Source organism: Mesoplodon bidens, assembly GCF_964165515.1.
Source record: "Mesoplodon bidens genome assembly, contig: HAP1_SCAFFOLD_797, whole genome shotgun sequence".
NCBI classification, from domain to species: domain Eukaryota; kingdom Metazoa; phylum Chordata; class Mammalia; order Artiodactyla; family Ziphiidae; genus Mesoplodon; species Mesoplodon bidens.
In genome coordinates this window covers 2,599-146,777 of record NW_027672050.1, presented here as the reverse complement: position 1 = coordinate 146,777, position 144,179 = coordinate 2,599, and the positions used below count along the sequence as shown (strand labels likewise).

The window sequence follows — 144,179 nt, the reverse complement described above, 5'->3', positions numbered from 1 at the left end:
CACCAGGGAAGCCCTGCATTCTTAACTTACCAAGAGGCAATAGTAGTTGTTAATTATGCCCTTCTCCTTGACAGTGCAATGAGTTTCAAACACCTTAACTTCACTTACCCCCTCCAGATTTATAAGCCATTGCTGTCATTTTCTAAACTCCTCTTGATAGTTAATACCCCACAAGATATTATTAGTGTTTTGCTATACTCAGTATCATATCCACACATTACCCTTACTGTTGCTTATCTTTTCTGCATCTCTGATCACCCACCTGGGTTCATTTTTCTTGTGTCTGAAGAATACCCTTTAATGTTTTCCCTCATTGTGGCTCTGCTGATGACAAATTCTCACATGTGCCTGTGTGTCTGTCTGGAGATGTATATTTAACCTCCATTCTTAAAACACATTTGACTGCGTATTGAATTCTACAATGGCAATTCTTTTCTTTCAGCACATTAGATACAGCATTAGATATGTCACTATTGTCTTGTGGCTCCTATTATTTCTATTTAGAAGTCATCTGTAAGCCTAACTGTTGTACCTTTGCATAATCTGTCTTTTTCTCCAGTTGCTTTTAAGATTGTCTTTTCCCTTGATTTCCAGCAGTTTTATTATGGTTTATCTAGGTGTGGATTCAGTTTTATTTACCTCGTTGAGTTCGTAGGGGCTTCTTGAATCCCTGGTTTGGTGTTTTGCCTTAGTTCAGGTGCTTGGGCTCTGTACCACATAGGCAGTGAGGAGCTACTAAGGCTTCTGAACAAGTGACTGATGCAATGACATTCGTGGACAGTAATCAGGGTGAAAATGATAGTTACAATTTCTCACGTACTAGGCGTTACCTTGAACATTTCATCTCTTCATCTTCACAACAGCGCTGTGATCTAGAAATCATCCTCTCCATTTTACAGATGAGAAAGTCAAGGCTACTAGTTACTAGTAAAGTAGCCCAGTTGCACAATCGGTTTTTTCTGACTCCAGGTTCGTCTGACTTCAGTGACGCTGGCGTAGCAAACAGCCACATGCTACTGTTTACACTGAAATTAATGAAAATTAACTAAAATTTTTAGTTCAGTTCCTCCATCACACCAGCCCCATTTCGAGTGCTCGATCCCCAGATGTGGCTGGTGGCTGCCGTATTAGACAACACAGCCTCGCTCAGAGTACCTGTACCGTTGCAGAAAGTTCTGTTGGACAGAGCTGCCTTACAGCTGGGTAACTCTCACAGTACCGTTAAGATTGCACTGGAAGAAACTAAACTCGAGGCGAGGAGGCCACTTGTCACAGTCCAGCTTGCATGTGAGAGGGGTTGGTGGACAGGCGTGAGACCCCCGAGTGTGAGAGAGGGAGCAGGGCGGACGCTGAGGGTGACTCTGAGGCTCTGGGACGGGAACGGGGGCTGTTCATGCAGAACACAGACAGGGGCAGAGTCCAAGGCTGGACTTGGCTTTTGCAGCATATGAAAAAGGCTGCTGACATAGAAGTCCGAGCATGTTTAGACCTGGGAGAAAACTAAGGCCCAGAGAGCTTAGATGACTTCTCCAAGGTAACGGAGCTGGGTAGAGGCTCTTCCACTGGACCACACTACTCAGAAGAAAGCTCTTAAGGGCTTTTCTGGGTCTTTTATTAGATCCCTGTGATCCCCCTCTTCAGATCCCTAAAAAAACAGCCTGTGAATTTGTTTCAGCACAAAAACTTTCCATTTATTTACGAGAGTTTGCCTCATTTCCTGTTAGTGCCAGGGCCCAGGGCTCAGCAGGTGCATCCAAGAATTGAGCAGCTGCGAGGCCTACACTGGCCAGCCAAGGGTAGCGTGGAGCACTCCCAAGCTTACTGTGCGTTGACTGTTACCTAAGCAAGGGGGGAAAAGTAGGCAAGCTTCTCCACTTTAAATGCCTTCGTTTGCAGGCTGCAATTCTTAATAGACATTGCTTTAGCAAGCCTCCATAGAGGTTACCACCAGTGAGTGTGCTCAAAGTGGTAACGACAAACAGTTATGATAATAAACCCAATCATAACATTTCCAAGTACCCATCACGAGTTATTAGAACGAGACTGTACGGCGGACATTGCCGTCCACCTTTCCTAGGTTACAACAGTACTTAACACACTCACAGAGCCCTTAAGCACTATTCCAAACATTGAATGCCCACAGTAACTCTATGCAGTGATACTAGTATCATCATCCCCATTTGACAGATGAGGACACTGAGTCACGGAGCAGTGAAATAACTTTCCGAGTGTCGTACGGCTTGTTAGGGACCGAGCTGGGATGGGAGTGTGCGGTAGAACATAGTTGAGCCCCGGGTGCAGAGCTCGGCCCTTTCCCGTAGGGGGCAACTCCCTGTGAGTTTGCCTCCACCCTGTGCATGCCTGTGACCCCTGCTGCTGGGCTGCAGCTGTCCCTACCCCTCAGGGACTCCCCCACTGCCATTAGCCCCCCCAGAAGAGTTTCCCCAGAGGGCATGATGATCACATTAGCAGCAAGCCCACGCTTTTCATCATCCTTTCAGGTGGAAGAGAAGCTTCGGGAGGATTCCAGAAGGAAATTGCTTCAGCTGCAAGAAATGAGGAACAGAGCAAACCTCATTAAAACCAATTTGGAAAGGGCAGTAGGTCAGGTAGGCGTGCTGCAGAGCCCCTTCACGGGCCCGTGCTCTCCACGGAATCCCGCACCCAAGCGGCCGGCAGGGATGAAAGAGGAGGAAGTCGGCCTGCCTTAGTTCACCCGCTTATTTTCTATACGAAGAAGTGTCTAGAAAGAACTAGAGCTGAGATTCTATCTAGATCTAGAGTCTGAGCTCTTAACCATGATGCTCTACTACTTCGCTATTAGTTACTAAGCTAAGCATCAGTTTTCTGTGTTTTGAAGAAAGTTTCGTGAACCTTTGTCCCGCCCCCAAAGGTAGTGGAAATGACTCCTGCGTTAGTCCTGTCCCCCATCAGCTGCAGTTCCCCTTCCCCTCATTTCAGATGAAGATCAACAGTTCTCGGGAAACTCAGCAGTATTTGCTGCAAGAAGAGTTACGGCAGCATCTGGCAGAGAAGGAGAAGCTGACCGAGGAAAGGCTACAGCAAGAGGAGAAGCTGAAAGCCAGAGTCAAGCGGCTAATGGCAGAGAAATCGGTAAGGTGGTCCCCGTCCTTCTCTTTACTACTGGAAACTGATGAAATGGGCTTTCCTATGAGAAACAGAGGGCGCGTACTTAGATGGAGGAATCTCAGCAACTCCTTGTTGGGAGCTAAATTAATTAAAGAGGGTGAATGATGTAGGAGGAATTAACATGAAGCTTGAATCCTAAAACTCAGAGATCAACTTGAAGATCAACTTGAAGAGGCAAGGTTATTGAAATGTCTAGAAATGGTACTTTGTTTATATACCGCAGCTGATTTTATTGATACAAATCCCAGTCGTTACTGCGGGTCCTGGTTTGTGTCTAAGTGAGTGCAAGACCAACCAATAGTATTTCAGTCTTTTGCTTTCTCTTCATGCATATCAGGGGAAACACATGGCCAAAACGGCTACTTACTTTTCCAGAAACCAGCCAATTAGAGGATAGTTTACAGTGGCGCATCTCAACTCAAAGCTGTCCACAGATCATATGGGGATGTTGTTGAAATGCAGATTCTGACTCAGCAGGTCTCGGGTCGGGGGAGCCTGGGATTCTGCATTTCTGAACAGCTCCCAGCTGGTACCGATAGCACAGCTCTGCAGACTACATTTTCAGCCACAAAGTCTTAGAAGAAGGTTTTCCCCAAGTTGGCCGATAAGAACCACGTGGGGCTTCCCTGGTGGCGCAGTGGTTGAGAGTCCGCCTGCCGATGCAGGGGACACGGGTTCGTGCCCCGGTCTGGGAAGATCCCACATGCAACGGAGCGGCTGGGCCTGTGAGCCATGGCCGCTGAGCCTGCGCGTCCGGAGCCTGTGCTCTGCACCAGGAGAGGCCACAACACTGAGAGGCCCGCGTACGGCAAAAAAAAAAAAGGGAGGGGGAGGGGGCTTTTTTAAGGATATAGGGGTGAGTGCCTCATAAAAACTGGGAGCTGAAAGAGAGCCTGGCCTCGAAATAGAATTGGTAAGCCATCAGATCTCAGGCATCATCTCTTTTACACACGCACAAGCATGCGCACACGCACACACAGGCCGTATCTCCTCTCTGTGTCTCTGTGTGGCTCCCCTGATCTCTGCTCTCTCCAGTCATGTGACAGGAAGGAATGACCTCATGGTCCCCCAGTTCAAAGAACCAGCCCAGTTCAAAGCAAGTAGCATCTTAGAGCCCATAACCCCAAATCCTGGGAGTGACCATCTTAGAAGCCCAGCCTGTGCCAAGTACCCGAACAGCTATGACCAGGGACAGAGTCACACACATGGCTGCCTGGATCCAGGAGTAGTGCTCAGAAAAGGGTTAGACAGACCCCCTAGAGTATGCTGCATTTTACCCTCCTAAGACATCAGAGACATAAGGCATTCAGTTCAGTAACAGCTTTTCGAGAGAAAGTCCATCCCAATGAAATTGCCTATCATCAGAAACTCCTGGTTCAAAAAAAGATGCAAATGTAAGAAGAAAACGTTATCTGTGTATCTGGAAGAGTGTACACCAAAATGTGAATAAGGTTACCTGTGGGTAGTGTGATAATGGTGGATCATTTTACCTTCGTTTTGCTCACGTCTATGTGTGTATATAAATATTTTTTACAACAAAGATTTTATTTTGAGTAAAAAAAAATGCCATTTGAGAAATATTTGGGGATCTCCCTACAATTATAGAGTTTGGGCATTTGTTGCTCTTGCTTGTTATAGGTTGGAGCCAGAAAAGGCACTCCAAAGATGGACCAAGGAAGGAAGATGCTGAAGAGAGAGATGTCCAGCAAATCCAGCCAGAGCCTTCTGTTTTCTAAACCTGGTGGAAGGAACTAGAAACGTCGCCCCGCTGGGCCTCGCATGATCCTCCGTGAGTCAGTGTAACTCTTCTGCGTCAAACTACTAAGATGATTTTTTAGGACATTAAAGGTTGCTACCCTAGTGTGTTGCTTCCTAGACTGGTATTTTGCACAATACTGGATTTTGGAGTGTGTGAGGAGAGGGGTTCTTTTCACAGATATTATGAATGTAAACATACGCAGGCGTATGAAGAATAAGTTTGAAATTCAGACTCCTAGGCCTGGTAGATGCAATTATGTGTTTGAGTAGTGACAAACCCAAATGTCACACCTCCAAGGAGCTCTGAGAAGCCCGCAGTTGAGAAAACCCAGGGCGTGTACTGGGGCCACAGGACAGAATGGTAACCTCAGGGCTGTTGGGGCCATGGTATAGTGCATTTATATCTGAATTGATTATAATAAATGTGAACAGCAACCAGTTTTATCGCTTCCATAACAGTGAGTCATGTTTATATGGCGCTCTGCGGTGTTCCAAACACTTCTCATCTAATCCTATCTCAAGCCCTGGGAGGTAAATAGCATTATATTCCCCATTTTACAAATGAGGAAGCTGAGGCCCAGAGAGGTTAAATGGCCCATCTAAAGTCACACAGCTAGTAAATTCAAGAATTGGGTCTGGAACCCAGGTTTCTAACTCCATCTCACGATGCCCATTCTGCCGCACCAAGACAGCCCAGTAGGTCAAGTCCCAGGCCATCAGGACAGACCAAGTACCCAGTCATCAAAGAACACACACTGCCCAGGTGGACACACCCCTTTCCCGTGGTGTTTGAAGAGACCCTCATTGTTGCCTTCTCTCCAGCCATCTGTTCTCTCCCTGCCTTTCTTGTACGGCCAGAGACCACCAAACGAAACAGGAAGAAGAGCCAGAAGCCATGAATATCATTTATTTTTTATTTTTAAAAAGCCACAATAAAAGTATTTTGATATTTTAAAACCAAATGCATTCTTTATACTGATTAAAACTAGAAGGAAATGGGAAAAATGATTTGCATGGTCTTCCACTAAAGGTACTTCTTACACAGTGAGAAGGGTGAGCATCACCTGACCTTAAAAATAATCTTGAAAATCCCAGCAGTTTTCCATAAAGAACATATTACTTATACTGTACCATATCCCCCAAATCCAAAACAGCAATCTCCAGCACCAGAAAAGATCGCTTGGTCAGGCAGTAGTTAAGTAGCTGGCTCATGTTTGGAAGCCAAATTGTGTGGGAAAAAAACTACTTTGGTTGAATACAAATATTTGAATTTGCATAAGTTAAATGTAATGCCTATGTGACTCCACTGTATTTGAGGTCTTTCAAAGGACGTGTTAATCTTTATCGTATCAACATTGCAACCCACAATGGCAATGTCCTTTCTTCACTCCTTGAACTAGATGGTTCTTTAGGTGTCTCCTCAGCCACACACCCCTTTCTCTGAGAATGCACATTCCCCAACCAGGTTTACCCTACCTCCTGCTGCTCTCTTGGCCGCACCTGACTGGCTGATCAGTAGATAGTCTACCCAAGCCAGACCAATCAGGTTTCTCTTCTAACCCAAGCTGGGCCAAGCAGCACCTGTGCCCTTGATATTTGAAGTGGGACACGGAGTTACCACACAGGTCATTAATGGCCCGGAGCTGAAAGTCTTGATGCAGTTCCCAGCTGGGGTGGCCATTTCTCCCACTGTGTTTGGAGAAACAAAGCCAGTCTTAGAAAGAGATGGCCAGGATAGATAAGCAACAGGTAGAGACAAGAAACCAAGACCCAGGGAATTCCCTGGCCGTCCACCCTGCGCTTTCACTGCCAAGGGCCCGGACTCAACCCCTGATCAGGGAGCTAGGATCCCATAAGCCACACCGTGTGGCAAAAAAAAAAAAAAAAAGAAGAAGAAGAAACCAAGACGACCCCCAGAGAGACAGTGCAGCAGACACTACAAGCCCCTTAGTCATTGCCCCCTCTACTGTATAAGCAGCCCGCGAAATGCCCTCATTTCCCAGCCTCCCTTGCAGCTAGACCTGGCTGTGTTGTTCAGTTCTGGCCAGTGACATGCAGGTGAAGGCCCTGGGCAGGGCTTCCCTTCTGGAATTAAAGGCAAGGCTTTGCTAGGAGAAAGTTTTTCTCTTTGTCCCTTTGCCTTGTCTCCTTTTCCTCTCCTGGAGCTCAGACTAGGAGCTGGAGAAGCCATGTTGGGGATCACCAGGTAACATGCAAGAGACCAAAGCCCACCTCAAAGGACAATGGAGTGGAAAGACATGAAAAGCCTGGGTGGGAGCCTAGTGGCATCACTGTGCTCTGCACTGTACCTGAACTGCCTACCTCTGTACATCCTGTTGTATAAATAAATCAATCCTATCAGTTTCAGCCACTGTGGTCAGATGTACCTGTTTGTGCTGTGGAGCAAATCACTCAAAAGTTAGTGACTTAAAATGGCAACTATTAGTTCTCCTGATTCCAGGCGTCAAGCTGGCCACTTGTACTGGTCTGGTTGGTTTGGCTGGGGCTCGTTTAGGGTGGCTTCGTGTACATGCCTGCCTGGTCATTGCCAGGCAAGCTGGGTTAGGACAGTGGTTCTCACCTGGGGGCATTTTGCCACCCAGGGGGCATTTGGCAAAGTCTGGACACACTTTGGTTGTTAAACTGGGGTGGGGGTGATCCTATCATCTCGGGGTAGAGGCCAGGGATGCTGCTAAACATCCTGCAGTGCACAGAACAGCTGCCCACAACCAAGACTTATTTGATCCAATATGTCAATAGTACCGAGAATGAGAAACCCTGGTCTAGAAAGGCCTCAGCTGGGACGTCTGATTCTGCCTGGTGTGGTCCCTCATCACCCAGCAGGCCAGACCAGGCCACGTGTGGTGGGTACAGGTTTCCAAGAGCAGCAGGAGAGAGAAAGCCCCAAAGCACACTTTTCAAGTCTCCACCTGCCATGTGTTTGCCAACATCTCACCAGACAAAGCAAGCCACATGGCTAGAGTTCATTTGGGAGGGGCTCCAAATTTTTACCATCTACCCACATCCAGGTTTCTGTTATTTAAAGCTGAAGGCAGCACGCGCCCAGAGCGTTAACGGGCGGGGGCGGGGGTGTGGAGTTGGGAGGTCAACTGGGCCTCCTGGTAGCCTCCCTGAGTTCAACCAATCCAGTGAGGAGAAGCCGTGGGCGGGGCGAGCTCCACTGCCAGAGCGGCGTGAAAAATTTCCCAAGGCAGAGCAAAAACCTTTCCTGAGCGACTGAGCATGCCCAGTGGTGAAAGGTCCAGCCCAACTTTCACCACATCCCAGACTCCAGAGGGACTTTTCTGAAACCCAGAGAATTGACCATGTCCTCAAACAGCTTAAAAACCTTCCAGGGCTCCCCCATGCCTCCTCAGGAAAAAAAGATCACACTTCAGTGGGTTTTTTATGCTTCATCCTCAACCAATTTCTTCAGCCACGTTTCCCACTACTTTTGCAAGAACTCTTTTGCTCCACGGATGTTGAAAACTTGCAGCTTCTCATACATACCATGTTCTCTGTGCACACAGGTTCACCTACCTGCGACTCTCTGCCCAGGCCCTCTCTACCAGGATATTGCATCTGTGCTTTCTAGGTCTCTGAAGACAGTCATGCTTCATCCCTCTGGCATAGCTCTTGTTTTTTTTTTTTTTTTTTGCATCTTTGTTGGAGTGTAGTTGCTTTACAAAGGTGTGTCGGTTTCTGCATTGTGGCATTGTGAATCAGTTATGCATGTGCATGTGTTCCCATGTCTCTTCCCTCTTGCGTCTCCCTCCCTCCCGCCCTCCCTGTCCCACCCCTCTAGGTGGTCGCGGGGCGCCGAGTTGATCTCCCTGTGCTGTGCGGCTGCTTCCCGCTAGCTATCTATTTTATGTTTGCTGGTGTATATGTGTCCATGGCATAGCTCTTCTTATTCTGTGTTGTGAATATACTCTATGTGCTCACATGTCTTATCTTCACTAGAATGTGAGCTACTTGAGGGCAGGGGTCTTGGCATATTTTATACCTGGATGGAACTCTAAGACCTACCAGGTTGCCTGGCACAGGATAGATACTCAATAATTGCTTATTGAATAAATGAATGGATTATGAGCTCCATGAAGGAAAAATAAAAAAAAAGCTGAAGGCATTCCAACTGATGCAGAAAGTTGCCCTGATTCCTGATGACTTTCTGGTTCCTGGTTTCTTTCCTTGGAAAGGCCCATTCCAATGCCTGCCCTTGGGTTCCACTACGACTTTTTGTATCACTCAAGATTCTCTGGTTGCAACCAACAGAAATCTCCTGTGGCTAACTTAAACAGAAAAGGAGTTTACTGAAAGGAAATGCGGAAGGTTAGAGAATCAAAGGGCAAGCAAAGCGGAGGAGTCTGGACAGGCAGGAGCCATCTTTTCTTCCCCGTAGATGTCCCCTTTTTTGCTTCAGCCGGTTTCAGTTTCTGTTATTTGCAACCAAAATGGCATTTACTAAGACGCTCTGCACAGCCCCAACTGGTAGCTCTGAGAAGCTACCAGCGACCTTTCTTTCCCCTGACGTTGTACCAAGGGACAGCAAGGTACCTGCAGTTCCCCCCCAGAACTCCCAATCTTCTGATCCCCCAAGAAGCTAAGCCAAACAACTTCCTTCCACCCTTGGCAATGGGGGCCCATTTGGATTCGTGACTTTGCAGATAAGGTGCCCTTCTCTAGCAACTTGGCAGAGCCAGCAGTGCCTGCTGTTGTGGAAACCGGGGTCATGAAGTGTCTACGGAAGAAAACAGCTTCCCCTGGATCCGTGTTGCAAAGTGTGTTCCTGGTAAGTGGAGTGGTTTCCAATTTTTTAGGGTCTTAGGAATGAAAGCAATACACTAACGATGAGAGGAAACACAAAATCTTCTAATGCATTTTTTTTATTATTATTATTTTTAAATTTATGGCTGCATTGGGTCTTCGTTGCTGCGCCCGGGCTTTCTCTAGTTGTGGCGAGCAGGGGTTACTCTTTGTTGTGTAACCCACTCTTTGGGTTACTCATTCCATGGCCTTCTCTTGTTGCGGAGCACAGGCTCTAGGCATGGAGGCTTCAGTAGTTGTGGCTCGCAAGCTCAAGAACGCAGGCTCAGTAGTTGTGGGGCACGGGCTTCGTGGCTTCGCAGCATGTGGGATCTTCCTGGACCAGGGCTCGAGCCTGTGTCCCCTGCATTGGCAGGCGGATTCTTAACCACTGCTCCACCAGGGAAGCCCCTCATTTACTCTTAATGCTTCCCCCTGTTGAGGACAAACAGGAGGAAAAAAGAAAGGGCAGGGCTTCCTTGGTGGCGCAGTGGTTGAGAGTCTGCCTGCCAGTGCAGGGGACACGGGTTCGTGCTCCGGTCCGGGAGGATCCCACATGCCACCGAGCGGCTGGGCCCGTGAGCCATGGCTGCTGAGCCTGTGCGTCCAGAGCCTGTGCTCCGCAGCAGTAGAGGCCGCAACCGTGAGAGACCCACGTACCGAAAAGAAAAGAAAAAAAAAAAGGGCAATAGCAAGGTTCCAAATGAGCTGAGAATTGACCTTCTAAAAGGGCTCTCAATCTGGCCTCTGGTAGATGTCTGTCGGGGTTTCTGCCCAGCCTAGACCCTCCTCAGGAGAGAAGACGTTTAGGGCTTACAGTGGGCTGACTGGTGGCCCCAAAGATCTCAGGCTCTAATCCCTGGGACCTGAGAATGTTACCTTACAAGGTAAAGTTTTGCGGATATAAGGATTTTGAGTTGAGACTATCCTCGCCCTAAGTGCCATCTGTAAGTGTACTTATAAGTGAGAGACAGGAGGAGATAATATACAAAGAAGAGGCGGAGGCAGTGACCACAGAGGCAGGACTAGAGTGCTGCACCTACAAGTCAAGGGATGCCAGCAGCTTCTGTGGTTAGAGTCTTTTGAACTCCTTGGCTTTTCAGCTCCTGGGCTGTAAGATTTGAATCAGCAAATGCCCCAAGGAGAAAAGCTGCACCAAATGTCAAGCTTGCGTCTGTGTTTCCCTTCTCTCCAGAACTTGGCCCACATGTCTTGGTGTCTCTCTAACATTCAGATGCCAGCGAACAGATGTTTTCTTACTTTATCCAGGTTTTCTAAAATTTCTTTAGACTTCACCTGATCTTATGTTATTATTGAACTACCATTTCAATTACCCCTAGGAAGAAAATTTACAATTTTTAGAGAAAATGGAACCCCGGTACAGTGTTGGTAGGAATGTAAACTGGCACAGCCACTGTGGAAAACAGTATGGAGGGTTCTCAGAAAACTAAAAATAGAACTACCATATGACCTCGAAACTCAACTCCTGGGTATAAATCCGAAAAAAACAAAAACACGTGTTTTCAAAAACATGTATTTGAAAAGATACATGCACCCCAATGTTCAGAGCATCATTATTTACAATTACCAAGATATGGAAGCAACCTAAGTGTCATCAAGAGATGAATGGATAGGGACTTCCCTGGTGGCGCAGTGGTTGACAGTCCGCCTGCTGATGCAGGGGACACGGGTTTGTGCCCCGGTCCAGGAAGTTCCCACATGCCGCGGTGAGGCTGGGCCCGTGAGCCATGGCCGTTGAGCCTGTGCATCTGGAGCCTGTGCTCTGCAACGGGGGAGGCCACAACAGTGAGAGGCCCGCGTACCGCAAAAAAAAATAAATAAATAAAATTTAAAAGAGATGAATGGATAAAGAAGATGTGGTACATATAACCAATGGAATACTACTCAGCCTTAAAAAAGAACGAAATTTTGCCATTTGCAGCAACATGGGTGGACTTGGAGGGCATTGTGGTAAGTGAAATAAGTCAAACAAAAACAAATACTGTAGGATATCACCTATATATGGAATGTAAAAAATACAACAAACTACCGAATATACCAAAAAAGAAGGAGAGTCACAGATATAGAGAACAAACTAATGGTTGCCAGCGTGGAGGGGGAGGAGGGGGAAATACAGGGTGGGGAGGTGAGAGATGTAAACTTCTGGGTGTACGATAGGCTCAAGGATGTATTGTACAACACAGGGAATATAGCCAATATTTTGTAATAACTGTAAATGTAAAGTAACCTTGAAAAAGTATATAAAAATTTTTTTAAAAGAAATCATATTGAAAATTGGAAACAATTTAAATGTCCATCAACAGGAAAATGCACATATAAATTATTGTATTTCCCTAGATGGGAATCCTACATAGCGAGAAAAAAAAAAAAAGAAAGAAAAAAGGGATGCCAGCAGCCACCAGAGCTGGAAGAGGCAAGGGATGGACTCCTCCCTAGAGCATCCAAGGGAGTTTGGTCCTTCTGAAAAACCTTGATTGCAGCCCAGCTGATGCTGATTTGGGGCTTCCAGCCCCCAGACCCATGAGAGAATACGTTTGTTGTTTTAGGCCACTAAGCTTGTGGGAATTCATCACTGTGTTTAGCAAACCAACACGGGGCTCAATCTTCAACTCATTAGAGACCAGCCCCCCACTTTGATCTGAACACTTCTGGACTCTTCCTATACGGCAGGAGTGCTGTGGGAATTGCACAAAGGACCTTAGTTGTTTTGTATGTGTGGAAACAATCAAGTAGAAAATTATTCACGTTGTTCAGAGAATAGCTCATGGATGTTTAGTACGTAAACTATGGAGCATGGATGCACCTCCGTCTAAAAGGAAGGCAGAGAGAATGTTAGCTGGGAATGGTAGCAATAGGCTGGAGCCCTGAATAGTGCCTAGGAAGACAAGGAAGTTATCTGCAAGAGTAAATTAAAACCAAAGCAGGAGGTCACTTTCACCTCAAAATTCACGAAGGCACACTCATCCTGCTTGTTCACTGGTTCAGACTTCTCAGAGCTCTCTCTCTTTTCACTACAGAAAAAGCTAAAAAGGTAAAAACCAGAAGAAAGACCCTGGCCCTTCCTTTCCTCTCCGCCGTGTTTTTGTTCTTAGACTAAATATAAGAAAGGCAGAGACAGGGGAGAAAAATCAAAAGCCACCCACCTCACCTGTTCTTGGGCCCTAACTGGCCCCAGGGCTATGAAAGAGCAAAGAAAATTCCCCCCAGCACTCCCCCCCCACCCAAAAGGAGGAATCTCAGCAGCCATATTGGTGCCATGTGACCTCCACCCTCTCAAGTCACAGCTGATAGGTATGTGTTCACCTGACCCAGGAGAACCAATCAGAAGCTGGGCTGGGCTAGGTTCATCTCTCCCAGGTCCTGGGTTGGGCAATGTGGTATCAGGGATTAAGGGGCCACAGGTGAGTGAAGCAGGGGACGTACCTCAGCACAGAGAGAAGGTGACTGCTGAAAGAGGCCGACATGAGGATGAGACCTCAGACATAGCTGTGTCCTGATGACTTTCTGGTCTTTGATCCTGATGCCTTGGAAAGCCCAGCTGTACTTCTGCCCCTGGGTTCCACAAGAAATGCTGTGTCCTCCCAATAAATTCCCCTTTTAAGGTCGGATCCTAAATGTAGTCCATGTCCTTGAAGGTGGGCCTTGCCTTTTCATCATATCAGGCAGTGCTGGGCCCACAGTGGATACTCCACCTGGTCTCAATTTTGATTTTCACTTTTCTCAGACCAGTTACAGTTCTGAAAAGGGGAGCCACAAGCAGATGATTGAGATAAAGATCGTGTTGGAGCACAACTGTGACTGCAGTGCAGAGCGCTGCCTGGTGTGTGTGTGCAGCTAAGTCAGCTGCATCCACCCACAGATAAGTATGGAGCTCCACAGATATGTGCCAGGGTACTGTTCTGGGTTCTGGGGATAAAGCATGAAGCCCCGCTCTCCATGGGAAGGGTCCTTGCTTGAACAGTGTTTCCCAAAGTGGGTCCCGTGGCCTTGGGTGACAATGACCATGGTCATTTTGGACTGGCTACTTGCCCTGGATCTAATCAACTTGAAAGCCACCAGGGAGCCACGTGCACAGAGAAAGCTGATCTGCAAGAGGAGACTCATGAAGCAGAGGTTCACGGAGAAAACAGTCCTTCATAGAAAGAGATAGTTCTGGGCTCTCCTTAGCCTGGCCTCACTCACTGTCCTATAGGATGCCCCAGGCTACTTTCAATAAAGTCCTATCTTATGCTTAAACGAGTTGCAGTGGGTTTCTGTTGCTTGATGCCAAATGTTCTGAGACGCCTTGGCTCTGGATGAACATGTGTGAGATGGGAAATCTAAACTAAACCCACAACTGTGGAGCAAAACTGAAAATGGGACACAGCTTTATCCCTGGAAATGGATGGATCAATCAAACCACAGGCCATAAATGGGCAGTACACGAAGAGCCCTTCTGAGGATTACTGGTCTCATTTGTTGCCTTAAGGGCCCTGGCCAGGCCCATTTAGCTCCTAGGACAAATTGTGCTGAGTATTTAAGTGTGGAGGTACAAAAGGACAGCCCCTGTTCTGTATGCAAGCACAGAGGGCGAGAGATGGGCTTTCAACTGGGGAGGACTTTGTTTTAATCCAAGCACTGCTGCTTCCTAGAAGGATGATCGTGAGCAAATAATTGGATCCCTCTGAGCCTTCCTCTCTACACCAGCAAAATGGAGTTTCCTAATTTATTTTATTTTATTTTTTTGTGGTATGCAGGCCTCTCACTGTTGTGGTCTCTCCTGTTGTGGAGCACAGGCTCCAGATGCACAGGTCCAGCAGCCATGGCTCATGGGACCAGCCGCTCCGTGGCATGTGGGATCCTCCCGGACTGGGGCACCTGTATTTCCTCTTAATAACAACCACACTGGCGTTTAAGTGAGCCTGGCTAGGCTTACAAATGCACACATAAAGATTACCAACTACCTTCCACAGAGACGGAAGAGGGAAGCTGAAGCTAAAACACCCCGTGAGGGCTTCCCTGGTGGCGCAGTGGTTGAGAGTCCGCCTGCCGATGCAGGGGACACGGGTTTGTGCCCCAGTCCAAAAAGATCCCACATGCCGCAGATTGGCTGGGTCTGTGGGCCATGGCAACTGAGCCTGTGCGTCCGGAGCCTGTGCTCCGCAATGGGAGAGGCCACAACAGTGAGAGGCCCGCGTACCGCAAAAAAAAAAAAAAACAAAAACCCCAAACCAAAACAAAAAAAACACCCCGTGGGTAGTCAGAGGAGAGGACGGTCACAGCTCATCCCCCTGAGCCGTGTGCCAGGCATGATCTGAGCACTTGTACACGTTAATTTATTAAAATACTTCTAACAATCCTATCAGGTTGGGACTACCATCACCCTGCGTACAGACTGAACAAAAGGAAACAGAATATGGTGTCCTCCTTGTGTTCACAAAGCCCGTTAACTGGCAGAGGCAGGACTTGAAGGCCACAGTCCGGCTCCCGAGTCCATGCCATGCCTTACAGCTTCCAACTTCTCACGCTCATTCCTAGAGCCACCTGGGAAGGAGGAACCAGGCAACTAAAGACTGGGTTTGAATCAGACTCCACGTCTGACCAGCCACGTGATCCCAAGCAGGGGGCCTCGCCTCTCTGAGTCTCAACCTGGCTCCCTTGCAAAATGGGCACATTAATGGGAACGTCAGCCTTCAGCAACGCTGTGACGAGTATCAGTGTAGCAGGTGTGAACGGGCTTTGTAAACTCTGGAGTGTTCTGTGAGGTATAAACAACCCTCTATTCTCATTAGAGGGAATTCACTTCATAACCTGCTCCTGGCTCTTGAACTTGGCTGTGCATCCAGTCAGTGCTGGATGATCTGGAACCAACAGCTGGTCTATTTATGGCTGAAAACCCACAGGTCATAGGAAGACAGCAGCACCGGAGCCCCTGGGTGGCCACAAAGATAAGGTCCGTGTCTCGAGGACCGATGACATGGTGGTCACTGAAGGAACAGGCCCCCTCCTGCCCCTTCCACTAGTGACAACTGAAAACTTTGGTTTCCCCAACACCCTGATCCAAGATCAACCCGACTCTTTGCCCAATGTTGGAGAAGTACCGGCGTGTCCTGCAGCACTGGCTGGCCCCCTCTGACTGTGTGTTGCCTCCTTCCACAGATCAGTGCCCTACAGCAAGGCTACAACCAGGTGCTGTGCCAGACCCTGTCTGAGAGAAACTTACAAATCACCTCCCTGAAGCACGAGGCCGAGAACTTAAGGAGGGAGACCGCCATCACGTCAGGTGAGGCCCTTCTGCCTTCAGGCCCCAGAGCTTCTGCCCTCCCCCTGCAGACATCACCAGTCAACCAGCACACCTGTGCCCGTGACCTGGGTGCAGCCTCAGGGATCACCCGTGTCAGTGCATTAGAGTTCTCCCTCAGTGGAGGTTTCTTGCCGCCCAGTTCCGAGGGCAGGGCCAGGTAAATATTTGAGAGAATGGTATCTCTTGGCTACAAGGTCTCCTGAGCACTGGCCCCACCAGGGAGAACACAGGTCGCCTTGTGGCTTGGGGGGTTCCACAAAGCAGCCTGAGTGCAAACTAGAGCGTGGACAAAATGGGGTCACTCCTTTAAGGCACCCATTGTCTCACCCATTTCAGCCGAGTGCACTTGGGCCCAAGAGAAACCATTTACTAATTTTATCAGAGGTGGTTCCCTGATAAAGGGCTTGGGTTGGGAGAGGGGCAGCCAACGCACAGCTGTGGCTGAGCTTTGATTCCCTGGATTCCTTCATTGCTTCAACATGTTTCTTGAGCTCCTACTAGGTGTCAGGCCCCGTTCCAGGCTCCGGGGAGGGAGAGCGAAGCAAGACACTCAGATTCCTGTACTCACAGATTCGGGAGGGGGTGACAGACAATAAAAGTAAACGGATGAATAAACAAGCCCACTTCAGAGAGCAGTGGTGCTGTGGAGAAAATAAACTGTGTGTCGTGGTGGCCAGCGCTTCAAGGGGGGAGTCCAAGGCGGACCAGCTTAGTGGGTGTGCAACCATGGAACTCAGGTGGGACTTGAACCCGTGGGCTGGGACTCGAACCCAGTCAGAACCAACTATCTTTTAATCGAGATCACGCATGTGGTCTCGGGACTTAATAAAGCTCAGGTTCTTTATGTCTCATGCAGAAAGAATTCAGTGAGAGACAAAGTAAGAAGTGGATTTCTTTAGAGAGAAACACACTCCACAGACAGAGTGTGGGCCATCTCAGAAGGCAAGAGGCCCCTAATTATGGGGTGGTTAGTTTTTATGGGGTGGGTAATTTTATTGGCTAATGAGTGGGAGGATTGTGACAACTCTAATATTTTGGGGAAGGGGCGGGGATTTCCAGGAATTGGGCCACAACCCACTTTTTTTTTTTTCCTGTACACAGCCCTCTCGCTGCTGTGGCCTCTCCCGTTGCGGAGCCCTGGCTCCGGACGCACAGGCTCAGTGGCCATGGCTCACGGGCCCAGCCGCTCCGCGGCATGTGGGATCTTCCCGGACAAGGGCACGAACCCGTGTCCCCTGCATCGGCAGGCGGACTCTCAACCACCGCGCCACCAGGGAAGCCCCACCACCCACTTTTTGACCTTTATGGTCAGCCTCGGAACTGTCCTGGTACTGGTGGGTGTGTCATTTCGCTCATGTATTACAATGAGTCTGTAATGAGGCTCCAGTCCCCCTGGAAGTCGAATCTTACGCCCCCTTGGACCTAGCTGATTCTAACCAGTTTATGTTGTATCCTCCACGGCTATGTCCTTCTTTTAGAGAGGACTTGTTTCACGTGGGCAAGGACAAGCCAAGGGCAAGAGAGGCTGTATGGAGTGAACAGGGGATTGTGGGGCTGGGCAGGGTCGGGGGGTCTGGGTTTTTATTCCAAGGGTGTTGGGAATCCAGTGGAGGTTTTTAAGCAGAAACTGACATGCCTAGAGACCTGAAGAGGATGGGACCACTCACAGACGAGGGGAGGGAGAGAAGCAGGTGACAGGGAGGAGGCAGTGAGCCTCGGAGGGGCACATCACTCTGAAAGCAGTCGGCGCGTAACAGGAAACATGCCCACAGCTGTAGAAGCCAGACATAGCATTGAGTCGCACGTGAATCCCCATCTCTGTATGAATCTGTGCTTTTCTTCTGCCTCACTCTGCAAATTAATCACACCCAGCCCCACCCCCTGCTGCCCCCAGGTCTCTGCTTATGCTCCTCCCTCACTTGGGATGTCCTCAGATATTTTCTGAGCACCTCCCCCAGGCTAGGTGCTGTTCTGGGCACCAGGAATGGAAGGATGAACTCGCTGGTCCTCACCTTCCTGCCGTATGTCGCCCAGTGAAACCTCATCCAAGCATCAAGCCTGTCTCAGATCCCACCTTCTCCGATCAGGGAGTCGGACAGACCTGGGTTGGGATAACGCTTGAGATGGGCTGGACCCACTCAAAGTGTGGCAAGCCCCAGAGGGATTTCCAAGTAACTGAACTGTGTCCTGGAGGCAAAGCTCATTTTTAAAATGAAATTCTGGAGCATTTTGTGCTTTATTTCATAGACATTCTTGATTGATACCTACCACTAAAACTGGGCCTGATGTTCTTTCAAGAAAAGAACCGTAGGAGATAACCCAATACCACTGCATTTATGCACCCTTCTTCCCACTTTTATTCGAAATGATAGTACAATGCAAGAGGGAAGAGATATGGGGAGATATGTATATGCATAACTGATTCACTTGCTTATAAAGCAGAAACTAACACACCATTGTAAAGCAATTATACTCCAATAAAGATGTTAAAAAAAATGATGCTACAGTAATGGAGTAGTTATCTATTGCTGCATAACAAGTTACCCCAAAATGTAATGGATAAAACCCCAACCAATATTTATTATCTCCCCCAGTATCTGTAGTTCAGGAATTTGAGCGGGGGGTGACTTAGTTCTCATGAGTTGCAGTCAAGATGTCGGCTGGGGCATCAGTCATGTCATCTAAAGCCTCGGGGGGAGCCGGAGGATCCCCCTTCAGAATGGCTGCTCATGTGGCTATTGGCTGGAGGCCTTAGTCCCTCAGCACACATGCTTCTCTCTAGGGCTGCTTGAGTGTCCTCACAACACAGCAGTTGGCTTCCCCCAGAGTGAGTGATTCAAGAGGGAGCAAAGAGGAGGCCACAGTGTCTTTTATGACTCAGCCTGAGAGGAAACAGTCCATCATTTCCACAGTATCATATTGGTTACCCATGGCAGCCCTATTCAGGGTGGGAGGGGCTACACAGGGCATGAATTCTAGGCGGCAGGGATCATTGGGGCCATTTTGGAAGCTGGCTGCCGAGAAAAATAATAGGCGCCATGGAACAAACATAATTTAGCCACTTCTTGTTCTTGGGATATACCGTCTCATTTGACCCTTACAATAAATCTGTGTGGGACAGACAGTGGGAGGTGAAATAGCTTGTCCAAGACCATGAAGCTAATAAGTGGTAGAGAGGGGTCCAAACTCAGAGGACTGTGAAACCAACCACCCCATCAATAGCATCCAGCAGTGCCCTCTGCCACACGCCCGTCTCCTGGCCTCTGGAGAAGACTTCCTAGACCTTCCCTGTGCTGGGACTTTGTTCCCCAGGCCCATGGTGTGGCCTCTCCTCCCAGCTTTGCCTGGCCTGTGCCCACAAGGGGCCCCGAAAGGTTTCTCCTCTCGCTGGTGCTGACTGCCCCTCATTCTCACTGAAGCCTCAAACCCTGTTCTGTGGACTTTGCTCTCATTCCCATTCCTGCTCTGGGACCCTTGGAAAAAGCCTCCCCAGTTCTAGGCGGGCACCGGTGGTGGCCCAGGCTTGGAAGGTCTTGTCCGAACGTTGGCTGACAGCCATGGTGTTGCCAATAATCCTTCCTGCCTCTTTGACCTCCATGAGTCTTTTGTTTTGGTTTGTTTGGTTCTTTTACAGAGATGGTGTCATCTTTGCAAAGAGACGTGTTAGTAAAGGATGGTCAAGTTCAACAACTAAAACAGGAGGTGAATCAACTGAAAAGTGAGAACAAAGAAAAGGATCACCAGCTCGAAGCCCTCAGCTCCAGAGTGAGTGTCGGGTCATCAGCAAATTGTAGCTGTGAAAAGCAGACACAGTGGAGTCACATGACACATGGTGGTGAGATGAGGCCAGTGCCCAAGGACACAGGGAGGGTAGCTGCTGGGCAGGTGGCCAACTTCTCTGAAGCCTTTCAAAGGACAGCATGTATGTGGCTCAGAATAAGCATAATAGATTTTCAAATCCAGCAAACATTTTCTAACCCCTATTATAAATGAGTTTGTTTAATCCCAGCAACAAACACACCTATGAGCATATACTGCCATTGCAAAGTTTAATATTAAGCAGAATACGATCTCTCTGTGAGCAAGGATGACCACACGGCTGCATCGTGGTCCCAGCACCATTGGTTCTCATAATTGTCTTCAAAGCAGAACGTTTGAAGATCCAGATGCAAACACGCAGACCTCATTTCTTCCTTAGACTTTAGTGTGTAGAATGCCTCTATGGAAGATGAACGTGGTAGGCAAGCAAAGAGCTTTTTCCATGTAACTTTGACTATTTGCAAATCTTGCCTTCAATGCTAACTTTAGAATCCTGACTCTATAGGATAAGATTTCTCAGTATTTGCATGATGTGCCTGTTTCTGTGAGTCAAGGTAAAACCTCAAAGCTTTCATCTCAGGTGGCAACTCAGAGATTCCCAGAGGCTCCCCGATAGCTAGGTCTGCATGGGGGTGGGGTGAGAACAGATCTTGAGGTTCCAAGGAAAAGGCACAGTAGGTAATACCTGGTACGTAGTACCATACCCAGTTTGGAGCTGGTGAAAGGCACTGCATGAGCTTTGGGATCAGACAGACCAGGGTCCAATCCCAGAGCTTTCCTTTATTGTAAATTATTTGGCCTCCATTTCCCCATCTGTGAAATGGGGATGACAAAATCGTTTTCTGAGAAGTGGGAGGCTGGTTTTAGTTGTGCTCTTCTGCCTCTGCCCTGGGTTGGCTGCCTGGCCAAGCCCTCTGCATTCGTTTCTCCCAAGCAGAGTGTCTTCCCAGGCATGTGCTATAGCTGTTTAATGTGGTGTGTGTGTGTGTGTGTGTGTGTTTGTGTGTGTGTGTTGGGGACGGGAAGGGGATGCAGAGGTGGTGCTAAGTAGAAGGAATCTACAAAGACAGCACCTGCTTGGCTCTTCTACCTCCTGAAGTGCATTTGGATGATTTATGTCCCCGTTTCCCCTTCCTTGTTTCCTCGGAATGAGGTCCCTTCTCCTCTACACTGTGCTGGCCAGTAGCACAAGGGCTCGTCACCACCAAGGGTACTGCTCTTGTGAACATTTGAGATGCCTTTTTTTTTAAATGACATACATCATGTGTGTTAATTTTAGAAAAATAAGTAGATGACATTGAGAAGAAAAAATAAAAAGAGAGGAGAGGAAATGCTACCTTGAGAAATCAGTGTTAATATTTTCATGTATGTTCTTCCAGTCTTATTTCTATATATTGCCTAGAAATCAATCAATCAATCATTTTATAGTGAATTTATTCTATGCACCTTTTTAAAATTTTTAAATACTTACTATTTTCCCGTGCTAATAAATCAGCGCTCTTATCATTCGTCTTAAAAGCTACATACTTTCTCCTGGATGTACCCAGTGTTATAAAGTGGTCTGCTGTTCTAAACAACACTTGGGTTGTTTCCTCATTTTATTTTTATTCCACAGTTACTGACAATTCTGTGAAGAGCATCCTTGAAACTACAGATTTACTTATTTCTCCAGTCATTGTCCTTAAGGTACATTCCTAAAGTGGGAATTGCTGGGTCAAAAGAAGGCACATCCATCCTTATGCACTTAATGCCTGTTGCCGAGACGCCCTCGGGCAAGACAGCTCCGTTTACCCCTCCACACCAGTCGGGGCAGTTGTGTCTTTGAGATGCAACCTGCACAAAAGCCCTAAGATGGACCCCAGCTCTCTGGCTCGGCCCCCTGCACCCTCACCGGTCACAGCGTGAAAACATCCCAATTCCTGCACCCTAAGTACCCAGAGTCTACAAAGCTGGATTTCCCCTGCAGTGAAGTTTGCTGGCTTTTGAAGAGGAATTTAGGCGCTCTATTCCTCAGAACTCATGAGAGGGTGAACTTGGAATGACTGCAGGATCCCGTGCTCCCATCACACAAATGGTCTCGCCTCTCAGAATTCAGAGGTGTGATTGGGTTATACAGCAGGAAACACTCCTGGGCGTGAACACAGGTACTTGGGACCCCCAGCCAAGGCCCCGTGGCCTTGTCCTTTTTCTCCACAGTGCTCAGTGCTGAAAGAAGAGTTACAGAAGGAAGATGCCCAGAAGGAGAAGTGGGAAGCCCAAGAGAAAGAGTTAAAACTCTGCAAAACAGTGCGTTGAACCTCCTGACCCCTAGGTGTCCACTGAAAGCCTAGATTGTGACCTTGAGTGTTTTGGAGGGGTTCCTTGGCCCATTAGCTAGCACAAGCTCTGGGGCTTTCTGGGTGTTTGTCTGTTAATGTAGTCTCCTAATTCCTTGATTTGCTAGCCTCAAAGAGATGGGTGAAAAGACCATGGAAAACACACTCTCCCCAGATTTTCTGGGCAGTTGGCTCAAGGCCCCTCATCAGGTTTCCCCTGGGGAAAGGGATGGGAGGTGGCCACCGTATGCTGCTAGAAATTCAACGTGGTCCCTACCCCTGGATTTGTGATGCCCAGACTTTCATGATCCACTGTCACAAGTTTTATCACGGCCCTGAGCACTGTTATTAACACAACTCTTCTTGAAGTATTTTTGCTTAAATACATTCAATTTTACAACAATTCATAAAAACAAAATAAAAAGCAAATGTATCACTGGCCTTGTATGGAAGGTGAACATAAAAATCAGTACAGTGAAAAGATGACCACTCAATGTAAATGTTCACCCCCTGTACCGGCCTGAACCCTCGTGCACATCACCAGGCATACGTTTTCCATCCGTTGGGAAGGACGGTGCCTGGGACGGGGGGAGGAGACGTGTGTTCTTCTCTCTGTCAGGAGCACACTTCTCTGCCTCAAATGAGAAAAAAGAAAAATGTCATTGTTCTTTTCTTCCAAACTGTGCCCATTGTGTCTTCCAAACAGCCCTTATTTATATTGAACTCAAAAATGTGCCCCAAGGAAAGAGATTCTAATGAGTGGATAGGTATCTTGTACTGTTTAATCCAGGATCCATGCTGATCTTCAAAAGAAACTCAAATTTTCCCTCACCCAGCCCTTTCATTGCATCCGTTGAAAGAAAGTCTACTTTGCCTCAAAGATGTGGAATTGTCCCCCAAGGGAAGGAATGAAGCGAATCCCAGACTAGGTTTCTGCCTTAATGAACCGGATGAAATGAGTTGTGAAGTTGACTTCCCTGTTGTTGGAACTCTTTCAGCAAATCCATGACATGGAAAAAGAAATGAGGAAGCTGAGGGTGGAGCTGAAAAGGAGCAGTACCGAGCAGAGCCTGATCTCTATGACGCTGCGGGAAAAGAGCAAGGTATGGCAGGGACAGGTCGGCCTGGGATCCACTCTGGGGCAAGCACTCCACCTGCATCATCTCTGTTCATCCTCACAATGACCCCATGCGGTCTATACTGGTATTCACCCCACTTTACAGTCGGGAAAACTGAGGCTCACAGAGGTGAAGGAAGTTATCCAAGTTCACTTGCATAAAGTAGTTGTGGCAGAACTTGAATCCAGGTCTGCCTGACTCCAAAGCTCCTGTGTGTAACCACTACCCTAGACTGCCTTCAGATCTTAATTGTGAAATTATCTAAGAAAGAATTGATCCGTTAAACCAAGTTTGCCAATGATGTTGTTCCAACTTAAATTCTCATATTGATTTTTTTTTGTCTTTTTGTTCCATCATTGAGAATGTTTTTAAAAATCTCAACATGTTTGTCATTTGTGTGTTTCTTCTTTTAATATGAACGATTTTTGCTTTATATATTTTGAGGCTGTGTTACTAGGTGCATATAAATTTAGAATCCTAATACTTCCTGTAGAGCAAAAATTTAGATCATCATGAAATGTCCCTTTTCATCTCTAGTAGTGTTTCTCCCTTAACGTCTCCTTTGTCATTTAGCTTCCTCACTGGCTTTCTGTTGGTTAGAGTTTTCATACCATATCTTTTTCATATGTTCTCTGTCAATTTTTGTCTTAAGGTTTAGACATATGCCTTCAAATAGCGTATCATTTTTACAAAATCCAGTTTGACAATCTTTGACTTTTAGTCCATTTATATTATGTAATTACTCGTGTACTGGGGTTTAAATCTACCTTCTTGCTCAATACCAGTTGTACCATCTGTGCTATGTTCCTTTTTCTCTCCTTTCTTGCCTCCTTCTGAGTGGATGGTTTTCTCTTATTCCACTTTCCCCCTCTATTAGCTTGGAAATATTTCACTTTTTTACTATTCTTTTAGTAATAGTAAGACAATAGCATTCATCCTTGACTCACCAAAATCACACATTAATTAAGTTTTTCACTCTTCTACTATTCTCTTAGTAGTCATCCTGAAGACTATAATATGTATTCTTTTTTTTTTTTTTGCGGTACGTGGGCCTCTCACTGTTGTGGCCTCTCCCGTTGTGGAGCACAGGCTCCGGACGCACAGGCTCAGTGGCCATAGCCCACGGGCCCAGCCGTTCCGCGGCATGTGGGATCCTCCCGGACCGGAACACGAACCCATGTCCCCTGCATCGGCAGGCGGACTCTCAACCACTGCGCCACCAGGGAAGCCCTATCCTGTGGTTTTTAAGTATCCCTGCACACTCTGCCTGTCTCTAGAGTATTAAGTCCAGTTGCGCTGTTTTTACCTCTTTGTTTATTGAGATTATTATTTACTTGCATTAAAATGTACCAATTTCAAAGGTACAGTTTGATTAATTTTGGTAATTGTATACCAGGTGTAACCACCACCACGACCCAGATATAGAAAAGTTACTTACCCTCTAAAAGTTTTCCATCCCAATTTGCCCCAATTCAGTTTTGAGACACTTTATTGAGTTTTACTGCTTTCTCTAACATCGACTCTCCGGGTGATTTAGGAAAGTCACTTTACCTCTCTGGATGTGTTTTTGCTTTTATAACATGAAAAATGCCACAACAGATGTGTTACCAAGGGCCCTTGCAATACTTTCAGAAAATGAGGGGGTAGGGTAAGGGCGGGAATCTCAGCCTTGCGTCCTCATTCTTCACACAGCACACGCATGTGGCAGATCCTAGTGGGAAAAGCCTGTGGTCGCACCAGAGAGAATTAGGTTTCCATCTCCTCTCTTGCTAGTGTGTATGTAACCTTTTGTAAGCATCAGCTTTCTCATCTCCAATATCAGGCTTATTAACAAGGTCTATTTGTTTACTGTTGTGAGGATGAATTGAGATGCACCGGCAGCCTTAAATGTTAGTTGGTATTTGTATTATGGCATAATAGAAAGGCACTGCATTCAACCATCTCAGTTACTACACGTTTATGCAGGCTGATTCTCACAGCCAAAACAGACGCACAAAGTACACCCACCCATTTACATACCTGGGGTAGCCCGAAGCCTCCCTTGCCTGCCTTCCTTACGGGGCTCAGAGAAAAGCTGCGCATGCGTGCGCGTGCTCCCAAAGCGCCTCGCTAGGGGGCGGAATGGGAAACAGGAAGTTCTAACGCCTGTCGTACAAGCGCGACGTAAAGCGGGTCTGCTTTATGGCACCCTGCTTCCGCCGTAAAGCGCCGTTGGCAATCCCGCGTGAGTGGGTTGACGAGACGACTGCCAGGTGAAAAACGCGGTTCTTGGAGGTTGGCTGACTTGACGTCTTCCCCATGGGCAAACGCGGGAGCCGGAGCCGGAGCCGGAGCCGGAGCCGGAGCCAGAGCCAGCTGCTCAACTCCCTAACTAAAAAGCAGAAGCATCATCTAAGGGATTTCGGCGAGGAGCATCCCTTCTATGACAGGTATGGAGAGGCAAGGCTGGGACCGGCGCTGCCGGCGTCCTTTCCCGGTGGGAGCCCGCGTGTCCCCGCGTTTGGTCCGCCGGTGCCCCGGGGGTAGTGACAGGGCAGCTCCCGCCGCGTGCCACGCTGCCCCGGCGCCGGCCTAGCTCTCCCGGGGATCCTGGCGGCTTCCCGCCTGAGATGGGGTTCTTCGCCGGTCTTCCTACCCTTTGTTGAGCCTGTAGTTTTATGCTAGACGGCACGCCTCCTGTGTGGCGAGTGGGCAGAGGTTTTATAAGCTTGTGTTCGTTTTCTATGTTTTTAAAGAATTGCTTGGGGGCTTCCCTGGTGGCGCAGTGGTTAAGAATCCGCCTGCCAAGGGAGGGGACAGGGGTTCGAGCCCTGGTCCGGGAAGATCCCACATGCCGCGGTGCAAGTAAGCCCGTGCGCCACAACTATTGAGCCTGCACTCTAGAGCCCGCGAGCCACAACTACTGAGCCAGGTTGGTGCAACTACTGATGCCCGCGAGCCTAGAGTCCCTGCTCCGCAACAAGAGAAGCCACCTGTCGCCGCAACTAGAGAAAGCCCGGGCGCAGCAACGAAGACCCATAGCAGGCCAAAATAAATAAATTAAAGAAGTTAAAAAAAATAAAAAAAGAATTGCTTGGGACCCTCGACATCACCTATCTATTCAATGACCATGAGGAAACTAATGTTTGGGTAGTTGTGGGTTCCTCTCTAAGTGTCCAGACTCTCAGTTATGATCTTAGTGCTCATCCCACCCCTTTGGGCTGCTTTATCAACAATTAGAAGGATAATCTACTTAAGAAATTTGCTAGAAAAGGTGAACCCCGAGGGCTTTTATTTGCCAAAATTTCCCATCTTTTGGATGAGAGCCTGTTACTGTGTGACTGTAGTATTTGTCATGTGGTCTTGTTAGACTTTTTCATTCGTCTCTTATTATCTATTTGGCATATCCTTCCAAAACCTGTCCAAATGCATATGGAGTTTTTACTTGACAATAGATATAATGTATTTATAACGGTATAGTCTGCCATGTTCATTTAAAGTTGTATCATTAGACTTTTCCTAATTGCTACCTACTAGTAGTTAAAGTTTAACATTGCCTGTTTCTTCTCAGGGTTTCCAGAAAGGAAGCAAAACCACAGACTTGTCAACTGGTAATGCTTTATACCTTCTTTATGATAGTAGATTCTGGACTGTTACTTTTAAGATTATATATGGTACTAAAGTTTGGCTACATTTCCACTCTCTTTGATTTTAGATGTAAGCTATATTTTAGTAATATTGCTTAGTTTTAAGTGCAGATGTCTGTTAAAATGCCATTGTGATAACTAATGTAGTATAGAGTATGGAACTGTCCTGAGAGATTAGCCTGTTAGAACCTGTTAAGGAGGCTTACCAGAGGGCTCTTGGTGAATCCTAAGAGGGAATGTCATGTTTGCTTAACATAAAATAGAGTGCAAAATCATCAAAGGTCTTATTTCATTACCACAGACTCAGAAATAAAGTACACTTTTTTGTTGTAAGTTTTCCTGTTGCTCCTTTAAAGGTGCCAAATGTCTGACACATAGGTTAGATCGCCTTATAACCTAAAGCTCCATGTGTTTAGTTTGCTGTCTTCCCATGTGGAACATGAGCAGTTCAAAGAAGAGGAAGCGCTTCTAGAATCATAGCTAGATTAGCTGTTTTAAACAAATTTGGTGCTCGGTCTGGTTGAATAGATAGGATTGCATATTTGCAGAAAAGCTAGTTTTTATTTAGAAAAGTCTGAACTTGGTTCCACTGTGGGCCTGATGATAGTCGTGGGGTAGCAACAAGAACAGTATAATTTTTGTTTTTAAAATCCCCATTTTCCTTTTAGTCAGAGAGTTTATAGATACTTCAAGTTCTGAAAGTGAAGCATAGAGTGAACCAGAACAAGTTTCTGGTTACAACAGACTACTTGCCACATTAAAGGATGTCTCCAAGGAAGATGAGGAGGAGGAAGAGGAGGAAGACAGTGTTCTAGATGAGACAGAAATGAATCTCGAAGATGGCGAGAGTGACGTCATTGTGGAGGAAGAGCTGGCAGTGGAGTCCACTGACATGCAGAAGAGTGAGTGTCTCTGATGTGGGTTTATCATCTTTGCAGGGACCACAGACAGATTGCCCCAGGGGCAGGGTGCCTTGTACCACAGAGCTGGGTGAAAGCACATGGATTCAAAGCAGAGATTCTTAGCATTGTTGGGCTCTGTGATATCTTCAAGAATCTGATGAAAACACAGGACCCTGTGGCCATAAAAATGCACAAATGACATTTTTGCTTATGATTTCCAGGATTTCATCAATCCTACTTCAAATTCCCCTGATTGGGAGGAAAGGGAACATAATTCTGTTTTTGTAATGGTCTCAATTTATGAAAGAGATTATTGTTCCTGCCTTAGAGGAACCAAGTTTAATGGAAGATAGACATAAAATATACAAAACTTTTCAAGCATCAAATCTGAATGGAACCGATAAATATAAGGTGTTAAAGAGATGCAAAGTGGTCACATGCTGCCAGGGTAAACGAGGGGAGGCTTCAGAGAAGAGCTGGGACTGAAAGCTGAAAGGGACTCTGTCTCACTCAGACATCTAGGTGACTATTTTTTTAAAAATTATCATTAATTTATTTATTTCTGGCTGCATTGTGTCTTTGTTGCAGTGCGCCGGCTTCTCACTGTGGTGGCTTCTCTTGTTGTGGAGCATGGGCTCTAGGCACGTGGGCTTCGCTAGTTGTGGCACAGGGGCTCAGTAGTTGTGGCTCACGGGCTCTAGAGCACAGGCTCTGTAGTTGTGGCGCACGGGCTTAGTTGCTCGGCGACATGTGGGATCTCCCCAGACTAGGGCTTGAAACCACGTCCCCTGCATTAGCAGGCGAATTCTTAACCACTGTGCCACCAGGGAAGTCCCCATAGGTGACTTTTTAATTTAACTTTAAAATCAACTTTATTGAAGTATGAATTACATTCAACAAGGTGTACCCATTTTAAGCATGTAATTTGATAAGTTTTGACAAATGTGTATATCTATATTGTCATCGCCAAAGTCAAGATACAGAACACTTCCAATACCTGCAACAAGTTCCTTCTTATCCTTTTACAGTCAGTTTCCCAGGCCTGGCATCAGGCAACCACTGACATGCTTTCTTTCACTATGTATTAGTGTTTCCTTTTCTAGAAATTCATATGAATGGAAGCATACAATAAGTACCCTTTTGCACGTGGCTTCTTTGGCTCCTCATGTTGTGACTCATCCGTGTAGCTCATATTAGTAATTCATTTCTTTTTATTACTGGAATAATAGTCCATTGTCTGAATATATCTGGGTAACTTTTTATATTCTATTATCTTAATGCCTACTTGCCTTACTGTATTTTTTTCTATACTTTAAGGTGTCACACACCATTCTTAGTATTTTCATTCATCACTTGTACTCGGATAAAAAAATCGTCGCCTCAGACTTAGGGATTGTTTTAATTTTGTTGGTTTTCCAGTTTTCTTTCATGTTTTAGGTTTTTAAAAATGAAAAGTTTGGCTTTTTAAATTATAAAAGTAATATATATTTACTGTAAAAATTTAAGAGGGTAATATAGTTAACGTATATCTCCTCCACCGTGGGATGAACACCTTTAACATTTTATAGAACCTTCCAGACTACTTTTTTATGGATATATGAGTGAATATATATTTGTGTGTATGTGCATAATGGCCTCATACATTTCTGTAAGTTACTTTTTTCTTTAATAATATAACGTGTGTAACTGTGGGTTACTGCCGCTAGAACCCTGGTGTCCAAACTCCCAGGCCAAATCTCCTTCTACTACATTACACTACCATGGGGAAGCTTAAAAAAGAAAGGGAAAGTATGAAGGGTGATGTTTCCATAAATTAAATCAACTTGAAAAGGCGCATTTGGAGAGTCAGAGAGTACTGATATTGTTAGAAAGAAGAAAGGTTTAAAAGCTGGTTAAATCTCATTCAAAAAAAATCCATATGTACCACATTGTAAAAAAGAGAAGGAAGACGGCGTTCATGATTACTGGGCTGGCAGGGTAGGGGACAGTTGCATGCTGGGGGTGGCTCTCGTACTGGCTCTTCCACTCTTCACACTTGTGCTCGGCCAGGGCCAGGGACCGCTGAGGGAGATCAGAGGAGAGGGTGGTGCCTTGGGGGTTCCAGGGAGTTGTGCAGCTGGCTCCCTTGCCACCCAGACTGCCCCAGGGTTCCCAGCCCCAAGGATTATGGAGCATCCCCGCACCTGTTTGCTCTGCAGTTGCTGTTGTGCATGCATTTTCTCCTCCAGCACTTTCTGCAGTGTCTCCTTGGCCTTCTGCTCATAGCTGTTTTCCTGGTCTTCCATCCGTAATAGCAACTTATTCATTCCCCAAGAAGTGTATTTCTGTAAATTTGAGGCAATTCAACAAATACACATTGACCTACTGTGTGCTAAAGCCTGAGCAGGGATACAGAAATGAAAAGAAATTGGTCCTTGCCCACAGGGCAGAGATGTCCGTAATCTGGTGGACCTTCTTCCAGGCTGGAGGCAGGCAGGGAGAGTCCCTCAGGTGATGTGAGAGGTGAGTGGGGATAAAAAACTGCCCTGGGCATGCTGGGCCTCCTCCCCTAGGCCTTCCACAGGCATTTGAAATCCGACATTTCCAAAGGGAAATCATCTTTCTAAACCTGCTCCTATCTCAGTGGCCAGCATCACCCCCCACCCAGTCTCCCAAACCCTAAACCAGGGAATCATCCTTGATTTCTCTCTCACCTTCTTCAAGGAATCAGTTCCTCATCAAGCTCTGTCAACTCAGCGTCTTTAACGGCTCCTTCGTTACCTGTATCCTCTATCCCTACCGCCACCTCCTTAGTTCAGACCCTAGTGACACTATTATATGGTTTATATTAGAGACTATGTGTTATCTTCATGCCTTGCCTCCCTCCAAACCCTTTTCAGTCCTGCAGCTAGAGGGTTCTTTCTAAAACTTAAATCTGATCCCATCACAACCTGCTTACATCTCTCAGTGGTTCTCAGTGTTCTAAGAATCAGGTCCAAACTTCTTGGCATGGTTCCTACTTACAAGCCCAGACTTTCATCTCATGCTGCCTCCACGCAAGCTGAACTGCTTGTAGGTCCCCTAAGCACTGTGCTTTTCAGCCTCTGCCTTTGCCCATAAAGCTTCTTCTGCTTAGAGTATCTTGACCCACACTTCTCACCTGGTTAGCTTCTACCCATGTTCAAGATTCAGCCCTAGAATCATAAATTCTGATAAACTTGGCCAACCATACCTACCCCCCGACTCTTTATGGATTAGGCAGTTTTACTGGTGTTCACATAGTATCTGTATTTCTGCTCTGTGGACTCATCTGTCTCCTTTAAGGGATTGTAAACTCCTTTGGGGCAGGGAGCATTTTTAAAAAAGTAAAATTATTTTTGTAGGCTTGGGGATCTGAACAATAGTCAGTAAAGTCAAGTTTTAAAAATGAATACATTTGTATTTTTAGAATTTCTCCTGGCTTCAAGGTCAAAAAGAAAAAGACACAAGAGCAGCTTTGCAAATTCCCTGGGGGTCTTGCCTTTCCAGTGCTTTTCATCTTTACGCCCTGTGATTTTTGGGAAAGCAGGAGCCTCTTACTGTCGCTTCTGGGTTACCCAACTGGGTAAGAGATAGTCTAGATAATGCAGATTTAGAGTTCAATATCAAATCATTTCCATTTAGCTTTGGAGTCATCTGAAAATTTGGATTTAAATGTTGAGTGCGTCTTATGTTCTTGGAATTGTCATTAGAAACCAGACACAGGAGTTACTGGTTGAGATCATACATGGTTATGTCCAGGTTATTGGACTTAACCATGCTGGTCACTGACCAGCTTTATCCCCCATTGAAAATGAGTAGACTGGCATTCTGGATTATATGTCAGTCTCTTACGAGCTTGGTTGGCATTACTGAAAAAATAAAAGTTGTGGATCCGCAAACCCATAGACTCTATAGGCTATGTTCCCCTGCAGAATTCTAACTACATGGCCACCTTATCTTCCTAACATCAAGTGGGAGCAGTCTGGCCGGTCCATCTCGTTCTCTTGATCTTGAGTCCTCTGCAAAAGACATCCCCCTTTTCTGCACCAGCACATACGTCACAGCCCTGAAGAAAGTGTAGACATCTGAGATACGTTAACAGTGGGGGAGGGCTGATATCCCGTGAACAGACACATAGATGCCTGTTAGACCTGGAAATTGAAAACCAGAGAGGCGGGGCCACACTGGTTTTGGCCCAGGCCACCAGCCACTGGTGTTCCCAGCAAAATGTTCCCAATGTGGGAGTTTGAGGAAGCAGGGAAAGGCAGGTGGTGTGAGTTTATTAGGACTTGAGGCCCTCAGCCTCGCACTGAGGCCAGCTGAACCCCCAGAGCGTGCTTCCTGCCCTCCTATGGGCTGCTACTCCTAAAGGTACTTGGTTTCAACAGTTATTTGTGCATCAGGTTAAAGACTGAAGGGAGAGGGAACTGCAAGCCTAAATTCTTCATATCATACGCCACCTCCCTTTCTCTTCTTATTATATAAGCAATTCATGTGAAAAACAAATAAGGCAAGCCAAACAAAACAAAATTACCTGAAATCTTGCTATCCAAAAGTTGCCATTAGTATTTTGGTGTATACGTGTTCCAGATTTTTCTTTATTTTCAACCCTTCATTAAGGCCATTGTAGTCTTGACAGATGATGCTGGCACAAGCACTTGAGATGAGGCTCCTCTTTTTAAAATACTGTATTTGCATTTGGCTGATTTTGTCTCAGGCCCTGCCTTGCCTGGTCCCCAGCGTGGTGTTTTCTGCTGCAGTCTCTGTAAATTGGAGTTGGGGTGATGGGGCGGTCAGGCAGGGCTGTGTGTATCTGTGTCTGTATGAGGGAGGGCGGGCACACTTTCCAGTGTTTCTGGGCAACAAGCAGGCACTCACTGCAGTTTCCTATCCCTCAGGCCTGGGCTGTGGAGACAGGGGAAGTACCAGGAAGGGGTGGACGACCCCGACCCAGCTAAATGGAAGGCCCAGCTCCGCTGTGCGCTCAACAAGAGCAGGGAATTCAACCTGATGTACGACGGCACCAAGGAGGTGCCCATGAACCCAGTGAAGATATATCAAGTGTGTGACATCCCCCAGCCCCAGGGCTCTATCATTAACCCAGGTGAGGCCCCAGCTGCTGGGGAGAAGGTGGACAGTGTGCCAGGTTCCGGGCTGGACCCTTAAAGCGATAGTCGACTTGAAAGTCGCCTCGCTTACAAAGTTGAAGACTGGTAAATAAAGCAAGAAATGCTGTCCCTAGAAAGAACCCAGAGAACAAAAGATATAAACTCAGCACAGTCTTCCTGCCCACCCAGTGGAACAGTAAAGCATTAGAAAGAAGAGGGGGTATTGAGTTCTATAAAAAATAACTTCTCTTGGGACTCAACACTGAGAAGAGAGGCCAGGTAGTTTAGAAGAAGGAGGGCTGAAAACTTAGAAGGTCTGAGTTATAAACCTCGGTCTTTCCATTTCACTACTTGTGGGACATTGAATCAAGTCATTCAACGTTTTGAGCCTCAGCTTCTTCCACTATAAAATCTGGGTTCTCATCTTTCCTGCGTATTTCAAAGGCTGTTGTAAGAGTCAATTGCCATGACATTATGAAGGCTATTAAGTTCTCTTTATAAATGATGGGTAAGTGATCATTTAATTTGTATGGTATTTTTCCTAGGAGAATACCACCTGATCCCTATATTTACTCAATGTTGAGCCAGTTCCGACTAAGAGCCAGATAATTTAGACTTGACCTCCAGTGAATCTAGTGAGGCTCTGCCATGAGGGAAGGGTCTGTCTTCACAGTAAGCTTATAAAGGAGAGAAGCCGTGCTCCTTGGGTCCTTAGAAGGGATGCGAATGTGTAGAAAGGGGTTTAGAGTAGGAATTAAAAGGTTTCTAGGAGAAGGGAGTAGGGTCTGCAGCTCCTGGATAGGGGAGGGGATGAGAGCTTGCACTGGGGCTCCGTAGGAGGAGCTGGGAGTGGGGTGAACACCCTTGGTTCCCACTCTTTGGCATTGAGGGTTCACACTGAACCCAAGGAACCTCTGTGCTGGCAGTGCCTAGCTTGAACAGTGGGTCAGCTGCAGGGATGACAGTGCAACGTGAGCGCCTCACTTTTGACCTTTGTGTGTGTGTGTGTGTGTGTGTTTCTCGGGTAGGATCCACTGGATCTGCTCCTTGGGATGAGAAAGATAATGGTGTGGATGAAGAAGATGAGGAAGGTGAGCTGGACCAGTCACAGCACCACGTTCCCATCCAGGACACCTTCCCCTTCCTGAACATCAATGGTGAGTGGGGTGGGGGGTGGGACCGAGGCATGGAGAGGATGTAAGGGGCTTTGATTTTGCAACCGTTGACACCATATCCACCATTGCACTGGGAGCAGCGACCAGGCCCTGGGGCCAGGCTGCCAGTCTGTTAGCAAGTAGGAGTCATAGGCAAAGGCACTCCGTAGGTATAGTTATCCCAGTGGGGTGGCTTCTAGGCAGAGAGAGCATCTTCTGAATCTTACGTGATAATTCAGAGAAATTTAAAAATTAAACTCGTTCTCCATCCCGCATACAAATACACAAGCTGTTACAAATTTTGCTGATTTCCTTCAGGCCAAGTGCAGGGATCATTTTCGTGAATTGTAGGCAAACTCTTCTGCTATTTCCCTCGGTACAAATTTTCTGTCACTGCCTTAACAGCCTCTGCTAAGGCCGTATCATGGGAAACTTGTGGCTCTACAGCTCTTAATACTAGGCTCTGATACAATTTCTCTACTAGAGACTTTTATCTTTTTTTAATTAATTAATTTATTTATTTATTTATTGTGGTACGCGGGCCTCTCACTGTTGTGGCCTCTCCCATTGCGGAGCACAGGCTCCGGACGCGCAGGCTCGGTGGCCGTGGCTCACGGGCCCAGCCGCTCCGCGGCATGTGGGATCTTCCCGGACCGGGGCACGAACCCGTGTCCCCTGCATCGGCTGGCGGACTCTCAACCACTGCGCCACCAGGGAAGCCCTATCTTTTTTTAAAATTGACTTTTTGAATTCAGCTTCCCAGGATAGATGCATTTAGAGGTTGGAGGGTCCCTGTGAGACAGAGCAGGTACTGCACCTCCCATTGCACGTTCTGAGGACGCTCAACCACAAGGTGAACTGCTCTTCCACAGCATCTTCCCTTGAACTTTTCACTGACATGCTCCTAGTCATATGACTTGCATTCAGTTGAGTAGCTTTTCACTACTTTTCTAAGTTCCATCTGGCTGCTAGGGTCAAAGGAGATACTTTTGCCACCTAGAAAATTTAGTATATGAAGAGGATTCCTGTAGGATTTTGCAGTCCCCTTCCCTAGGTGATGCCCCTTCTTTTGAGAATCAGGAAATGACTCTTATCTGTCTACTTGCCCTCCTTCACTTACCCTGTCATTTAGAACCTTGCAACCAAGTGATGAGTAAAGACAACGATCATAGAGCTCTCTCAGGTTAATACTGCCACAGCTACATTCCCACTTGGTGCAATTTTAAGATTTGGACGTTTGGAAATGTGAGATCCTTTCCCAAATCTTTGGCTCACTCATTCTGTTATTCTCACCCCTTAAAAGGATGCAACCCATTTCCAGGATCATGATTTCCCTTTTTTTTTTTTTTTTTTTCATGTTTTTTTAAAGCTAATATTGTGTGTCCTTACGTTATGGGCCACCTTGGATCCTTTATGGAAACATGTGAACATATATTAAAAAATAAAAAAGTAAAATATGGCCCTACAGCCACACCGGGATTTCATTGCCCTGAGAGAGGAGTTGGGGTGCATCAGTGACTTCCACGAAGCCTATACTTTCAAACAGGCTCTGGGCCAGCCAGTTTCCGGCTTAAGCAAGGAGAATGTTCCAGCGGTAACCAACAAGGAGAACCTGGTGACGCCGGTCTCGACTGCATTCCTGGAGCCCACCCTGGGGAGCGACGGCTCTGCGGTCACGTTCGGGAAAACCCAAGAGGATCCCAAACCATTTTGCGTGGGCAGTGCCCCACCGAGTGTGGACGTCACCCCCACCTACACCAAAGACGGAGCTGACGAGGCAGGATCAACCGATGGCAAAGTTCTGAAACCGAAGCCATCTAAGCTGGCAAAGAGAATCGCAAACTCCGCTGGTTACGTGGGTGACCGGTTCAAGTGTGTCACTACCGGACTGTACGCAGACTCCCGTCAGCTCAGCCGGGAGGAGCGGGCATTGCAGGTGAGCCCCCACCACCCGAATTTCAGGAGCCTGACCAGTTGTCAGGTTTTTTTAATGTGTGAAGAGGAGGGGGCCGGGGGTATGATAGGGCAGGACACTGGGCTGATTTGGTTAATGAAGCTTAGGATAATTTAAATGTTTGAAATGTGTCCAGTAAGGGGACGTAAGTGGATACTTGAAGTTATTCTGTAGATTTTAAGCGAACTCCACTCGAATGCTGATAACGGAAGTTTTAATTATTGCGAAGGATGTCTAAAAGACTGCATGACATTTACCTATCAATCGCTTTGATTTCTCTGCCGTTACTGTACGTTAACAAATATACCTAAAAGCGCTGCTTAGAATGCCTTACGTGATACTTGGTGGAGGTGTGTAGCGGCCGCATGTCTGTGAGATTCGTGCAATTTTTTTTTCCACCCAAAAAACAAACAAACAAACAAAACAAAAACACAAACCTTGCTTAAAGGGATAGAGTATGTATTTAACTTGCTAGTGAATGATAGATGTTGTATAGGAATTTCCTTAAGATATTTTACTTTTAATTAAAACACAAATAAAGCCAAATTGTTTTGCAATGTTAAGAAAAAAATTGGTTTATGCTTATAAAAATGGATGAAGTTATCTAAATGATCCATTGAGTGCCGATTTTAATTACATAGATGGAAGGATTACAAGAGGACAGTATTTTATGTCTACCCGCTGCTTACTGTGAGGTCAATTCTTCAAATTTTTATTACTAGAATCTTCCATAAACCTTTTGAGTTAAATTTCATTTCCAAATATACAAAGGGAAGTTTGTGGGCCATGGTCGTCTTTATTCACTGTGCATTTGTTTTCTTTTCTGTTGTGTTTTTGTTTCGCTTTCTTTGCGTTGTGTTTTTGTTTTGTTTTATTTACCTTCGAAAGAGAATGTCTGTCTGTATGCCACAGTGTATGTATGGCTTTACATACACACCACATATATATCTACATACATATGGCTTTACGAAGAAAGAGTGTGTGACTAGTTACACATAGACACTCTTCCGTTTTTATCATTCAATTTTAAAATATCTCAGTTGTATCATAAATTGTGGTTGGTTTTGGGCAAACTTTTCTTTGAAGATACCTTCCTTTAAGGTAAGGGCAGTGAAATAGCTTTGGTGGTAAGGTGTGTCTTTTTTCCATCTCCGTTCTCTTTGTAGCGTGCAGTGATGCGCTTCTCAGAGTTGGAGATGAAAGAGCGAGAAGGTGGCCACCCCACGACCAAAGACTCCGAGGTGCGCAAATTCAGCCCCGCTGACTGGGAAAGGCTGAAAGGAAGTCAGGACAAAAAGCCAAAGTCGGTCGCCCCGGAGGAGGCCATTGCCAACCAGAACGACAGTGAGAGATGTAAGTGAACCCAGGCGGCTCGCGTGTGGTACCACGTCAGTGGGAACGGGGCGGTTCCTCTCCCAGTGCCGAGGGAGGTGAGAGGAAGCAGTACGCTTCCGACGGCCCAGCGTCTGGGTGCTGGCTGTTCGGAGAACGGGCTGCTCTGGCCACCCTTCCCAGCTGTGGATTGCAAGGCTGGTTGTCCTTTTGAGCGTTGCGGCATCCAGGAGTGAAGCACCTATGAAATGCTGTTTCCGGGCACGCGTCTCCTTTTTCCGGAGCAATGCTAGTCCTGTAGTTAGTCATAGTCTGATACAGTAGAGCAGAGGAATGGCAGTGCAGGACCTCCGGCGTAGCAGGTATGTGTTCTGTTTTGTAGCAGGTACGGACACGGGTTTTTGGTAGCAGTGGAATGGCACTTGCAGCCAGAGCCAGACCCTCCAGAGTGACAGTCTCCTGTGGGAGGGAGTGGAGGGTACTCGGATTCTCCCTCCAGAGGCAGAGGTTTCGTTCAAGTGCGATGAGGGCTGATGAAGGCCCCAGAGAGATGAGCATCATTGTGTTCTGTGGAGGCTCGTTTGCAGTCATGAGGAGCTGACACCACGCTCCCAGGCCGTGGGATCAGCGAGGCCGTTCTTCCCACCAGACGGGTGTGTTCTGTTCTGGAGGCCGAACTGGAGAGAAAGCTAGTGTTGGCCTCGAGTCACACTCTGCGGTCCCATCAGCTGCTCCCCCACTGGGGTTGACTTCAGGCTTGGCCCTCGAGACTTCCTGGGCTAATGAGATGCGTTGGCAGCAAGTGGAGGTCTTTCTCCCGCTTTCTTCCGTGTGCGTGCTTGTGGCCTGCAGCCTGCTCTGGACCCCAGAAATCTCACCGGTGAAGGTGAGTGAGGGCACCTCGGTGAACGTCGAGGACAGGGTGGGCATGCAATCCTCCTGAGACGGGACAGTCGGGGGTGGTGGGCACGTTTGGGAGGCCCAGGCCCTTGGACCCAGTCGTAGGGTCGGCGTTCGCCCGCACGCTTAGGTCGTGGGTGCCTGATGCAGTTCGGGCAAATTGTGGTCAGCAGCAGCGTGTGCTTCTCTCTGCTGCTTGGAGCACTGCCCTCCCCCAGCTCATCTTTGGGGTCAGAGAAAGGCCTGTGGCCAGGGTTCTGGGTAAGCCACACCAGGACCGGTTTGTCCTACGTGGCTCCCGTAGAAGGGGATTTCTGGGGCTAGTCAGTGGCGGCCTTACCCGAGGGATGGGGCTCTTGATGTGCCTGGAGTAGACGATTCCGAGCTCCTCCCCCTCGGGATTCGAATGAAAAACGGAGGGTCCAGGCCACCCTGGAGCGAAGCAGCAAGAAGGCCTCCCTCCTTGCCTGTGCTCACAGCTGACACGCAGCCCTTACCCTCCTGAGTGGCCTCATAACTCAGCTCCTGGGGAAGTTTCTCAGAGAGATGTGGTAAAAGTGGGCAAGGCCAAGTTCACGGGGATGCACTTTTCTGAGGAGGGGATCTGCCTGTTGTGGGTGGACGGTGTGGGAGGCTGGAGGAAGGGAGCGGGCAGTTAACCGGCCTCGAGTCTTCTCGCCCTTTTCTCCAGCAACGTGGCCAAACCCAGGGTGGCCGCTGCCCTTCATGTCTCAGTGGCCTCACCCGCCCTTCTTCCCAGAGACGTTAGTGTGCGTCCTTCCCAGTCTTTCCTGCTGAGCGTGGAGACGAGAACTCGGTGTGGCTGATGGGGAGCAGGGCCTGAGCCCCAGATGATTCCGAAAGCCCCCTCCCCCCACCGCCTGCCTCCAGTCTCAGACCGACCGACGGGTCTCTTCCTGGAGCACCCGGGACGTGGCCCAGTGAGCCATGAATCGCCACCATGGGAGGGCAGGAGAAGGGTTGGGGAAGGTGAGGGGCTCCGTTTGAAAGGTTGGGGCAATGGAGGTGGGTTCCCCACCCACCCTCTGTCTTGTAGAGACGTGGGGTTTGTAAATAGCTGGTCAGGAAAGGTGACCTGAAGGGGCCACTGTTCTTACTGCGGCCTCCACGTCCAAGGCCCAGCAGGTGTTCATTCCATTCAGCTGGATATGAACGGGCCTTCTTGTTCTTGGGCCATCACGTCTTCAGCTGATATGGGCTCAGGCCCTTCTCATGGGTGTCGGTGTGGCCGAGAGCCGAGCTGTGAGCACATGGGAGCTGGGGCGGGGATTTGGGGCGGGCAGGGGTCCCAGAGAGGGTCCAGGACGCCTTCAAGATGCCTTCCCCCTTCTGAGGCAGCCCCTACCCATGGAGGGCCCAGGAGCTTCTAAGGTGGTGGGTGCTGTTTGCACGGCCCTGGTTGTCCTGGCGCGGGTGCATCTTGTTGCTAGGGGTTGTTTCAAAAAAGGAATTAACTTGAAAACACAGTGGCCGAGATACTCATTTATTCTTTATGATCACATGGGTGGCTGAGTGAAATTTTTATTTTGGAAGTTCACCAAATGAGTTTGGAGGTTCCTCAGACTTGGAAGTTCATCACTAGGAACCCTCAGTGGCATTTGAAGATGGGGCGGGGCAAGGAGGCATTGGTCCCTTCCTTCTCAAACTTGGAGTAACCATCTCCCTTGTGAACCACTTGGCTGGGACAGGCCTAGGTCCTGCTCAGTGGCAGTGCCTGGCCAGGAGCTGGAGGAAGGCTCAGTCAAGGGGCTTCATGAAACTTCTTTGCTCAGGGAACTTCTCTTCCAGCTGAGCACTTGCACGTTTGTAAACTACTTTGGAACAGAGATCCCCTGCACTCCTTGTGTAGCGGGTGTAACTTTGAACAAGGTTAGCCCTGACTGGAGGTGCTATTATAGTTAAGCTACAGAGAAGGGGATTTTAATCCTGGGGAGCCTTGCAGCGACTCAGAACCCTCTCACCTTGTTTAGGCCTCACTGGGCATGGCTCAACAGTGGTGAGGGTGCTTTGTTGCCACAGTGACTTGTAAATGTTGCCGTGGTGATGCTTCTGTGAGGTGATGCTATGGTACAACCATAATGAATTTGGGATATATGTGCTGTGAGTCATAGGACCATGCTGCAGGGACCACGTTCACATCTTGCTTAGACTGGGTGACCAAGGGCACATGGCTTCCCACTTTTAGAAGGGCCAAAAGTAGCAATGATGGCAAAGCCTGATGGTTAGGATCCCCGTGCATCTATTTATCTCCCCATCTCCTTTGCCCTCAAGGGTCATCCTCCTGTGGGTCGTGGTTAGAACAGTCTTTGAGAAGCTCCAAGTGACACGGAGCCTCTACCCCATAGCTGGTGGCCATGGGCATCTTGGGCAGTCGGGGTGGGTGTCCTTCAGGGTTATTACTGGCCTGGGTAAGGTCACACTAGCGTAAGGTCTTGGGGGGCCTTAGCTGAGGGGAATTGAGATCTTTGCCCTAAAAGGCTCCGGGGTTGGGGGAAGGGTGGATGGACCTAGTTTGGAAAAAGAAACTTTCAACTTGGACATGGGGGTTCTTAAGGTAGCCCTTCCATTCCTCCATGGATCCCCTCCCACAGAGCTTTTAGGGAAGGCTGATTGGACCAGAGAAGTCCAATGGTGTAACCAGCAGGGCTCACCTCTTAAAATTTCCTACATTTCAGGCCTGAGATTCAGGCTGGTCTGAAAGTCTTGGCATCTTTTGGTTAAAGGGATTTTTCCAGCCTTTCTCTGTGCTGAGCCCGGCCCGTGATTATGAAGCCCACCCTGGAGGGAGGCTAGCAGTAACATTCCCACTTTACAAGTGAAGGGGGCCGAGTTGTAAAGCGGCGCCATTCCCGCCCGAGTGTTTAAGAGGGTCACAGAGCAGCCCGAGTGAGAGTTGCAGCACGCTGTCTTCACCGGGCCTGCGGTAGCCTGGGCTGCATCACCCGTAAGCACAGGCCAGGAGTTTGGGGTTTCTCCTGCTGCCATGGCAGGAGACCCTCGCGGTTGGGGTGATTCCACCATTCCGGCAAGAGTAGATGGGGATCTCTCCCACCTTGGGATACCCTTGGAGAAAAGCGAAGTGTGTTCCACCATTGAGAACACAGGTCAGGCTAGCCCAGGCCAGGGTGAGGTTCATCCCCACAACTGGCTGCCATTAAATGCTGGGAATGCCCCCAAGAGAGACTGATCAGGGGACCAGCCTGCTGAGCAGAAGTGGGAGTGATACTTGAAGTGGTCTAGGGAGAGGAGGAGGAATGCGAGCAGCATGTGAGGGGTGTGTCCATGATTTCATCTAGAAAAACGGGCTGTGGGAGCTTAGCTCAGGTGTTAACGAAATACGAAACTCATACACCCACCCCCACCCCCGGCCGGTGATGGACACAGGGTCATCTTCGGGGAACTCTTTAACAGCACAGTGATCATTATGGAATTATTTGTGTGTTAGAAACAATGTGACTAGCAAAGCAGTTGAACTGTTTCTTTGGCTAGAGCAAAAGTGAGGAGTGATGTTAGGCTGGGGTGATTGGAGGAAAAGCCCCAAGTGGATGCTAGATTGAGCAGAGGGGGCAGGAGCAACACAGGCGGAGCTGAGGTGTGAGTACTTCAGCCCTGCCCGCCGCACCCCCCCACCCCACCCCCACGAAGGGGGTTGGAGTCTTGTCTTTGAAATGTCCTTAGATGCTTGTTGCCTGGGAAGGAAGGCGTGGAGACGTGCCAGGTGGGTGACTGGTGTCACTGAGGGCCTTCTTCCTAGACAGGAAATAGGAGCAGCCCCTCGATGGCAGTGAAATGCTTTCCCCCCACGGGTGTGGAAAGAGGACAGACGGACTTGTAGCAATCTGGTTGAGTTCTTTGAAATTGCCCTTGACCCTTGTGTGTGCACCAGGAAGCCTTTCCTTTCCCTTTGCCAGGCTCCTCTTGCCTTGGTCTCCCCAGCTTCCCAGCCTCCCACCATTCTTTCCCTACCCTTTTTCTTCACCCTCGCCCCTGCTGACCCAAGTGAACATTGGTGCTATGTCTGTGTAGATGGCAGTTGGGGGCTATTTGGTCTCTTGATGACATCAGCCTTTTTTGTTGACTAGCAGCTGTTTCCATAGTCATTTGTAGCTCTGCCCTGATTGGTTGGATCTTACTGTGAGGTCACTCACCCCCCGTTGTAGCTCTGCCCTGATTGGTTGGATCTTACTGTGAGGTCACTCACCCCCCCTTTAAAAGTAAGCCACCTTGGAGAGTTAAGCAGTTAGGGAGTGATCTCACATGCCTATAGACGGATGGTGTAGATGCCTCACCTTGACCCTTGAAGGATGGATTGTGAGTGGGCTACGCGCCTCATTTTGTGCTTTCTTTGCTGGTTGTGTTCAGCTGTCCTTCCTTTGGGACGTCTTTCTGAGGGTTTTGTGCTTCCGGCGTGTGAGGCCCCGGGTCTCCAAAGGGGGGTGGTCTGTTGGTAGCAGATTGCCTTGGGCGTGGGGGTCCTGCCTGCTCCTGGTGACCTTTGTTCCCTCCTTTCCGGGTTGTCTCCCCTCCCCTAGGGGAGTGTTATGATGGAAGCAAACCTGACCGCTTTGAAGCCCCAGAAGACAGTGATCTTCCTGAGGACATGGACACGGAGCCCCCCAGAGAGTCCCCCGCCAACCAGGCGGCCCCGGACGCGTCACGCAGCCCCACCCTCCGGCTGAACAGAAAGCGCAAGGTCTCTGGCAATAGGAACCACACTGAGACCACTGTGCTCCCGGAGGACTCTCTGCTGAAAGCCAAGCGGAGACGGGTCTCCAAAGGTGAGCTCGGTTTGACTTCGGGCCCGCAGGGCACCCTACGGAAGTCCTGGAGCGGAGCAGTGGAAAGTTCCAGTCCCACCCTGGATCCCTGGGGGGAGCCACTCACACCTCCCCACCCCCCAACCCCATCCCACTCCCCACCCCCACAAAGCCAGGTGGCGGGGCTGGAGCCCAAAGGTGGCCAAAGGCAAATAGACCCCCTCCCGAGACTTGGTGACAAGTTCCAGCCAACACAGTGACCACACCCCTCCCCTCCCCCACCCGTTAGTGATGTGTAAGACAGTTTGTTCCCCCCCACCGCCCTGGGGGGCTTCTTCATTAATTTGTAGTTATTTCTCCATTAGCTGACTGGCCTGAGAGGGAAATGACAAACAGTTCCTCTAACCACTTAGAAGAGCCACATTATAGTGAGCTGACCAACCTGAGGTGTGCATTGAATTAACAGGGCTCCATCCCAGAAAGCAGCGCCGCTTGCTGCACCTTAGAGAACGGCGGGAGCAGAGAGCAAACCTGGCCGGCAGGGCAGGAAGGAAGTGACCCAGGCGGTTCAGCCTGCGGTCACCGCCCAGGGCAATAGCATCTCCGAAGAGAAACCTGGCAGGAAAAGAGCAGAGGCCAAAAGCAACAGCAGCTGGTTGGAGGAGTCCCTTAAATGCAGTGACAATGAACAAGGCACGCACGGGGCGGGGGGCGCTCCTGGAGGGTGGATCACCCGCCCTCTGTGGGAAACGGCCCTGGAGGGGACCTGAGCGCCATCCAAGTTGACAAGAGTAGCGTGTGGCGAGCGGGGAGTTTTCTTCCTGAGGTCCTTTCAGCCTGCACACTTCCTTATGGAATGGACAGTGAGGCGGGAGCTCGACTTCCTGGGCTGCTCCTCATCACCCAGCCCGCGGCTGGGCAGGAAGGGAAGTCTTGGGTGACCCCGGGCGCTTGTCAGTGCCCTCATTCCAGCCTCAGGCTGTCCCCAGTCGCCCTGTCCCGAGCACCCAGGCCCCCCACGGGTGGGGACGGGAGCGCACGAAGGGCTGGCTTCTGCCCTGTCTTGCGGCCCTTTGAAGCGACTTGCCATTTGGCGTTTCGTGGGTTAGCCTATTTGCCGGTTGAATGTGGGATGATTAACATATTAGCGCTTTGAAAACATAATTGGTATATCTTTAAAAACTGAAGGTGCTCCAACGATCAGTGCTAACAATGGGCTTTTCTCTCCTCACCGGCTACAACTGTGTAACGCCCGCTGCTTCTCCCCCTGACAGATGTGCTGTGCATGGACGAAGAAATGGATCGGCAGCCTTCGCCCCTGCCGCAGCAATACACCGACAACAGCGAGAAACCATCCGGGAAGCGACCGTGCAAAACCAAGCATTTGATCCCTCAGGAGCCCAGGCGGGGCTTGCCGCTGCCAGGGGACTCCTAGGTGGACAATGCGGATGGCAAGGTACCTCTTGCCCCTGGCTCTCCTCCGCCCCCCGGGCCCGTGCAGGCACATCCCGCCTGCCTGCTTCTCTGCTTCTGGGGACAAAGCTTTCCTTTTCCTGAACCCCTCCCCCCAAAACGTCCCTGCCCCTTCCTAGGGGACGTGTCTCCTGGGTGGTGGTGAAGTTTCCAGCGAGTAAAAATGCCACCCCTTCCTCGCGCCCCGCCTCCCCCAGACTGAGAGGAGGAAAAGTGCTTTCCTCCACTCAGCTTTGTAACTCAGGGAGGAGGCGAACCAGCCGGGTGGAGGAAGGACAGCCTGAAATGTGTGCGCTGCCTGGTTTCGTGATAGGTGACCGTCCGGAGATTTTGAAAGCGGCCTGAGCCCAGTTCCGGCTATGATCTTTCGCCGGCCAAGCAGGACCAGAAGCCCTTGGACTGTTTGCAGCAATTGTTACCAGCTTCCCAGGCCTCGCAGCTGACATGGTCAAGCTCCCCTCCAGAGACCACCCAGTCCCGCCCGATGCCACCGGAAGCGCGGAGACTTATTGTCAATAAGAACGCGGGCGAGACCCTCCTACAGCAGGCCTCCCGGCTTGGCTACGAGGTGAGCATCCTTGTGGGTGCCCCGGATCAGGATCCACCGGCTGCTGCTCCTTGGATGGGGGACACACTGGCTGGGGATGGGGGGCGGGTCTCAGAGCCCAGCCCCCTCCACGTGGCGGGCTAGGCTGGGTGTTCCAGCAGGGTGTTTGCGTTGGCTCCCGCTCACACTGCGGGCTGTTTGGTGGCTTGTTCAGTCGTGGTGTGAAAAGAAAGGCAGGCCTCTCTGATGTTCCGTTCCCGTTCAGGCAGGCAGGCTGCTTCGGCCCGACCGGCTCACTTATCTCTGATATAAAATCTGACCTAACCCAGGGCTTGGCGACCAGGGGAATTTTAATGAGCCCTTTTGGATTCTGAATAGCAAGAAGGAGAGTAGGAGAGTAGTTATTAGCTCTACTAACTTGTGCTGTTTGGGGCAGAGTGATGCCCCTGTGGGGTAGCGGGTGGGAAGTGTCTGTGCAGAGTAGGGGTGGGAGTGGGGCAGACCTGAGCAGTCTCTTTCTGAGAGGGCACGGGAGCCGAGGGTTGATGGGCGGGGAGCAGGGGTTGAGCCTTGCACAAAACTCCCTGTCCACACTGCTGTATCCCAACCCAGCACGGCTGATGACAGTGATGGCCTCTATTGCTAGAGCAACATAGAAAGATAGCTGATATCTGCCTAAGCCCGTGTGATCTGTAGTAACTCCTTTCACCCTGTTAACATCTTCACTTGGGAGTAACGCGTACTAGCCCACTCTTGGATGAGGAAACTGAGCCTCAGAGGGGTTAGCTGATACCCGTACAGGTAGCAATCCAGCAGTGCTCCACAGCCCACCACGCTCCTCAGCAAGACTGGCTCACACTGGAATTGCCCTTTTTACAGTTCAAAACCTCTGTGAGACAGATGACTCTCTCTGCCCTGTGCAGTTCCCCCACCATACTTGTCAGTAGCAATTGTGATGTAATAGCCCACAGGGCAAAGGCATTTTTCTGTGCTGGCATCAGCCCTCTGGGAGTTGAATGGTGACAGTAAAACGCGGTTCAGCAGGCTGAGCGTGGAGGTGTGGATGAGCACTGGGGTGGCAGGACCCAGGCTGGCCCGGAGCCCTGGCGCCCACACCCTCAGCCAGCTCTGTGCCCCTGTCCCCCGTCTCCCGTCGTGTCCCCCCACCCCGGTCCATAGTGCCGTGAGCCCTTGGAAGTGTGCCTGCCTTGGCCTTAAGGCATGACTGTGGGTGGGAAGTTGGAAGCACTAGGGCTATGCTTAGTTTGGGGTGTTTTTTTGTTGTTGTTGTGGGTTGAATGTGCTGTTGTTTATATCTACATGTCTCTTGGAGACCTCTCCATTAGCTAGAGAGCACTTTCTGGTAGTTAGCGCAGTTACTTGCAGGTGAAGTCCAAGGAGCACCCAGTTGGTTTCCCAAGAGCTGAGAGCGGGCGCCTAGGAGGACAGAGCAGATGTTGCACATAGTGTTGAGCTAGAGACCCCCGTGGTTGAGAAAATAGTCTTCTTGCTTCCAGCAAACGCTGGAGTTGGGGGGGCGGGGTGCTGCTGCACCCGCCGTGGAGGGGCGGGGCTCCGAGCCCCACCTGTGAACTTGGCATCATTTCCAGCAGTCTCCCTTTGGGACCAGAGACGTCAAAAGACCCTCGTTGGTCCTCTAAGACAGTTTCCATTTTGGTTTGGTGGCTCTGAGGCCTGGACCAAGGGGCACTTGATCCATCCTTTTTTAGGCTACCTGGCCTTTGATTGCACAGGAAGCCTTGGGAATGTTTAGGGTCGGATTTGTTTTTTTCTTCAAATGTAAATTTCAATATGTAGATTCCACAGATCACCAGTGTTGATGCTGAACATTGTGACAAGTAGATGAACGCTTTCAACTTTGAATCCAACTTTCTGGGATTTCTCTGGGCAGAATTTTAAATGTTGGGATGAAGGCCCAGTTGGGAGATGTGGCAGCTTCAACCTTTTCAAATTGAAGGACAGTTTGCTTAAGCAGATAAGGGTGTGGTTTGGGAGGGTTTTCCTGAAGTTTTGTCTTCAGCATTCTTGGTTATTTTCTTCTGCTTAGCCAAAGATACCATGTGCAGTATAAAGGCTGTCTGAGCTCTATGTCATGATAATCTGGTTCTGGAAGTTTAGAAACACACTCTGGCTTCAGATCCGCGTTAAATAGATCACTTGCGTGGCCAAAGACCTCAAACCTTTCCCTCCTGGGAAAAAGGCTTCTATTTCTTAGGCTAAAACGCCAGTGTGCAACCACATGCTTGTGCCTTTAGCGGTGATGGTTAAATTTTCTATGAATTGAATAAGTCATGTTTTTTAAAAAGTTAATGAGACATTTAATTAATTAACAACGTCGGCCTTAATGGCCTTTATGGTTACATTTTGCGGGTAATGGCATTCGGCTTATAGCCGCTGAACAGAGAGCTGTCCGACAAAAGCAGTTTGACTTTGCTCTGGAATGGCTGGGCTGCCCTTCAGACACTCCCGTTTATTTCTAGTGGAGAAAATAAACCAAGGAATGTGTTGCGTCGACAGACTCGCCCCGCCTCTTCACCTTTCAGTTAGAGAAAGTGCTGGTGGCGACGGTTGCCATCCATTTAGAGGCCATCACCCTCTTAGCTAGGAGAGTGTAGTTAGCCCCCTTGACCCCCAACAGAGAAGGCCTGTGGGGTGCTCGTCACAGCTGGATTGCATCCCTCTAACTGGGGCCCTCTTGGGCCTTTTGAATCTTCCCAGCTGACCAGGTACCAAAGACCTGAGTTTTAGGTCTAGTACTTCATGTTAATTGAACTTGGGGTTTAATATCTCTGGGCCTCAGTTTCCAAGTGTTGAATGAGGATAGTACTACCTTCCTTTCCTGGTAGCTCCTGGGTTCCTGTGGGTGACAGAAGACGTCCTCATCTGGGGAAATGAGAAGCACTGTGTAAACAGTGGGATCAACGTGGTTGAGTTAGGACAGCCCGTGGCAAAAAGTCTGACCTGGCCGTGGGGCTACTGCTGCCTTTGCTGCCATCTTCCAGGAGAAGAGAGTTGACTTACCCACCAGCTTGGACGGCCTTTCATTTCTAGGTACCCTTGAATCTGCCCTAGTAGTGATGAAGGTTTCCAGGTGAAGGCCATGATTGTCACAGCAAATAAACCCTGGGTTGAGTAAATTGATGTGTGCACAGCAGTTGGTGGCGTTCAGAGCTGATCCCAGAGCCACGTGACAGGGCCTCTCCGTGGCTGGGGCACACAACTCATTAGCTTGCAGCCGTCCACTCAAGTCTGGCTAGTGAGGACCTGCTAAAAGAGCAGCAGCTTCATGCGGTATCCTGGATACCAGGGCTCGGGGCAGGTGGCCTGGGAGCCCAGAGGATTGTGGGCTTTCTGGCAGGTTGGGATGTAAACGGAGAAACGCATTCGTTGGCATGCCTTTTCTCTTCCTCCTCTTGTTTTGGAAGGGAGCTGCTGCAGTGACCTGAAGTAACAGGGCACCAATGGCCAGGTTTACCAGCATGCCCCATTAGGTTCACGTGGTAAGCAAATGGAACATTCTAGTTCGCTCCCAAGTGAGTGGTCACCTTTGATTGGCGTGTCCTCCAAAGGGCATAAAAGGTTTTACAGAACCCATCTCGCACTTATGGGCGGCTAGAATGACCCCCGTTTTAGGTTTAACAGATGAGTTACCTGAGAGATGTCACAAGGAGGCCTGTTCTGACCCCATCCCATCCCCCCTTACCCAGCAGACCATGTGTTGGGCCACATGCACGTTCTGCCTACTCCCAGCTCTCAGAACCTGACGGCTCTCTGCTGGGCACGACTTACCCAGTATAAACAGTATAATGTGTTTTCTGGTGGCAAATGCTTTCGATGTGTCTGAAAACTTTCTTAAGGTAATAAAACATTGAATAAGTTCCTGCTCTGCTTACTGGGAGTGGTTCATATTAATATTTTAACAAGCCAAAGAAATAAGGTTAATAACAGTGATTCTAATGCACAGTGTTGACACAGAACATCTCCGGGGGCGGGGGTGAATGTTTTATTTGATTCTTGAAATGTGGAGGTTGCAGCCTGTGGTGTATCAGGTTCCTGTCATTAACTTGAGTAAATATGAGAATATTAGACTGATTCTGCCCCGAGAGGGTGGAGTGAGGCAAAATAGAGGGTGGGGTTATTGGAGGCATTTTGTGTCATTCCTCGAGGATGGAGGGAGAGAGCTTCTCTTTAACTCTACTTAACGTACAGACAAGAGCATCTGAGGCCCAGGTTCTGATTTGGGGTCTTAACAGGGGGCGCGAGGATGTAGGTGACCTGGGTGTCCCTGCTTCTCTAAGCTGGGGAATGTTCTCTGGCTGATTTAAGCTCTCTTTAAGTGTTGGTCATCCATACTTTTATCTAAACTTGTGTTATCGTCCACTGCCACTGACTGAACAGACCCATCAAGTGAGAATGGTCTGTGCTTGGCAATGTGTCATCTAAGATGTTAGCAGCTGTGACACTTCTGTACTGGTCACGTCGGCCCCTGGGCTGAGGGCTTTCATCGCTATCCGAATGCGTCCTCTCAGCAGCCCTGTGGAAGCTTGGAGAAGTTCAAGGGTAACTTGCCCATGGCCAGGCCACTGGTGCAGCAGAGCCTTAGACAACACTGTCTGCATCTCCAAGCCCTTCTCACGCACTCTTGCCCACCACCAGGGTGCCTGCCGCCTGCCCGCGCCATGGTGGGCTTTTGGCCCCAAGGATGTATGCCTTTGAAAGTGGGCACCGCCAAGCTATGGGGAGGTCACCCTTACAAGGTTCACTGTATGGTTGTCTGATGGTATCTCCTCTCCTCTCCTCTCCTCTCCCCGTAGGAAGCGGTCTTGTACTGCCTGGAGAACAAGATTTGTGATGTGAACCACCGCGACAACGCGGGTTACTGTCCCTGCACGAGGCTTGTGCAAGAGGTTGGCTCAACATCGTACGACACCTCCTTGAATATGGCGCCGATGTCAACTGCAGTGCCCAGGATGGAACCGGGTCAGTGGCGGTCTTGCTCTTGGCCTGGCCCTGCTGGGGCATAGGCAGTGGTTCTCAGGGTGTGCGGGGAACCCCAGAAGGAAAGATGGAGAGTGAGTGCCATGTAAGCACACTGATGGTGGAGTCCTCTAGAATGGAATCGGACAGATCTTTCTGGCAAATTTACATAGAACTTTAAAAGTCTGTGACAGTCTTATGGACAGAGGTCCCTGAAAATGTTGAGCCTGCATGAATAATCAGGGGTGTTCTCTTTTAAGACCCTGGACTCTTCACCAGCGTCTGTTGAATCTCACTCTTGAACATATATGTGAGTTGAAAGTTGCAGGAGTACAGACAGGTCCAGTGGCAACTGGCTTGATAGGACCTGCCGTGTCCACCCACATCCCCGGGCCTGGCCCCCACTCTGTCCTTGACCTCGGTTTATTGGCCAGAGGCCCAGGTCTGAGTCAGCCCAAGCATCTTCCTGGTTGTACCTGGGATGCCACCACGAGGCAGGGCACTGGGGCTTTCCTGACGGTCATAACATTAGCAAAACCGTAAGGTATTTGGTGGCTCATGGTTTCCAAATAGCATCCTTTCTGGATGGGACTGCGGACAGTGTTCCTGACCCCAGCGGACACGGGCAGGAGGACTCTGTATCCTCCTGAGAACTCGCCCTGCCTGTCGACTGCTTCTGGGCGAGAGGGTTGATCACTCATCTCCAAATTGGTTTCAGGAGAGGTTCCACTTTGCCCCCAGTTTCTTTTACAAACTGCACTTTTTGGGTTTTGTTTGTAATGGTATAACAATGGCTTGTCGTATCTGCTTCCGTGATGCTGGGATTCTTCCCCCCACCCCTCCGTACGTTACCTTCTTACAGTCTGTCACTATTTAAGTTCATTGGAAACGTTTTCATCGTGGCCTGAGTTCCTCCTTGGGCCATGCATTAAGAGAGATTTGCATTGAAGAATTAGGCCTGAGATGGTCCCTTCACCTGTCCCGTAAAGGGTTATGTGTTGAAATAACAGAGTAATTTGTCGCAGCGACCGTACACTCACCTCCTCGGTGAAATAGCGTGCCTACGAGGCTTGGCCGCACACGCTCGATTTTGCCCCGTGTCCTTAGAAGCAAGCGTCACGTGCACGGGTGTAATCCCCCGCACCTCTCCTAGGCCTCTCCATGATGCTGTCAAGAATGATCATCTCGAAATTGTCCGCTTGCTCCTCTCCTACGGTGCTGTTCCTACCCTGGCTACGTACTCAGGTAGAACCATCAAGAAAGTGAACCACAGCGAACTTCTGGAGAAGTTCTTAACAGGTACGGCAGAGGTCAAGACACGGTCTTGTTCAAGCATCTAGACGGTGACTTCACAGCCTTTCACCTGGGTTCCCCCTACCCCCACCCCCCCGTTTACTCTAAGTGACCCTTTACTGGGAAAAGCGGCCCAACGTTAGTCTGTCAAAGAAGAGATACATACTTTGAGTTTTGCGAGGTGGGGTCTGGAAAACTCTTAGCTAGCCAGGCTAGCTTTTGTTTGGCAGGCTGGGGCGGTGAGGCGGGCAGTCCCTCAGGAAGGCGGGTGGACGCGTGGGGAGGTTTCAGTCAGATACCTGGAGGCGTGTGCAGTGGGACTTGTCAGGAGGTGACACCAGCCCCAGCGTGAGATGTTCCCGAACTCCAGCAGCATTTGCCTCTTACCAGCAGGCGTTATCTTGTTTCTCTCTCTCTCTCTCTCTCCCCCTCTCTCTCCACACTGTTGAAATAACCTGCAGGCTCCTGACGACGGTAACCCCGGTTGCTCTTTGGAGTTCTCTGGCAGCTGTGTGTGTGGTGAGCAGCCTTGTTCGTTTCAGTTGGGCTTGTGGGGGTGGGGGTAGGGGTGGGGGTGGTGCTGTGAGCAGGGCTTGCTTGGGAAAGAATTTTTCCAGGGTCCTTTTTGGAGAACAGCTGGAATCTTGCTCCAGCTTACTGACCTCTCTCTTGTTTGCCCCCCCGGTTAGAACCAGATGATGAAAGTGGTTACGATGTTTTAGCAAATCCCCCAGGACCGGAGGACCAGGATGACAGCAACGAGGCCTATGGTGACCTATTGGAATCTGAATTTTCCGAAGACCCCCTTTTGCCGTGTTATAACGTCCAGGTGTCCGTCGCTCAGGGGTGAGCGTGGCCAGCGTGTGGTCGAGAGCCAGCCCAGCTGCTCTGTGGGGTGGCAGGAGTTAGAAATCCCCTTCAGCAGATGAGGGTGGATGGGTTGGGGGGTGAGTGAATTCCTCACCAAGTGTCCACCGACCTCACATAATGCAGTGGAACTTTTCCAGAAAAGTTTGGGGGATGGGAGGGCTCCCCAGCCAACTGCCCTCATTGGAACACACCCCTAGAGCCCAAAGGACACGGGAGTCAGCGACTGCAATTGCACAGTTTCAGTCACTAAACTCTTGGGGAAGGGATCCTCCCCAAACGGCTACCATAGGGGCCTTCCAAGGCGCGTGAGGTCCACGGGACAATACTGATGTGTACCCTCTTCTCGTATAAGATTAGAGAAAGCCGTATGTGGCACCTGGGATCTTATGTGTCTTCAGATTTGCTTAGATCGAGTCTTGTCCCCACAGTCGGGCCACTGTGCCCCATGACCAACCCTTCGGAGTGAACACATCAGGAAACCTTGCTCTGCTGTGTGTTGACCCCGGTGCTTAAGGAGTAGCATCCTCCTTGGACTCTGAGGCTGGGACCGTGTCTGCCTTTGTGGTGACATTGTATTCGGGATAGAGATGATAAAGCGTGGCAGGGTATCAGGAAGGATTGTACCACCTCCCTTCTCGAAAAAGCCTCACTCCCGGCAGCATTGAGGGGCGGGTTGGAAGTGTGGGAAAGGCAAGGAAAGCCAGGTGACTTCGAGTGTTTCTCATGCTCTCTCCGTGAGGGCCGGAGGAGAGGAGAGGTCAAAGAGGTGTTTGCCATCTTCCTTGGGTTGGCATACAGACTGGTTTTCCCCAGTGACTAGAACGGGGTGCACTTACTTGGAGAGGGGTGACCTGAGTTGTGGCCAGAGCCAAGGCAGCACTGGGGTGGCCTGCAACGAGGCTGGTTCAGGGGCGCTGCTCCTGCTTTTGTCTAAGTTGGCTGATCTGCCCTAGGTGGTCTCTTAACACATGCACATGAGTCCAGAGTTACCCCGCTAGAAGTAGATCTTCCGGGCTTCCCTGGTGGCACAGTGGTTAAGAATCCGCCTGCCAGTTCAGGGGACACAGGTTCGAGCCCTGGTCCGGGAAGATCCCACATGCCACGGAGCACCTAAGCCCGTGCGCCACAGCTAATGAGCCTGCGCTCTAGAGCCCGCGAGCCACAACTAGAGAAAGCCCGTGCACAGCAACAGGCCCAATGCAGCCAAAAATAAATAAATAAATAAAATTAAAAAAAAAAAAAGTAGTAGATCTTCTAAGGACAGTGAGAAGTGGGGTGGGGGTGGGGTAATCAAAGTGGAAGTAGCAGGCCCTTTCACCGCCAGGAGACGGGTAGTTCATAGTTGGGAGCGCCTCTCATTTTGCCGGAAACTCAAACCACTGTCCTTTCTCTGGTGTAGGCCTCGTAACTGGCTGTTGCTCTCAGACCTGCTCAAGAAACTGCAAATGTCCTCCTGCATATTCCGCTGCAATTTTCCAAATGTGGAAATTGTCACCATCGCAGAGGCCGAGTTCTACCGGCAAGTGTCAGCAAGTCTCTTATTCTGTTGCCCCAAAGACCTGGAGTCCTTTAATCCGGAAAGTAAGGAGCTCTTAGATGTGGTGGAGTTCACGAACGAGCTTCAGACTCTGCTGGGCTCATCCGTGGAGTGGATCCTCCCCAGAGACCTGGACTCAGACGACGCCTGGTGAGCTCGCCGGGGCCCGCCGTGTACAGTGTGTCATGGTGTTAATCCTTGTGCATATGTGTCATAATACGACTATTTCTGTAAAGAAAGGACACGATGAGACACGACTCCAGTCGGAAGGACTTTGAAACATGTTTTTTTCTTTTTAAAATTTTAAGTCAGTTTTTATGAAGTTGTTAATAAAGTTTCTTTACTTTTCAATGTACACATGCTTTGGAATATGTTTGTTTTTACTCGGAACAATTGTTTCTTTTCTTTTTTAAGGAGAAAAAAAAAAAGGCAAAGGAGCTCCACACTTTGACTTAATTTCATACAAAGCTCCGACGACAGAGGCCATAACTGTTGAGAGTTGCTTTGGGGGCAAATTAAACCAGTAAAATTTTAAACTCTTCCTCCATATTAAAGGGATTGAATAAATTGGCCACTTTGGTGCACCTGTGTCCTGCGAATTGTCCAATTGGAGATGGAGGTTTAGGAAGTGAGTTTCAGTCTTGTTTAAGTCTCTTCCCATCAGACTGGTCTCGTGATTTCCTACACACCATGTTACTTCCTGTCTACCTTTCCTTGGTGTTGTTCATGCCTGGATTGTCTCCTGTACCTGCTCAAACCTTGGTCCACTCTCATTTGTACCATGGAAGTTTGTCATGCTGGATACTGTCAGAACTAATTTTACTTAAGTTTGTGTTAAGGTGCAAAGCACACGTTTTGTATATTTTCTGTTTTTTGTGTTTGTCTATATTTTATGGTTTCGCTTCAAGAAATATTATGGGAAGGGAAATAGCAAGATGTAAAGAGCAAAAAAGTCATCATTCTCTTTCAATTGTTAGAACATCTATCTGCAATCATAATTATGATGCACTGTGGTATGTGTTAAAATAGTAAATACATGTAACGTCCCGTAGGAGCAGCAAACTCTGGTGTTGGTGAGGGTGTGTCATGGAAGTAATCACAAAGCAGGTGACTGTTGGTTGGGGTCCTGAAACATTAGTGTGCCTTCCCTGTGTCCAGTAGTGGTCTGGAGGGGTCAGGAAGCCTGCCTTTGAATTTGAGGGAACAGAGGGTTTGAGGTCCGCTCTCTTCTATTGCTCTAGTACACTGCATAGCAGCAGTATACTGGGTTTACAGTTGACATTTAAATCGCTGATTGATCATTAAGATTGGGATGTATCTTTGGAAATGAACATAGGAAGAATCGTATGCTTTTTCTTTTTTTTCTTTTTTTTCCTATATCTGAAAAGGTATGTAGTACTTTGCTGAGTGGTTGGGAATAAAGTTTGCAGTATTCAGTGTATTCAGTTTTAGTATCTAAATAGAATTAAACTGTTGCTGTAAAGTGGAATAGCACTTTGTTACTGACAAGTTTTAGAATGCATCTGTTCGTCAATTACCTGTTTGGGAAGATTGTAGTTAATGATTTTGAGAATGTGGCTATAAACCTCCAACTGACTCAAGAAAAGCAAATAAGTCAAGATTGACAAATGTATAGGCTCTTCATCTTTTGTGTGTGTGGGTTTTTTTTTTCCTTTTAGTTATTTGTCAAGGTATAAAGAATTCTATCACACTTAAGACAAGTTAAGTAAACGTCACGGGGTGTATTCTGACATGGCATGGAGCAGATCCCATGGCCTAGATCTTAAAGGTGATTTTATGTTTAAACTTTCATGAAAACATATGTGATTGAAACACATTAATATATTGATACAGAGGGCAGTTAATTTTTGTCTTTTTGTGTGTGTGTGTGTGGTACTGTTGTGGCCTCTCCCGTTGCGGAGCACAGGCTCTGGACGCGCAGGCTCAGCGGCCATGGCTCACGGACCTAGCCGCTCCGCGGCATGTGGGATCTTCCCGGACCGGGGCACGAACCCATGTCCCCTGCATTGGCAGGCGGACTCTCAACCAATGCGCCACCAGGGAAGCCCTAATTTTTGCCTTTTGATACATGTGAGCGCAGCTTTCATTTTGCTGAAAGAATATGGCCAGTTTTCAGTTTGGGATTCTACCATTTAGGAAAGATAGTCCACTTAATTTTAGAAATAAGAGATTTAATATATAATACCTAATAATACTTTTATGTATTTTTTTACTGAAAACATTTATTGTAATACTGTGAAGAAACTATGCCATTCTAGTCTTCAAGACTTAAATGAATCAAGTGTTTATTAGCTGTTGTAGTTTTTAAACTAATAAAAGTCAGTACATCAGCAATTTGTAAATACAGTTTTTGAAATAATGCCTTAACAACTTTACAGTGGTTATAATGACTGTATTTAGGCCTAAAGTTAGTTAATAATTTGACATGAAGGCTTTTTAATAGTTTGATGGTGCAGATCAGGGATAGGTAAACTCTGGCTGGTGGGCCAGATCCAGCCCGTCGCCTGGCTTTGTAAAGGAAGTTTTTCTGGAACATAGTCGCACCCATTGTTTACGTGGTAGTTATGGCTCCTTTCACCCTACACCAGTGGGGCCGAGTAGTTGCAACAGAAACTGTATAGCCCACAAATCTGGAAATGTTTAAATTTAGATTTTAAAAATTGAAAACTTCTTTGAGCTTATACAGGGCAAGTCCATTGACCCCTGAGGTAGAAAACAGTCAGGAACTTGGGTGCGGAAGCCAAATGGCCTAGGTTCAAATTCCCTTTCTCCCATTTCATAGCTAGTGACCATGGGCAAATCACTTAACCTCTATGCCTCATTATGAGGTTTAAATGCACTTATTTGTATAAATAGTGCCTAGCACATACTAAGCGCTGTGTAAGTGATTGCTGTTGTTTCTGCTTGGAGCTTTAATAAGTTATTGTTAATAGAAAAATGACACTAATGATTTTCCTTATAGAGTAACAAAGGCACTTTGAGTCTTTTACATTTTCAGGAATGTAATAAGACTTTTTTCATTGACAGTCAGTGTTCCCTGTTACCAAAATTTACTTTATGAATATAAAGAATTGAATATCTTCAAGACAGTACTTTTGCTTAAATGTCAAACCATTATTTTCCCAAGGCACATCAAACTGGCTCTGCATAGTCCAGGCCTCTAAAGCTTGTGTGCACACCCTAGGTAGCATGTGAGATACATTTTGTAAATATAGTTTTTTAAATAATGCTTGAGACTTCCCTGGCGGTCCAGCAGTTAACACTATGTGCTCCCAATGTAGGGGGCTTGGGTTCGATCCCTGCTCAAGGAACTAGATCCCACGTGCCTGCCATAACTAAGAGCCCACATGCCACAACTAAAAGATCCGGCATGCTGCAACTAAAGACCCGGCACAGCCAAACAAACAAACAAGCAAATAAATAAATAAATCTTTATAAAAAAATAAGTAAAATAAAATAATGCCTTAGGAGTTAGGAAAAGAAAATATTAGAACATTTTTACCTTTGTATTATTTTTAAAAATCTGTGTAGTTTATCATGTACATAAATTATATGTATGGAACTTTGTGTATATAATGTGTTAATAAATAAGATGCATATTAGAAAGTTTTTTTATGGTTTGCCCAGTCAGGTGTTTGGAGGCCATTGGAGGACAGGATGATGAAATATAGGGCCTCAGCAAAGATAGAATTTAGAACCAATTCCCTGACTTAGAAGATAAGGAAAATAATTCATAGACTGTAATTGAGTTGTCCAACTTTGCATAAGTGTTCAGAAACAGGAAATGCAGTGGCTAGAATCCAATCACTGACCGAGCAGAATCTGGGTCACTGGACTCGTAAACCAGAAGTGACTGTTGAATTTCTCAGGTTGATGCTCCTGGCATATATGCTTGATCTGTGTGTGTGTGTAACTCTCTGACAGAATAAGCCATACTCAGGCACACCCTGTTTCCTTATTCAAGCATCTTAATTTCATCCCATTAAATCTTTGAAGTATCCGACTACCAGAAGGCATGAAGAAACCTGGGCTGAGAGTCTTCATTCCAGGAGACGTGATCTTGACTGCATGGCTGGTTTGAGGCGCATCACTCTGAACTGCAACCCGCTCATTGGTGACCTGGGTGCAAGTGCTTTGGCAGAATCTCTTAGTGAGGATTTATGGCTTAGAGGGAAATTCTAAAATTGAAAATATTGAATTTTTAATATGAAATATGCTTAGCTTTTGGCATGATACTATTGTGATAGGATGTTTTAAAGCCTCATTTTACTGATAGCTTTTATTTTGCTTTTCAATTTTCTCTAAGAGTTGCATATATCCTTTACAGAAAATACAGAGTTACAAGAGAACCTATAATTTTAATACCCAGATATAATCACTGTTCATTTTGGCGTATATACTTTCAGTCTTTTTTTCTTCTACAAATATATATGTACACTTAGGGATTCCAAAAATAGAATTGTAGTATACTTGCTATTTCACATTCCTGCTTTTTTCACTTAAAGATGTATCATGTAGTATTGCGTCGTATTGATGTCCCATAGTTTAATCAATTCTTTGCAATTCTATTTAGACAGTTTGTTTGCTTTTCCCTGTCAGAAACAATGTGAATACGTTGTATATACATCTCTGTGTCCATCGGGATTACTTCTGTAGAATAAGGTACTACAAGTGGAATGACTAAGTGTGACCTATTTTTAAGACATTTGATACACATGGCCAAATTACCACCCAGAAAGGCTATGCCAATTTGTAGTCCACCCCAACAGTAGATGGGAAGCCTGCCTCTCACAAACACTGGCCTGTAGCACTTGTAAAAAAATGTGAAACTACAAAAATGAGTACCTGTCCATTTTCTATGCAAGTGGGATTACTCCAAATTTTATAACTTTTTTCAATTAATTTAGTATGAGCATTTTAGCAAGTCAGTAAATTTGCATCTCCTACATCATTTTTTGTGATTGTTCAGTATTCCATTATATGAATATGCCACAGTGCACATACCTTATCCATTCTTGTATATAAGCTTTGTCCAGTTTTTCAGTTACAAAGAGTACTCTGATATATATCCTTACCTATATCTCTGACTATTTCTTTTGGTTAAATTCTTAGAAAGAGAATTGTTGGATCCAAAGGGTATAGACATTATTTAAAGGCTTTTCTTACAGAATCTTGGCTTCATCTGATAGGAGAATAACCACATTTTGTTTTATTTTGTATTCATTTGATTGACTGGTGAGGTTTACTGGCTGTTTGTATTAATTTGGCTATTTGGTTAATTATACCCTGTGTCCATTCTTCTGTAGTGAGAGTTTGTAAGGGTTGTATCATATCCTGTCAGATCCGTATGTCTGACTTGCTATTTCTGTGTGTCATGGGGGTGTTGAAAGACTACAGTTATTTTAATGTGATGGTCCACACAACACTTAAACAAAAGACTCATGATAGTTTCCTTTCATGTAATATTTTTTAATACCTGTGCTTTAGTGATGATCCCTTTGGTTTAAATGAGTAGGTTGTTCAGCCCCAGAACTACTAGAATTCATGATCAGTTTTTCTGGGTTTTGTCTGACCTTTTACTGCGAGGGTTCTTGACCATCCTACTTTCATGATAGGTTTTTAGTATGTATTCTCTATTCACACATTGTTGAAAGTTTTTATTATTTGTATCCTCTTAGATTTGTCTTTTTTTCCTCTAAAACTAACAGTTATTACATTTCTTCTATTTTGTTTTCCCCTTTGAACTAGTTTCAAGTGTGATTTGGAGCTGAAGATCATGATCAAAAGAATGCAGTGCATTTCTGAGCTCCACCAGGTTTTGCTTGTGAGGTTTACATGCCCCTGCCGCCCTTGCTAATTATGAACTGAGATTCATTTTGTGATGCTTTTTGCTCATAGGTTATATACAGTTATTTTTCAGTTCTGTAATTGTAAAATACGTTGTATGATTTATTGGTACTAAAGCCAGGGTTATCACTGCACATCCAAGAAGAGGTTTTTAAATTGGATTATGCATTATGTGTGTGCGTATATGTTTCTGTTTTTTTCCATACCCAAAATTACAAACCTGCCATGACTTGTCTTGTGCAGGACTCTTCCACACGTGAGAAAATGAGAGTTGTCTATATGTTAAATCTGTAGAGTTAGCAAGTGACCTTTTGTCTTTCATCGAAAGCACTTGACCTGCAGCAGTGCGGCCTCACCAGTGAAGGAGCAAAGGCTTTACTAAAGGCCCCTGAAACCAACAGAACTCTGCTCGTTCTGGATATAAGAAAAAATCTGCTTGTTGGTATGTGGTCACTTTTTTAAAATTGATGAACACATAGCAAAACAAAAAGAATTTGTTCAGGTATTGACAGTTTTTTAAAACTTAATGTGTTTAACTTTCCTCATCATATCCAGTTGGCCCGTGAACAACGTGGGGTTAGGGGTGTCGACCCCTACACAGTTCAAGATCTGGGTATAAGTTTATAGTCAGTGGTTCCACATCTGTGGATTCAACCAACCTTGGATCATGTAGGACGATAGTACATATGTATTGAAAACTATGCGTGTGTCAGTGGACCCGCGAGGTTCAAACCCATGTTGTTCAAGCTTCAACTGTACTTTTCTAGTGTTGCACTTCCCTTATGTTTTTAGCAGCTACTGTACTAACTAAAGTGAATTATACTTGTCAATTTTTCTTATCTCTACTCTGAATAGAGGTGAACCTAGATACTAAGCCTGCTTCCACCAAGAGCATTCTTTCTTTCCTGTGCAGCCTCTGAATTCTTGCCAGGAGTACTTTATTCATTTGTCAGATTCACAAGTAATTTTGTAATCATCTTCTGTGTGCCAGATACGGGTTTAGGGACTAGGGATAAAGCAGTGAACCAGACAGACAAAAGTCTTGCCCTCATGGAACTTACATTCTAGTGAAGGACATCAGATAGAAATGAGTAAACAGATAAGTCATATAATTTTAGAGAGTAGGAAGTGCAAAACTATCTTAATGTAAGGAGAGTGAGGGAGAGCAGGTAGGACTCCACTGGATAGGTTTGTTAGGGGACAGCTTCACTGGAGAAGTGGCATTTGAACGGAGACCTGAATGAAGAGAGGAGCAAGCCATGGAAGATGTGGAGTAAGCACATTCCAGGACAAGGAGGCAATGAGTATGTAGGCATGTAGGTGGGTGGAGTATTTAAGGAAAAGCAAGGAGGCCAATCTGGGCAGAGTACTGAGTGAAGAAGAGTGTGGTATGACATGAGGTCAAGGAGCTAGCCAGGGGTCTGCTCTTGTAAAGTCTTGAAGGCCAGAGTAAAGATGTGGATTATTCTAAATGAGTAGAGGGGTTTGAACTGGAAAAAGGCATGATCCAAATCGTATCTGAATAAGGTGACCTGGTATAGAGAAGGGACTTGGGAGGATAAAGAAGAGGAACAGGGGGCTTCCCTGGTGCCGCAGTGGTTGAGAATCCGCCTGCCGATGCAGGGGACGCGGGTTCGTGCCCCGGTCCGGGAAGATCCCACATGCCGCGGAGCGACTGGGCCCATGAGCCATGGCCGCTGAGCCTGCGCGTCCGGAGCCTGTGCTCCGCAACGAGAGAGGCCACAACAGTGAGAGGCCCGTGTACAGCAAAAAAAAAAAAAAAAAAAAAAGAAGAGGAACAGGGAGACCAGTTAGGAGACTATCACAGTGCTCCAAATAAGAGATGTTTATGGCCTAGGTTAGGTTGGAAGTTTGCAGCAAATGAAAAGTGGTTGAATTCAGGTTGTGTTTTGAGGGTGTAGCTCTCAAGACCTGCAGATAGATGAGGTATGAAGGAAATAGTAACAAGGAGACAAGTCGTTGATGATTATGTGTGCAACTGGGTAGTATCACTTAGAAGAAGGGAGCTGATGGGAGGAGCAGCTTTTGAGGGAATATCAGGACTTGGTTTGTTATCTTGGATGTCCTGGTTTGATATCTTAGATGCTCTTTAGGTATCTAAGCGTCTGGACGGTGCTCAGACTGTACTTTGTATCCAAAGGTATCCAAAGCCACTTCAGATGCAAAATGTTTCAAGTTGACCTTTGCTGCTGCCAAAATAGTAGCCACTGTGGGCAGTCTGCAAGATGGCATCTTAGGTTTCTGAGGAAGAAATTAGAATACACAAAGGGGGAAATAAGTGTATAATTATATAATGTAGATTTCATATTTAAATGTCTGGGAAAAGCAATAATTAGTTGGCTTTTGGTTTTAAATGGAAATAGCCACTCATTGGAAAATAATTACTCTAATTTCAATTCATTTTACTTTAGATCATTCTGTGATGAAAACAGTTACCAAACAAGTTCTCCAGATAGAAGGAGTGCCAAGTCAGAGGTATATAGCATGTTTCAGTTCTCTTGGAAGAACTTCTCTTTAATGGCTTGGTTTTCTTTCTTTCTTAAAAGAAAATTATCAAGGTACTTTCTGCCATCTTAAAACTAAGATTTTAGTCAAATCAAATGGCTTTTCTGTTTTTGAAAATGTTGTGTGATGCTTTAATTTAGGTTCCCAGATATGCAGATTGAAAACCTTTTAACTTTTTATTTTCTGTAACATATTATCGTTAGTCACAAATAGTCTTTTTTTTTTTGGTGATAAGAATGAATAGCAGGAGCAGCATTTGTGAAACCAAATCTAATATGAAACTGACTCTTTCTTGTGAGTAAATTTGAATATTGAAACAGCAAAACAATAAGGTTTAATAAAAAGCAAAATAAATTTTTTATGTTTATGATCTGCCAATTTCCCAGAAAGGGTTTTGTGGTGACTTTAGTTATATACCAGATACATTAAAATCACCAGTGGACAACACATCTTTTATTCAGGTGCCCTCTGAAAGTTTTAAAAATTTGTTGACTTCATATCAATGAACGGTCCACTTTAAAATGGTTAAAATTATAAATTTTCTGTTTTGTGTCGTTTACCACAATTTTTAAAAAATGTGTTGTTTGAAGATTTTTGGGTTTTATAAAGGTATTAGCATAAAAATGAAAAATTTAAAAGACCACCTCTAATCCCATTATCCTATCAAGCAATATTTACATTTTAATTTTCTCTTCCTGCTGTCTATAAACATAATTCCACATAGCTTCAATATAATTTGCCATTCTTATCTTTTCATACTAAATTTAAATTCTGTGATTCATAGTTATACTTTTTAACATTGCATTCACAAGGTTTCATTGAGTAGGTCAATTTTTTAAATTGGTGAAAAATTGGAAATAACCTCAAATAAACTATTGTAAACATCTTCATAAATACAGCTTTTTTTTTTTCTACTTCAAGTTGTATGTTTTTGATTCTCTATTAATCAACTTGCTTGGACAATAGTGTATTAAATAAGTTGTTAAGAGTGTTTATGAAGTCAAAAAAAAGCTTATGATCGTCTGCCAATTGTTATTTCAAGAGTGATATTTTATTTTTTTTAAGGTGAAAATTACTTGCTTTTATTTATTGTTAAAACAACTTTATGAAATGATTTGCAATGCAAAATGTGGAAAACTGCTTTGAATAACTGGGAAATAGCTACAGCATGGGAAAACGTATGTAAACAAACTTCACTGCCACCAAACTAGAATCTACTAATTTATCTCAGATGGCATCACAGAGTAGCAATGGCAGCTTCTGGTAAACGGAGAAACAGCAGCAAAGTCCTGCAGTGAAGCTGTGATTAATTACCAAACTGAACTGTTCACTCCACTAATCCTACAACTTCCCTACATTTATCTGTCTATACATTCCTACTTACTACAGGACAAACACCCACCGAAGTGGTTCCAAAAAACAAATGAGATAGAAATTCACAATTATAAAACAAATCCAATAGAAGGCAGTGGAGGAAACTGGGAACTACTGCAAAGTTTTACTATCTAGTCCAGGTGATGAAAACAAAGTTTTTCTTTCAAGGCTGACCACTGTCAGGAATGAAATTAAGTATCAAAACTCTCCTCACTTCTCTAGGAGTGATTCTAGCTCTTCTTGCAAAGAGCTGAGCTGCTCCTTTTCTCGGTCTTCCTTTTGTTTCAGTTCATCCAGCACAGCCTGAAATCTGTTCTTGAGAGCCAGGTTCTCCACTTTCATGATGAGATCCTCCTGTCGCTTTGCCCTGTCCTGGGTCTCTTGGAGCTTGCCTTTCATGTTATCAATCTGTTTCTGAATTCCCATAACCAGCTGATTAGTTCCCTCGTTTTCTTGGTGGTGTTCATCTGACTCATTTAGCTTGTGCTGTAGCTGCCTTTCCAGATCTTCCTCAGTGTCAATGATGTTTATATCTTCTTCATCTTGATGCTGTGTCTCATCTTCATCTTCACTGCTGCTGCTGAGGTCATTGAATATCTCCCGAAGCTCATCATGTTCTAATGAGTCATGGCCCTGCCTGTGGCCAGACATTCCTGGGGAAGAGATATCAAGGCCTTGACTTTCTGCTTCTTTTGTTTCATCTTCAGCAATTATTTCCCAACGGGTACTGACAGCTTCAGCATCTGTGCTCAGCAACCGCTTTACTTCTTTTTCCACATCTGGAGACTCAATATATTTCTTCTTTGCTGTCTTACGGAACCTTCTCTTTCTGACATTTTTTAGAGGCAGAGTAATTCCATGGTTCCATATAAACTTTTTCTCTTTGTCCTTATCCTTTTTCTTGCTTGCTTTGGGATCAGCAGTGGCAACTGGTTCCTCAACAGGAGGATAGAGATCACCATCAGCTGTACAGACAAGCATCTGAGAGATATCAGCTGTCTTGTAAAAGGTTTTTTTATCAATGGTTTTCAAACTTTCCATAACACATGGCAGATCTACCAATTTTGACGCCAATGGGACCTGGTCCACTCTGACAATTCCATGACGCCCATCAGGGTGTAACTCAATTGTCAGTCTGTCCTTCAGGTTGACATGACCAGACTGTATCGCCCGCCTCACAGTAGAGGCATACTCCGGAGGTAGGCGTAAGATAAACTGGCTCTCTACTTCGTGAGGAGCATCATCTTTGCTCTTACTCATCTTTACTTCTCTGTGACTCAGTTTTTCTCTAATAACCACTTGTTGCACTAAAAAATTTCAGCTATTTCAACAGAAAGACCAGTTCTTTATAAATTGACGTCTTTAATTACAAAGAGTTCTAGGTAGAAGAGCAACTAAGCGTCTATTCGGAATTAAGTTCCAAGTCTTTCTAAATATGCTGTGACAATACCAGTCGTTAATGACGCATTGCCTTACTCAGGTCCATTTAAATCTGTTAGCTGCAATGCCAAGTTCCAACCTCTAGATAGAGGTTGTCCTGCCGCTGCAGGACAACGCAGGGAAAGCAAATGGCGGCTCCTACGGAATGATTTTCGGCACAGAAAGTAAGGCTCAGCAGATACTCCCAATCCACAAACTCTCCCGGAACAAAGATACGCAAAAAGCGGGGCGTAGTGAGCTCTCTTCGCCTCGGGTACTTACAATCCAGTGACGGTTATAAGTCCAGTTTCTCCGGACAGGCGCGAGCGGGAAACGAAGCCACTCAGAGAAAGGCGGCCGGGAGCCGAGAGTCTCCTTCCGAATTCCTTTGTTCTTCCCGGCACTTGGCAAAGCGATCCGCTGATTATCGGTGAAACGGCTGAGGACGGGCAACGCGAAATCTCGCCAAGAACCGCAGCTCCGAACGCCAGATTCTGCAACTCCGCAGCTCAGGCGGCCTCCGTCCGTTACAGCAGACCTAGCCGAGAAAAAACAGCTGCGTCACCACGCGAGACCGGCAGCTGCTGTGAGTCGCAACACGCCTCGGGCGGAAGTGCGAGCTGCCCCAGCGCGCGCAGGCACAACGTGCGATTAAGCTATCCGGCGTCTTGTCGTCTCGCGAGAACTTAGCCTTAAAGGCATGAAGACTTTCGCCAAGAGCTGTTGGTTTAAAAGTATTTAGAGGAAACGGTTCTAAGAAGGACATGGATTCTCCCGCGCGCCTCCGCTACCCCCTCCGCTAAAGAGAGTGATATTTTAATAATCAAATAGTACATTCAAAGAAGTTAAGATTTGTGATATCACACTAATTAGATATTATTATTAAAAATTTATATCCTATGTAAAGCATTCTTAAAATAGCTACATTGACTTTTGCTATGATATTAGAAATGGAAGGATATATAAATAAAACATGTATATGTACAACATATTTGGAATTCTGTAGAATTAGTACAGAATAATAGGGCATCATGGAATGAGAACAGTTAAACATTTTTTTTTAGTTAGCATGATTAAACAAAGTGGAAATGTAACTGCAGTATACAAGCTCATTGAGCTCTTTTAAGAGTAATTTTATTTCTTGGGCTTTTTTTTTTGTATTTGCCTCAGTTATTTGGAGACATAGAGGTAAGCCAAATCAGTATCTGGGTATATACCTAGATCCAGGGGAGTATAGGGGTGAAATAATGGTGTGAATTGTGTCACATTTATATTGTACTTATGTATGCCTAATAAAAGATGGGAACTTTTATTAGAAATTTTTTAATCTCCTAACAAGAAAAGTGTAATTTAAAAAAATTTTAATACATATATAAATATATATATATATATATATTTGTGTGTGTGTGTGCGTGTGTGGTACGCGGGCCTCTCACTTTTGTGGCCTCTCCCGTTGCGGAGCACAGGCTCAGCGGCCATGGCTCACGGGCCCAGTCGCTCCGCAGCATGTGGGATCTTCCCGGACCGGGGCACGAACCCGTGTCCCCTGCATCGGCAGGTGGACTCTCAACCACTGCGCCACCAGGGAAGCCCTCCTATATATTTTTAAGAGGCATGTAAATCACAGAGGATCGTGTGGTGATTATCAATAAGCTACACTCTATGAAATATTTGTCCTATATTACCGAATACACTCCATTTTACCCTGCATCCTAATGCTGCTAAAATATAGTAGAAAGCAGCAGCATAGCACAGGGAGATCAGCTTGGTGCTTTGCGATGACCTAGAGGGGTGGGATAGGGAGGGTGGGAGGGAGGCTCAAGAGGGTGGGATATGGGGACATGTGTATGCATATGGCTGATTCGCTTTGTTGTGTAACAGAAACTAACACAGAATTGTGAAGCAATTATACTCCAATCAAGATCTATTAAAATAAATAAATAAAATAACATAAAATATAGTAGCTTTGAAGGATAAATATAACCATTTTAACCTATGATGTTTGTTTTCAGTAAATTCAAATTAAATATTTAAATGTGAATTTTAATATATGGCTTGTTCTAAGTAAAATATTAACACGTAGGTCTAGTTTTTGCAACCAAATGCCTCTTTACTACTGAAATATAGGGTAAGTCTCCACATTTCACTCTTTCATCCAGTGGGTTTCATTTGTTTTTTTGTGTGTTTTCTATATGAAATCAAAGGAGCAGTGAAGGTTGACAGGCTTATAGGAGGGTAAAATTGACTCACCTACCCCCCAGCAACTTGCAGCCTTATAACTTGTATTGTTTTTACATAGAAAAATTCATCTTAAATTTAACTTTTGGTCTACTTCTGAAGATTCTGTTTGGCAGAAGTCATGGGTGTATCTGTGTTTCTGTGTCCTTGAGATTCAGAAATGCCAAAGGTGTTCTAAGATTCAGGAAACTTGAGTGTTTCTGCATGATACATAAAATGTATCATACTTTGGGATTTTTTTAAACTTTTATTTTTGCATTTCTGCACATCTCAATACTTTTGTTTTAGTTAAAATAACTTGTTACTGTAGAGAACTTATGTTTTTTAAAAATGCTGGCTTATGGAAAACCTTTGTACAAAACCGATCCTCTTTTTAATGGGCTTGGCATCGTTGTCAAGTGCCTTTTTGATTCCTTTCGACGTGTGCACGTGTGACATTTGCTCTGTAGACCTTTGGTGCATCTTGATTCCTTCTTTTCATGCTTTGTCAAACGTAGTCTTGGCCGCAAAGAAGCCTGTAAGTAATGGAAGGAAATACTCTGCTGGTAAAGAATGTTACCCTCCTGAAGCGCTACCACCTGGAGTGTCTGGTTTCCGGCCATTGTGTCCTGCAGAAAGTGCAAAAAGCAACAGGTAACCTGTTTGCATTCCCTGTCTTTTTCAGTCATTTAGAGTTCTTTATTTTGGAACTTGTATTATGTGGGTGGTCTCTGGTGCTTTGTGTAGAGGAAAAAAGGTAACTCACACATGGCTTCTGCCTAATGAGCCCTCTAAGGAAGAAAAATTAAAAGTAATTGGGAGTTTCAAGTTGTTTCTCAAGTGTCACAACAGAGGTAACTCCGTGGGAGTCTTGAGGAGACTAAAATGATCACCAATTGTGCATGTGAGAGAAGTTTGATTAAAGGCAGGTGTAGTTGAGCGAAGCCCTACAGCACAGAAGTAGGAATTTGGATACGTATGAATGGGAAAAAAGACATTTTAGGCATGGGAAATAGTTTAATGCAGAATGGATGAAAAATGTGCATTAGACCTATTCTAAAACAACTGGCTTATTAACTCAGTAAATCAGATTTAGTGAGTCAAACTAGCATTACCTGATTTCTTATCCAGGGGATAGCTGTTCATAGTAATATTTGTCACAGAACAGTAAATAAAATGGTTGAATTATAGCTTTAGGCTTGCTAAGTGAAATAGATGGCTCTAGATGATCTTCAGGTGACTTACTTGGTAGTAATCAGGAAATTGGGGATTAACAATTGCTTAAGAAAACAAAGAGAATTGATTTTAAATAGTACTTGAAGTAGTTACTGTGTAAAATATCTGTTCAGTTGCTCATGTTAAATGGATGTTTCTAATCCCCACTGGACAACCGACTACTTTTTTGCAAATGGTAATGTGAATTGCTGTTGCATAAACTATAGTGTTGAATCCCCAGTGTTTGCACTTGAGTTTCACAGCTCTGTGGTTTCCTGTCTTCTTCCTGAGACACTTAATCGCAGGTCCATCCTCGTCACACAGGGTGGTAAATTAGAGAACGATTAATATCACCATTTAAAGAAGTGAGACTGAAATCTCAACCATCCTGAACATAGGAGCTGAAGGGGCCTCTCAGCAGTTCAGAGAGTGATTACCAAGCCAGTAGGCTGAATTCTGTTCTGTTTTCTCCGTAGCAGAGCCCTCCAGGTCCTTGTTTTGAGCTTATTTATTTTTATACACAATTCTGTATGGATACTGTTCATACTACTAAATAGTTGTATTAACTGGGTTTAACTGGTGATGTATTTACATGAAGATCTAACTTCGTTTTGTTGCTATCTTTTTAGGGGCTTTCTATTCATCAAAGCTCGTGATGTATGTAATCAGTTGGTGGTGTGTAGCTATCATATTTATGATATATAGGGCTTGAATTGGGAAAGGTGGATGGTCATTCTTCTTGCTTTTTAAACTGACAGAGCCTTCCAAGAAGCATTTCCCTCTCTGAAATAAATCCATGTAAAACATGTTTGGTCGCTCTCCCAATGCAACTGTGTATTTGTGTGGATTTAGCGCACACCTGGCAGCCTTGTGGTTATGTCTGTAAACAAGGAAGCCTGTTTTCCAGTCCGCAAATCAGCTGTTACCCAGTGAAACGAACTTGACTGCCATTTCTGACCCCTCACATGGAGCTGTCATACTCAAGAATGTTCACGTTTTCAAGAAACGTTGTTTGCGGGCTATATGTACAAATTCCTGATCTGAAAGCCAATATAAAGCAACATCTCCCAAACCTCTGCTCTCTCACCAAGACCACACACATTCCCTCGCTTATGGCCTCGTGGCAAGCTAATACTGTCAGTATCAGACTCTCCTTCCCAGTGGTCTTGGGAGACTGCATAGTTGCTCTGTGAAAGGCACCACTGCTGAGGTTGAGAGAAGAGCATCTTGGGTGTCAGTCCTGGCCTTGCATTCCCAGAGAGAGGGGTATGCACCTCGTTCTCCTGTTAGGGTTTTCCTATGCTGCAGGGTTTGCTGCTTGTTGTCAAAATGATGTCCTAGTGACTTGTCTTCTTCGTGGTTATATAATCCCAGCACACTTCTTTATGATCTGTAAACTTTTATGGGGTTGTGGCCAGGTCAGTTTTTAAATGTTTGGAAATGTCCTATTGAACAACATTGCAGTGGCAGTGAAGCTTGCTGGGAGAATTGTTGCCCTAGTTTTGGCTTAAGGGTGGTGAGAAGATGAAATTTTTGATGGGTCAGTTTTAGTTGTGTATGTGTATGTGATTTATTTTTTTAAATTCTAATGTCTATTATTCACAGCTTAGATATGTTGACTTCCTGATTATTCATCAGTCCCTTTACTGATGTATTTTCCTCTGAAAAACTACATTTTCTTCCAGACTGTTTTTGTCTGATGGTGAAGAATAAATTTTTCATTTGCAGTATAAAGTTGATCTGAGAAAAAATGTTTACCTTGGATCTTCACTTGGCTTCTGTGAAAGAAACTTAATAAAATAATATGGGCAATTCCCATTACTAATCCTAACCACGTACAACAGAGGTCTGTACAGTAACATAGCAAAAATAAGTTCCTGTACTTTTACTTAGTCATTGCCTGTTTTACACTAAAGAGCAGTGAGAGACATTTATAAAGAATGATACCTCAGATCACTTTTGTTAAATGTCCTCTAATATTTGGATATTTGGTATCTGGCTTGTGTTGTCTTTTATACAATCTTGTCTTCTTTCTTTGCACTTTAGTGTAACAACTCTGTGGTTTCCTATCTTCTTCTTGTGACACTCAGGTCCATCAGAATTTCCTGTGACTGTGACAGTAGAGAGTCCTTCCAACTCAGAAATCGAAGAGGTCGACGACTCCTCAGAACGTGTTCAGGAGGAGCCAGAGAAAATCCGTTTGAAACAAGAAGCATTGCAGGTACAAAGTTATCACTTTAAAGCTATAGTGAAGATTATTTTTCAAACGGAAGGCTGATTGCAACACAGCACAGCTTGTGTGAGGGTTCTGTTTTCTCCTCCCACCTGCATTGTATCCCCTTGAATGGTTCCTTAAGCTTAGACCAAGGTGAATGGTGGACATTTGAACTCTAAGAAACTAAAATCAAAACATGTCGTTAGTAATATATTTTCCTTTGCTTAGAAGCTTAGTATTTTAGATTTAGGGAGAAGCTTAGTGATCATAAGATAAGGAAATTGAGTTCTGAATGAATACAGTCAGCTGATTCAGTGCTCTTGTTTTACAGATGAGAAAATAGACGGTTCTAGTTGAACTCTCTTTTTATAAGAGGAAAATATGGCCTCATTTTAAATAAAAGTAAAGTTGAAAAAAGTTTTGATGTTGATATTCTCCTTTCCTAAAATCAAAAATATCAAGAAGCTACATTCTATTACCAAATAAACCTGACCTCTAATGTCATTCCATACTTTTGTTTGTATGGACAGAAAAGAAAAATTGATTTTTATAAGAAATTTTTGCACCTCAAAATTAATATATTTATTTTATTTCAACTTTAATGCAGAGCTGAACATTTCTAGTAAATAAAGGAACACCATTTGGGGGGGACCTTGTCTTTGTGCTACAAAGTCCATGTTTAATTTTTTCAAATTATTTAATATGATTTTCTCTTCGTATGAGACATGACACTTGACAGGTTTCAGAACTAATTATCCCATTATTGTAGGACTACGGGAACTACTCTTTGATTTTCAAAAGAGAAAGTTAGATTTTTATTTTTTAATTAAAATTAATGATAATATAGAGAAATTTTAAGAAAAGAACTTAGAAAATTATGAAATGTTAGAGTAGGAGAAATCTATAGTTCATGTAGAGTTACTCCCTTTCGTTTTATAAAATGCGCACCTACAATTTGTAGAACGTAAGTGGTTTATTAGTAAATGGCAGAGTATGACTAGACCCTAGAGCATGTAACCCGCATTCCTTGTTATTTTAGATGTGGTGTATTCATTTCCTTCACGAATAGACCATGAGATTGTATTTGTAAAAGCAGTAATAGACAGTGGGGAAGTCCAAGAAGTTTAAACACTGGGACCACAGAATAGCAGATTCAGAATGCACTGAGAACCCTTTTAGCTCTTCTCTGTTTTGACAAGACACTACAATGATGGTATCAAAGTGTTTAAGTATATATGCACACAACTATCAAGACATTTCAACATAGTTTTGAAAGAAGACAGGTGGAAAAGTGTGAAACTGAAGCAGTAGAACAGAGGAAAAGCATCACCTAGAATATGCACAGGGACCACGTGCAACTGAGGAGGATTCTGACCCCACCTGAAAAAGTAGCCCCATGCTCAGGTGCGCATATAGGAGAGAGGGTGGAGTTAGTTAAAAGTGTGACCAATAGGGGAGCTCATTGAAGGGATGTGTTTGGAGGAGTGGACTCCCTGCCCCGCCCTAACCCTCCTGAAATGAGATGATTTCATTTTGAAGACAGTGAAACTGGCGAGAACTGGGGCAGCTACTGTGAGTTTTTACACCCTAGAAAACTGTTTTTGGGGGAGATCCTGTTACAGTTACTCCCCGCTTCTTCCTGCATAAGAAGCCAATCAATCGTTGACTTCAGGGAGCTTTCTGCGCTCATTCTTAAATAGAAAATAAGTGTCATTTGCCTGTTAGTTGAGTAAAGCTTACAACATGAGAGAGGGGGAAAGAGTGCAAACATATCCTAGTAGGACCAGGGACAATTTAGGGCACAGAATAATTTAAGAAAAAACCCTAATTAGCATCCTGAGAGAGGTTTAAAAAGAGCTAGCAACTATAAAATAAGACTAGGGTATTAATGAAAAGGAGAATGGTCAGAAAGCAAGAGAGGTCTCCTGGAAATGAAAATATGGTTGCTGAAATAAATTCAGTAGGAATTTAAAAAATTTCTCAGTATATAAAAAAGAAAGACACAATGGAAAATGTGATAGAAATATGTTAGAGAGGCTGCATCTGGGAGATCCCACATGTTACTATTAGAAAGTCCAGACCCAGAAAAAAAATGGAGGGAAGCTGTCAAAGGGCAACAAAATTCCCCACAGCTGAAAGTAGACATCAGGCCTCAGATTGAAAATAGTTATGCAAGATGAGTAAGAATAGACTCATACCTAGGCACCCTTCATTGTGAAACTTTAAAATACTGAAAAAATAAATTAAAATAGAATAAAATACTGAGAGGATACATCCATTCCAGAGAGAAAAATACTGGTCACCTAAAAAAAAAGGTTAAAATCTGACTTTATCATACTTGTCATGAGCACCATGGATCCTGGAAGGCATTAGAAAGATACCTCCAAAGTTTTTCAGGCACATAATTTTCACCCTAGGGGTTTGTATCCAGCCAAACTATCAGTCATAAGTGGAGGCTGAAGAAGATATTTTGTACCCAAAGAAATTTGAAAAATTGACCTCCTGTGCTACACCTTAAGCTATTTATAGACATAATCCAGCAAAATGAGGCAATAAACCAAGAAGGAAGGTAATAGGGGATTCAGTGCAGATTGCAGCTAGTCTATAGTGGAGAGGCTTCTATTGATTGTGTGATTGAGAGCTTAGAAACACCTTGAGGCATATCGTACTTACTAGGTGTTAGGCACTGTTGGAAGGGAGGAGGGAGAGGAAGAGGAGAAGGAACTTGAACTCCAGAGGAGAAAAGGCTATACGGACATAAAGCTGAAGCACACTGAACTATGGTTGATTTTTAACCTACTATTGGTGAGGAAGGGAAGAATCCACTTCAACTTGACACTATAGATGTCCCCCTTTTCAGTGACACACAGGGGTAATGACCACCTATCTAATTGGTTGTCCAAACCGGAACTTGTCCAAACTCCTTACACTTCAATAGTGTAAGGAGGCATTCTAATGCTGTAACATCAGGACAACAGGTATAAACTGGAACAGCCCAAGGCGGCTTGGGGTATGTGGTCACCCTGCACAAGGGCAGTGACACTGGCACAGTATGGAACGAGGTATAGTCTATACACAGAGACACAGTACATCTGCAGTGGGCAATATTAATTTCATTGTAATAATGGCAATACTGTCTTGGTTTGCAGCTTTTATTGCCAACTTGCATGTAATCACAAATAACTAAAGTAAACTATACTTAGTATGTATTAGTATTAACTTGGTATGTACTGAAATGTATTGTGTACTAGTATGTACTTAGCATATATTAGGCTCTAAGTGTTTTTGCATATATTAACTCATTTAATCCTCTGAATAGCCTTATGAGGTTGGTGCTAATATCATTCCCACTTTTGAGAGCAGGAAGCTAAGTCAGGGAAGGAACTTGCCCAGGCTGTACCTAATTTAAGGTTGGATCGAGGCTTTGAGTTTAGGCTCTCTGCCTGTTCTCTTAAACCTTACTCCGTACTGACTCTCAAGTAACAGAAGACTTAACTGCACATAGAACAGAATATAAATTTCAACTTTGACAACGTAACAGCTGGGTTTGGAAGGTAGACAGGAGGTAGAAAAAGGGAAGATGGTAAGAATGTCCTCATTTTACAAAGCGTGACATTGAGAGAGCTTCTAGTTGATCAACAATGTAGGTTTTTAAGTATATGACTACAAGTCAAAGAGATCATGAGCAGTGGAATAACTCATGATGACATAACTTTACTGAGCAGTGTGGACATAGGAAAGAGTGTAGAGGAACTAAACCCTTACTTATTAGTAAGTTAGAAAGTGAACTGATAACGCCTCCAATTTAGTGAGAAAATAGTCATGTAAGAGTATTACTTGGACATGGAGAAGAATTCAAAATAACAATAGTTGGACCTCCCTGATGGCGCAGTGGTTAAGAAACTGCCTGCCAAGGCAGGGGACACGGGTTCGAGCCCTGGTCCGGGAAGATCCCACATGCCACGGAGCAGCGAAGCCCGTGCACCAGAACTACGGAGCCTGTGCTCTAGAGCCCGTGAGCCACAACTACTGAGCCCACGTGCCACAACTACTGAAGCCTGCGCGCCTAGATCCTGTGCTTCATAACAAGAGAAGCCACCGCAATGAAGAGTAGCCCCCACTCGCCGCAACTAGAGAAAACCTGCACGCAGCAACGAAGACCCAATACAGCCAAAAGTAAATAATAATAATAAAAAATAACAATATTTGATGTAAACCTCATAAAAAAGGAAATCCATACAGCCAGTAAACACAGAAAAGTGTACGACTTCATGAAGTAATAAGTGAAAAGTGAGTCAAAACCAAGGAAACTACATGTCAATCAGATTGACAAATACATAAATAAAAAGTCTGGTAGTATCAGGTATTGTAGACCTGAAGTACTATGGGAATCTTCTACCCTGTTTATACTGGAGTATAAATCGACACAACTACTTTGGAAAGCATTTAGCACTCTCCATCAACTGAAGGTATATAAATAGCCTGTGAGCCAGCAGCCCTCACCCCCGCCCTGTGTAAATGCACCAGAATAACGGGTACAGCAGGATTCCTGTCCATGATTTGCATTAGCACAAACTGAAAACAAACCAAATGTCCATTAAGAGTCAAAAATTAAATAAATGATGTGTATTTGTACAGTGGGAAAACTATCCAGCAATAAAATTGAATGAACTAGAGCTACAGGCAGCAATGTGGATGAATTTTTTAAACCAACGTTGAGAGAAAGAAATAAGATAGAAAAGACTTCATATACTATGATCCTGTACATAAAGTTAGATGTTGACACAACTAAACTCTTTTGTTAGGGATGCATGCAGGTTAAAGGAAATGACTGTCAAGAAATGAGGTTGGTGTTTAACCGGGAAGAGGGAAGGAGCTTGTGATGAGAAAAGGATATGGGGGGTTTTTGCGATGCTGACAAGTATCAATACTTTCAGCTTCGAGTAGTGCTTATGTAAGTATTCTCTTTTTCTTTGTCACATTGACAGTTTTGTTCTGTGCACTTCTCAGTACACATATCGTATTTTACAATTAAAAACTGCATAAAGAATCGGTCGCTTCTTGAGTGCTGGATGTGGGAGTGGGATGAGACCGTTTCATTTGAAGCCCTTCACTACTGTTTGCATTCGCATGTTCATTCATTCAGCATTAATTGCACATATTCTATGTACCAAGCACTCTTCTAATTTTATATGTGTTTTAACTCATGTAATTCTCACAAGAGCTCTGTAATATGGGAGCTTATCTCCATTTTATAGATGAGGAAGTTGAGGCCTAGAGTTATACAACTTGTCCAAGGTTATGTAGCTAATGGGTAGTGCCAGGCCCATTTGCCTCAGAGAATCTGAATATTTACAATATAATCTAAAAGAGAAATTTAATGACTAATTATAAGCAAAAAAATTGCACATTAAAGAAGATGACAAGTTTTCATCTATCCAGTTAGAGAAAAACACACAGTCTTTCACACACGTACATCTTATATGTACGTGTGTGGCAGGGATTTTCCTTATTAAGCAATTATTTATTGACCGTCTACGTTGTGCTAGGCACAGGTGCTGGGGATAAACACTTAATAAAATACACCCCCTATCTTCAAATAACTTGCACTCTAAGTGAGGAAGTAAGCCAACAGTTACAGTAGAGGTTATATACCAAGTGATACATCGCTGATGGCAGTGTAAAATCTCAGAAATCTTTTGGAAAGAAGTCTGGAGATAGGTACCTCAGAGCCTTAAAAATGTTCATTTGCTTTGATCTCAAACTCATTTTTATGGATTTATTGTAAGAATGTTATTCTCAATATGGAAAAAAGCCTTCATGCATAAAAACGGTTATTTTGTCTGATAATACTGAAAAGTTGGAAAGAATTTAAATCTGTAAAATGGTTAACCAGTAAACCCACTCAGTGGAATATTTTGTAGCCCACACAAAAAAATCAAGGTTATGAATCCCCTGATTATATGAGAAATGATTGATTACAATGTTAAATGGAGAAAAGTTGAACATAAAATTTGATATCCAATATGATGGGAGCTTTGCCCCAGAAAAATCACCCTAGCTGGTGTACAGAAGGGTGGAATGGAGAGCAGATGGAAGGAAGGAAAATTATTCCAAAGCCTTATCATTAGTCTTACTTAAGTAATAGAATATCAAGCAATTTTACTTTCTAACTTTTTTGGTTCCATATTTCCATGTAAGGGACATGAATTCTGAATATTTTGTAGGAGGAGGGTACACTTTTTCACAAAAATTGAACACTGTGTTCTAATTCCCTCCATTAGAGGGAGAAACTGTTGCATGTAATTGCACTTTGATGTGCTATTTAGAACCAGTCAGGAATTTTAGTCTACTTTCCTCTGACCGTGCTGAGGGTTTTTTGTTTTTTTGTTTATTTGTTTAGAATTTCTTTGAAATCAGTTTTAGAAGATTGACTAAACCATTATATTAAAAGTAGAGGAATTTTGCAATTTTTTCCCCTTTTTCCCCATTGAAAACTCGACTGGCTTTAGTAATGAAACATTAAAGAATTTGAAGTTCTTAGACTGTCAATTTTTTAAACATGTTCTGAATATAAAAATATATGTTCATTGAGCAAATGTTTGAAAACAATGAATAACTTCTTGAAGGAAATAAAAGCCACCTCTGCATGTACACACACCTAATCTGTTCTTTTGTCTTAAAAAAGTATCAGAAATATTTTGCCATGTCACTAACTACTCTTCTACATCAGAGAATTTGATTAAGCTTATGCATCATCTCCCAGGAAAAACGCACAGATATATTTTGAATGTAGCACTCCTGAAGCCCATTCATGAACTCTGGTTGAGACCTCTTGTCATTCTTAGTGGCTTCATAGAGCATTCCTTCAGACGATGAGCTGTTTTTATTTAAACCAGTCCCAATTCGGAGGCTCTTAGCTTTCTTCTAGGGTTTGGTTATCAACAATCTTATGACATCATGTTGGTAGATAAATCTTTGCCCACATCTTTGATTTCCTTAGGGTAAACTCCTGATGTAGGATTGTTGTTAGGTACCAAAAGCTACTCTCCAGAAAGTGATACCAGCTCCTCTCCCAATGATGGCAGGTAATAGAGTTCCTCATTCTTTAAGTGATTGTTCAAAGCAGTTAACATGTATAAATATACCTTACTGTTTTCATAAGTATAGGTATTATGATTGTTTATCACTGCATAAGAAACCACCCCAAAACAGTGGCCTAAAACAATGACAATCATTTATTTTGTTCACGAACCTGGAGGTTGAGTAGAATATTAATTCTTTTACTACACTCTTACTGACTGAAAACAATACCTATTTGACTAGCTCAGAGTTCTGTAGGTCAGAAGTCCAGGCACAGCGTGACTGGGCTTCCTGCTCAGATACACACGGGAACATGTGGGTTCCCTCCTGAGAGTGTTAAAGCACGTGAAATTTAAGTGTAAGATATTGAGCCCCAAACGTTGGATATTCACCATAGTTTGTGTGGGCCACAGAGCTGAAATCAAGATGTCAGTCTGGCTGTGTTAGCGTCCAGAGGCTCTGGGAAAGAATGCCTACAGGCTTCTTCCGGCTTGTTGGCATAATTCAGATTCTGCAGTTGCAGGACAGAGGTCCCCATTTCCTTGCTGGCTGTCAGTCGGGGGAGAGTTTCAGCTCCTAGAGGCCTCTCGCTTGCCTTCTCTGCCGCAGCATTGGACTTCTTCAGAGCCAGCAATGGAGAGTCTCCCTCTTGTCCATTTTGTACTTCAATTCAGGAAGAGTTCAGGTCCTTTTCGTGGGGTGCCTGAGTAGGCCACATCCACCTAAAGTAATCTCCCTATCTTAAAAGATCAACTGATTTTGAACCTTAATTCCATGTGCAAAATCCCTTCACTACAGCACCTACATTTAGAGTTTGATTGGATAAGTGGAAGGTTTGTGTACTTCAGTAAGTGGTCATCTTGGAGGCTCTGTCAGAATTCTGCCTATTGCAAGCAGTGTCCCCACTTCAAGGACCGAAGTGTCTTAGTTCCTAAAACTCCTAAGATAGTTTATCAGTGTTCATTTTATTTCAGTGACCTTGGTGAAGGGAAGACTACCACCGCCGTGAGCAGGAATGGCAGCCAGCTTCCTGAGTCCACAGTGTGGCTCTGCTACTTAGTGGTGTGACCTTGGCTGTGCTGCTCTACTTACTCTACTTCTCTGCCTCTGTTTCCCTCATCTGTAAAATAACATGGAGTTAGTGATCGTTCTTTCCTCGTAGGTTTTTTTGTTTTATAAATTTATTTTTGGCCGCGTTGGGTCTTCGTTGCTGCTCGCCAGCTTTCTCCAGTTGCGTCGAGCGGGGGGCTACTCTTCGTTGCGGTGCGGTGGCTTCTCTTATTGCGGAGCACAGGCTCTAGGTGCGCAGGCTTCAGGAGTTGTGGCACATGGGTTCTAGAGCGTAGGCTCGGTAGTCGTGACGCACAGGCTTAGTTGCTCTGCGGCATGTGGGTTCTTCCTGGACTAGGGCTCGAACCCGTGTCCCCTGCACTGGCAGGCGGATTCTTAACCACTGTGCCAGTAGGGAAGCCCCCTCTTAGGGTTTTGATGATTCGATTATTTAATACCCAGGGAACTCCAGGAACAGTGCTTGACTGTAAATTGCTTTAAAAGTGATTACTTTTTTAAAACATGCTTTTGAATCTGCAATTATGCAATTCAGGTATGCTAAGCAGGTTCGTTAATAGGACTTCCTGCTATAAAGAGACCCACAAATAAAAATAGAATTTTTCTTTCTTGGTCGTAACTTCTTATTTCTGACTTACTATGTTATATGCATATGCCTTTTATGGTGGGCTGCCACAAATTTATGTTGGAAAGAGTGGAATTTAAATAAATCTTTGCAAATTTGATAGATTTTGATCATTCATTTCACTGGCATGGTATAATATGACCAGTAGCAGACTAAAATCTGAGTTCACTTCTGGCTCTGCCCCTAAATCCTGATGAGACCAATAGCTGGAAAGGCTTTTGGATATTATACTATGAATTACTTATAATATTGACTCTGTTTGTTTAGGAAACCCTGGAGGAGTGCCTAAAGCAGTTAAAGGAGGAAAGAGTAATAAGACTGAAGGCTGATAGACGAGTCAGTGAGGTAAACACGTTTCATCTGCTTTTGAGAGTGTTTTGGTTTTATTTTGATTTGATTTTAAGCCATATACACATATTTTGTAAGCTTTAAAACTGTAATATGTTGCAAATCGGTGGTATCATATGGACTTTTGCATTTACTGGTATTTAGTGATCATATGATCTATATTCCAGAAAGCATGTTTTTAAAGATGTGAAAAGCTCGTTTTGTGTATGTGTGTGTGTGTGTGTGTGCTTTTATATGACATTAGCTTATTTCCTGTTCATGATTCTTTGATTCAAGAAGGCACTTTCTGTGCATGTATTGTATATACAGTAACATAAAAGACATGATGAGACTCTCCTGGCAATGAATTAGGAAAGTGAATCATTTAAATAAATTTAAGATATTGGAAAACTTCTAAGAATGCAATGAAAGATAAAAATATATACTATGAGAATTACATTAGGTAATGTGCATGAAAGCAGGGCATAATCTAAAAAGTTCTATCTAAATATAATTTATCACAGGGTGAGTGTAGGGAGGAATTTTTAAAAGTGCATCCAGTGGATTGGCAGACACTCATTCAATAAATGTTGAGTACCTGCTCATGTAAGGCAAAAGGGGCATCATGAACATTAACGGCCTTTCTGAGAAATACGAGAGTTGAGCTTACAGGGGGTTTTAAGTGCGTAGATGCTGAGCGGAAGGGGAAGAGTGCACGGGGGTGAATATGTTCAAGAAGCCAAAGAAAATATTGGTGATCGTACATTTAATAAATTGGGTTGGGTATGATTTAGGACTTTTAAACGTAAGCATTAGATATTTTACTCACTAAAGTTAATTCTTAACATTCATCAGAGTTGTAATATGTTTTGTTCAAATCAGATTCTATAATTCACTTTCTAATTTAAGGGAAACTTAAAGCAGGTCATTTTCTAATGTGGAATGAGGCTCCATTATGAATTGAACCAGTTAGAAATGTGATCTTTTGTGAAAGATCATTAATAAAACGGTAACTTGTGTTTATTTATATACCACCTAAGTGTTATATAGGAAACTTTGTTGGGTGCCTGTGGGCTTTGGTTATTATGTGATATGGTCTCTGTCTTTACTGGCGGAGGGTTACATTAATTATAAAATAATTACATTTTGAGTGTTTTAGTTTTGTTCCTTGAAACTAGGCAAGACTACTTTTTCTTTGTTTGTTGTTTTTTGGGGTTTTTTTTGCGGTATGTGAGCCTCTTACTGTTGTGGCCTCTCCCGTTGCGGAGCACAGACTCCGGACGCACAGGCTCAGCGGCCATGGCTCACGGGCCCAGCCGCTACGCAGCATGTGGGATCTTCCCAGAGTGGGGCACGAACCCGTGTCCCCTGCATCGGCAGGCGGACTCGCAACCACTGCGCCACCAGGGAAGCCCAAGGCAAGACTACTTTTGATGACAATGAGAACAAATCATGTCAGACGTTTTCAGTCTTCTTGTATAGCTGGAACATGAAAATGCCCAGTTAAGAAACACAACTTTCTCTTTGTCTGAAGCCCTTCATGCCCACTCATTGACAAGCATGATCCTGGATGATGAAGGTGTTTGGGGCAGCACTGAGAATTCTTTTCAGAAGTTCCATGCTTTCCTGGTTCTCCTTAAAGATGCTGGGTTAGTTCATTTCTCTTCATGGCATTCTTCTCTTTGCGACTCTAATGGTAGTTTGCTGAGGAACTGGAGCAATTTTCATCACTTACGTGGCTATATTTAGCCAAATTTAGTGTAATTATAGGTAATATAGTTGACGTTTTAAAATGAGGAATTAAATTTTTTAAGAAATGCAAATAGGGAAGCCTGCTTTGGTAGAGTGGGGAGCCCATTATAAAAGAGTAACCTGTAGACAGAGTAATTAGTAGGTATAGTTGTTTTGTAAAGACTAAATTAAAGGCAGTTTTCATTGAAAATAGTCGGGAATGCATAAGAATTTTCCTATCTTTCACTTCTTTTGCTTGTTTGATAAGTTTGAATTAAAGTTATCTTTGCCTTAGACATAAAAATGATTATTAATCTGCAGGGGAGATATAGGTCAGTGGTTCTCAACCGGGAGCAATTTTGCTGAAAGAGGGAAGTGGAGATTGATAGTTGATGGAGTGGTGTTTTGTCAGTGAATGAATTGGTGTTGGTGTTGGGAAGGAAGGAACAAACACATTCTTGGAAACTGGAGGAAAGGTGGTAAAGAAGTGTAGAAATGGAGGTGTGACAGGCAGTGGACAGGGTGCATGGAACATACTGAAGCTTCTAGTGAGACAGTGGGATGTCTCCTAGAGGATGAATCTGGAAATGGCTGAGGATTTGGGGGAGAGAGAGGCTTGTAGTCTGGAGTAGGATGTTAGCTTTTAAGATTTTAGAAGTAGGGCTTCCCTGGTGGCGGGGTGGTTGAGAGTCCGCCTGCCGATGCAGGGGCTATGGTTTGTGCCCAGGTCTGGGAGGATCCCGCATGGCGTGGAGCGGCTGGGCCCGTGACCATAGCCGCTGAGCCTGCGCGTCCGGAGCCTGTGCTCCGCAATGGGAGAGGCCACAGGAGTGAGAGGCCCGTGTACCGCAAAAAAAAAAAAAAAAAAAAAAAAAAAAAAGATTTTAGAAGTATTTCATGATTGTAAGTCTGGGGAAATCTAAACTGCTCTTCTGTGATTATAATAACCTTTGTCTTTTCTCCTTTCCTCCTCTCGTCTAGGCTTGGGCAGTTGGCCACAATGGCTGGTATAGATCAGTCAGATTTTCATTTACTAGGTCGTCCCCAGATGAATTCTCCTGTTAGTAGTCCACCTAAAGAAGAAAAGAAGGCACTTGAGGAAGGAAAATCAGAATCAAAACAGGGTGCCCCATAACAAATGCAAAATAGCCAAGTAAATGGACAGAACAGCACTTAATGATTCTAAGTGATTAGCAAAAAGGAAATGACCAAGTCAGCGAGAAAACAATAACGATCAGTCTCTAATAGTTCACATGCCCGGGAGCTAGAAGACTCTGGAATCCTTTCGAAATCTGAGATTAGTAAATGTGGGCCCATTTCATGATACTGTACTTTTGTAAATAAGGAGACTGGAAGTTCTTGAGAAAATTTATGAGTTAAAGCAAACTATCCTTAATGAAGAAAGAAGACATTAGAGAAAATATTCCAGATTTTAAATTGTATAAATGTCTGTTCTGTTCATATTTTATCTAGGTTTCTATTTGTATGCAGTCAGCTTACAATGAAGGAACACTAATGAAGGTACACATACTGATATAATTTTTAAAATAAGTAATCCAGACATAGCTAATAGGTAACATATTAGAGTGAATCACCTGGTTATGGGAATGGGAGGGGAAAACCTGTCAGCTTTTCCTCCAGCCTTACTTGGAGCCCCCATCAGCCCATCTCAGAGCGGTCTTGGGAACTGACAGCTTGAGAACACAGTCTGGTCACAAACTATATACGGTTTACATGTGCCTGGAGGATAGAAAAGACATTAATTATCCTACAGAATAGGGTTTTATTTTTAGTGAGGGAAAGGAAATGGGTAATAACTACCCCAATCACCAAAGTCTGAAAACGTAGCGGACATAGCCTTGGATATAGCTAGGTTAAGCTGAGAATCACTTGGCAAGATATAATTACCAAAAAAAACTGGCTCTGAAATCTTCTGATTAATCAATTGACTGTGTTAATAATAAGATTACAGAGTAACATTGAAGTTTTGAGCTCTACTTTTTAATGGTTGGCTTTGTTCATCACTGAATTTTTGTCTTGTCTTTTGTCTTCCCCTCCACTTTCCGAAAATTACAGGTGATGCTAGGATTCCTTTGCCTCTCGACTCCTTCCGTGTCCCAGCGTCTACTCAGGAGGCCTTAGAAACTTCCAAAGACAACCTGGGGGTCCCAGTCACAGAGCAGCGGCAGGAGTCTTTTGAAGATTTCATTGCTAGAACATATTCTCCTTCAGCAGACGTCATTTCTGGAACTGGAAGTCAAAGAAAAGAAGAGGAATTATCTAGAAATAGCAGGTCTTCTTCAGAGAAAATGAGCAAAGCAGGTGAATAGACCAAAAACTACTCTGCTAAGAAACAACCTGGGAAGGACCTGCATTCCTGCTCTGACTCACCTGTAAAGCAGAAAAGCAAAGGAATTGGGCAAAATAATTCTTTGGTTAATAAACCAATTAAAAGTGAGTCTTCGAGAAAACACATTTCTGTTAAGAAAGAGAGTAGAATAGTGACTGTGTCATCAAAGACAACTAAAAGTAAACTCAGTGTACTAGAACAGTCTGAAAGTGATACTCTTGGATCTGATTGTGAATTTCAAGAAAGCATCCATACTCTATCACACCTAACGTAGGTCTAAATCTTTTAAAATTATGTTTTTGCCTTCAAATTTTCATAAATTACTTATGTTATTATTATAGCATATGGTGTTTTCAGTTACTTGACTGGAAGCCATTAGAGAAAGATTTTTTTATCTATACTTTTTTATTATAATGAAAGTTTGGGTGTACTTTTCCTTGTAACACTTTGCACCATTCATTCAGCTAGTGTTTACGGAGGGCTTCATATGTACAGTACTTTTCTGGGTGCTGTTGCTTTCAGCAGTGAACAAAATAAAGCCTTTACTCTCCTGGAACTAGCACTCTGTGGTGGGAGAAAACATAAACAACAAAGCAGGCTAAGGGTTAAAAAGAGATGGGAATAATAAATGGAATAGTTTTACCATTTGGTTAAACATCAAACTATTATATAAATCACACGGCCAGAAGCCATTGACATATTTTAATTCATAATAACCAGAGAGCCTCAAACATTTACCAAGGCACTTAACCGTGTTTATGGATTACAGCAACGCTCTGAGGTAGGGAACTCTTACCATCCCCATTTTATAGATGAACAGTCTGAGGAGACATTATGTGAGTTGCCCAGAATTACACAGCTATAAGTAAGTGGGAAGTTGCAATGTGACCCGAACCCATGCTCTTTTTTTTTTTTTTAATGTATGGACTTTATTATCTTTCATTTGTTTCTGATTTATGTGAATTTTTTCTTTAAAGATTTTTTATGCTGTCAACCATTTTTAAAGTGTTTATTGCATTTGTTACAGTATTGCTTCTGTTTTATATTTTGGTTTTTTGGCCTCAAGGCATGTGGGATCTTAGCTCCCCGACCAGGGATTGAACCCTCACCCCCTCCATTGGAAGGCAAAGTCTTAACCACTGGACCACCAGGGAAGTTCCCCTTATGTGACTATTTTTCTGGCAATTTTTTTAAATTTTATTTTTTATTGACATACACTTGAATTACAGTGTTGTGTTAATTACTGCTGTACAGGAAAGTGACTCAGTTACACATTTATGTACATTCTTTTTCATATTCTTTTCCATTACGGTTTATCACAGGATATAGAATATAGTTCCCTGTGCTCTACAGTAGGAACTTTTTGGGGTTTTTTTAAATACATGCACTTTTTAAAAATAAATGCATGTATGTATTTATTTTTGGCTGTGTTTGGCCTTTGTTGCTGCACGCGGGCTTCCTCTAGTTGAGGTGCACATGCTTCTCATTGTGGTGGCTTCTCTTGTTGCAGAGCACGGGCTCTAGGTGCCTGGACTTCAGTAGTTGTGACATCCGGCTTAGTTGCTCTCTGGCATGTGGGATCTTCCCGGACCAGGGCTTGAACCCATGTCCCCTGCATTGGCAGGCGTATTCTTAACCACTGCGCCACCAGGGAAGTCCCATGTAGGACCTTTATGTTTATCCATCCTGTATATACACCAGTTTGCATCTGCTAATCCCAAACTCCCAATCCAACCCTCTCCCACCCCCTCCTCCTTGGCAACCGCTAGTCTATTCTCTATGTCCCTGTTTATGTTTCTGTTCACTCATAGGCTGTAACCAGGCTCTTAATTACTTTGTTATCCTGTTCCCTTGTTAAGAAGGGTTTAAGGAAGGCACTGAGAAGCCAGTGACAACTAGAAGTGCAAAAACAGTGGGGCTGTCAGAAAGCACACCTGTCTCCTTCCCCCATTGTGAGCAGAATTTTTAAACGGCAGAGTATGTAAGAGTATGTGATGACACATCTCTGGATTAAATTATGTCTCCCTGGTAAAACATGTACAGATAAGTCTTTAGTTCAGAGTGAAAGGTGAGATCAGAGAAAAGCTGGAGTGTCAGATTTCTTGTAGAAGGTCCTGCCTGATTGTTACTAAGAGGGCTACTACAGTACTAGTTAGTTCATTAGTCATGGGTTGAGTGTTAGAGGAGTGAAACAATGAGCAAGATGTAGTGTTGGCCCTTTAGCAGTGGAGTCAGAGGGGAAGACGCACAGCAGATGTCTCATCCTGCACGTGACCTGCTGTGACGGGCATATTCAGGGCGTTTAGTCAGTGTTTGTGGAAGAAGAGGGGGAGCCGTGAGGCAAAGAAAAGTCATCAAAAGGGGCAGTCCCTAAGCTAAGTCTTAAAGGACTCGTGAGAAACTGGTGAGTCAGCCGGTGAAAGGCAAGGATACTCAAGGCAGAGTGGACAGCGGAAGTCCAGAGCCGTGAGTGTGCGAGGGGTGTGTTACAGAGCCACAGGCACAGGCTCTGGAGGATCAGTGCAGTGTCCCCAGGCAGCGGCAAGTGCCCCTAAAGGAGGCAGCAAGGAGGAGGAGAGCATGTCTTAACCAACCATGTGCGTGGAGCTGGTTTCCTCAGAAAATAGCTAAGAATGGAAAGGACAAGTTCAGGTGGCATTTTAGACCACTGACGTCAGTATGGATGAGGAATCTGAAGAAGCCTGGAGATAATTATGCCCCACTCTTCTGAGGAGCAGTGCTTTATATTTTCAAGTGGGATTTTCACGCTGCCACCTCCTCTCCTGTCCCTACTGAAAGGTTTATAGGCCGGCAGAAGGGAGAACCTGGCTTAAGGAAAGTTAAGCAGGTTCCTTTACTGTACAGCTTCTCGGGGCTGCTGTAGGCTAATGTTCATTCTGGATCGTCACAGCAGGCGTATGGTACACAGCCATCCTCAAAGCTATTTGACCCTAGAGTCCTTTTCGAATAGAATGTCTAACAACTGGTTCCACCAAACAGAAATTTCGTAACTTCTAGACCAGGTAATAGCAAGAAGAAAGGGGTCTGAAATAAGGTATAGATGAAGGGAGGAAATAAGTTCTAATTGTATTTAGGAAATTACCAGCAAGACTTGATCTTGGGAAGTAAGGAAGAAGTAGGAGGCGGAGGCTGAACCCCCATCTGTGTGACTAAGGTTGGGTGGTGGTATCATTGAGTTTGGAAATAGGGGATAAAGAACTGAAATGGGGAAAAGACTTTAGTTCTGGACATGTAGAATTTTGAAGCACCTGTAGAATTCAGAAGAAAAACTGGTAGATAACTGGACATGCACGTGAAGACATGGAAAGATAAAAATTTGAATGTCCTCAGCACATAGCAGCAGTCATTAAAATCATGAAAATGGGTGAGATGTCAGAGAACTGTGAGTCCTGACAACGTTTAAGTGATAAGCAGAGAAAGAATTCTGGGAAGGAGAGAGGTGACAGAGATTCAAGAAGGAGGAAGGAGATGCCAGCGTCGTCCTTCAGAGACTGTGAGTGTCCATTGGATTTGGGCAGTTAGGTCCCCAGTGACCTGAGAGCAGTGCAGGGAAGTGGTGGACAAAAAGCCAGATGGCAATAAACTGAGGGTGTAGGGCTGCCTGTCGGGGCCAGGCGGGGCTAGTGAGGACAGTGGGAATAGGCTGCTCTCAAGGAGTGTGGATGAAAAGAGAAAATAATTAGCAAAAAAGAATTTTTTAGAATGAGAAGGACTTCTATTTTACATGTTGAAATGAAGGAACCAATAAAGGAGATCCTGAAGATGTAGATAATAATTTAGAGAATTGGGGAAACATGGACATATGAATAAGAAAAAAACACCTTGCACAGTATATAAAAATCACTTGTATCCTTCAAGCTGGATGGATACTGGTAAGTTTGGGAGGAAATAAAGGTAAGAAGAGATAGAAGTTAAAGAAGTTTATACTGATAGCCTCAGTTTTCTTTGACACAGATTTTTCAGAGACACATATATACACATACATAATTACCGTTCGAAAATTCTTTCATAGTTACATGTTTTATTAATCATGTCTGAGAAAAGTCACTGATTTTCATTTTGTACAGCATTATCCTGTAAGGACAAGATACAGTGACAACTTCCATGCTTTTTGCATATCAGAGCTGACACTGAAAGTATCTGCATAATTGAATTTTCACTTCTTATTTGTAATAAGTTTATCCTTAGGAGGATACTTTCATAGTGTTTGATCACAGATGAGTTTGGGCATTGCTATCACTCAATAATGTGAAGCATCTGTCAGGTTCTCTCCTATACTATATATTAATTGTTTGTCCGTTAAGCAAATATTTATTGGCGGCCTGTGGGAATAAGATACACCTAGGTCCTCTTTCCTTGGTATATTCACAAAAGCCTCTGAAACTAAATTTCCAAGTCAGGCCATACTAAGGCCTGGCATAATAAGTTTTCCTTGTTAACAGTTTTTTTGTGTTTGTGGGGGTTTTTTGTTTTTATTTTTTTGAAGCAAGGATAAGACACTGTCTTAACTCAGTAGTTGTCCATTCATTAACAAGTCAAAGAAGACATTGATGAAGCATGGTATTTTGAATATCCTTTCCACAGAATAGGTAATGGGCCATCCTGAAACTCTGGTGAGATGCTTATCATTTTCAGATTTTGGAGTGGCTGAGAAAACCCTATTATACCCTGAATTATCACTAGAAACATGAATTCAGCCAAATAAAAACAGTGCCTCTGCCTACTGAGGTGGTCAATTTCCATCTCAACAAAAGTGACCATTTCTCCTTTAGATTAAAATCAAGAAAATCCCCTCTGTCCAGGATGCAATAATGGGGTGCACGAAAGAGGAAAACTGAAGCTATTCCCTCTTTACACCTGAACAGTGAATTCATTCTGATATCAAATATTTGTTATGATTCTGTTATGACCAGGTGCTTTATTGTTTAGAGATCAAGTTACTGTTCATTCTTGGTAAGTAAGAAAAATCCACGTTTTAGGACTCTGAATAGTAACTTTATATATATTATATATATATATATTAAAAATAAATATGTATATTATATGTAATATATATTCCACCTATTCAACAAAATTGTAACTTTCATCATCTCTTACGAATGATGAACTGTATTCACTCTTTGGAAAGGGCTTATAGGGAATTAAAGTCTCCATATACTTTTTATATAAGACCGTGGAAACCAAATTCTCAACTGGGAGCAAACTTAGGTTTTGCTATGAAGGTTTATGCTTGCCTGGCCTTAGAGGGGTAGGCCAGGAACTCAAGTTTTTTTCCTCTAAGTTACTTTCATTGATGCCACCCTGAAAAAATTTGGAGGGAGTATTTTTGAAATAGCTTTATCTCAGTAACCCTTTAAAAAGGCTTCAGGGTATGGGGAACATAACTGTCAAAATGTTCAAGCAACTCTTGTTGATTTAAGTGTAATGGATCAGGAGCAATACAGGAAGGAGCTGGGTACAAAAGACAAAAGGCGTGAGGCTATTTCATGTATTGTTTTTGGCTTATTGTACAAAACAGAGAAAGTCTCATACACTCGCGCAGCCAAGGTCCCCTACTGTTCTCTCCTTTTAGTAGAAATAAAAGAGAGCTCGTTTCTCAATAGCAGCATTCTATCCTTAAGTGGGTACACAGTGATATTCTGATGGTCTCTGGAGCAGAGAATAATTCCGTGGCAGCTCTGACCTCCAGTCACCGGGTTCTCTGTAACTTAGTCTTTCATGGCCAAGGACTATAATCATTATTTCGATTTATATTTAGCATCTCAAAATGGAAAGGATTCCATGGACAACAAAACAGGAAGTGATTTCATGAAGTGTTTTAGTATGGATAAAACAATAAACTATAAAAATACAAATCATCAGTAAAGCTTTTTCTTTCCGGAGAACTATATTCAGAAATTAATGTAAGCCTCTAAGGTGCGCATGTGTGTTTTTTCACCCATGATCATGTTTGTATGTGTGCGCATTCCACTGCTACAGGAGACATGCAAAATGATATCAGATTTGCTACTATATGCAGTACTGGTTTCTCCCAAGAACTGTGTGCTCGCAGGGTTCGTTCAGGAAGGTGAGTGTCCTACCACCTCATCACAGTCGTATCTCATCACCTTCGGCAGGAATAGTTGACACTTTAACCTCACATGCAGGCTTATTAAATTAGTATTACTCATCAGAACTTGCTTACTAATAAAACAAGCTGAATTAGCCACTGCAGAATCATATTTGGAAATTCAATGACAATTTTACCTTTTTAATAAAGGCCCAGAAATATTATTTCAGAGCAGGTGGTACAGAAAACTGTGGTCAAATTTGACATTCATTCATCATTGAAGTGTGGAACGTGACAGGTGAAAATTGATATTGATTTCTTTCCTCTAATATTTGGAAGAGTTCTAACAGGTAAATCAAATGAGATAACAAGACATATCAAGTCTCACTCATTTCTATGATCACATCCTCCCCACATATCACTCCTTCGCCTGCCATGTTTTGAATAATTCAATGCCCATAGTCTTTCCAGTCCAGTGTATTATAAGACACACTCAAGCTGGGTTTCAATCATATTAGACTGAAAGCTGAACATTTTAGGAAGGATTATTTAAAACCAAATGCGTCTTGAGTCCAACAGCCTATGAAACCAAACAATCCTGGGAGTTCAGTTGGATTCAGAAAATTCAGTAATCCTATTCGATGTATGTTAACCATATCAATATTAACAACCTTCCGCTGGATTTCAGCACTGATTTGAGAGCTGAGTTACTACTGGTCTTGTATTTTACCTAGTTGTGAAAGCACTGAGAGAGTTGTTCTTGGGTTGGACTTGACCTGCCTCTGGGAGTGCTCTCTGTTCTATCCATCTTGAAAAACTTTATTCAAGTGCCATTTCTCTGCCTGCCTTCTCTTCACTTGCACCCCTTGGGAAAACGAAAGATGCTCAAATATAGATGTGAACACTGCAGGTGCTCTGCTTGGCAATGGTGTCTTTCAGCTTCCCAATAAAAAATTATATTGCTGACCACCCATTTGACTGAAAAGTGACTCATTTTACTGACAGATATCTGGATTGAGATGCCAAAAGAAATAGGTCATTTCAAATTTCCTTTTTAAGTCATAGCTTTGTGTTGCAACACTACTTGTTCAAAACTTAGATCATGAAGGTTCCTTCCTATGACCTCCAAATAATTAAAATGTTCTTCAATACGCTATATAAAAAGCAAGCAGAGGGGCTTCCCTGGTGGCACAGTGGTTGGGAGTCTGCCTGCCGATGCAGGGGAGACGGGTTCGTGCCCAGGAGGATCCCACATGCCGCGGAGCGGCTGGGCCCGTGAGCCATGGCCGCTGGGCCTGCGCGTCCGGAGCCTGTGCTCCGCAACGGGAGAGGCCGCAGCAGTGAGAGTCCCGCGTACCGCAACAACGACAACAACAAAATAAATAAAATAAAGCAAGCAGAATATTCCTAATTATCAATCTTTCTCTTGAGTCATATAGTTCTTGTAATTTCAAGGAAGAGAAACTCAAATGGAAAGTGTTACAATAGCCAAGCATACCAGCACTATTATCTAACCATTCAGCAATTTTCTCTGCCAAGTCACTCTGAACCTTAGACTACTGAGGATGTCTTCTTAATTTTTAAGGTTCTCCTCTTTTGAATTAAAAAATGGTCACAATTTTATAAGTAAAATTAAAGAAAAATACCAAAGAGAACATCTGAGATGTTTCCATTAGGCATTATATATATATACATAAATTTAATAGATATACATATATACATGCACTGGGATACATCTCCATCTTCTGTGTCAGTCGGACATAGGTCCATTTTCTTAGGAATAGGGAACTCCTTTCACAGTGGAAGTGAGGAAATTGGCTGGACCATCCTTCTTGAAAATAATTCTGTGAAGCCGCCATTCCTTCTAGCAATCTACTACTCCAACAGTGTGTAGTTCATCAAATTCAGGTCTTCTGAAGCCAGGCTAGAAATACAAAGTGAGGTGGACGACTAAGGTAACTGACCAAAAAGGAGGAAAGGAAGAGGAGCAAAACAATTTCCCAATTTCATTCTTTCCCATATTCTCTGTGCTTGACAAGGGAAAAAATATTCGGGTCTGAGTGCCTCTCATTCTTAGCCATTGTTAGTTCAAAGTCTGAGGAAAAAAAAAAAGGTAAAAACGAAAATATGGAGTCCAGAATTCCCTTAGCTCTCTTGCATGCAATATCTCAACTTAAAAGGCCTTCCAAAATGGAGGGATAAACTTTTAAAAATATAGCCCAATCTTTTCAATCTAAACAAGTAAACACTAAAAATATATTTTAGAAATCCAGCAAACACACTAACCACAGTCAAAGCAAAGGAAGGCTTATGGCTTACCAAATGACAGTGGCTGTCTACAAGAGAGAGAAAGAGAATAGTCCAAAATTCTATCTGACCTGGCAGAGCTAGGAGGGTGCCCTGGTTAGGGTCTTTCATATACAGTTATTCAAGCTCAGACTTGATCATCTGTCAGGGATGCTACAGTAGGGAGAGATTTGCCGTAACTGTGAGACTCAGCAAGATCACTTCCAACTCTAAAACCTACAACTTTAATCACCAACACCAGCCATCATTAAGAGCGACCTCAAATAACTCCAAATCTCTTCATCTACTCACATATTCTTTACACAGTCAACAGACCTCGAGTGATTACTACATGCCAGACACAGTTCTAAGACCCAGAATAAGGGATAAGAAAGGTAACAACCTCTGTCACTGGGGGGCTTGAGTTCTTTGGGAAGAAGTTCATCTAAATACAAAGAGACACCAAAGATAATATTTGGTTTGATTATTATTCTGTGAAAGAAGTAAGGTAATCTGTTAAATTGGGACTGAGTTAGGCTAGTAGGACAATCAAGGAAAAAATATCTTTAAGAGATGAGTGCCAAAGAATAGAAAGGAATCAGTTATGGAAAATTTTTCTGGAAATAATATTTCCAAAACATGGGAACAGCGAATACAAAGTCCCTGAGGCAAGATGAAGCTTAACTACAATCAAGGAGCAAAAAGAAGCTAAAAGGTTAGGTCAGGAGATAACCACACAGATTTACACCAGCTGGTCCCTAACTTCAAGTCTACGTGGGTATATTCTTCAGGTGAGTTACATATATATCATCCAAAAAACACAAAAAAAATGGACTCCAAAATTACCCTGGAAATTCTGAGTGAGATTCTTTACAAAGGCACAACCATATTAAAGATCACAGCCATCATTCTCCAAACTCCACTCTGGGCATCACTTGCAGGCATTTAACGGGGGTGTTTCATAACCTCTCTAAAATATTGGGCAGGAAGAACAAACACCCTAGCATGTCTGCACTGTGCACCTAGTGTCTCACAATTGAAAAGTAGCCGGAGCTCACCCTGCTGATGGCTTTGCTGGGTTTTTTTAACCATTTATTAAGAGTCCCATCTCTTTTAAGAACTGGGATATATTTTTTGAGGAAATAAACTACAGGAAAATTCAACTGACAGAGATCATACTGTAGTTGACTTTTCTGTTCTTTGTTACATTTATTCGTTGAGACAAACGTCTGTTCTTAGTCTTTTTTTAATGGCTCTGTTAAATAGAACGGACACAGTACACTGCACATACTTAAAAACACAATTTAAATTCTGAAATATGCATATACCCATGGAACTGCCAACACAATCAAGAAAAGGAACATATCCATCACTTGCAAGTGTTTATGCCTCATTCATAAAGCCCCTTTTTTCCCCTCACATTCCAGCCCTCCACATCCCCAAGTGAGCACTCATATGCTTTCTTTCATTAGAGATGTGTTTGCATTTTTCTAGAAATTTAGATAAAGGGATTCACACACTGAGGACTCTTTTATCTGGCGTCTTTCACTCAATGTAATTATTTGGAGAGTAATTCATATTCTGGTGGGTGTCAATAGTTTATCACTTTGTTTTGCTGAATAGTGTTTCACTGTATGGGTATACCACAGTATATTTATTCATCCTCTTGTTGATGGGTGCTCGAGGTTGTTTCAATTCTATTAGAAATAAAGATGCTATGATGATCCATGTACAAGTCTTTGTGTGCACATATGCTTTCATTTTTCTTGCGTAAATATCCGGGTGCAGAAAGGCTGGGTCATACGGTAGGTGTACGTTCACCTTATGAAGAAACAGCCAAACTGCGGACTGAAGTGACTGCACTCTTGCCCTCCCACTAGCATGTAAAAGCCGCGCAGTTCCTACACTGCCTCACCAGTACTTGGTGTGGTTGGACTTTTCTAATTTTAGCCATTCAGTAGGTGTGTAGTGGTATCTCCTGGGGCGTTCATTTCCATAGAGCTAATAATGGATTACATTGAGCAACGTCATGTGCTTATTTGCATCCGTACACCTCCTTGGCAGGATCTCTTTTTAAATATTCTTACCCATATTGTTAATTAAAAAATGTTTTTCTAATTACTGAGTTTTGAGAGTTCTCTACGTGTTAGAGGCACAAGTCTTTTCAGGTGTATAATTTGTAAATATTTTCTTCCAACCTGTGGCTTTTCTTTTATTAATAATGGCTTCCAAAGATGAAACCCAATTTATTACTTTTTTTCTTTTATGGATCTTGTTTTTGGTGTCGTCTCTAGGAAATCTTTGCTTAACCCAAGGTCAAAAAGATTGTGTCCAAGTTTTAGAGATTTATGTTTTGATCTACATTTAGTTAATTCTTTATATGGTGTGAAGTAGGGATCAAAGGTCATACTTTTGCATATGGTGAACTAGGCACTATATCCATGTACGACATGCTTCCAGCACCATTTGTCAAGAAGACTATCCTTTCTCCTCAAAATTGGCTTTGCACCTCTGTTGAAAAATCAATTGTCCTTATATGTGTGGATATGTTCCTGGGATCTACATTCTATTTGATTGACCTATTATATCTGACTCTTGGTTATAATATATTCTTTCACTGATTTCTTTTCACTTGCTCATGTAAATAGTCTCCCAGTAATATAGCCTTACCATATGACTGGACATACCTAGATATACCTGAAATGCATTTGATAAATCGATGGAACTTGCACTCAAACTAGGGTTACTTTCCAAAAACTCTTAAAATGTTGAGGTGTAAAAACGATGTACTCTACAGCCTTCCTGCCTCAACCAAGTGTATGTTAACACATCCCCACACAAGCTATTTTGCATGTGTATGGGGCTGTAGAGTCTGGGGAGTATGAGAGTGGTATGTGCTGTCTATCCCAAAAGATCATCATAGGAGGCAAAGGAAACATTAAGGAAGTAGATAAGAATAGTCAAATGCCGAATGTTAACATATTTCTCATGCGTTTTTAATATTTACATTGAGATAAATAAGTAAATTATTATAAAATAAAATACAAAACTTTAGACAATATTTCAAAATGCTCTTTTTTGCCAGATGCAACAAGATACTAGGAATAGAGGGATTTTCTGGAACCGGCTTATCTTTCCTTTTCTTATCACCATCGAGTGATGGGCTTGTATTTTATTCAGTGTATTGTACATGTGGGTGTGAAGAAGATGGAAGTTGTCTCAAAAAGAGAAATGAGCAAAGAATATATGTCGTCAACTTGTCTAAAACACTTTTTCATGTTCTGACTCATTTTTCTTTGTATTGGCATTTCAAGGCATTTTGTTTTTTAGTGACTATTAAAAAACCTTGATAATTTCAGTGAAATCCCATGAAGATAATATAAACAACAGTCATGGAAAATGAAAAGATGATAATAGCAACCAGCACTGTGCTATTTCTTGTCAGTGTTCTTTACTATTTAGAATAGTAACAAATCCCATATTAATTTGACTTTTTGAACTTTGGCCTTTACTTTGGTGGAAGAAATTCCTTACACTTTGCTTATTATCTGTTTGCAATTAAAAACAATTAATGACCATACTTTGATATGATCATCTTAGAGTTGTATAGAGGGAGGATAGTTATGCAACTATTTATATATCTATGGGTTCAAGGAAGTTTAAAGGCTTGATATTTGAATCCTGTGGAAAGTAGCCTCCTTTCCCAGAGGGAAATGAACATATACATGTACTTAATGTAGTTTAAACTAAAGCAACACCTGTTCGTAGAGGCACCTTCTATTCCAGGTATGTTTAGGTATAGGGAAGGGGAACAAGAGCTATAAAACATAATTCTTGTGCATAAGAGGTTTACAGGGGCTTCCCTGGTGGCACAGTGGTTGAGAGTCCGCCTGCTGATGCAGGGGACACGGGTTTGTGCCCCGGTCCGGGAGGATCCCACATGCCGCGGAGCGGCTGGGCCCGCGAGCCATGGCCGCTGAGCCTGCATGTCTGGAACCTGTGCTGCACGTCTGGAGCCTGTGCTCCGCAACAGGAGAGGCCACAACAGTGAGAGGCCCGCGTACCACAAAAAAGAAAAAGAAAAAAAAAAGTTTACAGTTTAGGGGGGTTGAGGGCACTCAATGACTCAATGCGGATGAGCCTGATGCAGGTTACGAAAAGGTCACCCTTGAATAAACTCTGCTTTAGGAAAGACCAGCCTACTCTTATTCTGTTAAACTCTTTAATGTGGTGCTCAATATACCTGAATATCAATGTCAAAGGCCACTTTAGAAATGTTTCCAGGGGTGCTAACAGCCAACAAGTTAATATGATTCCTATACACTTGACACAACTCACCAGAGGTCTTGAATTCGGTGAGCATATTGGCCTCCATTAAGAAAGATCACCCGTTAAACTTCGAATGCTAAGTGCTAAGAGAATGAAGTAAGTAATAAGTGATATTCAGGTTCAGAGGCGGAAGAGAAAAGACGTCTCACCTTGAGTAGAACATTTTGTTGGATTCTCCAAAGTGGCAAACAATAAGGAGAACACTCAATAACTAAGACTGAATAAGTTGAGAAATAAGATGAAAGCCTAAGATGGAGGTCAAAATGTCCCCTAGATTTAAGGATACATTTAGGCTGAAAGGGAAACGATTGAAAAAGATGTAGAAAGTGCTAAATATTTCACAAAAAATTATTAGAACAAAAAATGTATTAGAATAAACTTAGCAAAGTTTGTTTGCAGAATATGAAATCAACATACACACATCACTTGCATTTCTGTACATTAACAATGAACAATCTGAAAAAGAAATTAGGAGAACAATTCCATTTACAATACCATCTAAAAGGATAAAATACTTAGCAATAAGCTTAACCAAAGACATGAAACACTTGTACACTGAAAACTACAGCAGTATTGAGAGAAATTAAGGAAGACATAAATAAATGGAAAGACATCCCATGTTCATCAACTATTGTTAAAATGTCCATGTTACACAAAGCTATCTACAGATTTAATGCAATGCCTATCAAAATCCCCTGTTTTTGCAGAAATAGAAGAAACCACTCCAAAATTGATATGTAACCACAAAGGACCCTCAATAACGAAAGCAAACTTGAAGACCTCACACTTTCTTTTGAAATGAAGTTTTCTTGTTATTGTGGGTTAAAAATCCAGTCCTAAGTCTCCATAAATTATCCTCCTAAATTTATATTTTGGTTCATTCTCAGTGACAGGGCTTTCAGTGCCTGAGTGGTATTGAGGGCCCCTTCAATATCTGTAGCTTGGGCTCCTGTCACTGACATGGTGTGGGTATCTCACAGCCTTGGCTGTTTTTACCAGTTTATCAAGTCCCAGATGAACCATGCTCAGAAGGGCCCCACACTTGCTTGGTTTCATGCTCTGATATTGCTGTCTTAATATTCTTAATGATTTTATCTTTGAACTTATGTTCTGTAAGTAAAGTTTATGGGACAATAAAATATACGCATGAGCAGAGGAGACGTGTGCAATATGTGTGTCTGCCACCATTCCTGCTGCCCCATTCACATCTAGTTTTCACCCTGCTTATGGTGTGCTTTCCATGACATGCTTATTTGGTACCCATTTGGAGTCTTGCTGTGTTCCACCAGAATTCTGTGCTACTGGTCACATCCAAGACTAAGTGAAGGTGTTAACAGATGTGGAGGCCATGCTTTCCATTTGAATCTGAACTTACTTCTAACACAGAAAGAAAGTGTTGTTTTTTAAGAAACAAGAATGTCCAAGGAATCTTATCATATCCTTTCTTACTCGTGTTACTTCCCAATATTAGCCAAACAGTCTGCTGAAAAAGATGACATGTATGAAAAAGAGAAGAGAGAACAACCCACAGAACCCATTTAGAACTCATCCTAATCTAGTATGATGTCATCTTATCTCGATTCTATCTGAAAGAAGAATTTACTTGGGCACATTCACAGGTTCCAGGTGAACATGAATTTGGGGAGGACACTATGCACCCCAGTGCAAATACTTTCAACAAGACTTTTTCCTTGCAGTTTGAACAAGAGGCACTATATTTTCATTTTGCACTGGAGCCCACACATTATGTCACTTGTTACCGTTAGAGCCCATGTTGGAAAATGGGGCTTCATGACATAGCCAAGTGAGTCTGTCAACTGAATTCTAGAGTTATCCAGACTTACCCACTTTGTTGCAGCAAGTTGGTTCCAGGCAAAGCCAGGTGAGAGGGGCATGTCCACAGTGGAGCAGAGAACTTCTGTCTCTCTATCACCAGACTCACTCCCAAGATGAAGGAAAGAAGAGCTTAGCAAAGCATGGCCAGTTATTCATCCCAACTTTGCCCGTCAGGTAGGTCACCTCACCTAGCCAGTGTCAGTGAACATAAGAGCAGGGAGGTTAAAAGTTACACTAATCAAATTCCCTTCACATGCTGGTACCCGTAAGAATGAGAAGGGAAACTGTCACTAATGCTCCCCTGGTGTTTTCAATCTCTTAACCCACTCAACGATGCTTTTAAGCCTATAATTAATGGAATATGGCTCTCCCTTCAGGAAAGAATAGACCTTTATCAGGACAGCCCTGCTCACACTTTTATGGGGCTACTCGTTTGAGTGGCCTCCAGGAACTACTGGTGGATGCCTTAGAGTTTCATCCCAGAAGCCTCTGATATGGGTGAGAAATTGCATTAATTCAAATGAACTCCAAGGCTACTCATATCCAATGATCAGAAACAACTTTTTGTTCTACCAGCCATCCACAACATAGCTAACCATAGACATTTGATGAGGTCAAATGACAAACTAAGATTAAATACAGAAAAGCATCCAGTAATACAATTCAGAAATCATAGAAATGTTGCAAATTTGTAAGTACACCTTTGCCAGTATCAAATTCTTCACAGACAAATTAAAAGGGCACACATGACACGCTCTTATGAATTAAGGTTCCAAAGTATTAAATCCCAATTTTGAAATCAAGTTTCCTTGTTACTGTGGGTTAAAAATCCGAAGTCCTAAATGTCCATAAACAATCCTCCCAAATGTACATTTGGTTCATTCTCAGTGACAGGGCTTTCATTGCCTGAATGGGACTGAGGGCTCCTTCAGTATCTGTAGCTTGGACTTTTGTCACTGACACGGGTGTGGGTCTCTCAGGGCCTTGGCTGTTTTATCAGTTTAACAACCCTCTCATGAACCATGCTTTTAAAGAGTCTAAAGAGTTACTAAGATACAATTTGATTTTACAGCACTATCCCCAAAAATTAAAAACAATCTCAAAAGCAAGCCAATCCCCCACTCTTAGAAGAGTGAAACTAGGCACATTTTTGTTTCCGGAATCCAGTAAAGACTTTGACCAAAGAACATAGCAGAAACTCAATGGCATTTGAGAGAAAGAGAAAGTCTCTTTGGTTTTAGCCTCACTAGAATGTCCATTAGTCTATGCCATTTAACTGAAATTTCTGACCTGCGAACTTCGAACCAGGAGGAAACTTTTAGCTTGACATTGATTTGTCACTATGAATTTGCCATGTGCAGTGCACAGCCCTGAGCATCTGTCACACATGGACTCTGAGTTATCCTTCCTCTCTGATGACCTTGTTGTTTACACTGCAGTACTGAACTGTTTATGGGTTCTGTCGAGTGACATTACACCTCCAGGTCTGAGGCGTAGATTTGACAGTCCTATGCCGCCATGGCCATTTTCACTGCCTCCTGCTATGGAACTACATAGATCAAAGGCGGCTGCCTTTAGGACAACATTTCTTTCTCCAATATAATTGACAAATCCAGTGTCAGCTTGGGTCCACATGTGAAGGGCGTCACTTGAGCCTACGGTAGACCATATGTGTCAGTGCCGACAAGTTCTATAAAACATGTTTTCCTTATAATTGAGTCTTTGTCTCAGTCAAGCCTGCTTGGGAAAAACTGTACCTGAAGAGTAAGGCAAGGTGGACGGCTGCCTGAGACTTTCCTGCCCTGTAAACTCCTGCACACTCTCAAGTCAAGTGCCAGGTAAAGGTCTCTGTATACTAAAGACCCTCCAGGTGCCTTATTCATTCCGCTCCAGGTATTGCTCAGTCAGCTGCAACTCCCTAATGCCCCTTTTCTTTATATCAGACCTTTACTTAAGTGGCTCGAAAGAAACAGCCACTCTCCCACACCATAAGCTGCAGCCATCAGCCAAAATCAAAGTATCTTATGGCTGGTGTAGTGGGTTGGATGGTGGCCCCCAAAAGGATATATCCATGTCCTAAGCCTTGACTGTTACCTCATTTGAAAAAAAAAGGTTTTTGCAAACGTCATTAAGGATCTTGAGATGGGATTTCCATCCTATATTAGCTGGATGGGTCCTAAATAGAATGACAATTGTCCTTAATATACAAGAAGGGCAGAGGGATATTTGAGACACACAAAAGAAAAGATACAGACACAGAAAGGGGGTGATGTGAAGACACAGACCAAAACTGAGTGACGTGGCCTCAAGCCAAGGAAGCTGGCAACCACCAGAAGCTGAAAGAGGCAAGGGATAGAATCTCCCCTAGAGCATCAGTAGGGAGAGCAGCCTTGCTGACACCTTGACAGCACACTTCTGGCCTCTACAACTGTGAGATCGTAAATTTCTATTGTGTTCAGCCTCCAAGTTTATTAGTCTCCCAGCAAGCACGGCACATTTATACAGCATGCATTAAACGTTTTCTAAGCTGCAGCAGTTTACTGCACAAACCTAAATATTTTCAAACAGTCAAAGGTTTCAACATCCCACCATACATTAAAGACCAAGGCAGTAGACTACCTTCCTTGGCAGTAACAAAAGATTTTCCACATGGACATTTTCCTCTCCAAAATGTCTGCTCCTTTCTTTTTATTTCTCAGTGTTCCCAGGTAATGCACCAAGTGTCAGGAACTTCTAATTACCTTTCAGCAAGTACAATGCCTTAATTCCATTTGGTTTGGAATAAATTAGGAAATAAGAGAAAAGAGAAAAGATGGAGGGCCGAATATTCCTGTTACTCTTGATAACCCTGGCTTGAGAATCCAGTTTGAATGAAATGATCACATAACTGAACCGCAGAATTGGGCAGATTTACTAACTAGTAATACACAGAATGAGAGAAACAGAAGACACTCACACTCTCAAGGGAGAGAACAGAATTAGTCAAGGCAAGCATGCTCACTTAATTCTTTTCAAGCTTTCTATATAAGTCACTTGATCACCCTGGGGCAGAGTCAGTAAAGAAGCAGCGCTGATAGGACCCTACGAGCTCTCTTGACAGGACTGAAACATCAGGAGCAGGAAAGCAACATTCCCTCACTCCCCACCACCGCCACCCCCAGCAGTAAAAATATGATCATCCACATAGACAATGTAAAGAAATCAGAAACTACGCTAACTCTGATTCACTCTTAGTATACCAACAGCTAATCGGGAGCCTTGTGAAAAAACATCTTGATTAGTTGCTAATAAAACTCCTTAGGGGCCTGGGGGAAGATGGCGGAAGAGTAAGACACGGAGATCACCTTCCTCCCCACAGATACACCAGAAATACATCTACACGTGGAACAGCTCCTACAGACCACATTCTGAACGCTGGCAGAAGACCTCAGACCCCCCAAAAGGCAAGAAACTCCCCATGCACTCTGGGTAGGGCAAAAGAAAAAAGAATAAACAGAGACAAAAGGATAGGGACGGGACCTGCACCAGTGGGAGGGAGCTGTGAGGCAGGAAAGGTTTCCACACACTAGGAATCCCCTTCAAGGGCAGAGACTGCAGGTGGCAGAGGGGGAAAGCTTGGGAGTAGCGGGGGAGAGCACAGCAACAGGGGTGCGGAGGGCAAAGCGGAGAGATTCCCGCACAGAGGATGGGTGCCGACCGGCACTCACCAGCCGGAGGCTTGTCTGCTCGGCCACCGGCGCGGGCGGGGCTGTGAGCTGAGGCTCGGGTTTCAGGTTTCTGTCGGGAGCACAGGGAGAGGACTGGGGTTGGCAGCCTGAACACAGCCTGAAGGGGTAAGTGCACCACGGCTGGCCGGGAGGGAGTCCGGGAAAAAGTCTGGACCTGCCGAAGAGGCAAGAGACTTTTTCTTCCCTCTTTGTTTCCTGGTGCGCGAGGAGAGGGGATTAAGAGCGCTGCTTAAAGGAGCTCCAGAGACGGGCGCGAGCCGCGGCTAAAAGCGCGGACCCCAGAGGCGGGCGTGGGATGCTGGGGCTGCTGCTGCCACCGCCAAGAGGCCTGTGTGCGAGCGCAGGTCACTGTCCACACTCCCTTTCCGGGGAGGCTGTGCAGCCCGCCACTGCCGGGGTCCCGGGATCCAGGGACAGCTTCCCCGGGAGAGTGCACGGCACACCTCGGGCTGGTGCAACATCACGCCGGCCTCTGCCGCCGCAGCCTCGCCCCGCACTCCGTACCCCTCCCTCCCCCAGGCCTGAGTGAGTCAGAGTCCCCGAAGCAGCTGTTCCTTTAACCCCATCCTGTCTGAGCGAAGAACAGATGCCCTCCGGCGACCTACATGCAGAGGCGGGGCCAAATCCAAAGCTGAGCCCCGGGAGCTGTGCGAACAAAGAAGAGAAAGGAAAATCCCTCCCAGCAGCCTCAGAAGCAGCGGATTAAAGCTCCACAATCAACTTGTATCCTGCATCTGTGGAATACATGAATAGACAAGGAATCATCCCAACTTGAGGAGGTGGACTTTGAGAGCAAGATTTATGATTTTCTCCTCTTTTCCTCTTTTTGAACAACACAATAAGTGAAATGAAAAATACTCTAGATTGGATCAATAGCAGAATAACTGAGGCAGAAGAACGGATAAGTGACCTGGAAGATAAAATAGTGGAAATAACTACTGCAGAGCAGAAGAAAGAAAAAAGAACTGAGGACAGTCTCAGAGACCCCCGGGACAACACTAAACGCACCAACATTCGAATTATAGGGGTTCCAGAAGAAGAAGAGAAAAAGAAAGGGACTGAGAAAATATTTGAAGAGATTATAGTTGAAAACTTCCCTAATATGGGAACGGAAATAGTTAATCAAGTCCAGGACGCACAGAGCGTCCCATACAGGAAAAATCCAAGGAGAAACACGTCAAGACACATATTAATCAAACTGTCAAAAATTAAATACAAAGAAAACCTATTAAAAGCAGCAAGGGAAAAACAACAAATAACACACAAGGGAATCCCCATAACGTTAACAGCTGATCTTTCAGCAGAAACTCTGCAAGCAAGAGGGGACTGGCAGGACATATTTAAAATGATGAAGGAGAAAAACCTACAACCAAGATTACTCTACCCAGCAAGGAGCTCATTCAGATTTGATGGAGAAATTAAAACCTTTACAGACAAGCAAAAGCTGAGAGGGTTCAGCACCACCAAACCAGCTTTACAACAAATGCTAAAGGAATTTCTCTAGGCAAGAAACACAAGAGAAGGAAAAGAACTACAATAACGAACCCAAAACAATTAAGAAAATGGGAATAGGAACACACATATCGATAATTACCTTAAATGTAAATGGACTAAATGCTCCCACCAAAAGACACAGATTGGCTGAATGGATACAAAAACAAGACCCATATATATGATGTCTACAAGAGACCCACTTCAGACCTAGAGACACATACAGACTGAAAGTAAGGGGATGGAAAAAGATATTCCATGCAAATCGAAATCAAAAGAAAGCTGGAGTAGCAGTTCTCATATCAGTCAAAATAGACTTTAAAATAAAGACTATTAGAAGACACAAAGAAGGACACTACCTAATGATCAAGGGATCGATCCAACAAGGAGATATAACAATTGTAAATATTTAGGCACCCAACATAGGAGCACCTCAATACATAAGGCAAATACTAACAGCCATAAAAGGGGAAATCGACAGTAGCACATTCATAGTAGGGAACTTTAACACCCCACTTTCACTAATGGACAGATCATCCAAAATGAAAATAAATAAGGAAACACAAGCTTTAAATGATACATTAAACAAGATGGACTTAATTGATATTTATAGGACATTCCATCCAAAAACAACAGAATACACATTTTTCTCAAGTGCTCATGGAACATTCTGCAGGATAGATCATATCTTGGGTCACAAATCAAGCCTTGGTAAATTTAAGAAAATTGAAATTGTATCAAGTATCTTTTCTGACCACAACGCTATGAGACTAGATATCAATTACAGGAAAAGATCTGTAAAAAATACAAACACATGGAGGCTAAACAATACACTACTTAATAATGAAGTGATCATTGAAGAAATCAAAGAGGAAATCAAAAAATACCTAGAAACAAATGACAATGGAGACACCACAACCCAAAACCTAGGAGAGGCAGCAAAAGCAGTTCTAAGAGGGAAGTTTATAGCAATACAATCCTACCTTAAGAAACAGGAAACATGTCGAATAAACAACCTAAACTTGCACCTAAAGCAATTAGAGAAAGAAGAAGAACAACAACAAAAAAAACCCAAAGTTAGCAGAAGGAAAGAAATCATAAAAATCAGATCAGAAATAAATGAAAAAGAAATGAAGGAAACGATAGCAAAGATCAATAAAACTAAAAGCTGGTTCTTTGAGAAGATAAACAAAATTGATAAACCATTAGCCAGACTCATCAAGAAAAAAAGGGAGAAGACTCAAATCAACAGAATTAGAAATGAAAAAGGAAAAGTAACCACTGACACTGCAGAAATACAAAAGATCAGGAGAGATTACTACAAGCAACTCTATGCCAATAAAATGGACAACCTGGAAGAAATGGACAAATTCTTAGAAATGCACAACCTGCCAAGACTGAATCAGGAAGAAATAGAAAATATGAACAGACCAATCACAAGCACTGAAATTGAAACTGTGATTAAAAATCTTCCAACAAACAAAAACCCAGGACCAGATGGATTCACAGGTGAATTCTATCAAACATTTAGAGAAGAGCTAACACCTATCCTCAAACTCTTCCAAAATATAGCAGAAGGAGGAACACTCCCAAACTCATTCTACAAGGCCACCATCACCCTGATACCAAAACCAGACAAGGATGTCACAAAGAAAGAAAACTACAGGCCAATAACACTGATGAACATAGATGCAAAAATCCTCAACAAAATACTAGCAAACAGAATCCAACAGCACATTAAAAGGATCATACACCATGATCAAGTGGGGTTTATTCCAGGAATGCAAGCATTCTTCAATATACGCAAATCAATCAACGTGATATACCATATTAACAAATGGAAGGAGAAAAACCATATGATCATCTCAATAGATGCAGAGAAAGCTTTTGACAAAATTCAACAACCATTTATGATAAAAACCCTGCAGAAAGTAGGCATAGAGGGAACTTTCCTTAACATAATAAAGGCCATATATGACAAACCCACAGCCAACATTGTCCTCAATGGTGAAAAACTGAAAGCATTTCCAATAAGATCAGGAACAAAACAAGGTTGCCCACTCTCACCAATCTAATTCAACATAGTTTTGAAAGTTTTAGCCACAGTAATCAGAGAAGAAAAGGAAATAAAAGGAATCCAAATCGGAAAAGAAGAAGTAAAGCTGTCACTGTTTGCAGATGACATGATACTATGCATAGAGAATCCTAAAGATGCTACCAGAAAACTACTAGAGTTAATCAATGAATTTGGTAAAGTTGCAGGATACAAAATTAATGCACAGAAATCTCTGGCATTCCTATATACTAATGATGAAAATCTGAAAGTGAAATCAAGGAAACACTCCCATTTACCACTGCAACAAAAAGAATAAAATATCTAGGAATAAACCTACCTAAGGAGACAAAAGACCTGTATGCAGAAAATTATAAGACACTGATGAAAGAAATTAAAGATGATACAAATAGATGGAGAGATGTACCATGTTCTTGGATTGGAAGAATCAACATTGTGAAAATGACTCTACTACCCAAAGCAATCTACAGATTCAATGCAATCCCTATCAAACTACCACTGGCATTTTTCACAGAACTAGAACAAAAAATTTCACAATTTGTATGGAAACACAAAAGACCCCGAATAGCCAAAGCAATCTTGAGAACGAAAAACGGAGCTGGAGGAATCAGGCTCCCTGACTTCAGACTATACTACAAAGCTACAGTAATCAAGACAGTATGGTACTGGCAGAAAAACAGAAAGATAGATCAATGGAACACGATAGAAAGCCCAGAGATAAACCCACACACATATGGTCACCTTATCTTTGATAAAGGAGGCAGGAATGTACAGTGGAGAAAGGACAGCCTCTTCAATAAGTGGTGCTGGGAAAACTGGACAGGGACATGTAAAAGTATGAGATTTGATCCCTCCCTAACACCATACATAATAGTAAGCTCAAAATGGATTAAAGATCTAAATGTAAGGCCAGAAACTATCAAACTCTTAGAGGAAAACATAGGCAGAACACTCCATGACATAAATCACAGCAAGATCCTTTTTGACCCACCTCCTAGAGAAATGGAAATCAAAACAAAAATAAACAAATGGGACCTAATGAAACTTCAAAGCTTTTGCACAGCAAAGGAAACCATAAACAAGACCAAAAGACAACCCACAGAATGGGAGAAAATATTTGCAAATGAAGCAACGGACAAAGGATTAATCTCCAAAATTTATAAGCAGCTCATGCAGCTCAATAACAAAAAACCAAACAACCCAATCCAAAAATGGGCAGAAGACCTAAATAGACATTTCTCCACAGAAGATATACAGACTGCCAACAAACACATGAAAGAATGCTCAACATCATTAATCATTAGAGAAATGCAACTCAAAACTACAATGAGATATCATCTCACACCAGTCAGAATGGCCATCATTAAGAAATCTAGAAACAATAAATGCTGGAGAGGGTGTGGAGAAAAGGGAACACTCTTGCACTGCTGGTGGGAATGTGAATTGGTACAGCCACTATGGAGAACAATATGGAGGTTCCTTAAAAAACTACAAATAGAACTACCATATGACCCAGCAATCCCATTACTGGGTATATACCCTGAGAAAACCATAATTCAAAAAGAGTGATGTACCAAAATGTTCATTGCAGCTCTATTTACAATAGCCCGGAGATGGAAACAAGCTAAGTGTCTATCATCAGATGAATGGAAAAAGAAGATGTGGCACATATATACGATGGAATATTACTCAGCCATAAAAAGAAATGAAATTGAGTTATTTGTAGTGAGGTGGATGGACCTAGAGTCTGTCATACAGAGTGAAGTAAGTCAGAAAGAGAAAGACAAATACCGTATGCTAACACATATATATAGAATTTAAGAAAAAAAATGTGATGAAGAACCTAGAGGTAAGACAGGAATAAAGACACAGACCTGGGGCTTCCCTGGTGGCGCAGTGGTTGAGAGTCTGCCTGCCGATGCAGGGGACACGGGTTCGTGCCCAGGTCTAGGAAGATCCCACATGCCGTGGAGCGGCTGGGCCCGTGAGCCATGGCGGCTGAGCCGGCGCGTCCGGAGCCTGTGCTCCGCAACACGAGAGGCCACAACAGTGAGAGTCCCGCGTACCGCAAAAAAAAAAAAAAAAAAAAAGACACAGACCTTCTAGAGAATGGACTTGAGGATATGGGGAGGGGGAAGGGTAAGCTGTGATACACTACCAAATATAAGGTCGCTAGCTAGTGGGAAGCAGCCGCATAGCACAGGGAGATCAGCTCGTGGCTTTGTGACCACCTGGAGGGGTGGGATAGGGAGGGTGGGAGGGAGGGAGACGCAAGAGGGAAGAGATATGGGAACATATGTTTATGTATAACTGATTCACTTTGTTATAAAACAGAAACTAACACACCATTGTAAAGCAATTATACTCCAATTAATATGTAAAAAAATATGTCATGAAGAACCTAGGGGTAAGACAGGAATAAAGACACAGACCTACTCGAGAATGGACTTGAGGATATGGGGAAGGGGAAGGGGAAGCTGTGACAAAGCGAGAAAGTGCCATGGACATATATACACTACCAAACGTAAAATAGATAGCTAGTGGGAAGCAGCCACGTGGCACAGAGACATCAGCTCGGTGCTCTGTGACCACCTAGAGGGGTGGGATAGGGAGGGTGGGAGGGAGGGAGATGCAAGAGGGAAGAGATATGGGAACATGTGTGTATGTATGACTGATTCGCTTTGTTATAAGTCAGAAACTAACACACCATTGTAAAGCAATTATATTCCAATAAAGATGTAAAAAAAATATAAATGGTTTAAAACAGCACGTAAATATCTATGTATTGCTAGGAAAGAGATAATTTAATGATGAGCTTTCTTTATTAGTCATATTTTATACTGTTAGAAGAATGAGACTGTCAACTGAATTCTGTTCCCCCAAAATTCATATATTCAAGCTCTAAGAAAGTGATGGTATTTGGAGATGGGGCCTTTGGCAGGTAATTAGATTAAATGATGTCATGAGGATTAGGCTCTATTAGTGCCCCTATAAGAAGAAACCAGAGAATTTTTTCTGTCTCTCTCCAACATGTGAGGACACAGTGAAAAGAAAGTTGTCTGCAAGCCAGCAAGAGAGCCCTCACCAGGCACTGAATTGGCCAGCACCGTGATCTTAGACTTCCAAGCCTCTAGAACTGTGAGTTGTTAAAGTCACTAAGCCTATAGTATTATGTTATGGCAGCTTGAGCTATAAGAGTACTAAATGGAAGAGACATGGAGGAACCCTAAACGCATATTGCTAAATGAAAGATGCCAAACTGAAATGGATACATGCTGTATGATTTCAGCTATAGGACATCCTGGAAAACGGAGGGCACTTAAGCTATTCTGTATGACACTGTAATGGTCAATGCTTGTCATACATTCGTCAAAACCCATAGGATATACAACAGAGTAAACTGTAATGTAAACTATGGATATTAGTTAATAATAATGTATGAACATTGGCTCATCAATTGTAAAAAAATGCCCCACACTAATGCAAGACGTTAATAATAGGGGAAAGTGTGGTTTGGGGAATAGATGTGAGGGGGTGTATGGGAACTCAATACTCTGCTCAAAAATTCTCTTTAAACTTAAAACTACTGTAAATATAGTCTACCAATTTATTTAAACAAAATAAATCTAAGTTGCCTCATCATATTGTGAGGTTAGTAACCATCTTATAGTTTTTCTATATTCTATTTCTATTTCTAAAGACCTACTTCTTTAATGTTCATTTCTATCTTCTTTTATCCTTGTAAAAAATATATCAAATGTTTTGTATTATTTCACCTCCCAGCCTATTATCTTTTTAGTTATATGTCTTTCACAAACATTCATTAGAAACTACATTAGATATCCTTGACTTATTACACTCTATGCCCATTACTATTTTCACCACCTCCCTCGTAATGCTTGAACCTTGGCTATGACCCATTGTCACCTCTGGACAAATCGTTTCTGCTCTATTTTCTGTCTTCTGTCCTTCTGGGCCACTTCTATCTACCATCATTACCCAAAGAACTGACTTTACAGATTCTATATGCCAGTGTGTAAGACTTGCAGTGTTTTAAGAAGTATCCCAACTTCATGATGGTGATTTGGGGTCATTACTAAAGCACTCAGGATCATACATATTCTTTTAAGGTAGTTTTACAGGACAACGCACATTGGTATTTTTCTCCTATTAACAGAGTAGGAAATTGTGGGTTGATGTGCAGTTATTTTGATTAGGAAAGCAAGATATGAACACTGCTTCTTTGCTGGGGTACTTGGCACTGCTCTTTCTCGTGCTGGGACATATTTTGCGCCTTTACAGCCTTGCATCTAGGCGTACTGATCAGACTAATGTTTGGCTTTATTGGATACGTTGACCAGTCTGATTGATATTCTGGTACATACAGGGTACTTGGTCATGGTTGCTCACCTCTGAACCTCAGCTTCATCACCTGCAAAGTTCAACTAATAGCATATCCGCTTTGTGGGGTTTTTAGGGATTTGGCAAGCCTCATAGTGCCTGGTACATGCTAGAGACTCAGGTGATGCAGTAATTATTCAAATGTGCATTTTCAGTGGATCCTTCCCACCTGGACAGGGTGACTTAACAGCCTTGGGAGAGTAAGAGCAGGACAAACAGCAAGGGCAGCATGGGCCAAGGGAAGGAGGTGAGAACTGACATGCAGGGAGCCCTCTTGCTGGTATCACCAGAGGGCCCATAGTGAGCCAGGATGTGGGGAGAGACTGGCCGCTCAGTAAGACCAGGCCAAGAAAGGCCGTGTGAGGGGGCTTAGCTTTTACCTTGTGGTAGAGGCCATCCAAAGGAGAAAGTGGAAGATGGGTAGGTATAGACTTCTCCCTTAGGAATTGTCCTCAGGGTCTGTTTATCTCCTGGCAGGGTGCGTTCAACGAGTTGGCCGCTCCAGCACATTCTAGAGAGGACTGGCCAGGTCTGACCTTCTGGAGATACAGCCCTGACCTCCTGGCCACCTCACTGAGGAGAGGGCTCATGGGGGAATCAGCTTCACTCTGCATCTGTCCACCAGTCCTGCACCCTGGACTCCAGGACCACTCACTTGCAAGAGGCACATCCAGCTGCCAGAGGAAGTGACATTTCCTGACTCATCTGGCTAAGAATGAGCAGAGTATCGCTGACCATTCCAGGGGAGTAGATGCCACAGAAGATCAGGATGCGGACAAGCCACAGAAGATCAGAAGGAACAAAGGTCAGTCCACGTGGGAGTTCACATGGGTGCCTCACAGTCCCCAACAGGCCCTCGAGTTTCCCTTCCAGCCCAACACACACTCCACCTGCCCACAGTCACCTGTGCCACCATCACAGAGCCCCACAGAGCTCCAAACATCCTCAAACACACAAAGTCCCTACTTATGAGCAAATGCCTGACTGTGTGCCCAGAACCCTCCTGCTCCAATATACATGCACTACAAACCCCAATAAAATCACAGCCACAGTCTTGAATACAAAAACACACCCCCAACAGCCCCTGATAATCAAACACCTAAATCCTCATACCCCACAAAAATCCACCCAACCCCATATAACCCCTCAATGCAAACACACAAACCCTTCAACAATAGCCAGATATATTCAAACCAAACTCACAGACTTCTTAATAGAAGACACAACCCCCCAAATCCAAGTAGAACACATACAGTCCGCACACAGCTGTCAACATCCACGTATGTACAATGCCTCAGAAGCTGAGACAAACACAAAATACCATTAGAGAGACACAATGTTTCCAACCTTCTCCTAAATACTCCCCCCGGAACACATCATGACCTCACACCCCCGATACAAACACACACCCATCTCCCTCTTGAGATACTATAAACCGCCTCTGTCACACCCCCTGATGATACACACACAGCTGGCGGCCCCAGTCTACACTGACAACCCCAATCTCTGCAAATTCCTCCACATCAAAAATACACTCCCTGGACTCTTACCCTACAGGATGAGCATGTGTATAACCCCTGCACTCTGAATACACACGGATCCAACACACAGAGCATTAAAATGCACACCCCTACCTCTTCTCAAATGCCTGCACACATAGCCTCAAAACACCCAGAAGCAGCCCACCACCCAGCCACACCATGCTACACCAACCGTACACTCACAAAGGCACTCATGCCCCTCATCTCTCCCCAGATCACACATACACAGTCTCTACACAGCTTTACTATTACCCCAAACCATCCTATGCCCTAAACATACATCCAAGAGTTCCCCACACAGCCCTAACCGATGATAGAGGCAGCTGTACCAGGGGCGTCACGGTACCCTGAACGGGCAAATGCCGCTGAGGTAAGTGCCTCCTATGTTGCTGCATTTCTTGCTGCTGTTGCAAGTCATCCCTTGACCCCACCCAGGCTGACTGGGACACCCTAAACAGGAAGTGGCAGCGTATGAGTCAGGAAGAGGAAACTCCATTCCAGGTGTTCCCTGTCACCATCCATTGCACCAAAACATCAGATGACCAGCATGAACAAGAAACAGAGACATGTAACTATACCATGGTTGAAAGGCAAATTTTTCTAGAAAACATTTGTCCAAGGGAAGGGGGAGAAGGGTGTTCCCCCTAATTCTAAAGCCATGCAGTTACGATTCAAAGAAACGGCAGATACAGTCCAACAGGCGTGGGACTGCATCCATGTTGTAGCTGGATACGAAAAAGATAAGTTTTCGGAAGCCCCAAATCTCGCTTGCCAGTAAAGGCACATGGGCCCCGCTGCCCCATTGGCCAGGAACCCAGCAGAGGACCCTTAAGGGATATAGGGACTTCTGGGACCCTTACTGATCTCCACCAAGGGGTGGTGCCATCACACAGCTCCATCCTTCATGAGATGACTACAGACCTCCCTGTATTGGCAGCTCTGGAGATCGGGGGTCCCTAATGATGTCAACTTGAGACCACCCGAGCACAAGTTAGAAATTTTTGCTCAGGCGCTGCAGACTCTTCAGGAGACTGGAGTGATGGGTAGCCGTCACCTCTCCGAATCCTGTACCCTGACCTCTGCCAACGCCTCTGCCTTAGGGACCTGGCAGATCCCTGGAGCGTGGCCCTCCTCTGGGACACTTGCCCATATACTTCTCTAATTTTCCTTGGGACACAAACAAATTTTCTTATGGCTCTCATTGACCACGGGAGCTCAAATTACAGTGCCTCCTGGGAACCCCTCCAATTATAAGCAAGGGCCACACTTTAGATTACAAGGCATAGTAGTCAGGGGAGTAGAAAGCATTCAACTTCCATTGAATGTCACTATTGAAACAATCTTTATTAAAAATCTTTTAGTGGTGGTAGCCCCTTTGGCCCTACCCTTTCCCGTTACAGCTATGGATGCCTTGATGTACTGCAACGCCATTTGGAACAAACCCAAATTCCTGGCCTTCCTGGTGGAAGCTGAAACTGGGAGCCCATAAGACTGCCACCTAAGACAGTAAATATCTCCCAATAACATGTATGACAGGGGGCTGTGGGATTGCAGCCCATAATTCAGATTTTATGAAAAGAAGAAGTCATTAAACACACCATTTCTCCTTTTCAATTTCCCCATTTGGCTGCTGTTAAAGCCTGCTATTAATGAGTGGTGACTTATAATCAACTACCGAAATATAAGTGCTGATCCCCACTATTAAGGCTCCCATTTCCAACATTGTCCAGTTCATTAAGGATATCCAAAGGGCTCCAGGGAATTACTTTGCTGTGACAATCTAGCTATTATGTTCTATTCAGTACCAGTTATTAAGGAGTCCCAGCTGCAGTCTACTTTTACTTCAGAAAGCACCCAGTATGTTTTAACCTGTCTGCCTACTGGCTATCTTAACAGCCCAGCTATTGCCCACAGTCTTTGCTGGCAAGACCTGGGGTCCCCTTGCACCGTCTGGCACTATACGGATGTTCTAATCCACAGCCCCTCAGAAGACTGGTGCACAAGGCCCTAACATGGTTGGTGACCCATCTATAACATACAGGTGGGCTATTTATTGCCCCACATAAAATTCAAGGGCTGTCCACAACTATTAAATTTCTGGGCATTAACTGATCCTCTAAAAGCCAGGAAATTCCTTTTGCAGCTAAACCTCAGCTGTTAACTATTCAGCCCCCCAACACACTATAGCAAGCCCAACACATCTTACTTAGGTCTCTCCACACTTTGGAGGCAACGAATACCACACTTGTCCATCATTCTTAGACCCATTTATGCAGCCACGTACAAACCCTCCATAGTTTACTGGCCAAGAGCTAAACAATAAGCTTTATAGCAGGCACAAAGCTCAATTAGTCAAGCCCTCCCACTGGTTCCCCCTGGCTGCTCCTTCTGGGCTGAGAATGGACTATGTGTCCCGGACCCTTTGGACTAACACAGCTCCTCCTAGCTGCCTGTGGGCTTCTGCACCAGACGGCTGCTCTCTACACCACTACACCCCCTCAGAACCGATTTGGGAACTGGTTCCTTGGTTTTGGTCTTGGTTTTGTGTGCACTGATGCCAGAATTTGTTTGCGTCTTTTGCGTTTGGGTGTACAAAATGGGAAATACTCCATCAACCCTGAAGGAGAGCCCTTTGGGTGGGGCCTATAGTAGATAAATGGGTGTAACATAGCCCTGAGCCTATGACTAAGAAAGACATGTATACTATTGTAATAGGGTGTGGACCCAAAATATAGGATCACAAGGGCGGTAGCCCCTAAATGGCTCACTCAATTTTTATAGGATCTCGCAGTTAGAAGTGTTTTGCAAAACAGCAAGCTGCACCGGCAGTTGTTCCACCTGCCCACCCTCCCCCCATGCCGCCATCATATTCACCACCTCCTGTTTCCCCTACCCACGGGGATCAAATAGAAGTTTTTGTGTTAACCCCCAGAGGACAGGAGCCTGATTTAGTATCACCATCTAAGACTCCACAAGCCACCCAATTTGGACTGGGAGCCACATCCACAGCAGGGCAAGTTCCCTTGTGCGGACATCCTATAAGAGGCCAGGGGACTCCCTTGGCCTTGAGGCGTCCGATTCTAATTTCCCCACAGGAGCCCCGGGGAACTTTGACAGTGGGGAACGAGTTGATTGACTCTCCAATAGATACCACTCCCCAAACCCTCCCTGTTTATCTTAAGAGGCTTGTAAATATTAAACAAAGGGGAAACAAAGTCATCCTAGGAAAAACTTGCCTGTATCTTTGAGATGCAAATGTCCTTTCTGGTCTTCTCAGGAACTCTCATCTCTGCCATCTTTCTAAAATGCACCTTTTTGAAAGAGGGTAAAGTAATTTAGAAACTGACTTATCAAGGATAAATAAAAAACCTAAGTGTCTTTTCTGTAAAAATTCAGCCATCTAGACAAGTGAGTTGGATTTGTTCCATCTGCCAGAAACCTAATTTGAATCCAACCTCTTTTTCTAAACTGATGGGCTTCACATGGCTGTACCTGACTCAGTGCTGAAATTCTGAAATGACAACCATGACGTCTCTGTATGTTTGTGTCCTTGTATGTGTCTTTGTCTTTGGATAACATTGCTGAGGTTGATTTGTGGATGAGCTCTATTTAATTGGCTTAAAGAAAAGTAAGCACTTACACACCAAACTATTCTAAATACAAGAGAAACTGAGCTAAATGAGCTTCAGGTTCATGTGAACTGGGAAATAGTCAGTATTAATTAAGACCTGCTATTAACGTTCGTTTGTTGATCTAATTAATATAGACATGCTGTTAGAGTCATCAACATTAAGTATAATACTTTTATTGTGCCTACGTTTAATATAAGCTAAATAAAATCTTGTTATATCTGTTGCAAATTTGTCAGCAAGGAAATAACTTGATGTGAAGAAACTTTTAAGGAAAGAAAATGCAAATGAGGTAAGAGCTTTAGGTGAACTTTTTTAAATACTTATCTTTTAGGAAGGTCTATCTAAAATTAATCTCTCCAGATATTTGAACACTTGAAAGTCAGAATTGTGCTAAAGTAAGTGACAGAAGGTTTATGGAAAGTGGACCCTGAAAAAAAGAGTTCTGTACGTGGTCAGGACTAAGTTTAAAATAAGTTTAATTGAGTAAATACGTTTTAAAAGTAAGCTGGTGCACAACTTGAATTTCGCTTTTCTCTCTGTTAAGAAGACAAGGTTTCTTAAGATTTTGGACTGCCTTTGATACCAGATTTTAAGTTTTTCTACCTTTTAAGAGATCTGTTCTGTACTTGCCTTTGAAATCTTTTATTGTTACTTTGGCTAAGTGAATAACTATTGTTTCACAGTGACATGGCATCCTATCTGTTTTAAACCCTTTTCTTATTTTTTTGACAAAACTTCCCAAATCAAATTATAATGAAGTTCCTTTGACCTCTAGCTAACTTTGGGGTGCTTCAAAGGGCCCCTGAAACACCCCAAAGAGAGATATTAACTAATTAGGTTGAATGACACAGGAAGTGTTGTCAAATAAGCAATAAATCTTCTTAGGTTCTATTGTATGCCAAATGACACAGGTATTCTACAGATTATATGGAGTTCCTAAAATCTGGTATGTCCTGGTAAAATGTTACCAGTCAGAATTCTCTTTATTGTCTGAAAGTGTTGCATGTCACCGCAGTAACCACGTTACTTTCTCAATTGCCCTGTAATCAGATTGAAACGTGCCTTCTTACGTTTTTCACCATTGTACACAGTCATGGTTTCACTCTGATGCCTTTGCAAAAATGCTTCCTCTTCAAGAAGATTTATAGAAAGGACCTTTGCATAAATACAAGTTTCTGATTTTCAAACCATAAAGGTGAACTGGGTAAGAACTTGAAGAATTCTAATGGGAAACCTGATGGCTTCATAAAGCTGTTAACAAAAACGATTAGTTGCACATGCCTGGGTAAAAGGGTTATACTTATGGTTATAATTTTGGTTATAATTATGGTTATAATTTTTATGGTTTCTATCTGAAAAATGACTGTTTTAACTCTGTGTTTTCCAGGTGTAAGCAAAACGCTCCCCTTAAACTCATTATGATTTACAGTCATTTGTTAAATTATACCCTTGTAAGCAGAATTGAAACATTTATCTTTTTCTCTCTACCTGGGTGATCCTGCCAGTAGCATATGCTTGTCCCAAAGATTAAGCCATGCACGTCTAAGTACGCACTGCTGGTACACTGAAACAGCGGATGGCTCACTAAATCAGTTATGGTACCTCTGGTCGCTCGCTATTGCAATTGGATTACAAGTAGTTATACTGATCATTGTTCTTTGTTTCCAGATTGTTTGCTCTTTGTGTCTCCCTGCTGTACTGTGTCTTTGTTAACGTTACTAGCTGCATTACTTATATCCTGTCTACTTTATAAGACTGGCGTCTCTTACAGTACCCAGTATGGAACCAGGCCTCCAACAATACTTCAATGGCTAAACATCTTGAGAAAATAGACCACATTTATAACATGAAATAATTGTAATAGTGTGATTCTAGGTACAGGAGGAAGCAACAAGGGAAAATGTCTCCTGGATCATAATTAGATAGAGGATCCAGAAGATCTTTAATTAGCAATAGGGCCTAATCCAAAAACTAGCACCTGGAGTGGCATATCAAGAATTCTCCCCTGACCTGGGATGAGCCTTTCCAGAGAGGAACAAAAAAAACAAAAAACCAACGTTTGGAACACTGGCACCAATGGTGGACACTCCCGGAAAGATCCATCTGATGAAGCAATTAGAAGGGCCGTCACCCCCTTTTATCCACAAGACTGTGGAATGGACATTGACAGTAGGGAATTGTAACAGGGAAGAGCCAAATCGGACTCCACATGGGATCTGTTCCTTTTACTTTAACCTTTGCCTTCTGCTGCTTTTGTTCACTAAAAGGATACTGTCTGTTCCTGTACATAATGGCCTGCCTCGGGGAACCCTGTCCCTCTGTCTGAATGTTAAACCAAAGTGCCTTTGTTCAGGGAAACATATGGACTCCTTCCACCTGTGGATGGCTACAATTAAGAAGAAATTAACACATCTCCTCCCCGAGGCTGGCCATTCCAGGGGCTATTCGCACAACTTATGGCCTTCTTACTTTACCTCCTCATCTCCTCCCCATCTCTGTATTATAAAAGAAACTGGCACCCAAACCCCGATAAGATGGTTATTTTGAGACTTTACTCTGCCATCTTCTCGGTCTGCTGGCTTTCTGAATAAAGTCATATTCCTTGCCTCAACACCTCATCTCCGATTTATGGCCTGTCATGCGGCAAGCAGAGCAAGCTTGGACTTGGTAACATCTTTACTCAGGACACGGTGTCACAAAGTGGGACACTGTTTTCTGTTTGTTTTGTTTTTGTTTTGGGCCGTGCCAAGTGGCTCGTGGGATCGTAGTTCCTCGACCAGAGATCCAACCCGCGCTCCCTGCAGTGGAAGCTCGGAGTCCTCACCAATGGACTCCCAGGGAATTCCCATGGGACACTGTTACCTGGCAGTCACGGCCCTCACCTTTGTGAGGCAGAGGTAGTAGTGTAGCAGGACTGAGAACGGTGTGACGTTTAAAGAGTAGGTGGTGAAAGCAGGATTTCACAGGAAGTTAATCCAGTGATACTTGCGGAGAAATGTTGTCAATTCAGCGTTAAGAAGACTGTGGACAAGGTGTGGAGTTTGCAAATAAACTTCATTTCCTAGAGTCAAATCTGCCAAGGCTTCCACTAAATTTGCAGTTGTGGCTATAACCTTAAGACACCTGAGACAGGCAAAAGCAACTGAATCAAGTTGTATGCTGTAACAGGCAATAGGCCTGTGTTTACTACCATGCTCACACAGTTCTGCGCGGCCTGATTATGCCTTTCATGCACAAATAAAGGAAAAGGTTTTGAATAACCTAAAGTTAATCTATTAAGTAGAGATCTCTTTTCGAACTTAAAAGGGCTAATATACGTGGCCTCCAGTGGAGATCTCACCTTAAAGTATCCGGATCGGGCTTCCCTGGTGGCGCAGTGGTTGACAGTTCACCTGCCGATGCAGGGGACACGGGTTCGTGCCCCGATCCGGGAAGATCCCACATGCCGCAGAGCGGCTGGGCCCGTGAGCCATGGCCGCTGAGCCTGCGTGTCCGGAGCCTGTGCTCCGCAACGGGAGAGGCCACAACAGTGAGAGGCCCGCGTACCGCAAAAAAAAAAAAAAAAAGTTTCCGGATCAACCTGAACCTGATCATTTGGGTAACCCTAAGGCAGGCAGTTCTTGCAGTGCTTGTTTTAGCCTTATAAAAACCTGCTTGTGTTTATCTTCCCAAGCAAAGGATTCAGGAACTAAATCTTTAATAAGTTCACAGAGTGGAAGAGGTAACAGAAAAATTTGGAACCTAGAGCTTGCAATAACCAGCTAAACCTAGAAATCCACAATGCTAGCACTTAGTTGTGAGTCTAGGAAGTTCCTGTATCAGCCTAATTCTCTCTGGAGATAGCTGAATTCCTTCAGTGCTTAGATTACGTCCTAGGTAATGAACAGCGTCTACGGATAATTGTAATTTTTCCTTTGTTCTTTCTCAGCTAACTGTTGCAGCAAATAAATGGAATCTTTTATGAATGCCTTATGGAACCTTTACAGTAGCTGAGTACAGCAGGAGGTTATCTCCATATGGTAAAAAGGCTGATTTCTCAGGGAACTAGAGGGTACTTAAATCTTGGTGAAGTACTTGGGAGGAAAAAAGAAGGAGTCCCAGTGAACCCTTGAGGCATAAAAGTGCAGGTATATTGTTGATTGTTCCAAGTAAAGCCATGTAGATATTGGCTGTTGGGTCTCCGGGATGCTGAAGAAAGGTGAACAAAGGTCTCCAACTGTAAACCATTTCAAGTCAGTTCAAGCTTGTGACACAAGGGTGGCTAGGTTTGGAACAACAGGAAAACAGGGAAAAACTATTTTTATTAACAGCTCCCAAGTCCTGGACAAATCGCCATCCTGCCAGGTTTCCAACCAGGCAAGATTGGCATGCTGCAGGGACGAGTACACGAATGATTACCTCCTGGGCAATTAGGTCTTCTACAATAGCTATGGGACCTTGTATGACCGCAGGCTTTAATAGCTGTTGAGGAAACCTAGGGAGAGGTTTAGCTACATCTATCTGAATCTTTATAGGTTTGCATTTTTTTATTCTTCTCATGTTAACACTGTCAGAAGTAGCCCCCAAATTTGCAGGCATCTCCATCCAATTAGGGAACTTTTGTTGAACTTCCGCTTTTAGGTCCAGGACAGATTGTAAGGAACATAACTGATCAGGTTCACGTTGATCAGGAAATTTTAAGGTGAGATCTCCACTGGAGGCAAAATGTACTGGCCCTTTGAAGTTAGAAAAGAGATCTCTACTGAATAGATTAACTGGGGCTATACTGCATAGCAGAAGGGAATCTTGGTTGAGATAAAAATTCTCTCTGAACTGTATTAGGTACTCCCACTATGGAAACATCCTCTTTACTCAGAGGGACCTGTTGTTCTTTGAGGGTGGGATTTAGAGTAGAAAGCACAGCTCTGGTTAGGGCTAGGGGTAGGGTGTTAAAGGGTTAGGTAATTATGTTTACAGTTAGGGTTAGAGTTTAATGTAGATTTCAAAGTAAAATATGAGAGTGGGGTTTCAAGTAGAAAGCATAGCTCCAGTATCAACTAAAATTTGGCCGTTTTTCATTATATTTTCCTCTGGGCTGTTTAAGGTCATTGCTGCTAATAGTTTACCAGAGAACCTCTGGAGTTCTGCCAACTAGGGGAGAGAGTCACGGGGGGCCCTCCCTTTGAGACAGATACGAGAGCATTTGTGAAGAGTTTGCATAGGACTTTTGAGGACACCTCTTTTTCCAGTGTCCTCACTGATTACAAATGAAACATCAACTTTGGGTCATCAAATTGATCATGGACCCCTAGGAGGTTGTAATGGGGGAGGCCCAGGTGTCATTTTGTGTTCCTTGCCTTAGAGCTGTTGTAACTGTAAGGCTATGAGCTTGGTGGATTTCTGTTTGTGATCTTGCTCCAAGGTCCTTTCAAAATGCTCAGCTATAGTCACGAGTTCAGTCAGGCCTATAGCCTCCCACCCTCTTTTCTGCCCTTTTATCAATCCACTCATCTCAGAAGATAATCCACTTACAAAGAGGGCAGTTAAAGCAGGCTGAGTGGCCTTTTTATTCCTTGGAACACCAACTGCTGTAAAAAGAGAGCTTCCAAACTGGCTGTAAAGTCTTCCACAGATTCACCCCTCTTTTGTTTGTATGAGTGAATAATAGAGCAATCATTAGGCCAATTAATAATAGACCAAGTGTGAGCAGGGAAGATTTTAGGAATAGCTTATAAAAGGTTAGTTGTTATTCTGCAAGCCTTTTTAGGTTGAGGATCTTGAATACCATCCTAGGGATTATGTCATTTTGCTTCCCACATCCATTCTGGGGCTTCCCCCAGTCCTACCAACATGTGTACAAGTGGATAAAGATCTAGCAGTTTGGGGACATACGCCCTGACAGTGACTCTAAGTTCTTTAAAAAATGTTGGGGGTTCCTCCAAGGTTTAGAGAATTCTTTGACTACAGCTCTCAGTTCAGTCTTTGACCAAGGGGTAAAGGACACCTGAGGGGGCTCACCTGCAACCTCAGGTAGTTTTACTTTAAATGGCAATTGTTAAATATTCTCTTTGGAATAGAGAAGTACTTCAGACAGGAAATGAGTAACACAAGAGTCCTCGGGTGACAACGGAAAGGGGGGGACAGTAGGAGGTACGTCTGCAGTCACATCCGTCCTACGGTCTTTTGTCTCAGGTACCTTTTGTCTCTTTAATGTTTCATTAGCTTTTTGTTCTAAGTCTCTAAACGAAGCTATTTTGGAATCTTGAAACCGTCTGTAAACTTTTACATACCAAGTAAAGCAGGCATCTCATTCTCCCTGTGCAATCTGTGAACCCGTGCTCTCTAGTGGTTTCCTTAAATGTACAATCTTGTCTAACTGGAACATGCCCCACAATGACCACTGTAATTCTAGATCAATATTAGTATAATTTTTCCATCTTTCTAAATATCTACAACCTCCAGGACCATAGTTCTTAAATATAAAATAAGCAGGTGTGCCAGAAGCTGGCATTCTCAACTCTTGGGCGATAAAGGATCTCATTTCCTTAGCTAGCCTTTGTCAACCCAAAAGAACACACAAAAAACCTGCGCCTTAATATATCAGCAGTAACAAAGAGATGTTACTATGTCCTGGACAAAAGAAGGCCTGGTATGCACCACCACCGATTCCCAGGGATCCTTGGACTGAGGAAAAAGATCCAAACGGCAAATCCCAAGGAAGGGGGACTGCAAACTGATTCCAAACAAAATGGAGAACTATAGCCACCACCAACAGCTCCAAGCATGGAAACTGGGGGCTGATTCCAAACAGATGGGCAAGTGCAGACTACACTGTCAGCAGTGCCCAGTGTGGAATCCAGGGAACAAAATTAGGGGCTATGGTTTACCACTCAAAAAATATACTGGCAATAACCAAGAGATGTTACTGTGTCCTGGGAATTTCCATCTGAAAGGCTAGGGGTTTGGCCTCAAGGAGAATCCTCTACCAGCCAAACTGACCTGCCCTGTAAAGGAAAGCCAGTTAGATTGGGAGCACAAACGCAAAGAGAATGGAGCTCAAACCAAGAGGAGCTTACCAACAACCTTCAGGAATGGCAAGAAAGACAGTGAACTCAAAGGAGTTGTGGGCACCACACCTGTTCCTCCTTGTCCCAAATGTTATCAGAAATTTGCTTCAGATCCCATCACTGCCACCAATATATTTACCTTTTTCTTTTTAAAAAGATAAGCATTTAATCATAAAATCATCTTGTTAGCAGTAGCAATCATAAGAGTGGATTTTAGAAAAGTGCACATACATATTTTTATACACAACATTTCTGGAGGGATACATATTAAACTGTTAGTGGCCACCTCTGCATGCCCCCAATGTATTAAAAAACAAAATTTAACGGAGTAAATTGGAAGATTTACTTTGAATTTTGAATAAATTGGCCTTATTAAACGATTCATGAATCAGGCAGCATCTCATCTGATAGAAAGGGAGATACTCCAATGGGTTACACAACATGGAAGGCTTTCTTTTTTTTTGGCCATGCCACATGGCATGTGGAAATCTTAGTTCCCCGACCAGGGATCGAACCCATGCCCTGTGCATTGGAAGCGCGGAGTCTTGGCTGCTGGACCACCAGGGAAGTCCCAGAAGACTTGTATAGTAAGGAGGGTGGGACAAGGAAAGAAAGTCATCATCAAGGGAAAAAATGGAAGTTCACTGGAGGAAAGTAAAACTTCAGGTGACAACGGCGTCTCATTGGCTAAACTGCGGAATTTTCTATTAGCTATTTCTATTTTCTATTTCTTGTTGCTGGCCAGGAAGGAAGTCTTCCCTCCTCCAGCTGGGGTAGTAAAGTGGTTGCACTTCCTCTTTGGGGTCAGTAAATGACCTCTTCCTGTTGGGGTAATTGATGATGAGTGGCACGGCATGAGAGCTCCCTCTACGGGCCTTCCAGACTCCAATTCTAGTGCAGCTTTCCTTTTGTTAACATTCACAGCATGTTTTATTGGCAGGAGGAGTCACAATGAGGGAGAAAAGGCCACAAGACTCACCATAAAGAAGGCTCAGAAATGCTTGGGTGGGTCCAAGGCAGGCACAAGGTGGCTGTGGGGTCAGCTGGTGGCTACAACGATCACATGGTTCCCTCTGATGGGTTTGCAGCTCGATGTGGAAGAGTGAATAAAACGGTCAGTTCATCCTATCAGAGAAACATGAAACTGAGATAAGCTTCCCACTGCTAGAAGCATCTTGAGCCTTCAGAAAAGAACAGAGAACATGTCTAAAGGGTTTGGGAACATCAGAGCCACATCTCCTCAGAGTGGGACTCCCCAGGCTCTCCAGGTCTCAGTCCCCAACTCTCCCTCAGTGACAAAGCCTCCCTACCTCTGTCCTTGTCAGCTCAGTGATCCCTAGAGGTCCTGCCTATCCGTGAGGACTTAGGTTTCCATGAGACAGGTTGGTTGAGACCTAGTGATACAGTTGACCAGCCTGATATGCAACAGTTCCCACCACCCTGGGGCAGTTGGGCTCAGGGACACATGGCTCTGGACCCCATGTGGAGGGTGTCCTTGCACGTCCGCTGTGCCACAGAAGAGCCAGGAACGCCTGTAGCTGTCCAACTGATTCTCAGGGGGTTTTCCTGGGAGAGCCCTTGGTCATCTGACCTCCTATCCAGGAAGCCCCATGACTTTCTGATTGCTGCCTGTCATGCCAACAACACACCTGTGAAGGTTCTGCTCTGCATGGCCATCTGTCCGCCAGGCGCCCCCTTCTAGGGACCCAGATGCTAGGACCACACAAATGCTGAAGGAGTGTCCACCTGCCTAAGGTACAGACACCCCTGTATCCATCTGCATGATTTCTACTGGGAATCAACAACATTTGTGGGGATTCTCTGGCCCTAAAGAACAGACCAACCTGATAGGAGCAATGCAATGATTCACAATTACCAGGGTCAATGCACATATACAAGGGCCCATAGCCCCAGATGCCCCACTCACAATTCACATGAGGGTCCCATACATACCCACCGATGCCCAAATATTCTTGCTTCATACATACACAATCCAAACACGCAGATCAGTGGTACGCTGGTAAGTGCTTGATAAGAAGCTCTCCAAGAAAGGCGGGAAAGACTTCACTTATGGTATCTACATGGTATAAATATTCCCAGCAGGACCAATTTCAAGCTACCCACCTGACATCACTAAACACACAGCTGGGAAGAGATATGCACCATTGACTCTCCCAAGACAGTATGAACCAGTTCCAGCACATCCCATAACTTTTCCTGTGAATATGTGCACAGAATCCACTTACACCCCAAGGAGAACTCTCAACTCCCACCACAGATATGTAACCAAAAGGACACCACATACACATTTGTGTTTGTACATAGATATATATATATATATATCTCCTGAACACACACCCTCACCCTGAATAAATACACAAACAGACCACCTCTTACTACCTAAATTTTTACAGATGAAACCTTACTCACCCTGAATATTCACATTCCACTCTCACAACTATATATACACACACAACATGGGCCTGAAAACAAACATGTGCAACCAATATGCCATCCAGATGTACACACTGAGCACCTAAGCACACAGGGTCACCAAGTACACAACTGTCTCATGTGCAACCCAAAAAAAGACCCATATGCAATCCCACGGCCCTAAAATACATAGACTGCAGGACTCCTGCACACACACAGAACCCACACAGCCTACTGGTTTCCAAACACACAAACTAAACTCTCACGTCCCACAGAATACATACCCCAGAAGCCCCAGGAACTCAAACACACACAGACACAAATAATCTATACTTATCAAATACAGCTGACCCTCGAACAGCTTGGGGGTTAGGGCGCCAACCCTCCATGCAGTGGCTCTGCATCCATGGATCCTGTAGTAGTCCTGTAGTAGTTACTGAAAAAGAAATCCACTATAAGTGGACCCGTGTGGTTCAAACCCATGTTGTTCAAGGGTCAACTGTCCATATAAGTCCACCTCACTAATACTGGGAACACACATACAAGCAACACCACTAAATTCTTCAGGCATTACATTTTGAAATAGACACACAGAGGACTCGAAGCCTCCTGCTACACTCACAAATCACAAATACACACATCCACAAACTACTCATGAGTATACACCCCAAATGCTCAGACACACTCAAAACAGAAAAACACCGACAACCTCTGCAGTCTTACTAATATACATACACAATTCTCACACACCTATGGACACACACATGCAAATATTCCTAACCCCTGAACATATGGATCCCCTCCCAAACACTATACATTATGCTACCTCTCCAGAATACAAGCTCCCCACCACTACTCCAACATACAAACTGTATATGTGTGTGTGTGTGTATATATACATTTCTACCCTCACCCTGAACATATAGACAGACCACCTCTTACTCCTACCAAACACATGTATAAACACCCTAGCGTTCTCCAAAGAAATACACTTTGAATACTCCTAACAACTCCATACCTTATGAACAAACTCTGATAATGCATGCACCTGATGATGGACACGCACACGGATTAGAATACACAAGTAAGATACATGGAAATATCTCCAGCAAACCATTTATGAAACAACTTCCATATATCAAATTATCCCTAGCTATCAGGAGCCAGCTCACACATATGCAAGTACTAACAAATACCCGTATCACATATTTCTAATACATACAAATGCAATTGTCCATCTTCCCTGTAGAAACATAGAACCCCACCTCTCTATCAGATACACATATACTCACTTCCCAAAATACATAAGCCTAAGAGGCTCCTACTGAAAATTACAAATGCACAGCCTCAGCAAATATTCCTCCAAGTGGCCATGCCCCTTGAATACACACACAAACTCATTTAACACACAACTCTCCACAAGTCCCAAATAGAACCACGATTACCCAGTACACTACAAATAGACAATAATGTCACCCTATACGCCCTTTGTTCCAAATACACATACAGTACCACACTACTGGCGTATACATAACCCCATATTCCCAACCTCTCACACAGAATGAACTCTGCCATCTTGCAGAATACAGGATCATACAAACACAACATACCTACACATTCAACATCCACCAGCCCCATAAAATAGTCACAGACTTGCCCTCTACACATCCAAATATACATACACAGCTCCTGAAAATGCACACCCACAAACACCCCATAACCATACAACATGCCCTGAATACACAAATGATCAGCCTACATTCCCCAAATATACAAAATTAACAGACTGGACACCCAAAGTAATATACACCACTACTTTTCCTGACATGGCCCTTACGCATATGCAGATAATCCTTCCAAATCCACCATTACACACACACAAATCCCCAAATTCAGGGGTGAAAAAAACACATGTAAACATATTCCCCAAACACCAAATTACAAACACCTAACCACCAACTCCTTGAGTATGCCTGCGTCACATCTCAACACCCTCCAAATACAACGCTCACTCTTACACACTCTCACAAAAACACAGGCATGACCTCCCTTCAAACATAAATATCCACGGACAAAACCAACCCACACATTTGACTACCTATCAGATTCCCACCAACCAATTAAGTATGTACAGACCCCATCTATGCTTGCAAATCAATCATGATTTGACACCAGACTACAAATACATGTTTATTACCACATTCAGCAAAGTTGCTCGCATCACCGACAAAAGAATGCAGTTTGAACCTAAGTGTTGACTGATGTTTTTATGATAAGAAGGAAGACACTAGTGAAACGATGAGTGTGTTCCTTCCATCTTCACTCATTTTCCAATCACCTGAGCTACACCTTCGGAACCAGATGAGGGTTTTCAACTCGCAAGAACTTCCCTCTAGCTTTTGTACTCTTCACAACGTGCAGACTAGAACGGCACCTGTTTAATAGCTCGCACACACTATTTAGCCCCCACTGTAGGCCCCGCAATCACTGAACCCTTCATGCAGCCGGCTCCCCAGTGGTGCCGATAATCCTGGGGTAAACATCTCAAGGGAATCGAGCTCTATGGGGGCGTGAATCCACATTGTGGGGAGTCTCCTTACATGGACAAGGGCACAAATAACCCACAGGGTGAACAACAGTGCAGAGCGGTGACACCTGAGGGGTGAAAACTCCCCGTACCCCTTACCTCAGGATTCCTAGAATTGACTCTACAGGCCGCCATGACAGGCCCCTCCCCCGCCGGACAGCCATTGGGGCCCCACCCTCCGCGCTCCCGCATGCGCTCCTGTCTTCCGGAGCAAACTGCCCCAGCAGACGCCGGGAGCTGTTGGAGGACGGCGGTCCGCCGTGCCCGAGAGACCCGCCCCAGTGGGCGTGCACAGGCGTGCGCGGGCGTGCAGGCGCGCGGTGCGCGGGCCTAGGAGGTCTCTGCAGGAGAGGACAGAAATGGAGGGTCGGGCAAGCTGCGGAACTTCTCTGGCGACGCTCCTCGCTGGGAACCTTCGTGACGGTCTCTTCTTAAAACCAGCTCTTGGGAAATGTGCACTCGTGAGTTTTATATTGCACTCGTGAAACCCATGCACTTAGCTACAAAGAGTTCTGGAGAGCTCCGCTGTAAGCACAGTAGCCTCAAATTGGGGCAAGTACTTTCATGCCCTTTGGACTGCCGTTCCTTGGTTCTTGTTAATGCCTTTCAAAAAACAGTAGGTCCTTTTTCCTAGCACACCTGAAGTTTCCGTTAAAGAACAATGCTAGCAAAGAATTTCAGACCTGGGAAACACTCTTAAGATACTGTCTCCTGACTCCGTTCCTAGAGTTTTTCCAACGCATTTACTCTACTAGAATATTTTTTCTCCGTGTTCACAGGTGTTTCCTTTGTACGGTTTTGGGGTTTTTTTTTTAAATAATTTTGAGAAAGAGTTGACAATCTGGGCCAATTTCAACAGGTAGTATGGGAACAATTTTATTTTCCCTCCCTCCTTTTTTATAATATCTTGCAGAATTTCAGTTGACAATAAAACAACAGCAACAAAAATAGTAGCGGGATCAACTTACTGACCTGACTTTGTAATACTTCCCAAAGAAACTTCAATCATCAGATCCGCTTTCTGGTCAAATGCAAGATTAGAGCATTTCTCACTCAACAGGATGCCTCTGAAGACCCCTCACATGTAACAGCACTAAGCGCCTCCAAGTGCAGACTTGAAAACTCCACAAGACACAAACATGGTATCTCTTCGTTTCTTTAATGTTTCGTGATTGAGTGGAAGATGAACTGTCTTCTGAGGCTTGTGATGCATGTCGAGAGATGTTTTTTCTCAGTAGTCAATGCCCGCCCCCACCTTCTGTGCAGGAATAGTCAGAGATCATGATCCAAAGGACTTTTAGATACTCCCTTCTGTGACTGGTCTTCCCAAGTTACATTTGGGCTAATTTGATTATCTCTGTCTGTGGGGTGTAGGATTTTGAAGTATTACAAAAGTGATTGCAGTATTGGGACTGGCTAATTTTTGCACAGTGCAATTTTTGTATCAGTGGCCTTGAGAAGAGTCCTTCAAATACTGTATCAGAATTATGAGTGGGAATCTTGTAAATAATTGGTTGAATGACTGAACAAAGGGAGGAAGCAACAAGGAAGCCTGCCTTTCTCGAGTGCCTGGGTACAATATTTTGCCTCACCATTCCTCTAGTATGAAGTTATTGGTTGCAAATCATATAAGTTTTCCTTCATTATAAAAGCTCCAGGGCTTCCCTGGGGGCGCAGTGGTTGAGAGTCCGCCTGCCGATGTAGGGGACACGGGTTCGTGCCCCGATCCGGGAAGATCCCACATGCCGCAGAGCGGCTGGGCCCGTGAGCCATGGCCGCTGAGCCTGCGTGTCCGGAGCCTGTGCTCCGCAACGGGAGAGGCCACAACAGTGAGAGGCCCGCGTACCGCAAAAACAAACAAACAAAAAAACACACCCAAAAACCTAGGTTGATGGATAAAGACGTGAAAGGAAGGGACTGTCATGTTCAACCTCGGTGCCGTGAATCAAAACAACAGTTTATAAACTGCCTAAAGAGGCACACGCCAATTGTGCTGCCACTGTGGGAGGTGGAAGGAACTTCCGGTTCTTGCCTACCTGCCAGAGCCCTCGTGGAATGTCCCCCCAGCGCACGCCACCCCACCCCGACCCACGTGCCCTCTGCCCCTCCCCCACCGCAGAACGGTTCAGCCCGCATTTTCCGGTTTACTTTCAAACGTGTCCCTCGTTGACTTGGATCCCGAGCGTTTGCTGAAGCAGGTCGCTCTCTGGCTCCTGGTCTTGACTTTTCTCATTGAGGCTACCAGGCAGCAGTAGTCCGTGCCCAAGCCTGCAGGATGGCTTCAATAGGAGGTAAACCTATAGGCTGGGGGTGTGTTCTCAGAGACCCTGCCATCCTCACATCCTTCAGGTTCACACGTTACACTTAACTGTGGGCACCTAGTTGGACTGAAGTAGAGGGAGAAGAGAGCACTGGACGCACAAGGACATTTCACCTGGGGAGACTGGGGAGCCTGAAGAAACCTGAGACTGCCCTGGGGAGGAGGGGTCGTTGGAGGTGGATCCAGAGGAATTGCCCTGGCTATGGAGAAAGGATGGCAGCAGACAGTCTGATTCTTTCTAGAAGGGAGACAAGCCACTTTGAAACGTGTGTGTAAGGATGTGTGTGATGTCCTGGTAGTGACACAGGGAGGGTCATGAGGAAAGCCTAGAGCTGTATTGTGTTCCTGAGGCACCTGAAGCTTGCCTCACCATATCTTGCAAAGGGATTTGAACAGGAGCATACTGTATCTCAGGGGGCCGTGGGGAGAGATGGTCTTGGTGAGAAAACTATTCAATGGGGCTGTGTGTGGCCACACCTGCAGTGAAGTGTCCTCTCCGAGAGCTAGGCAGGGGGTTACTCTAACTGCCGCAGCCCACACCTCGTCCACTCCTCCCAGCCCAGAGCTCACTTGTCAGTTCAGGCAACTGTTGCCTTGGATTCAACAGGGGATGGGCAACCATTACGAGTAACTTCAGCCAAGAGAGGGCTCAGGTTCCTGAGTTGCTCTGAATTGTTCTTCCTTTTGTGGAATGGCAGTACTTCAGACCTACTTCATCTTGTCCAGTATCTCATGCTGGACCCTCAGGCTGCCTTGAGAGGAAGAGTTTGTTCCTATTTCAGGTCACTCCTTCATGGACAGGGAACAGATGTGGAGTGGGGTTGGTTCGGGTGGAATGTCTATGAAGGCTGCTTCCTCTTTTAAAGGGGGAAGGAGTGTAGCCCAGGATCAGGAAGATGATCTTCTGTGTTACTATTAAACGTCCTATGACATCTGTTCTGGTGAGTTAGGTGCACCGTGGTGTGTACCTTGTTCTCCTGAACAGGGATGTGTTTCAGACAACTTGATCGCCATGGCATCTGGCTTATGCCTGCATCTCAGATTGTCTCTCTGTTATTGGGAGCTGGAAGGGGAAGGACCACAGGCAGTCTATACTCCCACGACCAATGTAACATGACAATTCCCTGGCCCTTGTTTAATCCTCTGCAGCCATCACTGGCTGTGAAATGACAGAATCTAAGGGACACGCGCCTACTTCTCAGACCACCCCAAGCCCCTAGGAACAGAACTCCTGACTGATGACAGTGACTCTGGGCACTGGGGAAGGGGTGGCAGGACCTGGCCCATGTTACGTATCTGCTGTGGGTTGTTCTGAGATGCAGGTCCTTTCTGGGCCTGTGTCATGGGTTTTTATCAGGATTCCATTAGAGATATTTTCCAGCATTTTGTTTTGTTTTGTGAGGCTAGGAAAGAAAGAGGGGATTTATACTGAGCATCAGGAAAAGGAGGACTGAGGAGGAGGTGGGGCCCTAATATTTTACACAGTGCCTGTCCACAAAGGGCCTTTGGGGGCCTAGAACTTACCTTGCAGAAGGCCCCTACCTGCTAGTACGCCGGCTGAGGGGCATTTCTCACAGACCAGATGTCCACACAGCTCCAGGTCTTGGGAGACAGCCTGTGAGGCTTAGGTGCCAGGGTGTGCCTTAGGGAGGCTCTCCAAGTGAGTGCTTGCTGAGGCAATTTCTTCTCGGCAGGCATGGGTCAGGGAGCTTGGTGGATGGGCGTGGGGTCACCAGTGGAATAATTCTCAACTGGAGGTCAGGGCATGAAAATCACTTGAAGACACTTGCACGCTGCAGTTTCCCTTGTCCAAGAGTCTCTCATCTGTGGAGATTTACACTCTGATGCCGCAGAAAGCCTCAGTCCCACTTGCCCATTCTCCTCCTCCATTCACTCCTTTCCTTTGCCTCAACAGCATCTGCAGTGCTGGCAACGGATGTCCCCATGAACCCCGGTGCCTCCTTGTCTACTTTCACGGCAGTGTCCTTTCCTCCACCCATTCTTGGCGCCCAGCACTGGCCACCCTGGGAGCAGCACCTGCCACCTCTCATCACCCCCGCATTCCCTCCCGGCAGCAGCCTGCTGCTGCCAGCTTTCCCCAGGATGCCTTTGGTGGCTAATGGTGGCTGTGGCCCCAGTGCCCCTGGGGCTTGCAACTTCACTGTCCAAGTCAGGTCACAAGGGAGGCCAGTGCAGGCCCAGCAGACTCAGACCTTTATCGTTCCTCAGGGCCCCCTCAACTGGAGCGCTCCAGGGGCCCTCAGCGGGAGTGCTGCATGTCCTGCACCCATATTCTTAGCAACCCCTGCGATGGAGACCACTGTGACTGCTCCAGCTGTTGGAGTTACTCAGGCTGGCAAGGGAGGCTGGACCCCAGGCTTTCCTCCTCAAGCTCCACCACCAGCTGCCCAGATGGCCCCTAACATTCGCCCAGTGAACTCTGGGCCATGGCCACATGGCACTTCCAGGGAGGGCAGCCTGGACACCAACCAGCCCTATGCCTCTCTAACCACCAGAGCGTGTACAGTAACTTCCGACGGTGGCAGCGCCTCAAGCCACTGGCCCGGAGACACCTTCCCCAGAGTCCTGATGCAGAAGCTCCTTCCTGCTTTCTCATGTGAGTGAACGCTCAGGGGGCCATGAGCTTATCGGAGCTCTTAGATAAAGAGGAACTGGGGATGGACTCGCACGTTAGGTTTCTAGGGATACTGGAAGCGAGGTGTGAGGGCGATGTCCACGCCACGAGAAGGCACACTGTCGGTCATACGGGCGAGCCTGCCAGTCCATGACATCATGACTGAAATGTGCCTTATCTCAACTGACCCCACCCCCCTGTGAGTCTAGCCAGCTTGCTCTTCCATGATTCTCCTGGTAATACGGCCTGAAGACTTGCAGTCAGAGAGGGTCGTGGTGTAAGTTGAGGAGCCAAGGAGTGGATGCCACACTCTCCTGTGCTGACGTCTCCTTTCATACAGCACTTGAGTGTACGTGGCCAGGGGAGGTCACTTCGGAGAAGGGGGAGGAGCGCGGGGCCCAGGAGAGCGCTTCATGCACGCCTCGACTTTGTTGATGTGGAGAATTCCACTAGGAACAGGGTGATGGTAGAGCTCTCCTAAGGGCATGGGCTCTCTCCCACTAGAGTTGTGAGCCTGGCAGGCATTTCCATCCTAAACCTGCGGTCCCTCGTAAAAAGGGGACAATCACACTTCACCTTCAGAGGACCGTGCAGAAGACTCCTTGGGCTAATCTATGAAGTGTGAGCAGATTGCCTGGCACATGCCACGCCTCACTGATGATGGTGATTTTTATTATGAAAAGGCAGCCTTGAAGAGGAAAAGAGCTCCCCAAGGCACAGTGTCCCAGCTCTAGCCTGGGAGTGGATGGTCATCCTCGAGTGAGTGTGAGGCGGTGACAGCCGTAGCCGGGAAGGCTTGTCTCTGCTCTCCCAGACACCTGCCTCTCACCCTCCTGTTGCTCAGTCATGCTGTGTTGAGTGATGTGTGGTCCACATTGGTGGGTGGGGTCAGGCAGGTGGGGGCTGGGCTGGGCACAGAGACTGACCCCGAGTGCTTACAGCCCAGCGCTTCGATCCCTGGCCCGCCTGAAGCCCACCATGACACTGGAGGAGGGATTGTGCAGGGCCGTGCAGGAATGGCAGCACATTAGCAACTCTGACCGGATGATCTACTACGAGATGGCGCAAAAGTGAGTCAGCGTCCTGGGCCCAGGGGCTGCGTGGGGGGTGAGGCGAGTGGGTGAGGGCAGGGTCTGGCCGTGGGGGTGCTCATCAGAGAGGACAAAGGAGAAGGGCTGTCGCTCGGAACGGGGGGCCCACAGCCCAGAGGCCCTACAGTCCTCCAGAAACCCCTCCCTCACCTTGACAGTTTGGTTCTTCTGTCCTTCCTCCACCACGAGCTCTGCCCTCCCGAGTTTGACCTACCCGTGCCCTCACATGAAGGTCTCAGGACGGGGCAGGGTGAAGCTGTGAGTCCAGTAGGGGTCCAACTCCAGCCATATGGGCTGGGCTGGGGAAAGAGCTCCACCCGCCAGCCTGCTGCTTCCTTAGTGGTGGCTGGCTGGCGGCCACTGACATAGATTTGGGACCCCCTCTCCTCACGAAAAGTGGCCTGAGTGGGTACCCTGGCATCCCTCAAGAGGCTGGGGAAGCCAGCTGTCATCAGCCCAAGGGTCTCTGGCCCTTCCAGTGTTTGCTCCACGGTAATCCCCTTGGTTTAAGAAACAAAACCAAACAAACAAGCACCTCTCAGAGGAAAGGAAGGCCTGTCCTCTAAGCTCAGCATCCACATCGTCCAGCCTCTCCTGAGCCCTGTCTCCAGGTCTACGTTCCAGAACTCTCAGTCCCAACCCAGGGTCCTGGATTTGGGCAAGGACCCCTGTGGGGAACACATGCCTGTTCCAGCCTCTGGCTGTCAGCCCTTCATGTGGCTCTGGATGGGGGGCATGAGGAGGGTGCCCCCTGGGTCAGCCACGTGTCCCGTTGACCTGGTTCAGTGCAGCGACCTGGCTCTATGCTGTTGAATGCTCTCCAGTGCTGGTGAGGCAGGAAGGGTCCCAGATCTTGTATCAGTTCCAGGAGCAGCTCTCTGCTGTGGACAGCACCTCACAGGGCCTTGACAGCCCCAAGGCACATCCTCTCCCAATCCCTCATTCTTGGCTGCCTTTGTTGGGCTCCAGAACCCAGGCCATTTTCTCAGGGTGGCCTGTGCCTCCGTCACCCCCCAGGTTCATGCAATTTGAGGCAGAGGAGGAGATGCAGGTTCAGCAGTTGTAGTGGATGCAGTGCGCGCAGGGCCTGCCTCCTCCAGCCCCACCGAAGCTGGATCCTCGGGGGCCCCCAGTCCCGAAAGTGGGCCTTCAGCCAGCCACCCAGGTTCCCACTGGAGTTGAACGCACAGGTAACAGGGGCCCAGGGTTGGCCACTGTTCCCATGTGGATCATCTTCCTTCAAGACAGGGGCATTGGTCTTTCAAGCAAAACAGCCACCGAGGCGGTGGGTGGGGGGTGGGGTCTCAGATGCCCTTTGTCACTACGGGGTATTATTGACTTGGTCAATTTTGTAACTTCTCTCACACCTCCCTGTCAAAGGACTGCACACAAAGTCTGCCTAAGAAGTGGGCTTGATGGGGACACCCCTGGAAAATTGGAGGTTCCCCACTTCCTTACATGTGACTCTCTTAGATGCCCCCTTACCTCCCCCCTCCAACTGTGCATGAAGCTTCAGGTGGTCCTGACCCCCCCACACCCACATCAATGTCCCCCAACAGTGCCCTCACCAGCGTGCGCTCGGTGGTCAGGAGGTGGACCGGGAGCCCCTCACCTTCCTTCCCTTCCTCCTGCTCTGCCGCAGCCTGTGCTCCCAGGATGTCCGGCCCCAGGGCCCAGCCCTCCCGCCCGAAGCCACACAGGTCTCAGCGACCCCCGGAGCCCAAGGCACCCGAGGACATTCCACCTGAGGCTGTGAGGGAGTATATGGACATCATGGAGGCGCTGGTGGGGCCCGTCCACTCAGCCACAGGCGACTCAGATGCAGAATGGGGAGAGGACGGAAATGAGCTGCAGCAGGAAGAGGACGGCACCTACTCGGACCCGGATCTCTTAAGCTACATCGACAAGCTGTGTTCCCAGGAGGACTTTGTCACCAAAGTAGGCTAGGCCTGGAGACTGGGGTCTGCAAGATGCCAGGGCATGGAACTCTCAGCACCCAAGATCTCGGTTCTGCTCAGGCCGTTGGGACTTAAGCTCAGCTCCTTGCTCCTGAGCCTGGTGTTAGGGGAGGTTTACGCAGATGTTTGTGTGTATATGTTTGTGTCTATCTGTGTGTATGCCTTTGTGTCTGTGTTTGTGCCTCTGTATATGTGCTCTTTTGTGTGTGACTGTGTATGTGCATGTTTGCGTGTGTGTGTGTGTGTGTGTGTGTGCGTGCGCGCGCTGACCATCCCCGCCTTGTGGAGGACAGTGGGGTGGATCTCTGCTTTTCACTTTCCCTCCTGGCCTTCTTGTCTCACAGACCACTCCTGGCCAAGGATGCTCACAGCCTCTTCTTTCTGTTCTAGGTGGAGGCAGTCATTCACCCTGGATTCCTGGCAGATTTGCTTTCCCCAGACCCACAGCTGGATCTCTTGGCCCTAGAGAAGGAGCTGGAGCAGGAGGAAGGGCTCACCCCCGAAGAAGTGAGACAGGGGAGGGAGAGGGACACTCAGGGAGCCAGGGGACCCCACGGGAGGGGGACCCCAGGTGATCCAGGGGACAGGGGAACCCAGATGACCCAGGGGAGCCAGAGGAGGGAGGGATCCCCGGTAGAACAGGGGACACAAGGGACACCCAGGAAGACCAGGGCACGGAGGGACCCCAGTGAATAGGGGAGAGATAGGGCCCCAGAACAGGAGGGCCACATAGCGCTGTCCATCCCTCCCCTGCCTGGGACACCTGGCATGGGGAAGGGCCCGTTCTGGGGTGGGTGCAGTGCAGGGTGAAAGGAAGGAGAGGATAGGGAGCCAGGAGGGGAGGGAAGGTCACAAAGCTGGGAATCAGTTGCAGGAGGATGGCAGGACTGCCACAGTGTCTGTATTTGGATTCGAGTCCTGGGGTCGCCCGTCCCCTCCTCCCCCACAGGGCCATTGTCCCACTGCCCAGTGCTCCTCCTCTCACACGTGTGTGTGCAGCCGTCACTGTCCTCCTCCCTCCTACCAGCTGGTGCAGAAACGACTCCTGGCCTTGAAAGAGGACGACGGTGTGCGGGCAGCCCCGAGTCACAGTGCACCCGGAATGGCCTCAAGTCCTTCTGAGTCCGACGCCGGCCAAGGTGCCCAGAGGCACGACCAAGAACCCCATCTAGGGGTCAGTGATGAAGCCTGCCCACCAGAGATTGATTCTCAGGCTCTTCATAGGCTCATGCAAACAGACACTGCCCTGTGCAGGCCCAAAGTCTTTGTTCCCTCTGGAGGACATCAGGAGTTCTCTATATTCCGGCCCGTACGGCTCTCCCCTCCCCAGGCTCAAAGGCGCACCGGCCCTCTACTGAGATCCAGGGATGCGTCTGTTCTCAGAAAGGCCTCTCCTCTTCGGGAGGCCCGAGTGCCCAGGGACGGGTCCAGTGAGAACGAGGAGGTGCTCCAAAGCGTCTTCATCGTAGACTCTCAGCATATACTGGTGCCTTTCGGGATGTCCCTCAGTCCTGCGCATGTCTCAGCCCTGGCTTCCTCTGGAGGTTGGGGGGCCCAGAGTGCTCCCCAGTCCCCCTCCTCTCAGAGAAGAGGCCTCAGCCCAGCTCCACCAGCCGCTCCCAAGTCGAGGAAGCGGGCTCTGTGTGGACGCCCAGCCGCTGCTGAGAAGCTGCCCATCCCCGGGGCTGGCCTCGGCGTCTCTGGGAGGCCAGCCTTGGCTCTGGGGCTGGCTCGCCCCTCACAGCTGAGAAAGAGAAAGCGTGACCCGTTTGACACAAAGAAGCGTGGGAAGAGGAGGAAGAAGCACTGCAGCCAGTAGGGAACAGCTGGGTTGGCCCTCCAGGGCGAGGCCCCAGGGCAGCCCCCTGGGGAGCCTAGGGGCTCCTCCTCCTCCTCCCAGTGCTGATCCTGGATGATGTGGGAGGAAGGGAGGGGGGCAGGACCACCAGGGTGGGGAGGGGGAGCGGGATTGTGGGGGGTTAGGGAGGTGGGGGAGGTGGGTGTGGCCAGGTGTGGGTGGGAGCAGGACCTTTGGAGTGATGTATGTAAATTGTGAACAAAGATCGTTTTCGTGGGAAATGCTCTCAGGCCACTGTCATCTTGTTGGTGTTGAGCTGCTCCACAGAGAGCGATCCTGAGAGGAAGGAAGGATGAGGGAGGTCACAGGAGCTCTGGGTCTACAGGTGGCCACACCTTTCCTCCACATAGACAAGGACTCCTCAGGCTGCCCCTGGGAACGCACAGCTCTCACTTTCCCCAGGGACCCTCTCATCAGCCCCTTCTCTAACGCCTGCTTGGCTAGGGCCCTTCTGGGGCATCTGTACCGTCTTCTGCATCCCTGAACCTTCTGGGGAGGCAGAGCTGCTCTTGTGCCTTTCAGCCCTCTGGACACTCACCAGTTTCTAGGATGGAGCCTGGAGACGGCCCTTGTCATTATGGAGCTTCTCTCTGCTTTCGTGAAGTGGCCAGACGACGGCGCTGGGATGACCCTCCGCTCATCCAGGGTTTCCTGTGTGGGTGGCCTGACCAGAGACGAAAAGTCTTGGCCATGGGGACGGGACTGTCTGCCTCATCGTAGCGGGAGCATCCTCTAGTCCCACTGGGATTATTGCAATGTGGAGAGTGGTGGAGGCAGCTACCTCTTCATCCCAATGAGGATGCAACAAGGGGAATGGGTGTGGGGAGATTCATGGGGCCCCCGTTAAAGGTGTGTATAAGGGAAAGGACAGTCGGGCCCCTTTGTGGAACTTGTGGGATTTCTGTGCAGCAGCATCTCGTTCAACTGAGGGAGGAGGACCCATGTGGCTGTGGCCGTGGGGACTGGCGTCCGGGGCCTCCGGGTCTGCAAAGACACCCCAGAGCTACTGTCCCTTCCCTTTGCACCCATGGCTGGACGTGTGTGTGTACTGGTATCAACACTGGTTTGTATCCCCATAGGAAACAGGTCCTCCTAACAAACTATGACCACGTTTCACAAGAACAGCTTGCTCACAGGGGCGGCAGGGGGTGGGAGAGGTGTCTGTGGCCCCAGATCTGAGTGGGAGCTGGGATCCATGCTGAGGAGTGTGGAGGCCTCAGTCACCGTCCTGTGGGTGTCGGCAGAGGCTTCGAATCATCAGAGCAGGGGAAATGACCCCCTCATTAGAGTGAGATGAGCAAACAATGAGGGGCAGGGAGTAGACCCCCGCTGTCTCCCAGAAGTGCCTCCCCTCCCAGTCCGCTTAGCCTCTGTCACAGCCTGTGCTGGCCCACCTCTGAAGCCCCTTCCTCCTAAAGCACTGAGATGCTCTGATCTTTTATGGACCTGCCCTGGGCCTCACCCCCCCTTCCCTGCTGGCCAAAGGCTCTTCTCCTGCTTCTGACTTCTGATTCCTTCCCCAGGACCCAGGCAGGTGTTAGGACAACAGAGATTCCCTGAACATGACCCCTACACCACCAGCATGCAAAACTGGGGCCGCAGGCTTCCACAGGTGGCATGACTCTCTGCTGGACCCTGCAAAGAGCTTGGAGAAGAAAGGGGCTCATGTCTCTCCACCTCCTCAGAATCTGTAGGTCAGCCTCACAGGTCCCCCTCTGTCCAGGTGGGCAGCACATATGTGCTCCCAGCCCTCCTTGACCCTTTGTGAAAGAAAGTTTTTGCAGCTTAGTAGTCTGATATTAGGCAAGGTGTCTCAGGGCTTGTTTCTTTTGAAGCCCTACAGGAGAATCTGTTTCCTCTCCCTTTCTGTCTTCTAGAGGCTGCCTGCATTCCTTGGAATTAGTCCCTTCTTCCATCTTCAAAGTGCATCACTTTAATCTCTGCTTCCCTCATCACATGGTCTCTCCAACTCTGACTCTTCCTGTGTCCCTCCTACACAGCTCTTTGTGTTTATATATAGCCCACCCAGAAAATTTAGGATAATCTCTTCATCTCAAGATTTTTTACTTAGTCACAGCTGCAAAGTCCATTTTTCCATACAAGGTAACGTGCACATATTGTCATAGGAGGGGTTAAACACGGGCGTTTTGGGGGAACCAGAATTTACCCTACTAGAAGGAATCCACAAGAATACCTACCATCAGCATCCACATGAATAACAGACTATGACCAAGTGGCGTTTATTCCAGGGACGCAAGCCTTGTTCAATGGTAAACACTCATCAATGTAATCTACCAGATTGAGTCTAAAGAGGAAACACGTACTGTTACACCAATTAACACAGAACAGGCACTGAACGAGATTCAACGCCCCTTCATATTAAAAGTGCTCAGGAAACTAGGATTAGAAGGTCACTACCTCAACCGAATAAAGAGCCTCTACAGAAAACCCACTTCTAACATCACATGAAATGGTGAAAGAATGAATGCTTTTCCCTGAGTTCAAAACAAGGTTAGAAGGTCCACTCTTATCTTAGTTTTCAACTTAGTACTTTAGATTCTAGTTAGTGTAGTACAGCAAGAAAAGGAAAAAAGAGGCATACATATTAGAAAAGAAGGAATATAACTGTCATTCTTTACAGATGACATAACTGTCTACATAGAAAATTCCAAGGAAGGTATAAGTAGACTCATAATAAATTATAATAGCTTGCTTTAGCAGGATCTCAGAATATAAAATCAATACATAAACATTTATACACAACATTGATCAGATTTCCATATACTAGTAACAAACTGAACGACTGAAAACCAAAATTTAAAACATATTAAATAGGTTCCAGTTCAAGATGGCAACATAGGAAGATCCCGAACCCACCTCCTCCCACAAACACACCAAAGCTACAGCTACATATGGAAAAATTTCCTCTGAAGAAAACTAAAAGATGGTGGAGCAACCCCTTCACATCAAGAAAACCAGAGGAAAACCACATCAAAACAGGTAGGAAAGGCTGAGACACAATTTTGCCATAAACCCCATCCTTGGTGTGGAGACACAATTAGGAAGGAACTCAAAACCTGGAGCTTCTTCCTGAGAGGTGAAGGGTATGGACCCCACATTGGGCACTCCAAATTTTAAGGCTGGCACCTGAGAGATAGACCCTCAAAACATCTGACTTTGAAGACCAACAAGCCACATCCCATGAGACCCATAGGGCTGTGAACTGAGGAACAGCTCTTAAAGGGCCTGTGCACAGACTCACCTGTCCCAGGGCCAAGTGTAGAAGCAGCCCTTTGAAAAGCACTCTGACTTTTGGTGAAAGAGACTCACTTCCCAATTTTAAAGCATTAATCTGAGGAACAGGGGCCTGCTGGAATACTCCCCAGGGACAGAGGCTGGCGGGTGCCATCTTCCTGCTCTCTCTCTGCCTTCATAAAACTGAAAGGTGCCATCTTTCTTCCCCTTTTTCCTTTCCTGCAGGTGACAGCTTTGTGCTCCAGCCAGCTGGCTCCTTCTTCCCTGCTCTTCCTCTGTCTTGCTATATATATATATTTTTTCTTCTTTTCTTTTTTTTCTTTTCCCTCTTTCCCTTTATTCAAATGGTGTCATCTTTGCACTCTTCCCACCGCCTCACTCAGCCAGTAAGCATCATCTTCACACTTTCCTTCTGATGTGCTCCAGAGAGCCAGAATCTCCAAGACAGGAGATCCCATTTTTGTGGCCTCCACTCAGGGGATGCTCCTTGATCACCTGGCTCTGGAGGCCAGGAGGGATTTCTTTTCTGGGTCCCATGGGACTGTAACAATTGGAGAGACAGTTCTTGGCAGGATACCACCCCCAGGATGTACCACTACACATCAGACTGAGACACAGCCCCAGCCTTTACATGAAAAAGGCCTATTTGCTAGTAGGGACAAGACTTAAGAGCAGGCTTCAGGTTCAGCACACATCTAGAGGCTACGGATGTGCTCTCGGGGAAGGTAGGCTGGGGGTGCCATCTCTCCACCCTCACTCTGCCTTACTACAGTCCACTGGTATCTCCCAGAATGGAGCTTGTACACTTATCTGAAGCACTGTTTTCTTGTGACTGCTCCCCAGGGAACACCTTCAGATTGCTTGCTTCTGGGGCGCAGCAGGGCTTCCACTTGCAATCTCACAAGACTAAATACATTTGCATTCTTTAAAAGCTGTTACCAAGTTTTCTGGCTTCCTATCAACCTGAATCTCGGTGCTGCCTGAGATCCTCCACTTTGGGTTGCTCATTTGTCTTGGCACACCCTCAACCGCTGGGATGGTGTGCCAGGTCTATTAAAAATAAACTGCTTAGACAATCACAAAGGTTTGAGAGGCAACCAAGAGTAGACAGGGTTAAATGACAAGGTTCATCTGTCACACAGCTCTTCAAGACTGGGAGATGTGGCTATTTCACTTAATGCATAGAAACCAACACAGAGAGTCAAGCAAAATGAAGAAAGGGAGGACTATACTCCAAAAAAAGAACAAAATAAAACCTCAGGAAAAAATCTTAATGAAATGAACATAAGTAATTTACTTGATAAAGAGTTCAAAGTTATGGTCATAAAAATGCTCACTGAACTCAGAAGGAAAATGGATGAAAACAGTGAGAACTTCAACGAAGAAATAGAAGATATAAGAAAGTTCCAAATAGAAGTCACGGAACTGGAGAATGCAATAACTGAACTTAGAAATACAGTAGATGAAGCACAAGAAAGAATAGGTGAACTCAAAGACAGGTCAGAGGAACTCATCCAATCAGAGAATAAGGAAGAAAAAAGAATGAAAATAATGAATATAGCTTAAGGGATTTATGGCACATCAAATGGAATAAAATTCACCTTATAGGAAACTCCAGAAGGAGAAGAGAAAAGGGGGCAGAAAACATTTGTAGAAATAATATCTGAAAACTTTTCCTAACCTGGGGAAAGAAATAGACATCCAGATACAGGAAGCCCAGAGAGCTCCAAAGCAGATCAACCTAAAGAGATCCATACCAAGAAATATTAAAATTAAAATGTCAACGTTAAAGATAACAAGGGAATCTTAAAATCACCAAGAGAAATACAACTTGTTATATAACTTGTTATATACAACTTGTTATACAACTTGTTATATAACATCAACCTAAAAAGCTTCTACACAGAAAAATAAACAACAAAATGAAAGGGCAAGCTACAGAATGGGAGAAAATATTTGCAAATCGTGTACGTGATAAGGTGTTAATATCCAAAACATATAAGGAACTCATACAATGGCTATATCTGTATCTATATATAGATATATAGATATAGATAGATATAGATTTTCAAACAATTCAATTAAAACTTGGGCAGAAGAACTGAATAAAAAATTTTCCAATGAAGACATCCAGATCACCAACAGGTTCATGAAAAGATGCTCTACATCACTAATCACCAGGGAAATGCAAATCAAAACTACAACGAGATATCACCTCAAAGAGACTAAGAGGTAACAAATGTTGACAAGGATGCAGAAAAGGAAACCCTTGTGCACTGTTGGTGGGAATGTAAATTGGTACAGCCGCTATGGTAAACAATATGGAGTCTCCTCAAAAAATTAAAAAGAAAACTACCATACATTAGCAATCCTGCTTTGGGTATATATATATCCAAAGAAAATGAAATCACTATTTCAAAGAGATATCTGCACTCGCACGTTCATTGCAGCATTATTCACAATTGCCGAGAGATGGAAACAACCAAAGTGTCCATACATGGATAAATGGATATAGAAGATGTGGTATGTACATAGATGGAATATTATTCAGCCATGAAAAAGAAGAAAATCCTGCCACTTGCAACAACATTTATGGATCCTTGGGGCATTATGATGAGTGAAATAAGTCAGAGAGAGAAAAATAAATACTGTATGATATAACTAAATTGTAGACTCTAAAACAGCCAAACCCAGAGAAACAGACAATAGAATGGTTGTTGCTAGGGGTTGGGGTTGGGGGAAATGGGGAGATGTTGACCAAAGGGTAAAATATCCAGTTAGCACATGAATTTCTGGGAATCTAATCTACAGCATGGTGACTGCAGTTAACAGAACTGTATTATATACTTGAAAGTTGCTAAGAGAGATCTTAAATGTTCTCACCAAAAAAAATGGTATTTATGCGAGGTAACGGAGGTGTGTTAACTAGCTCCACTGTGGTAATCATTTCACAACATGTAACATACCAACAGGTTGTACACCTTAAACTTACACAATGCTATATGTCAATTACATCTCAATAAAGTTAGAAAAAATACAGAAAACAGACTGTTGCATAACATTCAAGCAAAAATACTAGTTTGGGACTGCTTTTTCTTGAATTTAGTCATTGTTCCTTCCTGAATCTGTTTTGTATCACATGATAGCAGACTCATACAGGCAGCTTACTTCTGATCAGGCGCAGCCAAAAAGAAGCAACTGATGGTATATGGAAGTTTAGGGATAAGCTATGAGATTTCTCCCTTTCTTCTTCTACTTTGTGAAGATTCTCCAGCAGCAACTGTGTAACTTCCACGGCTCCAACTCCAATGAGACAGAACTGGTATGGTCTGACATTGATGATCATTTAACCTGGCCCTGGACGCCTTTACAACCCTCTCCTTAACTTTGCCTTTCCAGCATAGGGGTACAAGTAAATTCCTATTCCTACTAATCACTCCATTATCTAGGTGGCCCTTCTTTACTTCTCAGAAGTTTCATCACTGGTGTTAATACCCTGTATTAAATTTATTTGCAAAGACTTGAAACAATTTCTATTTTATTTGTTATGGGCAAATACAGTCTAATAAAATTTCCAAATATTAAAAAAATTAGAAGACACATGAAATCTCAAAATGGGGAAATGTTAGCCACGTTTAGGAAGAAAATGTACTAATATTATTGGAGGAGAGAATTCAGGAATTGGAAGATAACACTAATGAGTTTGGAAGGTATAAGACTGTGGAGAAGTTTGAATGGTGGGCTTCATGCCACAGGAAATAGGGAGTGATTCAAAGTTCTATAAAGATTGTGCTCACTTCAGCAGCACATATACAAAGTTTTATAAGATTAATCTGAAAGTGGTAGGC

General features: G+C 45.0%; 2 protein-coding genes, 1 long non-coding RNA gene and 3 pseudogenes across 7 annotated transcripts in view; 5 read left to right on the top strand and 1 right to left on the bottom strand.

The window, feature by feature from the left end:
• LOC308610669 (uncharacterized protein) overlaps nucleotides 1-4,905 on the top strand; it is a gene marked incomplete at its 3' end in the record, with an annotated part of 7,341 nt that extends 2,436 nt beyond the window's left edge. Inside the window, exons 3-4 of the mRNA XM_081259723.1 lie at nucleotides 2,962-3,114; nucleotides 4,789-4,905. Coding sequence (XP_081115849.1) covers nucleotides 2,962-3,114; nucleotides 4,789-4,905 — 270 coding nt within the window. The remainder of the gene's footprint in view (nucleotides 1-2,961; nucleotides 3,115-4,788) is intronic.
• A 30,526-nt stretch (nucleotides 4,906-35,431) lies between these two features.
• Nucleotides 35,432-51,462, top strand: LOC308610667 (BCL-6 corepressor-like; annotated as a pseudogene). The gene is made up of 8 exons: nucleotides 35,432-35,996; nucleotides 37,181-37,367; nucleotides 42,800-43,045; nucleotides 43,390-43,766; nucleotides 44,229-44,480; nucleotides 44,811-45,065; nucleotides 49,880-50,045; nucleotides 51,196-51,462. The product of its transcript is annotated as a BCL-6 corepressor-like (transcript).
• A 75-nt stretch (nucleotides 51,463-51,537) lies between these two features.
• LOC308610668 lies at nucleotides 51,538-54,097 on the top strand. 2 transcript variants are annotated; one of them, XR_014014604.1, is made up of 3 exons: nucleotides 51,538-51,854; nucleotides 52,025-52,181; nucleotides 53,605-54,097. It is a non-coding gene; the product is annotated as an uncharacterized lncRNA (long non-coding RNA). The 2 variants fall into 2 exon arrangements; XR_014014605.1 differs by lacking the exon at nucleotides 51,538-51,854 and having other exon boundaries at nucleotides 51,959-52,181.
• Nucleotides 54,098-54,261: 164 nt separating this feature from the next.
• LOC308610666 (centrosomal protein of 78 kDa-like) lies at nucleotides 54,262-62,856 on the top strand (annotated as a pseudogene). Its single transcript has 5 exons — nucleotides 54,262-54,370; nucleotides 55,422-55,531; nucleotides 57,760-57,934; nucleotides 59,939-60,052; nucleotides 62,043-62,856. The product of its transcript is annotated as a centrosomal protein of 78 kDa-like (transcript).
• A 149-nt stretch (nucleotides 62,857-63,005) lies between these two features.
• On the bottom strand, nucleotides 63,006-64,941 carry LOC308610670 (transcription initiation factor TFIID subunit 7-like). The gene has a single exon (XM_081259724.1). It carries the CDS (start codon nucleotides 64,768-64,770, stop codon nucleotides 63,721-63,723), a length of 1,050 nt encoding a protein of 349 aa, XP_081115850.1. The 5' UTR covers nucleotides 64,771-64,941; the 3' UTR covers nucleotides 63,006-63,720.
• Nucleotides 64,942-65,095: 154 nt separating this feature from the next.
• On the top strand, nucleotides 65,096-84,224 carry LOC308610671 (centrosomal protein of 78 kDa-like; annotated as a pseudogene). The gene is made up of 7 exons: nucleotides 65,096-65,114; nucleotides 65,400-65,542; nucleotides 79,620-79,697; nucleotides 81,162-81,328; nucleotides 82,392-82,563; nucleotides 82,884-82,931; nucleotides 83,471-84,224. The product of its transcript is annotated as a centrosomal protein of 78 kDa-like (transcript).
• Nucleotides 84,225-144,179: the final 59,955 nt, after the last annotated feature.

Bases quoted from the DNA above. Each gene is read 5' to 3' on its own strand.
- LOC308610670 (XM_081259724.1), bottom strand. From the start codon at position 64,770: ATGAGTAAGAGCAAAGATGATGCTCCTCACGAAGTAGAGAGCCAGTTT.